The sequence below is a fragment of the Botryllus schlosseri genome, chromosome 4 (assembly GCF_051294905.1).
Source record: "Botryllus schlosseri isolate E-star chromosome 4, Bs_hap1, whole genome shotgun sequence".
Taxonomy (NCBI): domain Eukaryota; kingdom Metazoa; phylum Chordata; class Ascidiacea; order Stolidobranchia; family Styelidae; genus Botryllus; species Botryllus schlosseri.
The window spans coordinates 22,541,060-22,659,336 of NC_137239.1; the positions used below are offsets into that span (position 1 = coordinate 22,541,060).

The following is a 118,277-nucleotide window of genomic DNA, read 5'->3' on the forward strand; positions in this document are numbered from 1 at the left end:
TCATCTTACGTCAGCGAGGTAAATTGTCCTCAAAAACACTAAACAAGAATGCTCTAAAATGCTGACAAAACCATGGAATATCTAGGTACAAAGGCACCCGCCTTATTGTCGGCATGAATATGCACAGCGAACGGCACATATTTATTGACGCACTGCGATACTACACATTTACAACGCCGCAACATGCCCTACGGAAACTTTATCGCTGCTAGTGATTATTTGTCATCCTCACTAATTCTTGGTCCTAGTTCGGCCCATGTAAGCTTACACGAAATAATAGGGATTTTTCGGTCAGGCTCACTTTCAACTAGACACTTTCATCTCGCCAAATCTGTCGCAGCCAATTACTACACGCGACAGGATAGTTAGTACGACTGCCCTGGATCGCAGTTTCGTGGTGTTTTGAAATGATGAAAATATTATTAAAACTGATTGACTAAACGCGACATAACCACTCGTCATTTCCTGCTTTTATATCTCTGGACATAAGTATCTCTGGACTTTAATTCAACTATACTAACTGTCCTACTCGAATTTTCGCGTAAATGAATTACATACCTTTCGTATTGATTATTCGAGCGGGTTTCAGCAGATATGGATCAATACCGTTAAGCATGATCCGTTTTGAATACTATCGATAAAACGTATTAATATAGTGTAGCCTTCTTTGTTTCATCCATGGCGACTAGGACTATATACCGCGCATGTTTGAGAACAAACGGCAATATTCGCGAAGGATTTCATATGTCATCACCCATTCGAATTACAACAGAATATGTCTGAAAGCGAGAGGTGGTCAGTAACGAAGTACTTCTACTGTTTGGGATTACTCAAGTAGTTTTCCTCTACTTCTGGTACTTATTCAAGTAGATCTGATTTTCTCTACTTCTACGTCTACTTCGTAATATTTTGTGATCTACTTACTTACTTTTCGCTATTTTCAGTTTGTCAAGTAGAAGTAGTCTAATACCCCAATATGAACGATAACTTGAGGAATTCCGCGGCTGTTTTCATGGAGTACCAACATTTATTATTCATACAAGTCAAGTAAAGCCCAGAAATCTTATTGCGCTTCGCGCATAGTAGTGATGGAGTGACAAATATGTTTTCATGAAAGTATCAGTGAATGTAATTTAGGTACCGGATTGCTTGGTTCCTCTCACACCGCATTGTCGCCCATATCAAATATTTCATCACAGTAAATATGGCCCACCACAACATTTGAAACTACCGTTTCGCAATCTAGCAATTACCTATCATATTGTAATCTAGCAGCCCCTTACGTGTCTTGATAATCTGAAAAATCCAGCTTTTTTGAACGTTACACCTGTTTTAGCAGATGACCTTTTAAGCTTTGTGGACAAAATACAGGAAATATATTATCCGCTTTTTAGAAGTGGTATTTGTATTTCATTTTAATTGCGAGTATCATACTTTTACTTTCATAGATGTTAAAGCATAAACACATGTGTAGTAATGCCTCCATTTTCCGAAAATAAAACTAGCCTACACTAAATATAACTTTGGCGATCCACAATATTTGTTATTAACGTAAAATAATCACGCAAGGTGCTGTAACCGTATCCGATACATTTTCTACGTATTGCTCTTCGCCTAAACTTGGGGCCTTATAATATGGGGTAGGGCGCCATCCCATGATATTATCTAAAAACGGGATGCTCTAGTAAACAAAGGATAAGTATCGCATCTTCATATCAATACTATAATTTGCATCCCATGATGCGAAACAATACTTATTATGTCGAAAATTGATACCTCCTGGGATGCATCAATACGAATCAAGCTCCCTGCACGTGCCGCATAGCTCAATTCGCAGCTTTTGACAGTCCATGCGAACGAATTAAGACTGTTTTCAAAACTACTTACTTACTTGAGTAGATTTAAATTCAGTTAATTCTACTTCTACTTCAAGTAGTTTCAGGTGGCTTATTGAAGAAGTACTTCTACTTATACTTGATTAGATTTTCCGTCACTACTTCTAATTCTACTTGAGTAGCTTTCTTGACTTCTTTGACCACCTCTGCTGATATCATCCACAAGTCAGTTTTTCTTTTCTTTAGCAATTGTCATATAATTCGGACCCTCTCTGTCTTTAAGTGTTCCCTTTATTTGAATTCAAAACGACTAGCACTTTTTATACAGTTGCACTGTGTTCCAGAATAGTTATAACCATAAACTCTTGTGACCTCAGAACAGTGTGGAGATCAAACCACTACCTTCGAGTCACGAGTCACCTTGAGACATTACACATTTCGACCCGAGCCCAGCCAAGTACCGTCAAGTCACCATTCAAGCCAAATTGAATTTTTGAAGTATGCATGATGATGCAAAGTCACTACACTTTGCCAACTGAGTGTAGGACAAATTAATTGGTTCAAAAAAAATTATCATTAAAAAGACAAGCCATCATATCACGCCTCTTACATTACAAAAGTCTGAATGAAATCTTATATATAATTTACTGTCTACCAGTGCTGGGGTCAACTCATTATATTTTGGGCGTGTACCGTTGAAGAAAAGTAGTAGGCAGTCTAGGCACTGGATATCGGTTTTTCAGTTCTGTAGTAAAGCTAAATGACTACAATCACATGAGTACCACTCCCTGATGCAAGGGGAATCTTCTGAATTCAAAATCAAGTCATTGGCGCAAAACGCTGAATAGTAGTATTTTGAAAAGTAGTTTTCAGACTACATAAGGTCACTACATTCTCCCATTAGATGAAGGGTCAATTGGTCAGTTATTTCGAATCCAATAACGCATACCATATTTATCTATTAACACAGAGGGTTGCAACAAATTGATGTGGGCCCCACACTGAAGAAACAACGCCGCTTTCATTGCAAAGCACCAGTACATGGAAGTCGTAACCCAAGTCACCTCAACGATGCCCTTGGTACTAATAACTTACTGGTATTTTAACATATAATTCAACCCATATTCAAAAATAAACCCAAGTTCAGTAACTTCTCATTTTAATCGCTGCCTAGCTTTTCCCAGGAGCACGACCAAGATTTGATCAAAGAAATGGAATCACGAGGAAACCGGATGAAGGCCGAAACCGAACACTTCCAGACTATCTCTGAAGTTCCGTTTCTGAATTTATATGAAGTGCCTGTGTTCAGCGAAATGAGTAAAACTGTTGTCGCATATCGCTGGGCTCGGCTTTGCAAGGACTGGTTTATTCGGCGTCTAGACATTCTGATATCGAAAGCTTTAGTTGACATAGTCAGAACTGACAATTTAGCCATCACAATTTGTGTGTTGCGGCCGGACCAACCCAACATTTGGCTGGCCTAGCAAGTTCACATTCTGTGGGACTCGTTTTTTGACCACAATACCTAATTTAAGAAATTACGTCGCGGACCATTCAAAACCTTCCCGCGGCCACGGGTTGGCTGGCCCTGACCTAGCTCAATCAGGGGTGTGCAAATATTTTCAGGTTAGTCAATTGTGAACTAGCGGGACGAAAACTTGGCGCATATTACAGGTCGTATTATTTTTCCAAATAAAGATCCGAAATTTACAACCTCAATGCAGGCCATTGCAAGTCAACCCCTTTTTGCCTCCCCCGTCCAGCACAACTTTTAATGGGGCTCAACAACTTTTGGTCTAAAAGCGCAGAGTCGTAATGCCTCGAACCAAGTGAAATGACCCTTATAGTAGGGGTCGGCAACCTTTTGCTAGCCGCGGGCCAAATTTCAGGTGTACAACTTTTTGGCGGGCCGAAATTTTTCTTAGTACTATATTTTAAGCCTACTTCGGTATATTATCCTATATTGCTGCAATCTCAGTCATACCAATCAGAAGACTCCTGCATTTTCACTTCAACAGCACAGAATAATTGTGGCAAATGACGCAGCTTGCCTCGTGAAGGGTTTTCAACTTCTGGTAACAAGTCAGATATGTGGCGTTACATGTACCAGGAAAACAAGACGCGATACCCATTTTCGATTACTAGATTATGCGTCGGCGATATTTGTGTTTTCGAAGAAAGTTGTTATTTCATACCTCAGCTCATACACTCGTGTAGGCATAGCGTAACTGATTCAGACGATGTAGGTTACTATTATACCGTAGCAATGCCGCATTTTTTCGATAACTATTTACTATGCCGCGGGCCAGTTTGAAAGGGATGAACTATTCACACGGATTGGCCGGCACTGTGTTACTAGGTTGCTATTCCACCCTTGTGGATTTTAGGGTTCGTATCGAACTTGGGGCGTTACATTCCTTGATTTCGCCTATCTATACTATCTCCGCTCTACAAAATTTCCCCAGGCCTTAGCCTAGAACTCGCCCGGTATGTACAATGGTCCTGCGAGCGGCTATGCAATGCCAGCTCTGTGGATCCTACTGCACCTATTTGCGGTAGGCGTAAGGCTTCCCGCTACCGAGGCGAGTTACTGTTCCTGGGCCCACGGATTTCCATAAGAGCAATCGTCTAAATTGGGATTACCCCTACCTAACTTATTCGCTAACTAACTACGCTCCGGAACAAAGCCCATCTTGAACTCGAGACAATAAGGGCCCAGCCCATCGTGCCGCTCGAATTTGTCCACAAGCTCGCAATGAAGGCTCTGATCTAGGGACTAATCACCCAAGCTGGAGGCTGCCAGCATAGAAAAAAATGTGACACGAATATTTTATTCAACCTTAGCTTATTTTCCGATTTGAAGCTATACGATCTTATCGTAATTCTCACGTAGTGCGAGTTCTTTTCCACGGCCGCGTTCGTATATGCCGGATTTATCGCAACAATTCTAAGCTCGATTTCGCCGCACCTTATACCTAATACGTTTCTAGAATAGGTAATAATATTCGACGATGGACGACGCTTGTTTCAGGATACCTGTCAGAGGTAAATATTTGAAAGAGCTATTGAAAAACAACAATTAGCATGCACTTAAATCAGACACCTTCCCACACTTACGGTAGCCGTCCTGGCTCCAAGGCCTATCTTAACAAATTAATTACTTTATCTTTTCACGCCTCCCTATTTTATCCAGAGGCTCCAATTCGGACATGCTCGCGGGCCCCTCTACCAAGTCTTGGAGGTGCCGCAGCCGCGGCATTAAAAATAGGGATATTAAATATATTAATTTCAAGTAGGTCCCCTTCGACGGGTTTACATAAACGAGAATTTTACAATCTTAGAAAAAATCCAAATTACTTATGATAGTATCTTGCGTTCGATACTGAAAAAAATTCACAACTCCATACATACCAACCGGGTCGCTTTTATGCCGGCCATAATTTGTAGTTTTAAAATCTTGATATGGCGAAACCTGCCGGGATTTCTACAGCAACCTCAGAGTGAACCACGGGTAGATATGGCTCGCAAGCTGTGCCCGTAACCTCCACCATGGGCCGCTCGTATCTGCGAGCCCAGGGGCTCGAATTCAAACTGAACGGCTCATCATGATTAATAACAATAGAAATGGTACCCAAAGAAAACACAGGCCGGCTTTTTGCAATCGGGAACATATTCGGTGTACTAAATTTTCTCTTTACAGGGTGCAAGCACAAGGCGACTTGGTGCGCACTACTTCAAGCGCGTAGATAACCGAGCAAAGCCCCAACCTTTTAGGTCTGCAACTACGTTTAGCGCTGCCACATGAAATATTTACTCAACTCAGTGCTGTGATCTTTGACGTAGCCTCGGTGCAAGAATGCCCGCCTTGTTACTCGCGCAGCTGCGTTCTTCTAAGCTTCGATTCCTCCTGCTCCGTGTGCGAGTCCAGATCGGACTGAATTAGACTGTGATGCGCGGCCGATTATATGGATTTCTGATTCAAAAAATAAACTAAGACTTCCTTCACTTTATTGCTGGTAATTAATTTCGGACCTAGCTCGTGACAAGTTATTCTCTCTTTATTTTTTATGAATCACAGTTCGTGGACCAGCCGTGCCCAATCTGCCCATTAACCAATTGTTCTATTGCTCCAAAGCTATTAAGTATCCTGACTACGTGCGCGAGCTGGTCTGTTTTTGGCTTTATTAATGACTACGAGTCATGACTCGTGCGCGATTTGATGGCCCGTCAGTTTCGGCGCCCCTTTTTTTTGGATTGAAAATTCAGCCGCCATTTTGATTTTAATTGATACCTCACACGCGGCATTACGATAGTAGTATTTTTAGACGTCAGAGGCATACCCCGCACGACTTCAGCCCGGCCGACCCATAATTGGTCGAAGCGACGACTTCGAGAATCACCGATAGCCCCCCTTTTAATCAGAAGGGACGTCTATTGCTCCTATACTTACAAGAGGTTTTAGTTTATACTTTAGGCCGCCGACGGGCGCTGTTGTTTCTTTCTGCGCACACAAAGTCATTCGAGGTTTTTCTAAACTGGATTATGGTACATAAATTGACAACAAATGTCTTAACAATTGTTCTTTTTACGTTACTTTGAGGCATAACAAGTTCATGGATCCTTTATTGACAACTCGGCCTCTCCTTACGCTGTTCTCAGGGTATAATTTGGCCAGGCACTGTTCGTAAATCAGGGCCTTTTAGATTATTTGCACGTACCACTAACGGCGCACAAGATTCATGTCAGAGGCAATTTCGTAATGCTAAGATCAAACTACTTCGCATGTGGTCAAGTTTAGTGAAACACCCCTGTCCTTATGACGAAAGGTGTCGCCTATCGGTTCACATTTCTGGTTATTGGGGCAAGGGGCAATGAATTTCTTTTCGGGTTGTTCGAAAGAATAAATCAATGCAAAATAGTTCTTCATAGAATTATACCGGGCGCATGAGATACGTAGCTGGGCATATGTTCATTCTCATTTACCCTTAATCGATCGGTTTCGAGTTCCCTGGTCAGGAAGCGGTCGGTTCACGCGAGTTTCATTATACTGCCACAATATGGCAACCTCGTCATGTCATGTTGCGTTACAACCCAGCAAGCCAGTGCCGGAAAAGTCCATTCAGCAAAACTACTTGAATTCAACTACTTGAACTAATTCAGAACTCGCATGTCGATCAACTGTTACGTCACAATTGAAAATTTGTGACATCATGGTAGCACCTGGGATTCCTCGTGTACGCCTCATTTTCTCTGTAAAAATTCCTACTAATCATGCTGGTAACCGTATTCAAGCATGCGAAATTTAAGTTACGAGAACGTAGCTTCGTCGTGACGCTCCTCTTAAATGCGACAGCCCATGATCACATGCGTAAATGGAGCCAACATGATCGCTACAGCCGTATATAGCCAATACAATTGGTGTGATACATCAGTGACATGGGATCAGGGGAGGCAAGCCAGGCAGTTCGACACCTGTTGCTACGATGAGTGAACGAAAATTGCGAAAATTTCAATTACTATTGGTATTTTCTATCGATGTTAATGAATGACTGAATTTTGAACATTTTCCTATCAAAATTAGGCGACTTGCATATTTATTATTCGAAAATACAGCCCGATGCGATAGGTAAGGCACAGACGGGCCAAACTTCGGCATTGATACCGCAAGTCATCGTAAATAGCTTGGAATTTATAATAACTGATGTGAACTGAATGTAACTGTTGCACTGATTCCGAAAATCTAAATACTGTTCGACTTCTCAATTCCGACAGTATTTGGCGCGAACATATAACGCTGCGCTTCATGCCTAACCTATATTTTATCGCCGGTGTCACGAAGCGACATACCAATCAAGAACGTGGATAGCTATGGCGTTGTTTGTAATTGTGAATGTCACTTCCACGGCAGTTCATTTCGCGCAGTAGATCAGGAAAACGGTGCGCATATATATTTGATAACTACGTTGTCATTTATGGGCATCACCATGTCGCCGGCGCGACAGTGACTTCAATTTGGGGATTTTGAAAAGGGCTGTCCGAGCCCCTAACTCTGAAGACGGCATTGTCTTTACCTCTCAAAGACATGTAGGCCTATAAAAGCTCACTAAAATAATTATTGTGGTCGTGATGAAAATTTACTAACAAGTTGCTGTAAAAAAATATTTATTTGGCAAAGAGCCATATCTTATACCCAAAAGAGCCATATATGGCTCGGGAGCCATAGGTTCCCGACCGCTGATATGGAGAGTACTGCACGAACAATTTGGCGACTATTGTATCTTCCTTGTACGGGCGAAATCAGAATACATATATTCTTGCGCGTTGTGTCAAATACAAGCGACATCATATGCCAACGATTGCTAACACACGAAGTTAATCACCCGTATTTAGTGCGAGTTTAGAATCCCGGACGATTGTTGATTTTCCTAAGGTGAATTTATTGGGCTAATTTCAACAGCAATTCCAAAGGTCGTATATTTCTTGCAGCCGCAGCGCAATTCTTAGATTACGCGTAGCTCTCATATGCCGTAGCTATTTGATATACCCGTATTATAATTATCGCGTAACCAAAAGACTGGATCGTAATCGTCGTAGTGGCGAATCCTTGGCCGGCTGGGAATTCAACGTCGAGTTAACTTTATGTTTTCTTTCACCAAATAGTCACAAATTTGCGGAGTTTAAAAGGGTCAAAAAATACAACTAGCGGTCACATTACTTTGGTAAATTAAAAGTCAGCCGCACGCCGTCATATTAACTTTGCTGCAACGATAGTTCTTCGCATCTCATTTGAGTTACCATATGGCATCGATTATGAAATTTGATTCCTTAAATCTTCCTGAATTTGCATCGCACATCAAGTTTTAACGGTTATTCACTCTATCAAGCCAGATTTAAATATGTGGTTGCCGCGATTCACTGACTATACAGCCGGCGATTTCACATTTCGCCTCAATTAAAATAGCCGACAGATCATTCCTCCGATCGTTTTTGGTTGTTCCTAGTGATTATCCTCGGTACGCGAATACTACATTAATGCCTTCAAGTCCAGATTATTCCATCCTACAGTTCCACCATTTTTTTTTATGCTCACACGCAAGTTTTATTGGTGTTAAATTCACCTGTTCCATATGAGATCAAATAAACTTTAATAAAACTTATGCTTCGTCATATTACACTTCTTTTACTACCATTCTCTCGAATTTCATTCAGTGTTCCCCGTGTAGGGTAAGGTATTAACTGCACCTGAACCGAATTACTCATAACTTTATGAAAAGTTGTGTTAACCACCCAATAAAGGCCCAAGACCATCGTTTGTTACTATATTTTTTCAGATCTTTGAAAGGGGGTGTATTCTACCTCATTAAATCTGGCTACGCCCTTGATTTATCATAACCGACGGCCTTGTTCGATTTCGGTTTGTAGTTTGTAGATGGCGATTTCCACTTCGGCTTGATCGGTATGCTCGAGACTGAGATAATGATCTCACCTCCGGCCTGGCCGACGCTGGTTGCGCCATGGTAGATGCAATATTAGGACGTTACGTTACGTTACAATAATATTCATTGAAGTGATTCGCGAGGAGCGCAGGGTCTGAAAGTTTTTTCTCCAGTATTTGAATTCACAACTTGCGGAACAGACTTGTGACTGATGTCTTTACCAGATTTTGCAACTGTATTTTTTGTACCGGTTGAAAATCTCTCATTGTATTTTGCTTTTGCCTTTGAAATCAGATGCGCGATGCGATTCCTGAAGCATCGAAATCTTACTCGTTCATCTTCTGAACATTTCTTGATATCCAGTCCGTTATGCCGCCGGTTTTGTTTGCGGGTGTATTGCACCGATTTCGTAGTCGTGTACGGGTTCCGCTTCTGCTTATTTCGACTCCTCGATAGACTCTGTAAAGGTGCAACTAGATCAAGCAGCGATTTGATGGAAGACATAAACTCCCCAAATTTTCATCGAAGTTGTTTATCGAGATGGAAGGGAGGGCCGATGGTTGAAATTCATGAAACGCGGCGTTGTCGAACGCTTGGTCGTGTGTTGATCCACGTCGTCTGCTGAGGTGGTGACTTTCGGGAGGTAGCCTATCTTTTGCTTCTGTTGCGATAAGAAACCAATTCCATTTCGTGCAAGTTCGTATATAGATGATAGATCAAAGTCCTTGATTTACTAGTTATTCTATTGGGCTTAGATATCATTTGACAGGGGCCGGCTGATTTCACGGCATTGGCGTATGCGTCTCAGTTGTCTTTTAGAAGATCTATAATATAATATAGATTCTACATTAATAGTTTGCGTTTGTCCGTACCGCAGCGAAGAAAAATGAAAATACGCGGTACACTGTGGACTGTAATTGGCGTACTCATCATGGTTGCATATGGTATATGAACCTATTGGTCGATTTCTCATACATAACTTTGTTTTAGAAGATGCATTTTGTTGCAGGGAAAGATGCGGGGGCGCATGATGCAGTCGGAAATCCTGATTTAAATTCATCAAGAGGTAAGAGTCCTGTATTTGAAACAGTTTTATGTGGCTAAAGTTGCTGTGGCCCATCAGCAGACCAGCTAATACCTAATAGTATTGTTGTAGGGTTGGGCACAATGTTTCGAGTACTCGAATCTGAATCGAGTATTAATTTCAATGACTCGAGTCGAGTACTAAAAGACGATTTTTTTCGAGTACTGAAATGCTACGCTCCTCCTACTAAAAGTCAAATAATACTATCGCAACGGTTCGGAAAATAAAAATTATCGGGTCAGGACGCCAGAACCGTCCTCACACGCGCGTCCACGTCGTGCAACTACCATGTCGATATGGTCGATGTAAAAGTTCACCGCACTATCAAATATGCTAGACCACGCACACTGCAGTGTGGAACAGTATCTCGCCGGCTACCCTACAGTCAAGTCGAAATACAAACAATTTGTACTAAATCAATGCTAGTCAGCCGGAATACTTACAGTTTACAAGACCACGACCTGAAATATCGATCTCGTCTTCCAACACATGCCACCACTTTTTGTCGCCTGTCTTTTTATATTATCTTTTTCATTCAGTGTGCGGGGCTCCTTTTCACATCGCATAGGTCAGGTGGGTGTCTGATTTCGAAGACTATGGTACTCAAAGTCTTTTCGACCCCCTCGTATCTTTCATTGTATCACAGTTTTCGGGAGTATTGAAATGATGAAATTGTTAACAATTAATTGAATTGTTCAGGCTAGTTTCTATGTGTCGGAGGTTTTCTGGGCTCCTCATCGCTGATCCCGCTGTACTAACAGTGTCTTCAAAAAGCCCAGACACACAGTAAGCCATGCTGTACGAAGTCGGCACCAGAGACCCGTTTGATGGATGGATGGATGGATGTGAGAGAGTCTGTGACTGATGAATGAAAATGAAACATCGAAGCACTTGCAAGCGAATGAAGATGCGAAGATACGAAGTCATTGAAACTGAACACTTACAATATCAATGTCGGATTTGAAATTTCTATGTCCTAATCCAATCCAAATCCGAACCTTCAAATCCAAATCCAAATTCTAATCCATAACTTTTTCATATTCAAGTCCATGTCCAGTCCTAATCCGATTCCAACTGGAGATTCAGAAAAATAACTAATTTATGCAATGGAGGGATTCGAAAATTTTCTTTCACAACCAACGATTCACTTGATTCAAAAAAACTTAGTAACCATAAGTACATTAATAACTGATCTGAATAAAGTTTGTCGCCATTCGCCACACGACATTTCAATCTCCCAGAAAATAGGTAAATCCAATCCAAATCCTAATCCGTTCTGAAAAAAAATATCTAATCCAAATCCGACAAAATTTCACAAATCCTGTTTTTTCAAAACCTAATCCTAATCCATGATCATCTCTGGCGGGCGGACGTATAATAAAGCCTCTGCAGCAGTTGCTGAATCGTGTGTGATCAACTACAGACGGAGGTCTGTTACAATGGCGAGCACGATAAAAACGTTACTTCATTAATTTTGCTGCAAGTCTGAAGATTCCTGGACAGTAACGGTATGCTGAAAGTTGGCGGAAATTCGATTACGACATTGGCTATTTGAACCGATTTAAGAAGCAGTTTTGCATCGATATGAGAAGTCTGAAGACTTGACTGGTTGCTACACTTCGTAATAACTGTTTCACTGGCGGAACTGATGATGTGAGCGCGTGTAGAGGGAATGGAGCTTGTGACTCTCCTGGTCCGATGTTATGAAGAGGGGATGGAGCATGTGACTCTCCCGTTGATGTGGCGTGGCGTTGTTAGGGTTTTAGTTTAGGGAATTGTTCATTGATGTTAGTTTAGGGTTAGTGTTCTGCTAATGTGATGCGGTCATGTGGATGTTTGCGATTTTGTTGGTGATTTTGAACTTGTCGGTTTTGATGTTGCTGTTTTTTTATTGTAGTTTGTGAGAGTGCTTTTATTGGCACTTCTCAAGTTTGGTGGGGAATAGTGTGGCAGCCGTGCTCTATACTGCCCCTTACGTCTGTTGTAGTATTATCGCATCGTGATTTCACTTCCTCTTCTGCTTCTGGCCGTTTCGGCGGGCGGACGTATAATAAAGTCTCTGCAGCAGTTGTTGAATCGTGTGTGATCAACTACAGACGGGGGTCTGTTACACTTGCCCATAGCGCCCACGTTTGCTCTCAGCGCTCCCTCAAGGTCGCAAACCACTGGTCTCATAGTTTCTGAAATATTTGAAATGTTTTTTTTTTGCAGTGACAGAGGAGCTAATTTCTCTCGCTCAAAACAAAAATACTTCCCATTTCAAGGTATTTACAATTTATCTCGATTGGAAGAAAGTCATGATTCCAGTAGGCCACTGTTTGAGTCGATATTTTTAGACCTACCTAATATGTTCGTCATGTTATTTCAATTTCAATTGATTATTGAGACGTATGCTCCTGTGGATATCAAGATTCGGTGTGCATGCACAGATTGTTTTCCCAGTAAAGGCGTATGCATTGCTCGGAAATCATGCTATTCCGCTCGTCATAAGAATCCAAACATTGGTAGTTCTATTGCTTCTGAGATGATTACTTCAACGAAGTTTTCTTATTGACAGTATAACCTTGAAAAAGGGTTGTTTTGATGAAACGACAAAGGCTGCTATTATGTGCGAAATCAAATCAGACTCAATGGTAGCTATTAACTGCTGTCAAAGTGATTTGTGCAATTTGAACGTAGAACCAATGCTAAAAGGTAAGGGTATTTTGATCACGATGATGGTGATATTAGAACTTGTATAGAATATATAAAGGCTTACTATATTGTAATATGAATGTGTACAGATATGTTTGAATATATTGTCAATACTATTGCTCTAATGCTTTTGATTCTAATCCATCAGATTCTGATTATTGAGTTTCTCAATCCATGGAAAGAGCTAAAAATATATCACCAAAATTTATTATCATATTTAGTAATGTTGTGATGGTTGGACTTATGACCAATATTCCCTCTAAGCTGCGCGCGTGCGCAGCCGCGCTAAAAAAAGCCGAAGTGATGACCTTTTTCAGTCGGTGACCACTGTTGTCAAAGGGACCGCGCAGTGAGTTGGTGAGTGCGCGCAGACTCGTGAAAAATCAGAGGGAACATTACTTATGACTTGCCTTGAGTCAGACTTGAGACTTGACTTGACATTGCTTCCACAGAGAAAAAATGCGATTCGACTCGGAGCCAAATATTCAAATCAATTTCCAGCAGGTCTACACGACATATTTCACAAGCTTCACAAACCCACGTGATCAGAATTTACGTTGTTTGCTTTTCACACTGATCTGCTTTGCAATCTTGCACATCATCTGCCTAAGTACCGGCTTGGCCGATGTTATCCAATTGCTAACTCATATTAACGTTGGAGACTGAGAATTAGGGATGGTGTGAACCTCTGAAAGGTTCAGGTTCGTGTGAACGCGAACCTTTTTGAAAGGTTCTGTGTGAACACGAACGTGAACCTCATGACGTCACGTGACGTCATATTGCTAATTCCAAGCCTATCTTTCAATGAAGTGATAGCCTGTATTAATGTACACGATACCTAGTGACGACTCGGGCCACATCGAACTCCATGTTGGCGTTTTAAACATCGCTAAACGTATCAACTAGGGCAATCAAAGGATATAATACTCCTATCAAATCAATATCTTCCGTCGCTTTGCCAACAATTTCAACGAGGACTTATCAGGGAATATAGGCCAGACCGGACAATGTATTCGGCGTCTGAGTATCGCTACATTGATATTGAGCAGAGTGTAAAGCGGGTTTCTACTTTTTTTTACTTGCTACCAATATTACCCCATTTATAAGTTATGCAGCAGTAGCCACATCTCAATCGCAAGGATTTCGTTTTAATGATGCAGTAAACTGAGTAAAGATATGCAGTCAAGATTGACCCCGTACGCCAGCTAGATTTTTTTCATGAGAAAACGATATCAATCTCGTTGATTGATTGAATAAGCATCATTCGCTGGCAACGTATTTCGCTCGTGATGTTGTGTGATTGCGGGTCAAACTCATAGCAGAGAGTCACTAAATATTCACAAACAGAAAGCTGGATATTTCGAGCAAACTTTTGTAACAAAGCAAGTAAAACTTTTGAGAGGTGTCAAGGTGCATGCTCGTTTAGTGTTAATTTTTCTTACTGCCAGCGCCATGCATAGAGTGACCCGCAGTTGAAATGCAATAAATATGAACCAAAGATGTTATAATGAAGTGAAAATTGTAATATATGAAAAAGGTTCACAGTGTAGAACCTACCAAGGTTCTGTTGTGAACGCGAACCTCTAAATTTCCGAGGTTCACACACAGAACGCGAACGTGAACCTCACGTTCACACCATCCCTACTGAGAATGCTTTCATTTTACAGGCGAAGTTCAATCATCAGACAAAACAAAAGTAATTGTAGCAGGGGGTTGTAGTTTCTTGTGTGCCATGCTTATTGTATAAGTAGTGTATGGAATCTGGAAAAAGCAAAAGCGACATCGCTGACATGTAAGAGGAAATCAATTATCTTTGTATCTCAAAATAGCGAGTGTCATAATATCGATGCGTTCAAAATATTGACATTCCGGACATTCGTTGGCGCCCACTAGCGGATTTAAAATGAATGGGGTCAATATGACTTCACATTAGCAAATCTTTGCCGTATCTAATGTGCGCTCTGGTGCTTGCTAGGGTCTGCAACAGATTTCTTCGCGGGCCAGACGAAATCGTCTGGCGAGCCGCATCCGGTCATGTGTTTCACAGCCCTGTAATACTGTTAGAACGGGGTGGTTATCTGGTTGTATGTTGTAACTAGGCCCGAAAAAATATTTTTCAGCCCTCTTCCTAACCCCATAAAAACACTGAGCTTGGGCCCACCATAGAGTAATCGATGCAACAACTCCTCATTTCCAACCGACTCCATTTCCATTTGTTCGACCCAAGCTACTGATCTAACTGATTACTAGAAACATTTTTGATTTAGTCAAGTGGGAAGCAGCGTTCGGATATATTTGCATCAATTTTACAAGTTATGTTGACACTTACAAAACCAAACGATTTATTTACTTTTTCACAGTGTCTGTAAGATCCGTCCCAGCAGGGTGTCAGTAATCTTCCCACGCACCCGGCATCTAACCTCAATTCCCACGACCTTAATCTCGTATCGATAAAGTAGTCGGCGAAGCACGCGATTTGAGAGATCGCCATTGTATAGCGCTGTAGCGGGCGTGCTCGCTCTTAAGTCACAGAGTCATATACAGGCAATTAGATACATCTAACTTTGTTCTTTCTATATCCGTTATTATATTGCAGTATGATTTGAACCTGGTAAATCTACAAGTTTCTGACCACTAATTACTACTATTTGGCTGTTCTGTGCTAGTAAAGAAAGCTCCTTGGATCTGCGTGTGTGATCAGGATTGCAAGTGTACTCAGAGCGGTCATTAGTCAGTCAACTAGTGCGTACAACGGGAACTGTAAGCTGTAGCGTCGACTCCAATCATGCACTATACCAGCGTGTCTTGCAACAAGTCGTTGCAGCTACCGCTACAGTGTCATTGCATATTGCATAATTCTAAAAGCTGCACTAATTCGTTATTGCATCTTACAAGGTTCTTCCTCTATGCAACTGAATTGCAATTTGCAAATAATGTGCAATGTTATCAATATCATCTTTAATAGTAAAAGTGATTGTTGGTACATACAACTGCTATTTTATTTGTTATGAGTAATTTTAGGGGATCTTTGAAGGCAATTGCTTCCACTTTAAAAAAGTTGGAGTCGGAGTCAGGAGCATTTTCACAAAGTCTGACCGCGACTCAAGCCCGTATTTTTTCACGACTCCGACTCCAAGACGTGCTAAAGAAATTTTTACACTCCGAGTCCAATAAGGGAAAATTAGCGAAACTCCGACTCCAACTCCACAGCCCTGGTCCCATGAGTGTTTTATCTGTTAACTGGTTGCTCGAATTAATCGTGTTGGAAGTTATTTCATCAGAAATATGACCATATGTTTATTTTGAACCATACAGATGAGACAAACCTCGGATATCGATGAAGGTATGAACTATGCGAAGACTACAAGGTTGTATGTCTAAGTCTATACCTGAGAGATTCCGAAACTGGAATCTATGGACTCTAACGAGGATATGATTACGGTACTGTATGTTTCAGGAGGCGCTGTGGAGCCAACATACACCTCCAACAAATATATCAGAGTCGGGGGACACGGCGTTAGGGGTTGTGATATCGCTTCCTCTCATTTTGATGTATAAATATTACACTACATGACTTACTCCATGACGCGATCTTCTCACAACCGGTGTGGGAAAATCCGGAATTTGACACTACCTGCTAACTACACAACACCATTGATTGTGAACGCTACCATGTCATGTATGCAAGACGATAATTTGCGAATGCCAAAAATTTATCATCATTGTTACTACACTGCATTTCCTGATATGCATTTCTGTATTAAAACATCATTATAATGCATTGATATTTGTTTGATTCGATTCGATTCTGTTCTGTTCCCGAGTTATTCCGAGCCGTAATGTCCGTGAATAATTCTTTATTGGGGGTAGGCTACCTATTAGAGATTTACGGATCATGGTTCAATACATCCGAAGACTGTGATACAATGAAATGCAGGAAAGGGTCGAAAAAACTTGCAGTACCGCAGTCACTATACCCATCTACACACACGTGAGAATACAAACGCAAAAATATATATTCAGTCGATTTAAATCACACAAGAGGGTTGGCAAAGGTGAGCACTGCGCAGTGCACAATGTAAGCTCTGAGCTGAGCCGTCTAAGAAACAGTGATATACTTACTTGAGTATATTTGAAGTCAGTTGATTCTGCTTCTACTTCAAATAGTTTTAGGTTGCTTATGTAAGATGTACTTCTTATCGTACTCGAGTAGATTTTTTTCGTCACTACTTCTACTTGAGTAGCTTTTTCGACTACTTTGACCACCTCTGCTCGTGACTGGACTGGACTTGTGCAAGTGCGCACGACAGTGAGAGTGTGAATACTCAATCGGTTGCGCCACGATGGCCAATACGCTTGCGGTTTGCGCTGCTGCTCACCTGATCCCAGACGTGACAGACACGCGGCTGGACACTGTTAACCAATACCGATTCAGACTTCTAAAAATCTAAAAGGGTTACGATGTCGTACGACATACCCAACCTTTTTGTCTTCTATGGCATCAGTGACTATTACATCAACGGATCACACACACTCACTAGGTTTACATCATTTTCTACATAACGTAGATCAGACCTGTGGTCCGCGGCTCGCGGCCAATCCACGAGGAGTTCGTTACCGGTCCGCGAAAAGTTTGCATGCCTTTGAGCAGATGTCAAGACAGGGATGAATATATCCCTGGGTCAATATTACTGTTAATCAAGATAATCAATTTTTAATTTGAACAAGAAATATGCGCTACTGCCTTGGTACCATTTAGAGACCTTACTACAATGTACGAGCTGCAATCAATTTTCGATATTGTTTTTTAAAGCCCGGTCCACGAGAAGAAATTCATTTTGAAACCAGTCCGCAGAGCGAGCATGGTTGCCGAACCAGGTCATGGAGAACAAAATCTAGCTGTGTTCAAACTGTGGTCCAATAGTGTCCAAATATAATTAATTGAAAGATTTTCGTTTGAATCTTCAATCGGTCATTAGGCATTCGATTTGAAATTAATCCCGGGGTTGGGTGATCTTCTAAGTTCTGGCCGACGGGAACTTCATCATGCCCTCCATACCCATGCACAATCCATTTCTGCTGAGTCATATATTTACCGCCATTTCGTACCTAAAAGTTTCATAAGGCGGAGAATGAACGACCTTTAACATCAGACCTACACTACTGTTGCCTGTCATTGTTTATCAATTATTACACGTCGCGCACAGAGGTGTAACGGTACCAGACATCAGTATTTGAGGTGCGATGAGACTCCTCGATTCAAAGTAAATGCTTCCTCACCAACGCATACAGGGTAAAATACAACTAAGCAAGGCAGAGTATTCCCACATGCAGCGATTACAAGGCTGTGTCTCGCTGTCACGCTATGATGATCCATATATTTGTGAAAGCACTTCCTCTAAGTGACGCACAAGACATTGACTACGCCAACCCCCTGTAGTATAATCTTAACGATGACATTCGTTCAGTTTCTTATTTTATCATAAATTAGGCTTACCATATTTTGGAAATCTAAAAAGAGGACACTTTTTCAGAAATTTGCAACCTGCAAAACCGGAGTAGAATTCTCAAAAACCGGTGAATTTTTCCCACTTTGTGATCGGTTGACTAAAAAAAAAAGGTCATCTTTTCCGCTCAAAGCTCAAAATACCGTTTTTCGCTCCACATTGCCAGGTGGGTGACTAAAAAAAAAAAAAGGTCATCTTATCGCTCAGAGCTAAAATCACCCTTTTTCACTCCGAAATACCCGCCGGAGCTTCACTTCCTTGCTAATTTGCGGCATATCACTAGCAATTTGCTCTAAATCTGACCTAAAATTTCAAAAAAGAGGACAAAATCTCAAAAAAAGGACAAAAGGGCGTCCTACGAGGACACTTTCAAAAAATCAAAAAAGAGGACAAATCCTCTTAAAAGAGGACGTATGGTAAGCCTATCATAAATCGCAATGACTGGCTCGGACCACCCTGAGTTACGATCACACCAATGTCCATACAAGTGAATATTATATATTGAAACATGAGAATCTTTATAATTACACGGCATGGCAATAATGCAGCACATCGCTGGAAGAAATATCATAAATACACTGACGCAATGATTCAAGAAGCAAGAGGAATTGATTGAAGTACGCTTCGAAATCCACAATACAATTCGTTCTGAAACTGTCACGCAACGCAGTATTCAAGTTCCGTGAAGTAGTCGGACAAAGTTGGCTACTGCCATGTGTTGACAAACATCACTATTTCCCTGTATATGTATTTGGGGGTGCAGCGTAAAACTGAGGCAGTGGATTACGACCAGATAACCTTGGCACGGCGCAATAACGATGGCACGTTATACAGACATGCCAGACTGAAATTAAAATCTCGCATTCGACTCCTGATTGCCTCTGTTGGTAATATTGCATTTTTTGCTGCACACTGTTACAAGAACACCAAGAAACCAAAGCAGGCCTAAATAGAATATGCTGCTCCAGTATCGTAGCACAATATGTTCTTGAGCATATCAAGCTTTGGCATGAAAGGGGCACGACTCCAGAGGCGTCGATCAAAGTAACACACCACGAGTCAATAATATGAGTATATTCGGAAGAATGGTTGAAAATATCGTCACTGTGGAATTAAAGAAGCTTATGTCCATTTTGAGCGTTTCGAGAACATAAACTGTCTTCGTTTTCCCTAGGCCATATCTTCTTGGCTATGGGGAACTTTAAAACAATGGGTCAAGAATAAGCTCTTCAAAAACTTGATTTTCTAACAATTTGAAAAACGGTCTCGAAATTTGGAAGAATGGACATAGGCTGCTCTGATTCTACCGCTACGGTATGTAACATGGCCAGGACAAAAATTACAGTGTGGCGAATACATTACAGGACCGTGCGGGACAAAAATTTCAGGATTATGGATGAAAACATGTGTCGTGGCCAGGAAAAAAAATTTCTGTGTTCACGAATGTGAACATGCCACGGACGAATATTTTTTTTACCACATGAAGCGACGTCACAATCACAGACTCAAAAGTTTGGAGTCTCTTGTCACTGCCAGCAAAGCAGCAGTGTGCAAGGCCTGCATAACAGTTTATCTGAGTTATCGAAAGAGGTAAAGAGCCTCAGGTCAGATATGCGCCCCACAGAAACAGCTTGCCTGTGCCCTGTTCTCGAAAGAGGTACAAAGCCTCAAGGAGACGCAGCCCGACAGACACCGGTCTCTTCTACGATTCCGTACGATGAGGTAGATTTTCGTATTCAATCTCGCTTCCTCGAAATCAGTTGTACAAGTGTATCGTGCCGGTGATGGGCCTGCGGCATATCGGGCATTGCTTTCTCATGGTGCGGGCGCAGTGCTGGCAGAAACGGTGGCCGCACCGCAACGCCGTGTCGCGCTCGTTCTCCATGCAGATCACGCACTGGTTGGATTCGCGCAGCTCTCGTACCTGTCAAGGAAAATATAATAATAATTACCGGTGTTATTCAAGAAGAACCAGAATGCTGCAGATATAGATAGAAAGATAGATACAAATATAGATAGATAGATAGATAGATAGATAGATAGATAGATAGATAGATAGATAGATAGATAGATAGATAGATAGATAGATAGATAGATAGATAGATAGATAGATAGATAGATAGATAGATAGATAGATAGATAGATAGATAGATAGACAGAGGTGGTCATAGTTCATACTTGAGCAAAAGCAGAAGTAATGCCATACATTTTTACTCAATTACAGGTATGAATAGTAATTTCAAAGACAGCGGAAAAAGAAAATGATATGACAGTAGCCTACAACACAAGGGAAGTCGAGGACTTGCATACATTTTGGGGTTAAGCAGACACTTTTGAAGTTGCTAGATCCATTGTTCATGTTTAGTTGTTCACGGCTAAAACAAACGGACTAATGAGGCTGTAAATGTGAACGATATACAAAAATATATTCAATAGTCGCTGTGATGGTTCTTGCGACGTGTTCAAACGTAAATGCGATTCAAGCTTATCTCAAAACCTCATCGTGGGAATATCATCTGACCACAGCGAATGATATAATTACAGGCTTCAACTTTTCGCAGCACCAAGTTAGGCTAGTCTGCTACCTTTCCCACTTCGACGCCTACACAAAAAGCGACAAGACCATTACCTGTCTTTCCAATTCCAAGACGTGTTCCTGCTGCTCGACGCTGAGAAGGGATATGTCGTTACCGCACTCGTCCACTTTGACCACGATAGTGGCTTCGCACTGGATGCATTTTTTCATTCTCACGCAGCATTCTGAAAACAACGAAACCCACACATCAACATTTTGACATATGCTGTCGATTTCAACAATGACTCGAGTACAAGCCGAGTCAATACAAAAACGGACTCGAGCCAAGTTGAGTCACCAAAAAAAAGCGACTCGAGTCATTACAACCCCGCATCACCGTACCTGCGCATACGATCTTGTGTCCGCACGGCTTGAATTCCACAGACGCGGCCTCGTCTCCGCAAGACTTGCATTTTCTTCGTTCCTCGGCAGAGTAGCAGAAGTCTTCGGCCAGCGCCTTCACGTAGTTTTTCACGGAAGTCTGCGACGACACGGAGCGCCTCATGTGCCCGCTTCCAAGGTCAGAAAAGTCAGACGCCCTGATGGACCTGCGTATGACGGAAATTGTTGTGTTTAGAAAATATCCGAGAACCAGAATTCGTCGGTGTAGAGTTAAAAGATATGAAAACACCACCCTGTACCCTTAAAATGAATGATGCAGGCAGTCTTCGATAGAAACGCTACCACTCTTAAACTGGTAGCATATAGACATGGTTGAAATACCGTACCTCTTATAAGCTACATTTCTGGTTGATTTTTTTTTGCATATTACAAAATTCCTACACGCTACCTGTCAACATTTCGCTATCTTGGAAAAACCTGCTCTTATACAAACATGCTATATCAGAGAGATCAGGACTACGGCATCCGCTTACAAAATGTGTTATGTAAAAAGCTTCAACAGTTATAACTTACATGCTGTTGAGGCTGTGAGAACCCATCAGAACATTTCTGGTCCTTTCGTCGCGTACATTGGTCACAATGTCCCGAACGAATAGCGTGTCGTCTGGATTCTGTGTGGCGACGGCACGTAGCAAGTAACAGGCGATTCCCAAGTAAGTCACGTCGTCCATCACGTCTCCGCATTGCAGGATGGCTTGTCGAATCTAAACCAATAATAATAATAGTATTAGTGATAATGTTATGTACGACCGTTATGTTTGATACTTGTATGAGAAATATGTATACCGAGGTGGGCCAGCGTTGTAACCAAGGCACAAGTCAATCTCACTTTTATAGTTTTGACTCGGGTCCAAGTCATTATGTGTTCACTGTTCAGTTTTCAGTTCAACCCACATTTTTCAACTCTGCTCGAGCTACATAGAATGACTCGCATTCATAATATGCTAATTACTCAAGTCCCAACAGCTTCTGGCCCTATTTTCCTTTTACCAGGACTGATAGACGAAATACCAATAATGCGGTGACTTTACTATTCTCTGAAGTTACAACGAAATGTCTGCTTTGGCCGTCCTAGTCTCAAGTCATATGACTTGGTTCGATTCATGCACGATGACTAGAGCACAAGTCGAGTCAACACAAAAATTGATTGGATTTTTTAAAGTAAAGTTAACTGTGGTTTGCGGATATGTTAATATCCCTATTATGAGCGAAATTGCCAAACAACCGTGTAAAATATCACCCGTATCAAGGCAGCTGAATATCTTTTTGGATATTGTCTTTATGTTTTTTGAATGCTGCTCGCAAAATGATCGAAATAACGTTACGTCATCAACCAGAGTTAAAACGTGCATAATTTTAATATTTAGCTTTTTTTTACCCTTAAACGACTCTTTGAAGTTTTTTTTTACCCCTAAATGACTCAAAGGTGCCGCATTTGCCCTATTGTAGGAAAAAAAAACTATATTAAACCGGTAGATGAGGTAGGACCTATAAACAACAGGCACATAGCGCAAAATTTAGGCTTTTAAAACGGGGGGTTCCGACCACAATAAATATGGATATGCCTCTGACCGCACCACACAATCCCGCGGCAGTAGCAAACGCCTTACCTCGCTCCAATCAGAAGACGTAGGCAAAACGTCCAGCATGCTATCGGGCATCGAGTCATCAACTTCCGAGTCAATATCGTCACGCTTCCCGACGTGCTTGTCCAGCGCAGCATCTACACAGCACTTGCCGTCCTTGGTCCGGACGCGTGTGTCAGCCCCGGCTTGGACCAGCATTGACACGATGACAGGCAGTCCTTCGGACGCGGCGACGTAGAGGGGCGTCTGCCCGAAATTGTCCTGAAGGTCGATAAGACGCGGGCACTGGAAGCAAGAGGATAAGAAGTTGATACCAACCAGCAGGGCTGTAATGACTCGAGTCATGACTCTACTCGAGTCCGACTCGAGTCATTTCCCAAAATATGGGAGAGTTGACTCAAGACTCAAACTGTCAAGACATTTGTAACTTCTTTCATTGTAACTTCGAAGAATAGTAAAGTTATACCATTATTGGTATTTTGTCTATCATATCCATATAAAATATGCTGGGAATATTGATGTTTCTTATAGCTTACATGTGTCCGAATGCAGACTTCCTAGTTTATTTCTGGTCCAAGCACAGCAATGGCTGAAGAACTGTTCATATAAAATGCTATGAAGTTTTGGAAATGTGCCGTAATCTAAATGCTATATCTTTTGAACATCGGCTGGATATATCGGGAAGGCGATATTCATCAATTTTATTGGCACCAGAATTCAATATCGGTTAACTCTATCAATGACTCTACAGAACAGTTTTTGCTACGATATAAACGGAAAATAAATACCTTCTCAATAAGGAGCGCCGTAACGGACTCGTGCTCGTTTAAAACGCTGAGATGCAGCGGCGTGAGACCGTCCGATTTCACCTCCGACGCCATGCTCGGAAACTTCTCCAAAATAAGCTCAACCGCGCTAAAAAAAGGAGCAAAAATTGACCCCGTTACTTATATTGTAAAATTACCAAAAAATTTGTGTTTCATATAAATAAACGCTTTGCTTATCACTATTTATATCTCATTTTCAAGTCCAAAAGAGTTGGACGTTCAAAAAAAGTTGAACAGAATGAGATCCTGAAAGTAATATTCAAGTTCGGAAAAACCCAGCACCATACTGATCTGCTGTTAGGTTACAGCCAATTAATTATAATTAGATATTATATGTGCAGGTACCATACTTGAATATTATGGTACCTGCACATATAATATCTAATTATAATTAATTGGCTGTAACCTAACAGCAGATCAGTATGGTGCTGGGTTTTTCCGAATCAAAATATTTCGAATACAGTTCTTTTTATAAACACAATGCGATTTCCAGACTCCAACGCAAGTACATTTGAAAGTTCAATTTCAAAAATGGTGAAAAATGCAGCGACAACGCTGCTGTTATGGCGTCATAATTCCACAGACTTAGAATGGTGATAGCTACCTCTTAATGAGGATCACGCAGGAAAACACAAGGTGGCCGGAAATACCATTACGATATTCATGACAGAATGCAGACCAACACAAATCGTTAGGGCAAACGTACTATTTTTTGTCCTTCTGAGCCGCCGTGTGCAAAATGTTGAAACCTTTCGAGTTCTTAAGCGCAGGATCAAAGTTGGCTTGCGACAGGAGCAACCGTAACATTTCCGCCTTGCACAGGTTTATGATGCAACAATGTGTCGCAGTGTCTCCATCATAGTCCTGAAATAAAAAAGGCATTTTACGATTTACCAGACACGTTACCATCGCACTATTTAAGAGCAGTGAATCTAACTGAATCACGAGTAACTCGCAGAGTTCAAATTTTTTGCTCCTTACAGAGTCACTTTCCATTAGCAGAGATCGTGGGCTTCTTCAAATTTCAAGTCTAAAGAAGAGACCCATACATCCCGTCAGCCCTTATGCATGCAGAGGTGGTCTGAATGAAGTATATCTTGCCTAATTGCGCTATTTCTCAATTCGTTATGATTTTAGAAAGCCTGCACTTCTTCGCAGAGCACAATCGTACGAGGGAATCTCTTTCGAGAGCCGTCTGAAATAACCCGTGTATCGCAGTGAGTGAATATATTTTTGAATATTGCACCTATTTGTAGGGTCGTTTATCATCAGTCGCAAAGACGCAACCAAGTATTCCCCGCCTCCGATAAACAGCCCAAAGTATGTGGACATTTGGCCAAATCTACTTTTTGATACTAAGTAGGCCTACCCGAGTAGATTTCAGACGTTTTATTTTCTATTATGTTTTCTGCACTCGAAGTCGTTTGTACAGGTCTCGGAAAATTCTCACTTCAACTTGATATCAAGTACGGATTTACGACTTTAATTACACGCAAAAATATCTTACGCTCACCTGAACGTTAACATTGCCGCCCAGTTGCAGGATGGTCCTGGCCCAGTCGAGATTTCCCTTGATGACGGCTACGTGCAGTGGCGATTGCCGTTTCTGGTTCAACAAGTTGACGTCGCCGTTCGTTGCGCTGTCCAGAAGAAGTCGCATGCACTTGTTCCGGCTGTCGGCAGGACTCTTACTGAAAATAGATTGGTCGAGTCATGTTATAACTCAAGTCATCCCAACACTGATCGTTATCGTTTGAAAATACTGATATCTATTGGGTTCTAATAACAATCATTCCAAAAAACACATTTATTGAAGGGTATATATCAGGGGTTCCCAACCTTTTTTACACTGTGGCTCCCTCCAAGCATTCTAAAAAGTCAATAGCCCCCCTCCCCCCACCTATATACAAACGTTATTTAGAAAAATGGTTTATACAGCAACCATATAGAGTGGCATGAATACAACACAATAACAGTTAACTAGTTTACAGTATTCAGTTAATGTGATGGGTGAGATTGTTTGTGCTCTGGCAATGTCTTAATTGCTGGTTTGGTGGTGAAAAGAGTCAGCCAAGGATGTGATAAGCTGTGCTGCTTTGTCTTTAGAAGGAAACTTATATTCACAGGGGTATCTCGATGGGAAAGGCAACAATTGTGGCATCACAATTTCCCTAAGCTTACGGTACGCTTTGCTTAGTTTGAAAATAAAACAAAGGAAGTAACCTCAAGATCACGAAGTAGCTTATCGCTGTACTAGTATTTATACAATTATTATATTTATTTGGATTTGGAAATGATGAATTTTTTCATGGCCCCCTCAAAAAGGCTCATGGCGCACTAAGCCTGCAGGTCCTCAGGTTGGGAGCCCCCGATATGAATAAACCTGAATATTTTCGGCTGACACTCGTCCGGGGCAAATCCTCAGCAACTAGTACAGAATTCAACAGAACTTTATCTGTCAACAGTGGTATCACCTAATACAGTGGTTCTTAACCTTTTTTCGTCCAGCGCCCCCTTTCAAAAATTATCGTGCTCCAGCGCCCCCCTCAACTTCATATTGTAAGGAATGTAATAAAGACAATGAGTAAGAGGGAGGGCCGTAACAGCACTTCGTCAACCCCCCTAAAAACGATTGCCTTGCGCACCCATAGCGTGATAAACCGAACTTCTGAGGGCTTCGCCCCCACGAACCCCATATCGTGATTTTGATGGTCAGCAAAGTTTGTGTGGCCTGGTCGCCCTAGGTACCAAAATTTGCTATAATGCATGGTAATTACATTTATAAGTCGCTATAAACTTTTTATCCTCTCAGCCCACGTAATCAGATTTACCAGTAGCACTGAGTGAGCTGTTGTATAGGAAAATAAGGGGCACGTAATTAATAATTAAACATATTCGGGCGTTCCCGCAGGTACAATTATTCGTTACCAGGGCCGTAACAGCACTTCGTCAGCCCCCTCCCCAAACATAAAACGTTGGTCCTGGGCCCCCATCGGGTGATAAACCAAACTTCCGGGGGACTTCGCTCCCAGACCCCCATTAGACTGTCCGCTATTTGCTGATAGCCTATTAGGTATCTACATTGGGTGTACATTTACTGAGGGGGCTATTCTCGCCTAGTCGCGCGAAGTGCGAAAAATTTCACTAATTAATGATTGAATTGGTCAATATCATCGGGAATTGCATGTAAATTGAGATCAATTTTTATCCTCTCTCTGCTCACGTAAACACATTTACCGGTAGAGCTGAGTTAGGTGCAATGTTCCCTCTAAGCTGCGCACGTGCGCAGTGCTGACACGGTCTCTGCGCACAGAAAATCTACGTTGCGCACAACAAATCCGGAGTTATTACCTTTTTTTAGTCGTTACGCACTGTTGTCCAAGGGTCAGCGCAGTGAGTTGTTGAGTGTGCGCAGACTCATAAAAACTTAAAGCGAACATTGTGAGGTTTCTTGGAAACTGTAGGGCCCGTTACCAATAATTAAACATATTCGGGCAGGCGAACCCGTTGGTATGACCTCGTTGCATGATGATATTTCGTGACCCCCTGTCTGCAATATCAAAAAATATAGAATCGCTCAACGGGGATATCGCCCAACAGGAATATCTCTGTCGCCCAATCGTACTAAACTAAAAGACGCACACGATTTCAGATTGGTATTTCTTCACTGAGATATAATTTTTCCCTGCCAGATGGAATTCGTCTTCTGGGGTTCAGATTTCCAAGACAGGAACATTCGGTGTCAGTCATTTAGGCGCCCATGGACAATTAAACCTATATGTATTTTGAAGGCTATATGTAACGAAGTTTTCGGTGTTAATTTGCTCTGAATACTTATTAAGGATATGTCCTATCACCACATCATCTACTGCGAAGCCATTTTTCTCCAGCGCCCCCCATACCGCCTTTAACGCAGAGCGAATGTTTGTGGTTGTATAATTGTATATCTGACTCCAAGATGTATTATTGACTCCAAGAAGGTTGCGTTTACAATTCGCTGCGTGTTTCTTCTTTCGTTCGACGAACCGGCGTAACCGCGCCGTACGGCCTTGTTGGCTGACGTACCACGAAGCCTGTCTATTGGACACGTATTCGATGGATCACACCGACGAATATATTTTGTTTCTGTCTCCACGACTTGTAACTTTATTGAATTACGTACGACAAAGTAACGGACTTCCGGATCAGCGAAGTATCACGAATAGAATGACTGAATGAATGTCTACGTGGTATTACATGCGTATATAAATATATCATACGAGAGATTGAATGCACCAAATCTCGTACGATTTCATATTTCGTTATCTACGTTCACACGACAAAATATACGACTCACAAAGGTCTTATCAGGTTCCAGTTCAGATAATTATGTAAGGTTTACCAACTCCTTATCGAATAATATTTAAATGGCGTTATACCAATATACTCCGTTAAAAGTTCCCCCTTCCCACCAAAATAACTTGGTGTAAAAAAAAACGAGTATATTGGTCAAAATCTCAAACCTAGGGTCATACAACATATGGACTGGGGCTAATCATAGGGACTGGAGACAGGAAACGATTTTATATGCAGGGGCAAAAGTAAACTAATGAAACGAAATACCATCCAATCGTGGCATTCGGCAACCCTACTTTACATAACCATCCCGGGATGACACGAAATCACACTCATACGCCCTAGAGGCAACTGAAACGCAAATCAACCATATTCAGCGTTCAAATACAACTAAAGAAATAAAAGGCATTAACTAGCACAAAAGCGGTACCAGCGGGACAACGGTGACATTAAAGGCCACTTCGCAAGCAAAACCACAAAGTAATGCAAATGAATAATAAAGATAAACAACTAAAGTAACTACAATACAATTCATTGACAGAAAAAGTCTATGTGCACTGACGAATGCTATCACCGTGTATGCAAGGCCAACATTATAATTCATCCAGCAATCATGCCTCAAAACCCACAGAACCCGCTATTCACTGTCATTCGCTTACTTCTTCTACTTTCTCATCATTACTGTTAACCCGTCCAGCGGAAACAGCAATCATTCCTACCAAATCCGTGTTGCTCGTACGTCTACGTAACAACAGAGGGCTGATGACAATCCAACAATCATTCTACAGTGACCATTTCAAATATGACGCACTACTCCGTGAAGCATAAGCGGGCATACACGAGTCTAACATTCTGAAGTTCGCACAGATTACTACGACGCATACTTTAGCAACGAGCTTCGGTGACCCCACCTTACATTCTACGACGGGGAGTCACAACATGATGCAGCAAACCTGCATTTACATAACATATCACTTTACAAAGCGCAATTTAACCGCGCCTATCTTTACGTTACGCGATTCAACAATCGATGAAGCAGCAATCCTGCGTTTACACAACATATTAATGCACAAGGCACAATTTTCATCACGCACATATCTTTATTCTACGCGATTTAATGCAACAAGTAATCATTCAAATGTCTTGGTCTAACAATTCGTCTCCCTCTGGACGTATATCTTGGACTTGACTCGTTGAGAGTTCTGCCTTCATTACATGTTTGGGTCTTAGATATGGATTCATGCCCATTATTATCGCGATCGACATCAACAGGTAAGCATTCAGAGATACGCTCTCGGGACGCGCTACCAATACTACTCGGACAGTCGCTCTCGCTGTCGTCACTACCGGAGGAAATTACATCTGCGTTAACCGGATTAGCCGCGGAGTTTAGTACCGATTTGTCCGCATCAACGGGCGGAAATTGCTGAACAAAATCATCAAACATGTCGTTATCTACATCAAATGGCGGAAAGTAACATCAGTCTGTTAATGCAGACTACTGAAATACAAATCAACAACATTAGGCGATCAAAAAAAACACAAACATCACTTAATACCTCAAAACAACACATACACGATATTACGGCAACATTAAAGGATACATTACATTGGGCATTCAGAAAACCGATAATATCACTCGCACGCACACTAATTAGAAAGATACTGTTATAGGTATAGAAAAAAAATCGAATTTTCACCTGCAATCATTTTATTCTAAATTGACATGAAACTTCCTAATTCATATCACGTAGCATTTAACATTGGTATATACCAACAGAACGAGAGTGTGCCCTATTTATTGTATCACATGCAAAGCAATGTTTGCAAATATCATGCACTACCGCGGTGCATATTTTCTCAATGATATACTCAACATAAGGGTATCGTCGTATGGCAGAGGCCTAATATCTCTTCATAAGGCTTGCAATATATCATTATTCATCACACATACATATCAAGCTATTCAGCTATTGGATGCATCATGGCATCGAATAAATAGGGTAGCCTTCTTGCTACGGGTTTACCCGCACACATCTCTTATCAAAACATTATGCTATATAAGCACCTGCGTCCTACAGCTCTAGCAGCGGAGGATTAGACTCGCAGGAAATGCGACCCCTACCTGGGTTTAGAAACCAATGATTGCAAGTTACTTTACAAAACTATACTTTGTAAATATCCCAATAACAGTAGCCAACTAACGTCGTAGTGCAAGAGAATAAAATCGATCTACCTTACATTTTTCTAATCCGTGTGATACATGCTTGGAGCACCACTGTCCGCAAATCTGCCAAGCTTCTGCGATTTCCGAGCATTTTCTGACACTGCATACGTCTTCTTCATTGTTGTCTTTGTTACGGCGTATTGATCGTCGAAAGCACAACCCTGCTGCATTTCTTCCTGGCAATAACGTCTCTTCGTTTTCTCTGAATGGTCTTTCTCGCCGTTTTGCAAGGCGAATCTTTATATTGTCTTCGGTGGGCCGGTCGTCGTGATTAATTAAATGTCGGGGTCACCATTTAACGCAGAGCGAATGTTTGTGGTTGTATAATTGTATATCTGACTCCAAGATGTATTATTGACTCCAAGAAGGTTGCGTTTACAATTCGCTGCGTGTTTCTTCTTTCGTTCGACGAACCGGCGTAACCGCGCCGTACGGCCTTGTTGGCTGACGTACCACGAAGCCTGTCTATTGGACACGTATTCGATGGATCACACCGACGAATATATTTTGTTTCTGTCTCCACGACTTGTAACTTTATTGAATTACGTACGACAAAGTAACGGACTTCCGGATCAGCGAAGTATCACGAATAGAATGACTGAATGAATGTCTACGTGGTATTACATGCGTATATAAATATATCATACGAGAGATTGAATGCACCAAATCTCGTACGATTTCATATTTCGTTATCTACGTTCACACGACAAAATATACGACTCACAAAGGTCTTATCAGGTTCCAGTTCAGATAATTATGTAAGGTTTACCAACTCCTTATCGAATAATATTTAAATGGCGTTATACCAATATACTCCGTTAAACCGCCCCCCTGAGCCCAGCGCCCCCCATATCGCCCCCTGAGCGCTTCCGCCCCCCTTCAACATCGCCAGCGCCCCCTGGGGGGCGCTGGGGGCAAGGTTAAGAACCACTGACCTAATATGATGTCGCCAGCATAAAAATTAGAATTTTTGCTTTCGGCAAATGCCAGTGACGTCTTTTTGGCGATGTAAGCTTTTGAGAAGGCTGTTGTTGATAAAACTCTGTGCGTTTGTCTAGTCGACGTTTTAAGCCTGTGATGTCATATTTGGTGATACGACTGTTGACACTGTTTTTACACTGGCTACTTTGTCGGCTGCCATAATAATGGCATAATCAATATATCGAAGCTTAGGGAATTAAAAAGAAATGACAACGTACCTGAACATGGCATAGTGCAAAGCTCCATCGCCTTCAACATCAACAATCGACATGCTGGCTCCTTTGGACAGGAGCAAACGTACAATCTCAGCTTGTCCTCTGTACGCCGCCACCTGAAGACCAGTACGGCCGCCGATGTGTCGGTATCGAGCATTGATCTGTAATGATGTTAACTTGAAATATACCGGTTGTTGCAAGCATTAACATATTATACAGACTACGCTGTACACCAAATTACAAAGTTCACAGTCAAAAACGATACACGCGAAGTTTGGTTCAACTCCAAGATATAGTATCCCGGTAAAACCAAACTCAAATTTCGACCTATTTTTAGAATGCATAGTATTTACGGTGCCAAATTTCATCAAAGATCATGTTGAAGGCATGTCTGAATGGAAAGTGATGCATTTTTTCACGTGTATTCATGATGAGATGGCATTGTGACGCTACATTGGCGTTGCAGATTCCGAAATCGCTATCATAGGAAATCATGAAAAAATTAAAAATCCATGTGACAGTTGTGACACCGTTCCGTTGCCATTACGACATCATAGATAACATTGTAATATTTGGACAAATATAAATCATGGCTTGAAAAAGACCTTGCAGACTCAATCGTAGACACTCACCATAGACGGGTGCTCCTGTAAGATATCCTCGACACCTTGCACGTCGCCCGCCGCGATTTTTTGAGCCAATTCCACAGACAGCTTTGTTTCTGCAATATGAACAGGCGTGAAAAAAATACCGACAACGAGAACTAGAGAAAACATTAATGCAAAAAAACGATGCTAATTGAAAAACTTACGCAGAGTTGAATGCGACAAATCCATTCATAAAAACGTTGATAAATTCGAATAAACGTTGATTCCGACTTCAGTATTACAGTTTTCATATCATGTTTATGAAAGAGTTCATGTTTCTCATTGTTGTCGATAATAACAATGAACAATTAATTTCTATTTCGTAAATAAAACCTCACTTTCTCACTACCTATATTACCTTAGCAGTAAACGATTACAATTCATACTCTGCAGAAAATAGTTGGGCCTACCCCGTCACAATATTTTCTGCTTCCTATTTGGCCCGTTGGGAAAATAACTAGTTAGTGGTCATCCATAGTCCGTACAGGTCATCTGGGTGTACAGCACGGTAATCAATATTATGACATACTATCCCCACGAATTAGCCGCTGTGAATCACGGTTGTTTTGGAACACAAGATCAAGGATTCGTCCATAATTTACTGTGAAAAAATATTTTCCGATCACCGCCCTTCGAAACTTATTTTGTAACGCATGCCACCGTAGGAGTTAAAAGATGCAATAATTTCCGCGTAAGGTACGAAAAGCAGTTAATTCCGATGGAGAAACGTTACGAAACAACACGGAACCCTTGCATTATTCATGCGGGGATTAGGACAGCTAACTGGCGTCGGAATGAAACGATTAACTGCAGCTTAGCGGGCTCTAGCTGCATTTAACTTCTTGAAAGAAATAAGTGTCTTCATTTCCCAATCTCAAAATATGGTAACCCTAATCAACCATCCTTACAGCATTCCAACTTGTGACAATGCTGTGGGTTAATCACGACCTCACAGATTTGTCATTTGCTGACGTGTCTAGCTTTGCGATACAAGTTTAGGATACTGTGGTGACGCGACCAAGTGAGGTTTTAAAGCTCTCGAGTTGGGGGAAAGAGCTGCTAAACAATATTGATTATTGATATAACTCTTATTAAAAAGGAGTGCATAATTTCAGTACTCAAAAAAGTGTCTCCCACTACAGGACACACACCTCATCAATTCAAGCATACGTTTGCTACGCGACTTACCATCGACGACCAGAGGCTCGGGCGGTATGATCGGCGTTTCGCCAGTGGTGACCACGAGACAGGCCGGGTTGAAGGTCCACTGCGTCTGGCCCGGAAACTCGACTCTGACGTCACCGTCGGGGTACGTGGCGATGATGACTCCGGTTTTGCCGAGGCACTGAAATTTGACATCGCTATTCAGAACAAACGCAAATTTTGCTCAGCACACGCCTGCACAACGACGCACTTGTACAATTTACTTAGTCGATTTGAGCTCAAAAATACTTGGTACGCTATATACAAGTTAGATATTGTAAAGTACCGGTATAGTACCTTTGTAATATGCATGCAGCACTTTAATAAGTGAAATTGTAATGGTAACTTGCGGTAAAAGCCTGATTTACTTCATTGCAAGAGTCATGTTTTGATCCCTGACCCCCCTTAAAGGTTTGTGGGCGATTGCGCTTACCCCAAAATTTTAGAAGCCTGCCTCTTAAAGGTCACCAATCAAGCTGAAGTCTATTAACGCTATCCCACGATTAAAATAAGCTAACTAAAGACTAGACAATGCAGTCATGGTACCACTCACGCCGTCATTCCTAAGGTACAATCTGTGTTTGTAGTTTCTCGATGACGTATCGCGTTTTCACTTTTCACAGACACCCTAAAACCAGTTGTCAGACGTTTCGTGGACCTCAGTTTAAGAAACCCTGCTTTAGTGTCACTGGGCGTTTTGCGTTGGCCGCTAAGATACGTCTTGCAATTTCCAAAGTCCCTCACCTCCGGTTAACTCCTTAAGTATGCGACCCAGGGTTGTAACCAAGTCACAAAGCTCCGAGTCACAAGTCAATCCCACTTTTATAGTTTTGACTCGAGTCAAGTCGAGTCATTTTCAATTCACCACCGAGTCAAGTCCGAGTCCAAGTCCTCGAGCAGAGGTTCGAGTCCGAGTCATGATATTATGACTCGAGTCCGAGTTCAAGTCATTGTGTCGACTGCTCAGTTTCCACTTTTATAACTCTGTATGGTGATATCTAATGGTTCGCATTTATAATATACTAATTTTCTTCACTTTTACCAGTTTCTGGTCGCATTTTAAAGTACCAGTACCAATAGATGAAATCCCAATAGGGTGGTTACTTTGCTATTCTTGGAATTACAATGAAATCTTGGCCGTCTGAGTCTCGAGTCATATGACTTGGTTCGAGTCATGGGCAATGACTCGAGTCCAAGTCGGGTCAATACACAGATTGACCCGAGTCGAGTCATTTCCATATTTTGAGAAAATGACTCGAGTCAAGTCGAGTCATCAGAAAATCGTGACTCGAGTCTGATTCGAGTCGAGTCATGACTCGAGTCATTACAACCCTGATGCAACCCATCAAGCAAATCTACTCTTTGAAACTACTTCAGTACATTTGAAATCTTAATTTTCTAGTTTTCATGTCTCAGAAATTGTTACTTCTACTTAGAACTAAGTAGAAATTTACGTTATTTCTACTGGAGTAGCAACGCAAACCACTTTTATCCACTCTGTACCCCAGTGACAGTCACAATAAGCATCAGCACCGACAGCACGGAGACTGTGGTATGGTCTGGTCACAATCATGTCTCGATACAGACCCCCAAACACTACGGATGCCCTGAAACGTCACCCACTACCCAATCCCGTGCCCCCACTCACCTCCGTCATTTTGGCGTTCCAGCTACCGTGGTCCGTCGATTGCAGTGACCGAACCCTAGACCCGTCTTCGATAACTCGCACTCTATCGTCAACATTAAATTCGTACCCTGCGTACGGAACAACCCATCTTAATCACCTGAACAGAGCACAGACCCGCACAATACACTAACTTGTCAGTGCCGCGGCGTTAATAGTCCATCGGTTATTCTCGGACGCTGACGAAGGTCCGCTTTCGACGCTACCGCGACAGCTCGGGGTCAAAGGCGGATATTGCACCCTTACGTCTCCCTGTTGGGTGATTCGATGCACTCGTCCCACCAGACCGATAAGCTGCAAAAGGAAACCGTGCGTTGGTAGTGGGTCCAGAAATGGACATTGCATTTACAAATACAATACATTCATTTATTTCTATATCAATACAATACTGATAAATCGCTTTCATAACTTTTTGTACAGCTTCCTAAATACACACAATGGTGTTAAGCTGTTTGGAGGAATCTTACACTGCAACTTTTTGCAACTTTTCTCCGTCTTTTTCACGCAACTTTTTGGAACCCTTTCGATTTTTCATGAAACTTTTTGCAACTTTTTTCGATTTTTCATGAAACTTTTGGCAATTTTCATTAGGATTTTCAAGCAACTAACTTTTTACTTGAAATATCGGGCACTATATGTAAATAGATCGCTTGATTATTTCACTGTCATTTAAATTTGAGGTCCTTCCTGATGTGACGTGCATTCAGGCTAGACCGCCGAAAATTATATTTTCACTGGGTCTATTTTTTCAGGCTATTGATTCAGTTGGAAGTCGTCAACATTGAGTTTTGCTACGGTGCCTTGGATACGGATCGATTCGAGTATCTCCTACCCTAATAATTTCAAGGAACTTGTCCATAAATGCAACTTTTTACTGCAACTTTTGTGAAAAATAAGTGCAGCTTTCAACGGATTTGACTGCAACACAAACTTGGCCTAGTTATTACATTTCTAATGCCAAATTCATCAAGTGCCAATTTCACTGACACTCTTCGAGTCGATCGACTCTACTTGCGCTTCCGTAGAGTATTGAGCAGGGTTGTGATGACTCGAGTCATGACTCGACTCGAGTCGCGATTTTTTGGTTACTCGACTTGCCTCGAGTCAATTTGTGTATTGACACGACTTGTACTCGAGTCATTGCGCACGACTCGAAACAAGTCATATGACTCGAGACTGGGTCTACCATGACAGGCATTTCATTGTCATTTCGAAGAATAGTAAAGTTATCACACTATTATTATTTCGTCTATCAGTGCTCTGGTACTTCAAAATGCTACCAGAATCTGGTAAAAGTGAGGAAAAATTAGTATATTATGAATGCGGAGCATTCGATATCACTGAGCAGAGCTGGAAAAAATGGGTTTCACGTGACATTAACTCGGAACTGGACGATGAACACAATGACTTGGACCCGAACTCGACACTCTACTCCGTGACTTGAACTCGGACTTGATTGACTCGACTTGACTCAAGTCAAAACTATAAAATTGAAATTGACTCGTGACTCAGAAGCTTGCAGCTAGGTTACAACCCTGGTATTGAGCAGAAGAGGAAAAAGGAAGGTACTACGGCGTATGCACTACACATTGCGAGTTTCAGTGTAGTCAGCTCAAATATGAAATTAACATATACGCACTTGCGCCATTCGGGGATTCCAGCCGCCGTGGTTCTGCTGCATTTGCTTCAGGACTTCCACAGACAGACAGACGCGCACGCGGTCTCCGACAGAGAACGGACACACCGTCATACTTTCGTTACCTGCGTATGAAATGGAAATAAATAGTGCGATTATTTAGGAGAAATCTTCATTCTTAACAACGCCGTGATAGGCAAATATCTTACCGACTACAGGCAGGTGGTCTTTGTAGTAGGACGGGCCGCGTGTGGCAACGGCGTACCGCAAGTCGACTTTCCCGCGGTGCCCAACGCGGTATACATTGGTACCCGAGCCAGTCGGGAAATTCACGGACGCTACACTGCGTTCCGATTCGTCTTGCCAGCCTCTGAAGAATAATTCGAAACTTGATGTAACAAATTGGAATTCCGAAAGTTCAATTCGATAAAAATCGCGATATTTTCAGTCCATGACAATCAGATATGATCAGATATTATGATAGGCACTCGATCACCTGACCGCCGGCCAAGAGAAATAGTCCGTGTATCAGCGAATAGAACGCAGAAATTGCACCTGTTTGAGTGTCATAATTTTGTAATCTCGCAGTTTCGAACGCAGACACCCCAAATTAACGGCTAAATAAACGTCTGCGACGCCTCGACGAGATCGAGGTTACTTCTTGAAACACGGGCAACAGCGCACACGCCTGCTTAAATTGTGTGTGCCGGTATCAATTTTTAATGCTTCAAAACGCTTGAAGATAGCAGAGGAAAGGTTATTGAAACCGAGAACGCACGCCACGCGTGAACTCGTAATAAGTTCGCAGTTATTTGGTGGGTAGTTACCCGAGGCGAGCGTCGGTGTCCAAATTTACATAGTCACGTGAACAGCTTGTATTTGAAATGTTTGATAAATAATTGTAGAAACAATACAAACGCGTTTATCTACCAATCAAAACAAACATGCCATGGCAAAACGCGGAAAGGCACTTCCGACAACCAAAAAAAAAACCTTTGAAATCGGCCCGTAACCCAGTGGCTCAACTTAATATCAATGAGTCGGAGGTTAGACTTGGCAACTACATTACTGTAATTGTCTAATTTGTCCAATTACAGAGAAGTGACGGTAGTCTAATCCTAATCTAATGTGTGAAATGTTTCAGTGCGCTAATTTCAGTTCCAATCTAATTTATGGTCTTCCTGAAAATGCTACAGTATTATGTGCAGTGCAAAACGAGCAAAGCTTGGCGTACAGCCACACACGAAAGTTCAAGCTTAAAATGATAGACCAAATCAACTGAATCACCGTTAAACTCTACCCAGCAAACACGCAGTAGGACACCATCACCGAAGATCCTTATCGTAATATCGATACACCTTGAGTTAACATTTGCAAGAAGTGAAATCACAACCACAATACCGGGGACGGGTGTGTTTCACCGGTAGTACCGGAAAGAGCGTTTGCGATAAGCCTCATTGTGACGAAACAAGATTTCCTATCGGCCGGTTCAGCGTTGAGGCATATGGTTCGCGTGTAAGTACATCAGGACTATTGTGTTTAGTATTTGGTCAGCTCAAACCGTTGATCTTCGAGTGCTTACATCAACATTGCTTGATTATATTTACCAAACCCTCCGTTGCAATTAATACGTAAATCAGCTGCTTCTGATTGTTAGCCAGTACGTGTTGTTGATACGAATGTTTGCCGTACATGCTCTTGCCACGATTGATGTTTAGGCCTAGGCGGTAAGGTCAACCGGTTCGTTTTGGGGCCTATTATTATTACCTAGGCTCCTCCTCGCCACCTCATCCGCGTCAGCAGTGTCTTACAAAAAGCCTAGAGGTGGGCCGTTCTATAAGTCGGCAGTTACGGAAAATAAGAAGACTATCGGCCTGGTGTAAATGACCATAGTAGTCGACAAACACCATGAATACCCTAAAAACAAACAAACAGACTCAGACTTCGTTACTGGCCAATGGCCATCTCTAGCTCTTAGCATATGTAGTATAGGCTACGTCAATCACAGTGTTTCTAACACGGGGCGGCTGATCTCCAAGGTTGTACGGCGGAACCGTTGGGGTTGTAATAAACCGCAACTAATGTAACGGCGTAGATTCATACCCGATTAAGCGTGTAGGTTACAAACCGCCCGCTAAGATAACAATCTAACACGGGGACTTCGCGCTGTTTACAAATTCATTGGCGAATTAAATCCAGTACGAAGCGCAAAAATAACACGGCGACGGCCGTTAAACCGGCGATAACACGCTCGCGGAATCATCCCAAATCCGTCGCTAACCAAACAAGCGAATTCAAAAGGGAGGCATATTCGTGTACATCGGATGACCCTTAACCGGGTCGTATTCCAGACGCCCCATTGTTGAAATTTGACCGAGTGGGATTATGAAATGACAAGAATCGGGATTAATAGACATTGTTTTCAAGTGGAAAGCCTGGATTCTCGGAGAAATGCCTCGATGGCTCTTAAAGAATTTAAGGTTTGAGTACATGAGACCAAATCGGGTGAAATTTATACGGCTATTATTACTATGGTTTTATTATAGGGTTTATTCATTCTCCTTAAAGGGGCACTGCACTCAAAAAATGATGTGGTCTCAAATTGAAGAGCAGAACGAAAAAAAAATTTTGGCCGCAGCCGTTTTCTTCAGAACGCCACCGTAATGGAGCTGCAATTTATTGAAATTTCCAGAGTTGCAGCAGTCGCGGCTCCGGATAATCACTTAACCCGTTACATGGCACGATGACTTCATGGTCGCACTTGCTCGACGCGATTACGCAGTCACGCAGAGGACGAGCTTCAGATAGTTGTCAGCCGATGTTCTGAAGCAAATATGTCTAACAAATATCATGTGTCTGTATCTTCCGCAAGACCACTACTCCAAAGGTTGTGCACTGTGCAGTCAATAATACATCTTGAAAATGACAGCTGTATCTGCATCAACATACAACTGTAACGGCATCTCAGTATCATTCAACTGGCAAATACTATAGATTCGTGACAAGCTCCAGACACAAATCCTCCTGACCTAACACCGTACGTTGAGCGCCGCCTTGGTGTGCAAGACATGAGTCATTCATAACATCGACTGACAACTATCTAAAGTTCGTCCTCTGCGTAATCGCGTCGAGCAAGTGCGACGATGAAGTCATCGTGCCATGTAACGGGTTAAGAGATTATCCGGAGCCGCGACTGCTGCAACTCTGGAAATTTCAATAAATTGCAGCTCCATTACGGTGGCGTTCTGAAGAAAACGGCTGCGGCCAAAATTTTTTTTTCGTTCTGCTCTTCAATTTGAGACCATATCATTTTTTGAGTGCAGTGCCCCTTTAACACAATGATATATTCTGACTCTCTGTGGGGTTAAACGTTAATAAGAGACAAGATCACCCGTGTTTGAAGGCAATTTCTTCATTCGTGTCATATACAATTACTAACGCAATGCGCAATCATTTTTCGTTATCAAGCAACCTTCTACAGAGTCATCAAGGGTTATGGAATGCTACCAATGATTTTTAACCTAAGTAGCATAAGCTATGAGCCTATAAGAATGCAAGAGGAAGCCTGGGGACAGCCTGGATTAGCTCTGATTTTGGGACATAATAGAGCTAATTTAGAACAATTAGAACTCATTTTTTCCAGCTTCATTGGCAAATTAGGATCGTGTTTAGTTAATGATAAACACCTAAAAAATTGAAAAAAACTTGCAAGTCTACAAAAATGACAATGACATTTCAATTGGAACAATGACCTTTTTGCCGAAATGTTTGAAATCGCGCAATTAAGCATACCATAAATAATGAAGTGCGTCGGGCCCGGCGTAATTAACCCGGCCATTACGACCGGCTGGTGTGTATACGCGTCGAATCGATTTTCACCAGATCTATTATCCTTCTGTAGGATAAATCAAAGGCAGATGCGAGGCGCGCGTAGGTTAAACGCATTGTAAGCGATATTGGATCTACAAACGCGGTCTTGACGTTGGCTTCTTAGATTGTATAATCAATGGCATGTACGGGTTCAGTTACATGTGTAATTTGTGCTTGTTATCCATCGGTCATGTTCCCGAAAAAATATAGTGTAAGAAGAATACAGCGTCCTACATTTGCGCACCAATCCATACTATAAAATACCATTTATTCAACGTGTTATGTTAATAAGACAAATTTACTGTCTCATGGATATATCTTCACAATATTTAGTGCATTTGACAAGCTTTTCACGCGTTGGTATGGGTGGGAAAGCAAAATTTTACACCAGAAAGAGACGTTCGCCGAATTTCCACATTAAACAATGGTGGAAATCGAAAGAAATGCTCTGTCAATGACACATTTCAATTCAAATCAGGAACCACGGAATACGCTTTTGCATCATTACTGGACTTCTACACGGTCCATTTTCAATCTCCAAATCAACAGGGTAATAGGGACGGAAAATTTAATTAACTACAAACGTCAACAACGCGGCATAAGGCGAGATCGATACGGTTTCTTTGAACTGTTTGGTCGCGCGCCAGGAAGATAACCAAGGAACACGTTTTGAATTTATAAGCCCGCGCGAGACGAGGCGAATAGAACGCGATCGCGGCATACTTATTAATCCACTCACACGCCGGTAAAACCCGCTAAAAAGACAGTTACACGGGAGATAGCGCTTAGTATGCATACTTTTTTGGGATCAATGCTCTACCAGTGATCGATGCGCATTTGGCGGTAGTAATTAGTTTAAATTGGCCTCGCGCATACTTCATATCCTAAAGAAGGAATTGTTGAAGGGTGTATATTGCGGATCTTGATGTATTTGAAAACACGAAAATACAGCATTGCAGCCAAAACGCAGCAGCTTCGCACTTGTATGGTGCTTCTATTTTCAAATATCGGATTACCAAGTGACCACGTCTAATCCCCGATTACGCAAGCCCCGTGGGTATTCCCGAACGGAGCTATATCGTTGAAGGCAAAACCAATCACGGCAAGCTATCGCAACACCGTTATATATTTGCCGACGGCACGGAAGCGCTTATGTTCGAAGCGTTCGTATTTGCAATAGAAAGGCGGGAGGCGTATTCCATACTTGGACTGGGCGTGGCCATAGGTGACTACTACAAAATTTTCAGGTTTTCCGAATCAGATTAGAATTAGCATGTTGCACGAAGCTACTACTATTCATTGAACGACATTTCTGCAAAGCAATGATCGCAAAACTCTTCGAAATAGTCATAGTTCATAAATAGTCATTCAATTTGTATGACATTTGTTGTTTGTTTGTGGTATTCATAGCGTTTGTCGACTACAATGGTCATTTACATCAGGCCAATATTCCTTTTGATTCCATAGCTGCCGACTTGTAGCACGGCCCACTTCTACACTTGACGTGTCACCGGCTACATGTACATTGTGGTCGCAAAAAGATATATATTTGAACTTTCAGGGTCGATCTCACTGATTTTATGGCGTCATAATAACTCGAATACGTGACTTAGAATCGAATCACCCAGGCACTCGATATCGCCCAACCCTGTACTCAACAAGCGGCCGCAATTTCACAGTCCTCTACAGGCTTGAAATAGAAAAACGTCACACAAACGCGTGTTGACATTGTATTTCGTTCAGCCTAACCGCACCGCTTTACAAGTTCATAATTCGGACTTCAAAGAGGTTATCGCGAGTGGCAATTACACCCCGCTTTAAAAAGGGTAAGCATTTCAGGACAAGACATTCAAAGACCCGAACCCAACGGATGTCGCCTCGACCGTGTTTATCCCCGCTATTGACGTCACAGCTGTCGATTAACGCGTGTCGCGCGATACGCGCCCAGCCGGGAGACATGACAATGGTCGAAATAACCAGTTTCGCATCGCGGCATTTATTATTGATGAGCGGTTACTGACAACGGCATAACGGGTGCAACATTTTCGCGCGGGAGCATAGATACTGATACCGATTCTGCCCGTTTGGATTAAGACCGACACGTTCCGGTGGGCGGATAGAATTTATGACTTGATTTACGGGCTTTCGAGAAGACCAGATGTTTACCATTACCATGGTACGCATATTTGCTCCAATCCGTAGCGAGATTACACTGCGACCGAGACGATTAGACGCGTCATTTTCCCCTTGTTATGAAATTCGTAGCAAATTACAAATCCAAACAGCGAAACAAGTTGATATCAAGCTCAGAGCATAGAGACTATGCACCATTGCTTCTCAACTAGGGCGCCGAGTGCCGCGAAAAAATGCACACAGGACATCCAAATCGAGCAGCATTTGGGAAGCTGATGACTGAAAAATGATAATAAAAAAGGTCCTCGCTAGACACACTAAAACTTACGAATGGAAATGAGGCCGTGACGAAGGCTGAGCGTCATATGCGCGTACTTGTCTGCAACGAACTGCACCTTGCAGAGGGTGTCGCGAGGTCAAAAATTTTGAGCACCACAGGCTTACAGCAAAAAAAATCACTGAAAAAATCGCAAGACGGTAATAAAATTATTCCGAATCTTTAGCCGGATTCGCGGCAACCGGAACACACGACTCAGAATTCTGTCTGTTTTAGTGCAAATCTAAAGCCATACTACAGTATCCAACGTTTACCAGTATTACCTAAGAATTGAGAAGCATTACCGCTGGGTGGTGCACACGAAACCACCTCATACACGGCTTTGGAAGAGTTTTACCCAAATTCACCCATGTGTATATATGAATTGGGAATATTGGGTATTATTAGCAAACAAGTACTCCGCTCTTTCGATGACGTACATCCTCACTTTATTAGATCTCCGCATAAAATAGCCGAGAGCGCTGCTGTTTATACAGAAACAAAATTGATACATACACTGGCTACGCTTATTCATTATAGCGTAAGATGAGTGGTAAGTATACTAGTAGGATTTCACGGGCATCGCGCGGAACACAAACAGTCGTCACTGGCAGAGTGGAAATTCGTCGGAAAAATACCGACTCGAACCGAAATCTCAAAAAAAACAGAACGGAAACCCACACATGTATCGGCGTAATGCAATCATCACGATCAAGGTAGAACAACAGAGTAGTAAATCGCAGCGACATCACACCACCAACATATTACGCGATGGAGTGATTAACGCGAGTAATTGAATCGCAACCTATCACATACGCCGGAAACGAAATTGTCGCGGTACAAAGGAATGCGTGACGGTGTCACGCCAGAGTTGTAAACGTGCATTTCTTCCAGATTCCTATTGTGCTGTTTGTTTGATCGACTACAAAGCCGCATGTTTTGAAAATTTGAATATAAAACATAAAACATTACTCATCAAATAAGGCACTGTATTAGATACTCCGTTATCGCGTGACAACACAATGAGTTTTGAGTGACGTTCGAATAAGATCGATCTCTATGTACATTATTAAATTAAGCAAGGCATTCGGGTAACAGATCCTTAAAATTACGCGAAACAATAAATTTCATATCGTTAATTTATCCACTAAAAGCTTTTCGACCGACTCTCATCAGTAGCGTACGCCTGTAATACAGCAAAGACAAATTTGAAATGTAGGAAATATTTTTTTCTGTTCGACGTGATAATATAGAAAGTAAACAACTTGCAGACAGTTTGGTAGGGTAATAAGGGTATACACAGCAAACATTGACATATTCCGTTATAAATATAGCAAGTTCATATGTACACAGTAATCTATAGTCATCTGTTATATATGTACTTGTATGTAACGACCCATACTTTGAGAGCCCCTGGCATAGTATATCAAGCATATAAATCTTCGCGTTACAAACACCAGCACATACCTGATATCGGTGACTGTCCCTTCCCGGCCCTCGCCGCCGTCTTGATTCCCCCATATCCAATCGCAGCCTCGCACCACTTTGGCGCCAGGAAAGATACCGGAAGCGTGTTGCCGCCTGCTTTCAGCGCGGGAATTCGGAATCACCACCCTGCGTAGCAACAGTCCACGTTATCGCAATAGTACATCGAACAGCTTGCTTGAAAAATACACTGATCCGTCAGGGTCAAGCAACATAATATCGGAACTTTGACATTTCAACTTCTCTTTGGTGTGCGTTTAAAGTGTGTGTAGTGGTCAGTAACGAAGTACCCCGGCTTAGTCCGAGTACTAGAGAAGTGTTTGCTTGCTTGAATTACCTACACTCAAGTGTAGACTACTTCCATTTCTGCTTTTCAATGTTCTAGAGAAAGCTAAACTAGTTTACACACTCTGAATTTTGCGAAGAAAAAGTAGTTTTGGGACGTTTGCATCACATTTTAGGAGGCAACTTGTCATAACAGCTCGAAAAAATAGCACCTGTCTCACAGCAACTGAATAAAATTTATAGAATCGCAACTATTGGCAGTGTCATCAGACATTTTGATTCAGTCACTAAAATGCACCCAGCGATTTCGAAATAATGTGCTTCCGATCAACGGCTAAAAGCCTGTAACCCTTAGACTAAATCTACTTCTCAAAACTACTTGAATACTCTTCAGGCCGTCATTTTCTACATCCACTTGAAGCAGCTTTGGAACGGCTACTTCTACTTGCAATTATAATTTAATGCGGTACTACTACCGACTGTAGACTTTAACCCCCTCTGTTTTCGCATATGTGACTCATCCGTCGTGACGTAACGTACCACTAAATCATCAAATGCATTACCATTCAAGATGAATAATATGTGAATGTTTCGAATCATTTCAACATTCGACTAAATTGAGTTACCATCAACAACCGACAGCTTTCAGAAACATTATAAGGGCAAGGATTCGTGTTTTTAAGACCTCAGAAAGGCACGTATACAGCAACCGACAACCGTCACCGTTACCGTGATTCCGCAGCATGTAGCCAAGTGCCGTGACAAATCAGATTAAGCAAACACGAAGACCAGCATGGAACCCGGCGCGTTGCGAAGAACCGACGACAGACGCGACACAGATCATCGCGGCCACCGGCACGTAAGTGATTGAGTTTTAAAGAATCATGTCGACATGTCGATCACAACACTAGCTCTGCGTTGAGTGAAGAGGCGTAAAATCAATTTTGATGTAGCTGTCACGGTCACTGCCCTTGTCAAAACACTTGACCGCGGTAGGGTCGCTGGCGTAGCCTACGGCTCCAATGCAGGAAAACAAGTATATAACCCGGGACCGTGTTTGCACATGTAAAATTGTGCATAGATCTAATCGTGGGCCTGGTTCTAAACATCATTGTCGACGAATTTCTGTCGCCAATTCTAATAACGCTTATAGGCTCATGTGAACACATATAGAATGTCTTTGATTAGATACGAATTACCCTAATCTTACACGGTGGCACGGTACATTTCCGGCTCAGTGTGTATCTTTCTAATACAATTTAAATGTTTGCGGTGTATAAACAAACACAATTAAAAAGACGCTGCCTTTATAGCCTAATTTCCCTCATCGTAAATGGTGGCACGGCATAATCGCAACTTGCAACGTAAGGTGCAATCTCAAAACAGGTATGAGTGTCCGCAGTGTTCAACTTATAACCAACCACCGTTCTCACCCGATGGAGTTGTTATGCAGGAACCTTCGAAACTTGTGGCGCGGGTCGTGGGTTTCGTTCATGTAGCATCTGGTGCACAGGTCGTAGTCGTTGCATTCCATGCACTGCCACCTGACGCCTTTGATGCCCTTCCGCCCGCATCCGTCGCAGCGCTTGTTCGTGTGCTTCACGCCTGAGTCACAACGTGGGTATTGTTAACATCTGTTTGCTGTAGCTGATTTGTGCACGGCTTCATTATGTTCTGGGACCACGTGTGTATACTGCATATATTTATATGACCAGAAAATTGCCACGCATATAATGTGTTGGTAGTGAACCAACTCACACGAGGTAAGTCTTTAATACGAAGCATAAAACGTAAATTGCCTCGTAACCCTACTCCAGCAACGACACGGATGAAATCACATCATAGGAAACATGTCCCTGTAAAATGGATAGGTTTTAACGCGATATTCTCCGACTATAGTTGAAAACCCGCGCATACCAGAGCCTTGGTTTGCCATTAAAGGCTGGTTAACGAGCATGGATGGTCACAATAGAGTATCTAAATGTGATTCTATCGCGATGATTCGAATCGAGTCGACTATACGAGCGTACCACATTGATGACGTTTTACTGGGAATAGTGACTTGAAAGGTTAAAGTATGTGTCTTTTTTCGCGGCCACAAAGAAAACGATACGCTTTACACGTTATCCTAAATAATTTTGTGTTTCTGGACTGTGAATATTTCACAGCGCTTTGTGACCATTGTGAGGGTCGCTCACTGGCTGACAGAAATGCCAATCCATGATTATTTGTAGCCTCGCTCAACGGTAACATGTTTGTTTGTTTTGTTTAAGGTATTCGTGGTGTTTAACGGCAAATATGGCGAGGAGTCGCATGTTCTTCGATACTGAACTACAGCTAGCCGAGATTTCGAGCGTATTTGACTCGAAGTAGTTTATTTGACTTGAGAAAATCGACTGAAATTACTTGAAACTTTGAAATTGAAGTAAATTCAAAATTTTTAAGAAATTCAACAAAATTCATATCAGTTAATATCAAAATTTGGATTTGAATAAAATAGTATTCACGGTGACCAATTCTTGGTTTATTTATTATAGTTGTGCTTGTGCTCACCGTAAATACTATTTTATTCAAATCCAAATTTTTCGACGGCAATAACTCCGCTTCCACTGGTTGGAATTTAACCAAATTTGGTGAGCATCGTTTCTATAGACAGCCGAACACTTTCATGTGGTGAACAGAAAAATTTCAAATTTATGATTTATTTTTGTATAATAAATAGAAACTTACTTCTCCTGTAGCAAAGCGGTTACTGGCTGGAATTGAACCGAATTTTGTGTGTAGGCTTAAATTAGGTAACCTAACAATTTTATCAAGTAGCCAGTACGATTTGAGAAAAAAAGTCATTTTTGAAGAGCCCTACTGTACAGTGTACAGTTCCCCAATAGAATATTCAGAACATATATTAGTTTCGACTTGAAAATTCGAGCATAAACAGTTCACTTATTTGATAACCGGAATTATGTTCTGATTAGTCTAGAATTATCAATTACGCAAGTCTTCCAGAGTAGGCCCCCGACAATGTCAGCAATTCCGCGCGGTATATCACACGATATTGGTTAGACTTCGTAAATTATTATCAAGACGATATTTTGAAACCATCGCACCGGGTCACCTACGCCTGACCTAGTCACGTTTCGCGCAACGAGGCGTAACCGGATCAAAGGCCGCGCCCGCGATTTCCAGCGTTTCACCGGCACCGGGCCGCTTCAGCCACGAGTGCGATTTTCAACATCCATAACGACAACAGTACGCGTTTTCGTTTTCATGATGCACCCCGAGAATGGGGAAATAGAATCATGTTTATAATATAGAAAACGAATCGTGGGAAATGCTGAGGCGTCTAGCCAGCGCAATAGCTAGCGATATTGAATTACTGATCGCCCGGAAATCTGATTAACGGTGACGTCGCATTCTATCCACGAAAAAAAGCCCTCGTCTTCCGCCAGTGTAACCGCGTAAGTTAATAGTCAGTAACGAACTTGAGCAAACGAAGCGTAATTGCTTGTCCACAAACTTGAGTCTAATAAGCTGATAACGGTGTTACGGATGCATGTATAATGTACATTAACGATGGACGATGTCTATGAATAGGTCTGCCAATAAAAAATGAATTCAAATATCTTCTTTCTTATTCTTAGATAATGAATTCGTTTACATGTCATTTTACTGCAGCCAGGCACACGACGTATCTAAATTTAGTTCGTGAAATATTAATACAAGGTAATTTCAAGCTCGTAATTATTAAACGATTCCTACTTAAGGGGTACCATTACTGCATTGTACCAAACAAGCCTATAAATCTATTTCGGGTCGTTGCTAAAATAAGGCCACGACAGCTAACATCCATCAGACATACACAGCGTGAAAGAGTAGCTTGTTCGGAGATATATAAAATCCGACCGTAAGAACGGCGAAAACCTCTCAACGCAAATCAAATCAAATGAGGACTCTAAAATTGTGAAAACCGCGACACCAGCAAACGCCGGGTGCAGCCACGCAAACCAATATCGCAACCGTAAGGTCATAAATCATATCCTGCAACGCTCCCGTGACAAGTCCGAGATGCGGGCAAACACGGGAACGCCGCAGACATTATGCAAAGTGATAACGACTGTAAATAGGACGTATAGGTAGCAGAAATGAGCATGGATTAGGATTTGGATTTAAAGTTTCGGATTTGGATTAGGACATAGCAATTCCAAATCCGCTCATCACTGATAGGTAGATACGGAATTTTTTTAGCGGGGTGGTGTTTTAATACCAGATATGGGCGGCAACAAAGTTATCTTTCGGAGAACTCAAGTAGCTATGTGGAGAAAAGTCCTGATCTGTTGCGAAGTATACAACTTATTCGAAATTTCTTTTTCTCGATATTGCCTGAATCAGCATTGCTGAAGATAGCTCTAGCAAGCCCAGATATACAAATTCCTACCTGCCGGCGCTCCGTCCAGTAGCAGCAGGTCGTAAGATCCCTTGTACCCGACCCGATAATTGGTGCGCTTCCCGTTGTCCCACTGCACAATTACAGTGCCGTAAGGCGAACGCCGATTCCCGGCATGCCCCACTTCGACTATGGTGCCGACGTGCCCTTCGCCGCCGTCCTGAAATTTCAACGGAGTTCATTCAAACAGCAGCCTTCACACTGAGTACGGGGATGCGTGGCTTGCATGAGCCTGTCGCAAGTTAGATACATAGGGTTGCATTTAAAACAAATGGTTGTTTAAAGCACTTTGTGTAAAACATTTTTTAACCAGTGCTTTAAACAAGATCCTTTTTTTTAATTGTGTTTTTTCAAGTTATAAAATTATGCCATAATTGTGTAAATACCTCTCCACAAAGAAGTTGTATGAGCCTACGGATAATTACCACATGATATTGCCAACGTATACGATATGGGATGGTTGGAACTCTCGCAATAGTCGGTTCAACACCTACACTGCGTAGATATTTCGTCAAAGGAGCTATATTTACCCTATATTTTCAATTGTCAATATCAATCGACTATGACGTTACGATGGAATATTCATGACGTCATGATTTTACAATTATAAACATGTTTTTAAAAAATGCCTTGCTTTAAACATGTTTGTTTTAAATTGATTTTTGGTATAAATGCGACCCTACAGATATGACTTGATACTGCATTGCTTCGCTGCTGTACCGTAGGAAAGTCATATCCCGAGAGGCCAGCCCGTCTGGGAGGCGTATAGCTTTTATCGTTGAATTTTACAGAATCAATTTCCAGTCGATACCGAGCTTTGGATTCATTTTGATTTAGTCCAAACCAGTCTCAGTAGGCTGTGATTAGTATCAGGGGTATTCTTTCCGTAAATGTGCCCTGTGCATAGTGATAAATTCAATGCAGGCGTGGATGTTGGAGTCCGGCACTGTTTGAGTGTGATTCAATTTCGCCCATGCCTAGTTGCGACATCTCAAAGTTTACGAGGATGGCGTACGCGTCATTACTTCTATCAAACTTGGTGAACCAAAGAAATATGAGTTGAAAGATAATTTCCGGCTGGGCGACATTTGGGCATGCTACACAATGAAAAACGACAGTTGACACTACAGCGGTTGACTTTTATAACCCACAAACCAACCCTAATCCCGAAACTTACCCTTACTCAAACGCTAGCCTCAATCTAACCCCAAACCATGACCTTAACTTCAACCCACACGCTAAACTGCCGCATGAACAAGCGTCCCACTCCTATGCTCATATATCCACGGACCACTCAACCCACGACATCGCTACATCGCACAAGTGACCAAACACGCCGAAATGCGTAATCTAAACATCATCAAGTCAAAGTTTCACGACCTTAAATCATTCAATTGGGTTGACACGGGTTGACATAATCAACACTTTGGTATCCTGCCTTTGAAGCTGAGACAACATTAAAGACATTCCTAAGTACCGGTGTAGCACGATTACCTGTGTTGCTATGCTGCTCGTGTAGATAATACCGCAAAAATATTTGTTTCTTGATTATATCACCATTGAGGTGTTATAACTTAATATGATTCTAATTGCAATTTAGCTTTATATCATTATTCCCGCTACCAATAATAAAACCAAGCAATCATTACCTGTCGCGATTTAGCGCACGGCATACTCTGTCCCATCGCTCGTAAGTCGCCAACTATACGCAGTAAAGCCAACTAACAAAGCAGTGTCCCGACTGACTTCAAATCGACTCGCAATTTCGGCACAATTATTCAACATGCAGAAAGTTTGATAAGCGATCGATCGTGGGCGACGGTAAATATGACCGTTAATGAGACCGTTTCTCTTGGGTTTTGCCGGACGAAATTACTGCACGCGATATCCAAATCCGTGAATAATGGACGCGCGTAAAAGCTTATTTATGCGTTATGAATATTTTACGGCGTTCTGCAAAAAATCGAAGAGACTGAATCGACTGGTGTTTGCAGTCGCTTCACAATGGTATAATCTACAATTTCCCTGGTAAAAACGCCACGCCACAATCAAGCCTAGGAATACCATTACAAATCTAAATCTACAATTTCTCTGGTAAAATCGGTGTGGCGCAATCAAACCTAATAAGCGCGTTATTCTTCGAAACTGTGTATATTGAATACCTAAAACGCGATAGAGTGGAGGTAAGCGGAGAGAAACCGATACTATCGACACATACAGGCATACACACGGTAACGTTATTCGGTAATGCCCACATCGCTATTGCTGTGATCCAATTATAAACCCATAATACAAACCTTAAGTTGACAAAACGACGCACACACCAATATTGCAGAACAACGGGTCGAAAAAACCACGCAAGTTACCCTTTCCAAATATGCCCCGCTAACAAGAAGACGCCGATTAACGCAATCCTTTACTAGGAGATTTTACATCCGAAACGGCAATCCTTACCGTAATTGGGCGCTCTCAACATGCGCCAAACATTAAAATTACATCAAGAACAGAACCATGAAATTTTCAGCACGGCGATAAGCGCCAGCGTCGGGGTTTCAATGCGACCTATGGCGATCAGGGGTCATTATTTATTTAGTAGACTTTGTTGTTGGATGATGCGGAGATAACGGCCCAAAATACACACTCCCCTTCCAGACACGGAAAAGGAGATAGCCGGCCTTGTCAATATTGTCCATAAAGTGTGTTTGTGTGTATACGCAAGCCCGTTACGACACCACAGCGGAAATGTCATATAAATCATGATATGAAATTTGGAATGTTATGGCCGGACTTTTTGATTGTTAAACTTATATTGACGAAGTCGAAATTCTAATCACGGATGCAGCAGGGCCCGTATACGCATCCGTAAATACATCACTGGGTTGTAACCGGCATGTAAATTGGAGTGAAGACCCTTCAAACGAACCCGGTCAAGATATTCAGTGCAGTTTATTCAAACACAATATAAAGCACGATTTAAAATTGCTCGTTTCTGAAGTCCTGCATACTTTTCCAGAATGTTTTTGAAAAATCCGTCTATTATGTTGGGAAAATTACAGGAAAGAGACCAAGGTTATAGTGTCGAGAATCAACCGTGAGTGACCAAATAAAACAGTGATTTAGTTTTTCATTTATACCACATCGTTTCGGAGATACGCGCTATTCCCGTACGCGCGACTATATACTTATTGATATTGTCTCCAGAACAGTTTCACTCAATTCCTGAGCAAAAGCGCGAAATGTGGAGCTAATACACACAAATTCAGAGCAATTTGTTACTATACCAGATTACCAGTTATCGCAGCTAAATTCCTCATGAATAAAAAGGGTCCCAAATGTCAAACAACCGCAGTAAAGACAAGAATTTTCAAACGTACACGGCCCGTCGAGAAACCCGCCTACGGTACTGCCAAGGATAAATATGCCACAACGTCTCAATACAACACATTATATACCTCAAAGCGGCCATTCTTAAACAAAATTTGGCGGTGATAAATTATCAAGACCCTCGTGCATACGGAAATGGCGGTATTATACCGGCTGTCGTGTTGACATATATTGACTATATACAAACATAATACACGCCTCCATAATCGTGAACACACTAAGTGGGGGCGAGACGAGCAAGCCTCTGTTTTCAGAGACCATCCAAACAGGTTCTACAAATCGGATCCGGGAAAATCCGTTCATGTTTGGGCGCTAAATTGAGGGTCTCTACTCTCTAATTAAGCGGCTGATTATGCCTTGTATAAGACATTTCCATTAGCCATATAAAGTATGTTGTGAAGGTGTGAGGTGTTGAAAAACTATCCGAGGTGAAATGTATTAAAACCTTCGAAACAAACATAGCTCTCGTGAATAAGGCAAAAACAAACTCAGCGCGATTCGGTCTGTAGACGATGGCGTAGATAAGTGTATGTAAAGCTACCAGTACATTAATATCGCATCCTCACATTATAGCAACTAACATAGCAACATTGCTTGGTGGACAACATCCCAGCGTAAATTAGACACTCCACTTTACTTGAGACTTGGAAATCACATAACTGGCCGTAACTTTACTCCGACTGTCGCGGTACATAACGTCAAATTTTCCGTTCCGTCTATCCGCTTAAATTCACGCGACATCCCTGCTAAAACATTCTTATAGCTACGAGCATTTACGCGCGAGGTGACACACAGCGATAAACCCTTACATAACCTTACACAGTAGAAAGTGTGTAGTGCTTACACTGTCCGAGCAAGCACAATGACGCGAACAACACAAGTTCATTTATGCATGACTCCCGACACACGGCCTCTCATACAGTCGATCACATATAACGTTGACCAGGCGCGAGTGACCTTTTTTTTCGAAAAATTACATCAGTCCGTGCGATACCGCTATATCGAATCGTTCATTTTGCGCGTAATGTGGTATTATTTCGTGCGCAGGGTGCACAACACATTTGCGAGTAGATTGTGGGAGTAATAGGGTGTGGCTGTTTTGAATTCCAACTGGAGTCACAACGAATCGCAACGAGCTTGAACTCGAAATGTTCAGTCTCATTTTTAGACTGGCGTTCCAATTCTTGAGCATAAAATAGTATTATTTTATGGCCAAAGTACACAACACCCGGCGGGTAGATCGCTGGACTAACAACGACTGTCTGATTGGAATTCCGCCAGGAATCACGACAAAAATTGGCGAGGGTGGACTTGAAATCCACACCCTCATTTTAAGATGTTGGTCGATCTTGAGCATAATATAGAATTTCTTCAAGGCCACACACGTACACAGAACATGGCAGGAAGCCCGTTGAAGTATACCGTTCATCTGCTTCAGATTTCGCCAGTAAAAGCGAGAAATCGGCGGTATGGTGGATTTGAAATATGCACGCTCATTTTCAAGAAATGTTATCGGAACGCTATGTGAGTTGAGCGCAATATCGACGATGCACTCGTGTAGATCAAAATCAATATAATGTGAAGTGAGAGTGACAAAATAATAGATTCACGATGCACGAACGTATTCGTCAAGAGTATGAGCACGCATAATTGGATACCGCGTGTCCCCGCAAGTCCCGTATTCACGGGTTGGCAACAAAATACTTGATACAACGGTCAGGGTGATTAAAACATTTATTAGTAAAGATCTTCAGCGAGAGCCCGCCCGTGTAATATTCACAAGCAATTTGGAGTTGATTAGCAAATTTGAGGTCCTCGGGGAAAGATTCGTTCGTAACCTCGTTAAAATCGTTTCATTCCGCACGACACTCCACGATTTCTATGTGAGGTCGCTATCTCGCAAACTTCTCAACAATCATAATCCGAGGTTTCCTCGCTGGTTAAGCTTACAAGTGTGAACATTGTAACAATTGCGCACGCAACTATTGAATGATTGGTCAATGCTTTTGTCCGGTGCAAAACGTTGGCTAATACGAACGAGGCAGGTTACCGCATAAAATCAATTTGAGCCAGATGCGGCCTTAAATCTGGAAGGCGCATCACTGGTACAAGGACAGAACGCACACCACGCGGGAGTAAGCAAGCGACCCAGAGAGCATCCTACCTAGCATTAGAGACAATACACTTTCACTGTATAGTTGACTATACGCCAGGCTAAATCCCAGATATGTTTATTTCGCGATATCACAATAGCATAGCATATACGGATCTGGCGCGAATTCAAGTTGCTTGTAAGATCCAGGCATATCACCTCAGAAGGGCAGCTTGGTCTATCATTGAGACCCGCGCCAGCAGCGCATCACTGCAACACTGGACCGATACCCGAAATGCCACCGAATATGTGTGAAATCAAATGGCAGTGCAAACACGGCGTCACGCGCGGGAAAACAGAACACAACGTCACGCGGCCGTGTGTTTTCTGTTTGTGAGGTTGGCAAACAGGCATTTGCATAACGCAACAAACAAGCTGCGAGTGTTCAAGATATTGTATTAGTGGGGGCGAGATCAAGGCTGGCTTGCAGATGTCGCGGTAGGCTTAGCGCTTAGTTAACACGATACTTGTGCAACACACCAGAGTCCGGTAATATGATCTCCAGCAGGATACACCATCATTTCCATACTGTGTTTAAAAACGGAGGTTTTAAGCTACTTCCCAATTGAAAATGGAAATGAGGTCACAATTCCAATGAAAAACAAGTCCGAAATTAAAAATCCGAGAATTAGAACTGGAGCACAGAAACATATCTCAAATTAGATTAACGGCGTTTCGCTTCAATTAGTCTAATTTGCCAAATAAAATTATCTGGTTGTCCGAGTCTCCATACTGCCTCTAAGACCCGGATCAGTGACGATTGGGATAAAGTGGACTCGTAAAACCTACTACCATTGTTCCTTTGCACTGCGATTAGGGTATTGGTCACTTGCGCTCTCTGTCCGCTACATATTCCTGGCACCATGCTTACCATACCACCTCAAAATACACGACTCCTACATTTCTACCAATCGCACCGGACCTGACAAGGCGAAAGGTGTTCAAAATCATCGCAGTGCAACAGAAATAGCACTGATAATTTCACGCTAGGAATACATGCCGTGGGAAACAGTATAGCTAGTAGCAGCTGTTAGGCGCACACTCAAACACCTATATGTTGCTCACTCCCAAATGATGAACCAACACCAACGTCAACTACTAAATTAATAATTACTACGAAAAGGCCGATACCGTTATATATAAAAAGCGAGCGATTCCAGACAACAGAATCCCACAGGGATGGAGCTTGAAATTTAATGTTATACTGACACCAAGTGGTGACTACAACATCGCGTAACTAACTAAGGCCTGCGTAAATGTCAAAACGTATCGCTGTCCTTTGCGTGACTACACCGGCTATCTCCACGATACTCACATTGATAAGTTAATTTCAGATTGCGAATTATAGCCAGGCGCCTAGAAACAACACGGTCAAGCGTCGCGAGGCCTGCAAAACCCCATTAGTCACTACCGGCTTATCACGGCGCGCGACAGAAACCAGCTGTTATTAAAAAGGCGGGCACTACGAAAAGTCAAGGGTCGACACAATGACCGATAAGGTGCAGTCCACTAGTCGCGAAACTGCGAGATTACTCACTCACAGCCCTACAAAGGCCGCGGATCGGGCGACGGAAAACAACCGGACAATCAGCTCGTTAAACGTCAATGTGACGTAATAAAGATCACGCCGTGATTGGTAGAGCGATGAATCCTGATGATAACAACTAGAAATGTTATTCGATTTGCCAGACTCGAGTCGAGATATTAAAATGTTATCACGAAAAGCGTAAAATATACGGAAAAGTTCGTTTTCGGGTACAGGCGACGTCCGTACCCATAGTTATCACGAAATCCGACCAGGATACTGGCGGGTGCAATCGTCGAATAAACGCATGATACTGTTCCAATCTGGTTTAAATGTGAAATTGGTAATGCCACCGGGACAAAACGCTCCACACATGTCACAGCCACATTCATATCTGGAACTCAGGAGTCCGGACTAAATAAAATCTGTATTAATGCGTGGACATATAAATATTTTGCAGTCCCGACAAATCGAAGAAAACTTGTATGCTACGGACGTATCGCATCAACACAACAGGCGTGTGTTAGTCACGGTTTCGTATTTAATGAACAAGAGAGCGTCGCAAAAGATGCGCATAACGAATCCTTTGTGACAATCATAGCGTTACTAATGCTAAAATGTGGTCAAACTTGCCGTCGTTGATTCTTGCCACTCATGTAACAGAGGTAAGGTCGAAACTTTCTACTCTCGTACAAGTAGAAATAGCGGTTCCCGATGAAGTAAAAAAGTAAGCGCTTTAAGCCTAGTTTTGACCAGCTGCAAAAACATTACGATTGTTTGCCAAGGCACAATATCAACCGTTTGATTCACAAACAATCGATATCCGCCTCATTCAAATAAATTCAAAATCAATTTCGCAATACGCGTAAATACCCCGACCTTTAGACCTCGTAAACACAGACACACATTCATCACTGGTCCGGGCCGCTACACCGCCCACAAGCGAGCCAATAGCAGCGCGTCTTTGGAGTAGCGGGTGGAAGGCCGTACGAGGTCGTAGGCAAAGGGGGTCAACGGGTTCGAAAGGCTGTTTGCGAACAACGATGTTCGGGATTTTTCCTATGATGGAATTTGCGTAATGCATTTTGATTGTTGATTGCGTTTTACTGCATTGCACACTTCCTACGCTACTTAATGACGAGGTTATGTTTTATATCACTTCCACTTCTACTTGACATTTTCAAGGCAAACTGTTTCTTATACTTTCAATTTTATGGGATAAAATTGTAGTAACAACTGGTCGAAGTATCGCATGTATCACGATAACCGAATAAACCTTGGAAAAGTACACTCATTTGTCGTGTCGTTATTCATTTTGCCTTAATCGCGAAGATGCAGTCTGTTCTGGTTTAAGCTTTTATTGATATTCTAGGTCGAGGTGGATTTGTTGGCAGACTTCACATAACACAGGGCTCGCGAGCCATATATGGCTCTTTGAAAAAATTTTAATTTTGGACTTAATGCGCGTCTAATTCATAGATTTTACTGCAACCTTTTTGTAAATTGTCATAACGGCCGAGTCATTATACACATGATTGCAGCGTCAAGTCAAGTATATGTGAGGTGAAGACAGTAGCGTATCCATGGCGGTTTCAGGGGTCGGAACCACCCCTTTTCAAATTCCAAAACTCTTCGTCGAATATTGCCCATTAAATTGCGCATTTATCAGTCCAATATGATTGTTGTTTTTTAAAATAGGGAAATACGGTACCTTCAAGTTATTTAGGGGTTTACATCGGACAAAACTAATCCGTAGAGTTCGATACGAAAATTGTATATTAGCAAAACGAAGTTGCTGTCACGGCGGTAAGTCACACGCGAATTCGCCGAACCCATTGTCGCACGCTTTAAAATCTTGGGTCGCGCGTGTTCCAGGGAGAGACAATACAGTTTTGAAAGCTACATTGTCTTCTTGATCATCGGCGAGAAAATTAACTTCTTTGGAAGTGACATTCCATTCCCAATCACAAATTCAAATTAGTTTCGAAGAATATCGTATAGCTCTCACGGAAATGCAAAACAATATGTAGCTTGCTAAGGAGGGGTTCTGGAACCCTCTATGACTGAACTAAATTATTGCATTCTAAAATGTCTGCCAACCGGCTTGACTAGTGAGTGTGCGGGTGCAATAACATCAAATAACGAATCCTATATGTAGTGAACTTTGATATCGTGCTCGCGATGTCACAAATATTCAATTGTGACGTCACCGTTGGCTGACATTGTCGTTTGGTTCTTTGAGAATTACAATTGGAAATATTGGACCAACATGGCTCTTTTGACGAAAAAGGTTAACGACTCATGTATACCCGCTTCTCGTCCTCGTGTCAGACCGCCAGTTCAATCTTGTGTGTAATAGTGAGGAAAATAGAATGATCGGACTGACCGCCACGTTGAATATCTAATTCACAAAAGCTCACCAGCGCCACCGTCAGACTATAATATCATTCTACAAATACACGGTCAACCTTTTGCGTGACTTACGTCGCTTCATATTTACGCTTTACGCATATATACGTGACCTCCGAAAATAGTCACGAAAACGTCAAAGAGCGAGAGAGACCTCGACCGCAATTCCACAGCACGAACGCTTCACAGTACTAGGAGATTTCATTCGCGAAATGGCGTATACCGGTGATAGGGCGAGCGGATGATACATCGGCCGAAAGCACCGAAACCGCGGTATCTCATACAGATATTTTATGCGTAATGTCCGCATAAAAATTACGCGGCGGACTTTCTGGTATCTGAATTCCTATCGAATGAGATGTTAATGATCACCGAATTCAATCGAAATAAAGCTAAACGTGAGAGGCTTTGAACTTACACGCCCAATGTTTAACATAACGTTTACACGCCCAATGCAATATAACGCGTCCTGTAAATAAGCGGCGGTCATCGTCGATACACAAGTAGAAGAAGTAACGTCGTAAATTTCTACTCCGAGTACAATTAGAAGTAGCGATTTCTAAGTAAGTAAAAAAGTGAGCGCTGCTGGCCCAGTTTTGCCTGAAATGTATAAAAACTGTCAAGTAAAAGTGGAAACTTTGAAATCAGAGTCAGAGGTGGCCACTGGTCAAGTAGACACCTATGGCAGCGGTTCTCAACCAACGGTCCGTGTCAAGTTCACTGCCGGTCCGCCAGATATATTAGAATTTTATATCTCAATTCCAAAATGCAAGACGTTGAGTGCGTGACCATTGATTAGAGAAATCAACATCAAATTTCGAATTTATTTAAAGGTGTGAAACGTATTTGTTGCATGGCGCCGCAATAGAGAGTTCATGGTTTACTTTAGGTCAGTGTTTCCCGAACTCTTTTTGAGCAACCGCCCCCTTCGACAACGAAGAAAGAGCAATAGCTTCCGCTCGCTCGCGAGCGCCCCCAGGCGAACGCCCCCGCTTTAGGCGTTCGTCACACTGGTTCACGTGTTATAAGAAACTGTCAAGAAGTAGCCTGCAACTCATTTCGGACAAGTTGTGTGTGAAATTCCCGGAGTATTTTAAACTAACTTCAATTAAGCAACTGCTGACAGTGCGACAGGGCCTATTCTAGTAAATAGCAAATTCATATTTCTTTCCAAGGACAGTCACAATCAAGGTAGTACTCTTTACGGAACTTTGACTTTGCAGGAAATTCAATAAAACCACGTATGTATATCTGTATAGTATCAATATGGCAATAGTTTGAAATATTGCATACAAATGGTCGTAATTAAATGTAGGGTTTATGAAAGCCGCCCGTCAGCAAGATCTCTTTTGTAGTTTTACCGGTCCGCGAGGTGAAAAAGGTTGAGAACCACTGATTTATTGGATTCAAGTCGATGTAGAAATGGCGTCGTAAGTCGTAAATTATCACTCAGGGACAACCAGATGTATATATGTCCATGTTAAGTATTCTCGGTCTATTTTGCCTTAGAATTGAAACTGTGCACAAGTGGAAGTAGCATATATACATAAGGTTACCACTCGGGCAAGTTCTCCAGTTAGGTAAAACCTAGTTGAGTACTACGAAAAACTTCAAGTTCGTCGTTACTGACTCTGGGTTTAATGCTGGGACTTGAGTGTTTCGGGATGACTGATTTGCATGTCTAATTTCTCGAGTGTATACATATAGCTAGAAATGGTCAGAAATTCGAGAATACGGAAACGGCAAAAACTCTCACCGCGGGAAGTTGCAATGTTTATATTAACGCGTGTATCGCGGAGTTGACGTTAGCTAGCTTCACTGTCGTCGGCTAGAATCTCATAGCGAGTAAAAGCAACAAACTCTTGGAAACCCTGATATAAATCATCGCATTCTTTGCTGTATACTGTACACTGCACAATGTGCACATCTGCACTGTACAGAGCGTGGCATTGCAACATTATCTGGAGGGCCGGTGAGCTTTAAATTCTGCTGCAGAGGTCCGTGGCTAAAAAAAGGTTGGGAACCGCTCGCCTGAAGAGAAATTGAGTCACGTGCTCTAAGCCGGTAGATGCATTCAGCACGGGCCTGGCGTAAATGACCTTGAAATTTAATTAAAACAGCTATAACTTCCGTTGGTCCGTTGTATCTTAGAGTCTACTGAGCTTGACTTTACATGCTATGTTGCAGTTACGTAATAAGTAGGGCTGGGCACAACGATTCGAGTACTCGAATCTGAATCGAGTAATCATTTTAATGATTCGAGTCGAGTAGAAAAACACGACGTTTTCGAGTACAGAATTATACGCTTCTCAACACTGAAAGTAAATATGTCAATGAAAATTATAGTTATATAGTCATTTTCACTGTTGAAGCCTCGAAACTTTGATTGGTCGTATCGTAGCATTCGTAACATATAGTACAAAGCTAAGAACGTTGTGGGAAATAGCTCATTTCCGACGTCATGATCATCCCACAACATTTTCACCAAGTGAAATGAAATAGGTATGGCCGAAAAAACACCAAAGCATTTCTAATGTGTTGTATAACAGGCATATATTTTTGTGGTGGTATAAAAGGTACATATTTGAACTTTGACATATCACATTGTGATATGACGTCATAATAAGTGATACTCGATTACTCGACTCGACTCGAAGCATAATACGTGATTCAGAATCGAATCACTCAGGTACTCGATTTTGCCCAGCCCTAGTAATGAGTGTGTTGTGTATCTTTGGCGAGTATGGCGTATTCCGAAAACTTGTTATTCTTTCACGTCACCAAACCGATAATATGGTAAAATATCATTCGGCGGATGAGTCTGTGTAATGTCAGAGTACGCTAATACGCAACCGTAACGTTTTGAGCAAATCAGAAATAAACTAGTGTTACAAATTATACCAATCGTTAGCCGGCAAGATGAAAGAAGGAATTGGAATATTGTAACTTCAACTCGGTGTGCTATCGATAGCGAACTACCAAAGGGAATATCCACGCGACAGACGCGTGGATCAAGTAGTAATCCGTCGCGATAATCTTGTAAGACAGAGCGTCGATACTAAATTGGTTGCTGACAGCGACTTCAAAGTCAGATTGGGTTTAGTGAAATCGGGACACGACATCGGTTCGTAACATGCAAAGACGAATTTAATTAAAAATTTCAAACCGTGCCAATTCCACTTGCTAAATCACGTATACATTGCAGTATTCTCATTGATACCACTGCCCACGAAGAATATGTCTAGATTGTCTACCAAACCACGTTCAAATCCGGACTCGTGTATAAAATCATGAACGTTTGGGACTTTAGGAGTCAAGGCGCTATATCGATGGTTTCGACAACGCCTTTAACGCAACCATAGGAGGAAGGAAAGTGCCTCTTAGCTATGTTTACCATATTATGAGTAGGATTCGTTAATGCGGAAACATTTGGAAATTTTACTGCTAATATTGATGGGTTGACTGAAAAAATATCATTTTTTCCGAATCGACTCCCGACAGACCCAGATCAACCTTGCTGTCGAAATACAGATTTTGCGTCTATGATGACACTTTAGTTGTCTCCGTACGATCGGTCTCAGAGCTCTAAATGAGGAAGAATCGCGTAAAAGGAGAATATTCGGGCGTTCTTGGAAGACATTTTATATTTCTTGAATAAGATGGACATATGGTAACCCTATCTTATCCCTCTCTCACGCTGCGCCACTGGATCTTCGCATAGATTTTCGGAGTTCTGGAGTGTCAGAAAGCCCTGGTAACTTCACGCTGGCTAACGAATCGCATAATCTACCTGCCGGGGGGCATCATCTCCACCAATGACCGGTAAAATCGAATCACGGCCCATTCGAACTGCGCTGTGAATCGGCTTCCTAATTTTGTGAAACATAAACTGAAATAAAACACCACTACGGTCTTCAAAATGTTGGCGTCTCGACTAAGTCGCATACATTTATTGTTTATGATTGTATCTTGCCTCTCGGGGATCTTTGAGAGCTCGAATTTATTACAATCGTTATTTGAAGGTGACAATCAAAACGGCATCGCCAGTTCAGAGGTGGTACGCACGCTCAGAACCCGCGTAAACCCACTAACCCAGGCGCCATATTATGCGTGCGTTTGGCTCACTTGCATCAACTTGTACGGACGGGAGAAGTGAAACAAGACTGCTTAACTCGGAGACAGGGTCGCAACTCCTATCGTTATGTCATCAAGATGAGTCATTCTTGTGAAACAAAGATGTCCCATGCGGTAACTATCGACAATTAACTCATATACAAGACCGTGTCAGCTTCATAGCCCCTTTTAATTGACTACAATTGCGTGCAACCTTACAATGCAACTAACCAGAAGGTATAACTACTGCGCGTTTTATGAGATCTGTGCCTGTTACAACAGTAAATGACAGCTGCAATTAATGTATTATGCAACAATACCGTATTTTGAAAGCGTTGGGTACCTTTACGCACGACCCCGAAGCGAAGCGAACAAATGATGTTCCGTTCAACTGGGACAACGCCGTTTCTCCGCTTAATTCGGGCGAAATTGTGTGGAGCCAAGCTGTCCGAATTGAGCAGAGTCGACTGTTTTTTTTATATATTTTTCGACCTATTCCTCAGCAAAGGCTATTGATTCGAGTATTTTTCCCCGTAGCGCGACACACCAGAAACACCGGTATCGGAACGCCCACCGCACGCCCGTTGCATCACCGATATTTCGAAAGGCTACGGACTCATTCCGACACCCAATAACAAAGCGCAGTCTCGGACACGACGGATGCGAAACACAAGTCCGGTTAATAATTAACCGACTAGTGCTGACGCTCGCAATTTTGCATACACAGACTCCACGGTATCACTAAACCACATTCCACAACACGGGAGTAACGAATCTGCCGTAAACGACAATCGTTTATTTCGCGGATTTCCACCATACCGCAGTGTGGAGATGAAGTTAAATGCACTTTCTGCTAATTAATCTTGCTTTCACGTCCGTTTCAACACCAAAAGTAACTGAGCACTACCGATACTACATTTTCACAGTTCTTGAGTAGGATTTGCTTGCTTGTACTATTTCCTCAAGTGCAGACTTCGATAACTAGATAATTTGAATTATCTAAGAGCGAAATTCCGCAATGCGCAACTAATTCTAATATAATTCGTGAAATTTCTATCATTTTATTTCATTCTAATCCAAGTTCTGGTTTTGCTGAAAATGTTACAGAAAAACCGCATAGTGCCAACCAAGCCTGGTGTGCAGACGTTTGCCATTGTCATGCGCGAGAGAATGAACTCTATTGAACTTGATTTTTTTTAAATTTCTTTTGCGAAGTCATAAATTCTAATTCCGATATAATTTGGCAAATACTGTGTAGCTACAATTCTAATTTTAAGCTAATTTGGAAAAGCTTAAAATTTTCTAGTAATCCAGCCATGCTCAAGTAGATATAATTTTCGACATTTGCATTTCAGTTTTCAGATTTTTAGGCAAAACTAAGTCTGTGATACTGACTTTTCTACTGATTTTAAAATCGATTCTTATTCTCAGTAGAAATTCTAATTCTACTGGAGTACGTATGATAACTACTTCAAATGACCCCCTCTGAATACGAGTCAAATACGGCGCAGACGCAAAAAGGTTCCACGCGTCAAGAGAAACCCGTTACAAACCTGGGATATATTTACATATAGATAGCTGTATTCGACTCGTTTCCAGTCATTGGGATTGGTGTCGAAGCAACATTTAGTCCCATAAGGTGCCGCTGAACTGACTTGCACCCTACGTTATGGCGGGAATATAGTAAATACGCCTGTTTCCAGATGGTGTATTTACTGTGTGGCTATCGACAGGGCAGCATTGTCCTGCCTCCTGCGTATGAATGGACCAATGTTTTGACGGGCAATACTTGGCTACTACAATAGAGCGCGAACTTTCGTTTGTGCTTCGAGTTTGGCCAAACCCAAAAAGCACTGACCCCCCGAGAACAGTTTACCACGGTCACTAAAATATTGCGACACAGCGAACCGAAACCTCTTTTTCGAGGCTGCATTACATTACATATATACATTACCAGCTATCGTATTCCAGTAGGAAATGAATTGGAACGCGCTTCTATATATACAGGAATACGGGAATAGCAACGATATCGCCTACAATTAAACTCGGCGGGTTACACCCTCAAATTACTGATTCACAGCACATACATGGGACCTTATCAGGGTCAGCGCACCATGTCAAACCAAGAAGATGAGTGAAATCGAGGTTGGCAAATACCAAAAATTATTGCACCATGAATATCCCGAGCCAGAGGTATTCAGCTATTGACTCACAACGAATGAAGCTATACTTGAGCAATGGGTAATGGAGCATTGCCGCGAACCGCGGTAGTTGGCGGAATTTATTTGCACAACCCGGGGCCTCCTCGCCATCTCATCCGTGTAAGGGATGTCTCATAAAAGCCGAGAAGTGGGCCGTGCCACAAGTCGGCAGCTACGGAATAAGAATGATTAAAATTGGCCTGGTGTAAATGACCCCGGTGTAAATGACCATGACCATAGTAGTCGACAAACACCACAAACAACGACAACAACAACGCACAGACGCGGCGTGTCAGACCCGCGCAGGCTTGGGAAAACTATTTTTCATGATTCCGAATACAGCCCGGGGAATTTCCTGCAATCAGTGATTCTCAAACACTGGTCCGTCTCAAGCCTCTTACCGGTCCGACAAACATCACAACTAGGCGTCATTTGGCGGTATAATACAAGCTAGTGATCAGGAAAGTCTCATTTCCTTCAAAGAAACCAAACAATCTAAACTAGGTTTGTGTTTTTACCTGGACCTCGCTTCGCAGAAGCTTCACTAGAACCGCGTATAACACGTCTAATATCTAGGGCTGGGCACAATGATTCGAGTACTTGAATCTGAATCGAGTATTGATTTTAATGATTCGAGTCGAGCTGTGAAAGACAATTTTTGCGAGTACTGAAATTTACGCTCCTCGCAACTGAAAGTTAATTGACTACCGAGAATTATAGTTTTCATACTATTTTCCACTAAGGAAGCCTTGAAGCCTTGATTGGCCGTGTCGCAGCATACGAGACATAGTACAAAGCTACGAACGTTACTGGAAATAACACATTTTCGAAGTCATGATCATCTCACAACATCGTCAAGAAGTGCAATAAAACTCGGTATGATCGAAAAAAGACCAAAGTATCTTTAATATGACGGATAACAGGCATTATGTTCTTTGTCGTGGCATAAGAGGTACATAGTTGAACTTGGACATTGTACATTCTGTTGTGATGTCATAATGAGTGATACTCTAATACTCGACTCGACTCGACTCGAAGCGTAATACGTGATTCAGAATCGAGTCACTCGGGTACTTGATTTTGCCCAGCCCTACTAATATCAAATCACCATCGTTTAATGCAGTTTTCACTATTAGCTTTTTTGAGTTGCGGAAGTTAGTGGTAATTACATTTCGATTTAATTTCAATTTCAGGGGTCGTAGCTCCGCCAAATTTGCTTTGAAATTTCACCGGCAGCCAAATTTCAAAAAGGTTGAGAACCACCGGTCTCAATAACGTTTTCGGTTGAGACAACCCTCTCTTATGCGATAACTTCAAATTATACTATAAACATCCACGGCCACGTCCGGTAAATACCTTTGAAGCGTTGAATAAGCACGCTACTATCTTCCCATACGAAACCGCGGTATCGTTGGCGCTGTTTGCGCAACGCGTGTCAGACCGTAAGTCACACTATCATCCTACGTTCACGCCAGTCCCGTATTCAATAGCAGTGATCGCTCCATAAAATAACCGCAATTTTTTGACAATGATTAGTTGATCGTCATGTAGCATTGCTACGGTATCAAGTCTCTTTTAGACACCAATCCGACGCTGAAGGAGTCTACAATAGATACTAATCACAATTCTTCGTTATATGGCCACATTGTCCAGATTTGTACAAACTACCAGTGTTATTACTTGATAGGTTTTTGAGTAGTTCTAGTTCTAGTTGTATATTCAAAAATAGTTGACTAGAAAACACGTGCCATCGTTAAGCTCGGAGTCGGAAAGCTCTAAATATCGGTGTCCGGTCAATACCGAGAAAACCATTCCCGAGAATGCCATTACCGAGAATGGACACCACAGAGAATGGACATTACCGAGAATGGACACCACCGAGAATGGACATTACCGAGAATGGACACCACCGAGAATGGACATTACCGAGAATGGACACCACCGAGAATGGACATTACCGAGAATGCAATATATGCAACGCAGGCATGTTATGCATATGCACAGGTCGTGTGAGTGCATCACGGCGTTGCCACATTCGGTATCGATGCTCAGGTATAAATTTCTCGACAACGTCAGTCCCAGTAAGCTATATTCCTTGACATTGGCCATTCTCGGTAATGTCCATTCTCGGTGGTGTCTGTTCTCGGTAATGACCATTCTCGGTAATGTACATTCTCGGTAATGTACATTCTCGGTAATGGCATTCTCGGCAGTGTCCATTCTCGGTAATGCTTTTCTCGGTATTGGTATAGAACCCTAAATATCGGCCTCGATAATCGGTCGACCTTTAAAACGGACAGCACATATCCGGAGTTACCGCGTCTTGAATACGGATGTACAGCAAGTGAAACCAACCAGTTCTGCCTGAGATCAGCGATGATACCTTTGAAATCCTGGACTCACAAGCGATCTTATCGTGCAGTAACTGAAATTCGTTCCCAAGGGACGTGGGTATTTGAGATCATTAGCAATTTCACGGCCTATTCTGGTGGTATGGGTATCGCAAATTCTAACTGGGCCGAAAAACTTAACGGACGATGTATTTCCATAGCGTCACCGTTTCAACAAAAACTCTCCCGAAATATAATAATTTGTCCGTTATCAAATCAAATCAAATTACGAGCACCGTTTGATATACCGTACTGTAATTCGATATTCGAATCCGTGCGCTTTTGGTTGTGACATCTGATCTTCACCCACGAGTAGGGTTAAGTAAGTGTACAGCCCGAAGTAAATGACATGCTCCATACAATTGGGAACGCTACGCTCCAATAAGCATAAATGCGTCCTTGTATTTTGTTAGCCAACAAACGGCACTAACGGCAGACATTACTCCACGTTTGTAGTTGTAATATTCAACTGAATAATACAGTCATACTGAAATAAATCCAAGAGAAATTTCGGTTGACACTCGTCTGGAGTAATCGTCAGCAACTAGTGGAGGTTTCAAAATAACTTTGTATATCATCATTTCTATATATACATTATACATATTGAAATAAGCCCGAATATTTTCGGTTAAGCTCGTAAGGGGTAATTGTCACCAATTTCGAAGGAAATCTGTATAGTATATCAACAGCCCTGTATAGTATACCAAGTTCCTTTGAAATCTCTACCATATTAGCTGACGATTACGCATGAGTAATAGCCGAAAATATTCGGGTTTTATTTCAATATGAATATATTATTACTGAATTGTATATTGAAGTTATGCAGTCTATTCAGTTGTAATTTGACATGATGATGATCTGGCCACTCGATGAAAAATGTCATGACCTTTTACGCAACCACAGTACGGGCGAGTGTAATAAACAAAATAGCATTGAAACTAATTCAATTTAACCGGCATTCAGAACCGTTTCACCAATGAGTCTCATTCGCCGTAAAACCCGAATTTCGACATCTCAGCGACGCGACATTCGACTCCAACTATTGATATGCAAATTTACTTCGACAATCTTTCAAAATTGAAACGCGTAGAGTCATTTGGATGCAAATCTGGCTTTATCTGAAGGGCGGGCGATTCCCACAAGGAGGGCGTACGACAAACTCCTTTATTTTGCCTGACGCGGGAGAAGTATTGTTGGAGTTTACCAGATTCACAATAATGATGATAACAAAAATGAAAATCGGCGGCGCTTCGCGTGCGCGTTTTAATTCGTAAGCAAAATAATGTCGTGCTTTATCGTTAATGTTCCGATACATACTGTGCGTAAGCAAGAGTGCCTAAAATCGGAATCGTGGAAACGAAAAATCGGGTATCATACGAATGCGACACGGTGCGGAACGGACAGCCAAATCGCGATGATGCATTCCACTTCCGGCCCAAAACACTTGATTTTGCCTCTGAGAGTGTATTTATAGTTTACAAAAAGTGGCGGTCTTGGGATATCGCTAATACAGCAGACGGCTCTGTGTTTTAGCTGGAGGCAGATTATAATACAGCGCACGTCGCCCACATCGTGTTTCGCATGGTAGACCTTGACATTTAAGCGTTGTAGCTTCATCGCTGCGCTATAAAACTTCACAATATCACACAATTTGGCGTACTCTTCATCGCAAGACACATTCTAACGGGAATATGCAAATTAACATGGCCAGAGGCAATGAAATGATTTAAAAAGGCTCATATTACAAATGTCATCATCACACCAGACAGGCGCAAAAGTCGAATTTACCTCAACTGAAATTCTAAGTAGGTTGTACTTGCATTAATGGTTAACCGTGGTGCTCGTTACCAACCGCAGATGTGGTTGCTCAATCATTTGTATTCAAATTCGCACATCATGATCAGATTTATATTCAAATTCACATAAGATCTCGATAAGATATTATACAAGAAATCTGATGATAGCAATCCAGTAACTTCAAGAACTGGGTATTAGATATGAGTAGTATGCTGTACACTTGCCCTGCTGTAGGCACTGCACTTTTGAGCAGAAAATAACTCAAAAGACTCAAACACTATAATCGCCCCATTATAAATATGAATTTATAGCAATTTCGATTCAAAAATTTCTCCAATTCAACTTATATACATCAAAATCTGGGTTGAGTCACCGCAGAAACAAGTGAAAATGGGGCAAAATAGGAATTTGGGATTGTTATATCTATATCATAGCCTAGTCTACCTCTAGACTACAGACAACAGGAATGCAGAAGTATTCTCTTAAGACAATTCCACTAATTTATAAAATGTCAAATCACATACCTGATCACCCCACATCCAATCTGGGCCACGGATGACACGAAATCCAACTTTGATCTCATCTGATGTTGATTCCGAGTTATTTTTCGGTGTCATTTCGTTCGCTTGAACTGGGTTGGTTTCGTTTTTGGCCGTGCATTTATTTTTGGGAGCTTCCATTTTAATGCAGTCACTGTAAACACCTCCCATAGCATGGAAAGACGAAAGTTTGACTGAAATAAAATTGATGACCTGGAATGAATATGCAGCATATTAGGGGAATTCTTGATTTGTCTGGTATACATGATTATGTGTCCATATAAAAATGACACTAAATAACATAATTTAGTTGGTTAGAGAAATATGTTGCTTCAGAATGCCTTCTAGAAATAAAAGCTCTTCTTTCTAATCCTATCCAAAGCTGGAGTAAATCCTAACCTTAACAATTTGCCAGCAAAATATGTGGGCGGTCAACCAAGGAAGCACCAAAATGTGTGGGTAGGAACTAGGTAAAATATGCTTAAAGTTAAGCTACAAAACAAATTTCTTGCCTACCCTATTTAATATCAATCCAATCAAACTATATAACATATCAAATTATGTAAAATGCAAAGTAAAATCGGATAATAGAAAGTAGGTCGGCAAATACAGCTAAGTTACCGAGTTCAAGAACAAATTGATACAGATCTGACGGAATTATTACCATGTATAAAGTACCTGGACATCAATACAATAAATATATAGTGGAAATCACACTGAAATATCAATATTGAGACATATTAGTCTACAAATTAGCTTTCTCATCAGTTTCAACTCTTGTAATGGTGACTTAATTATAATCCTATTGGTTGCAACTTAGACATTTTGTTGGATATTCAGGAACAAATCTAGGAACCATGTGTATGGAGGAAGCCACCCAAATCTTTTGTTTATATGCTAATATATTAACATACATCTTGCAAAACTTTTTAATACAATAGTAATAAAAGTTCTGCATATCGTAGACATAGCTTGTCATTTGCTAATAACACTGTATCTTTCACTTTGTGACTTTTTAGCTGAAACATCTCATATTTTAAGTGTGGAAACATCACATTTATCTTTTACTGATCGATGCTAGTTGCAAAATAAACATCTAACAACTACTGTGGTAACGTCATACATTCAATGTCTCCATACACAGCTTACAACACAAAAATTATACTAATTTCTGTCTGATTATTATTTATATTTCGAAAGTTACTGAACAACAAGCCAGACTTCAATGCCCAAGTACCTCAAATAAGAATGTAAATTTGCTCTAAGTGCATGAAACCATTTTGATTTCCAATAATCAGTGAAACGACTCACACAACAACTAGCTAGCAGCCCGCTACGTTGCTCGGGAGGCAGTCAGCTGCGATAAATAAATCCAGCAGATAACGAGAGTTGGTCAATATATCAACAGAAAAAATGAAACAAAACGATACGCAAGAATGCGCTATCGTGAAAGGGGAGTCCCCGCTCTAGTGACACTGCGTGCTGGGGAGAGAATTTATTCATTGACAATCGACTTCCTACCGGAAACTGAACTAACTAACTGAACTAACAAGATTGATATGCTCAAAAATTGCTTGGATAACCGTTAATCATTGCGACAAGATAGCGTAATGGTTAAGCGTCCCGCTTCTTGATCGGTAGGTCGTGGGTTCGATTCCCGGCCGGGTCAGACCAAAGACCCGATTAGTAACACTGGTATCCATGGCTTCCCTGCTTGGCGCTCATGCATTACTGGGATAGCAAGAAGGGGTGGTGCATGACTTAGAAAGCCGTAAAGGCTATATCTGCACTTCCTTGTCCGGCGGCATATGCACATCATGCACTCATGGTATGCATATGCTCAGATCGTGTGTGTGTGTGTGTGTGTGTGTATCATGAGTCGGTGTATACGCCGCAAAAAAACATCAAGGACAAAAATAAACTACGTCCTTTCCTTTTCCTTTCCTTTCCTTCATCACGCAAGGATCGCGCTCCTTGAGTATCGCGGAACTTTTCTTGGGTTCTGGAACGCCAGAGAAATTTTATCACCAGATGGCACGAGAGATGGTCGCAGTGAAGGTGAACGAAAAACGTACTGTAGTAGTTGGCTGTTGGAGTAAAATGAGGCCAGTGTTGGCTCATCGGGAAAGAAATTGCATGCAAGACGCGGCTATCTGTAAATGGGTATTTGTATTTGACGTAGAAAACAGAGAAAGGGAAGAATTCGTCAACAGAATGAAAAGAAACAGGTCATACACGTCAAAATGTGGGATTGCAATGCTACTAGGCTGCATCAATATATATGTCCGATTTATGATTACTAATAATATGATGTAGCATTGTCTATAGCCCGTCACTTAAGGCTTTACAAACTCCCTATGTGTCGTCATAATATCGAACTTGATCGCCAACTTGGAATCCAAGCTAATAGTAGCTGTTCTGCTTTTGCAGCTGAATTTCTCTGTATTTTCAGAGTACAAGCTAGGAAAGTTTACCAAGTGCCAAGTGGAACACCATACATTTTCATGTTCACGGGCAACACTAAGTTGTATACTTTTACCATACGTCCTGTCCTCCTTTTTCAAGAAATCGAAAATCTCCACCGAACACGCCCAAATGTCCTCCTTTTTGGCCCCTGTGGAATCTCAGTTCATTTTTTGAAATAAATCCTGCGTTATGAGAGCTTTTCTGCATAGAATAATTGAGCAATTAAACAGAAAGTTCTGCGTGACGTTGCCACCATTTCCACTGTGGCTTTTTGGCACTTCTTTCACCTTTATCGCTTTGACAGCCATGCGATTGCAAGGGCCAAGGGGCAGGCACAACTAAAAAAAAACGCCATAAATGACACGAAATCTGGATTTCGACGGCAAGGATGTCGAGTTGGAAAAATAACCTCTTTTTTAGTCGACATAATTGCATTTCCTGTAGAAAAAATTTCATATTACCTGATCTCTCGTCTGATATTATAGGTTTTGTGATTTGTAAAATGGGTCCTATCTTCCGGATCTCAAAATATGGTAACCCTCAATCTGTAGTCGTTGTAGGGAACACTGGTTTGATCAGGGGTTATATAGGGTTCTAAACTTGGGGCATGAATGCTAATTTACTGAAGGGGGCAATCTCGAGCATGCTCTACCACAGATATTGGATTCTAACTCTGCAATGTGCAGAATATATCCATTCATGCTTTGGTTCAGCTTACACATATTGTAATAATGTGGTATTCTTACAATTTAGCCACTGCATGCTTATTGCTTATGGCTGTTTTAGACGGGATATACAGTTGATTATGGAAAACTGGTACACGACATGACAACAGCAATGTTTCCAGCTGGCTATATTTGTATTTCTGCAATATTGATTCAAAAACTTCTTCATTGCTCTTCTTGCCTGCTCTGCATTGACCGTCCAGTATATTTCACAGCTAAACATTACAATCCATCATGCCTGTCGGTAACTATGGTGCGGCGACTCAATCGGGACAGAAGCCCAGCTGTTGGGGAACTATAAAGATGGGTTTTGGAATGGGCTTCTTCGTTGGCATGTCTGCCGGGGTTATTTTTGGAACGTATGGCGGCCTAAGGATGGGACTAAGAGGCAAAGAATTGTTAGGCGCAATGGGAAAGACAATGGTACAAAGTGGTGGAACGTTTGGAACCTTCATGGCTATTGGAATGGGCTTGCGTGGATGCTTATGACATGCATATGTGTGACCTCACGAGGTACGGGTCAACGAAATGAGCCACAAATCCAGCAGAGCAGTATTTGAATTCAACAATTCTGGACACTTTGTACTAGGAAATTGCTGTGATCATTTTGAATGCATTGCTGTGAGAAGCTATCGATATTTGTAATTGAATGCTCAGGCGTTGGTGGATTATTATTATTTGAAGTATTTTTTCATAGCCTCGTCTCCATGCCATTTGTTTACATTGAGAAGTTCAGTGACATCTCACTGCATGCAAAATATATTGAAAGTACGTGAATGGTACTGATTCAGGATGTTTTCTGTTGAAAGGTCTGGTGGTGTTATTTTTTATCACTTGTTGTTCATGAGACTGAAATGTGTGTTTGACAACTTTATAGGGGACGCTGCGATATAATTATGATGTGGTCTCAAATTAAAGTTGATAAATTTTGGCTGTAGTCGTCTATTCCAGTAGGTTGACGTATCGAATTGCGGTTGAAGATTCATGCGACTAGTACCATTCCACTTTATCTCTGTGGTATTAAGTTCACTCCTGCGTCATCGCTTCTTGACCCTTTGCGAAATTTCTAGCACGCGCTTGCTCGACTCGACGCTATCAAGCAGTCAGACGGAAGGGATTTTTGATCGTTGTCAGACTTTGCTACGAAGGAGCCATTCCGTATGTACCATAGTTAGACACAAACCTGGGTCACAACGTTTTCTCCATTTGACTGAAGTCTGCTAAGGGCAGTATTCGAGCTAACTTCCCGTGAAATTTTGGTAAAACTTGTATCAATCATAAGCTACTGCGGAATGAATTACGAGTATTAATTTTATTCCGCTTAGGGCCTGGGAACCACCCAAAAACTGCTTCGCGTTGTGACGAAATGACATTGAGGAGAAACGATGCCCCAGCTCAGAATCAGCGGTGGCGCCATCCAAGCAGGCGGCGGAGGTTATTCTGGGCTCTTCATCCCCCGTGACGTTGTTCTTACGACGACAAAAAGACCCGATAAAAGAAAGAAATGGCTTCTAAATAGGGACCGACGAAGAAAGAATAACATCGAAGAAGACTGGGTCGAGGTAGATGCCGGTTCAAGAGATCCCGGCTAGTTGGTCGTTTGGCGTCCCCCTATCTGTTTATTACATCGCATTGAACATTGTGTAGTGCAGAGGTCTCAAACACGCGGGCCGCATGCGGCCCGCGACGGCATTTTGGAATTTCAAGTATTCAACAATACATTCAAGTGCCATATATCTTTTTTAGATACAAGATCGTAAAGCTCACCCTAAAACTACTATAAAGATCACTAAAATCTCGAAAAATTTCAATATCACATCTGGCTTACCATACGTCCTCTTTTAAGAGGATTTGTCCTCTTTTTTGAAAGTGTCCTCGGAGGACGCTCTTTTGTCCTCTTTTTTGAGATTTTGTCCTCTTTTTTGAAAATTTAGGTCAGATTTAGAGGAAATTGCGAGTGATATGCCGCAAATTAGCCCAGAAGTGAAGCTCCAGCGGGTATTTCGGAGTGAAAAACGGTGCTTTTAGGTCTGAGCGAAAAGATTACCTTTTTTTAGTCATCCACCTGACAAAGTGGAGAGAAAAACGGTATTTGGAGCTTTGAGCGGAAAAGATGACCTTTTTTTTTAGTCAAGCGAGCACAAAGTGGGAAAAATTTACCGGTTTTTGAGAATTCTTCTCCGGTTTTGCATGTCTGAAATTTCTGAAAAGTGTCCTCTTTTTACATTTCCAAAATATGGTAAGCCTAATCACATCACTTTTAAAAGCTGCAATGCAGTAGAACAGGGGCGGGCAACTTCTCCAGTCGGCGGGCCGGATATAGGAAAATGAAGTACTTGGCGGGCCGGATTGCTGAATCGATATATTATTCGCCCATATATCCACATATACAAGGAATACATCGTATTTAATGAATGTATTTTAACGACAACAATGTCACTGCACAGTAGGGTCACCATACGTACTCCTTTAGGAGGATTTGTTCTCCTTTTTCGGGTGTTTGAAAATGACCTCCTTTTTAAGGTTTTGTCCTCTTTTTTCTAGAATTTTGGATTAAACACAGGGCAAAATTCGACCTAGACACCATAAAATAGCACTGAACTGACGCTCAGGCGGGACTGGCGGGTATTTCGGGAGTTGAGCGAAATTTGACCTTTATTTTACTCAACCGACTGCGAAGTAAGAAAAAGTGACCAATTTTTAAGGATTTTCCACCGGTATTCTAAGTTTGAAAATTTTGGCAAAGTGTCCTCCTCCTTTCCCGATTCCAAAATATGGTAACCCTACTTCACAGCCATTTCTCGCCGTTAATGACGAAGACAATGTGGATTTGAGAATAGCATTGTCATACAGGCGCCACCATGTCTGGTTCTCTCCGATCAATCAACACACGGCGCAATCCTTAATTAAGATTTCAAGGCGTTCGATAAGTCCAGTACTCCAAATTTACAAAGATATCAATTCATTAGGGTTGAGTAAGGCGTCTTCTAGCGATAGCCCGCGTTGTCGAAATTTGAATAGTGGCCCGCGACCCGTTTTGAGGTGGCAACCACTGGCATAAGCGGTGTCTTACAAAAGCCTAGAAGTGCTCCGTGCTACATGTCGGCAATTACGGAATCAAAAATAGGAAATATCAGCCTGGTGTAAATGACCTTTGTAGTCGACAAACACCATGATAACCACAAATGACATTGGGATTGAGTACATCGTAAATGCCGATAATCAGGCCTGTTTATTTTTGGATATTGGGTTTTATTTTTGGAGATTCTCCAAAAATAAGATTTGAAAACATCCAAAAGTAAGATTTTTTTGGATGATGTTTTTCAGTGAAATATACAAGTCAGAGCGATGTAAACGACCAGAAAACTCATAAACCACACAAAACAGCACCTATGTGAGGGAAGAGGTCACCGAAACGCTAAAACTACTTCCACTCAATCCACTTCACGTTTCTGCTGACCTTGCCTGCCTGCCTGCCCGCCCCTCCGCCTTTGTACTCCTATAAGTTTCACAGTGCGACACGTAGAGAATACGGGAAGGCAGCTTGAGTGAGGCAAAGGGAACGGCGAAATCATATACAGCCACCTCTGTCACAATCACTTCGTCCACGCGATGACGGGACTCATCTGCTGATGCTTCAGACGGCAACACAACTTGATCCAGAGTAGATGGAAAGCGTGCGACCCAAGTTTGTTGACGCTCGTTTATTGTCAATGAAGAGGGTGGCCTCTTGGTTGACTGGAAACCGTACCAAACTCCTTGATGTTATGGACGAAAACAGTCCGACGTGTGCAACTTCGCTGCTGTGGTGGATCCATCTGATCGTTCTCGATCGCATGGTCATGCTCGCACATAGCTGAGCACCACCGTCACGAAGCTTCATGGTCTTGATGTTCTGATCATGGAGCAGCAGGAGCTCATGCGCCTGGTCGAACGCCTGTGTCCAGGTGAGGACTGGGACGAGGACCCCCACAAGGAAGGTTTTCTGGTCAGAGGGTGTTGGTCTGTCAAGTTCAATAAGGCACGCAACTTCGTGAAGGATCAGAGGTTTCAAGCGCATTACTGACGAGCGCTTTTCAGGAGCAAAGGCTTGGAAGATTGGAAAGTTTAAAGAGTTGGACATTCCTCCATTTTTGGACCCCTAACCTCGATGTTTCCCACAATACGACGTTCGAGGCCGATATCTCGAAAATCAAGGGGGGGGGCGTCTCGCAGTGATTAATATTCTCTAGAAGGCATCCTCCAGGCCAAAGACAAAATTTGTGAAGAATGTATTGGAAAGTTAGATCAAGATCACTGACGATATCTATGTGTTGGAGAGTAGTAAGGGAAAGCAATTTTGTTGCAGGCCAATCAGAGAGCGCCACGTCATCCTAATTGCCACGCCCATTTTCATCCCATAAGGGAACATTCATCTGCTACGTCATCTGTGCCACATCATCAAGCGTCACGCCTATAGTGCCACATCATCCAGTGGCGGCTCGTCCTATAGGGCAACTGGGGCATTGCCCCACCTAAAATTCTGTTCAATAACAATTCTTTACCATTTATAGACGCACAACAATCTATATATACCGAAATCACAGCGAAAATCGTATTCTTCTTGTCCTTTCGCTTGTAAATGCCCATATATAGCGAAGTCTCTGCGAAAATCGAATCCTCTTCTGTGTTTTCGCTTTGCGAATGCCTAGCCGGGGCTTGCCCCGGTTGCGCTCATAACAAGCTTTGACTGTCTATTCTCTCAAAGCCGCGCACAATAAAGAGACGGTGATTTACTCTCTCCTATTCATAAAATTACCGAGCAACCGGGGCTCAATAGGTCTGTGCCCCTAAGGTGTGATGTAACAATCGTATCTATATCTGAACTCGGTTACCATCATATGCGTTTAGTCGACCTTTGCTCGTATAGGTCGATTTTGATGGTGTTTCACACCATGAAAACTCTTGAAACTTGGTATGTCATGTCGTGATGGGAGTATTTACCATTGGTCCAAGTTTCAGGGTTTCTACTTAAAGTTTAGGGTAGTAAATCCGTTTCCGAAGTTGAGTGTGTGCTGATCCGTCATGTATCGCTAACAGATTTTACTCGAAAGCCGGTATTGGTATCCATTGATTTTGACGATGTTCAATACTGAGATCGGTTATGACATTTGGCACGGTAAGTCTTAATGTTTGTATCGAACGCTGTACCAAGTTTTAAGTTTGTCACTGAACTATGTTAGTGGTAATTTCGTTTCCTAAGTCGAGTGAGAGCTGACTCGTCATTTATCGCTAACAGATTTTACGCAAAGCCGGTATTGGTCTCTATTGATTTTAACGATGCTCCTTACCTAGATCTGTCATGAGATTTTGCACGGTGTGTTTTGATTTTAGTATCGAACGCTGTGCCAAGTCTCAAGGTTGACACTCAATGATTAGGGCAGTAATTTCGTTATCGAGGTCGAATATGGTAGAGATGTGCTCAGATCTGACACTTCAGCCTACAACGCATTGCGGATTTCACGCAAAAGCCAGTGTATCTGTGGTAACGTTAACTGTGTTCCATACTGAGATAGGTGACGAGATGATGATATCATTCTCATTTGCATTCAAATATTTACTTTGATATTATATTCTCCAATGTCAATTTCACCGTGAAATTGTGGCCTTCAAGCCATTTGCTTACAACCCCCTGTCAAGCGCGATAGCTATTTCGTTTTCGATGTCGGCTAACAGCTGATCACTTGATCAGCCTATTCCTCAGTAAATTTTACGCATTATTTTGACAGTGTACCATACCTAAAAGGGCCATGAGGCTACTTCTCGATGATGTCATGTAACAGTGTACGGCTTTCACCCACGTATATATTCGGTAATATATTTTCCAAAGACGATTTCGCAGCAGACCTATAGACAGTAATAAAACCATATGTGTCGTGTTACAGTCTCCAGTTTCAAGGCCAAAATCTCCTATGCTGTACCGAGACCGAGTTTCCGAGACTGCTATTCTTGGTTCTTCAGAATGATGTTTTGGATTCAATATGACAGGCCCAATGTATCAGATAACAATTGGGTATGTGTGTATTATGTGTATTTAGGACTAATATCATCCGTCCATATTTTTTAAACTTGATTTTATGTGTACAAGTTACGGTTTCTGCAGTTTCCACATTTTACGACTTATGTTTGCTGCGTCAAAACTTACCTTGGCTAGAATCGACAGATTTTCTATTATGTGTATTTAGGACTATGTATTTAAATTCCTATTCAGATTATACATAAATGCGAAAACTATGATGTCTATGTAAGGTTATATTCTCCGGATAATATTATTAATATCAAAATTCTACACATCATCACTAATTACTTAATATAAAATGCGATTTTGAGCGCTGCGACTTGATAATATGAACCCCTACGCTTCTGATGCATGATTTTTTGTGATAAGGACCTAGGTAACATTCAGAGTCTGCAACGATTGTTTGGATATACATTATAGCAATACCCACTAAACTATAGGCGGTTATATTACTCTATTGGTCAGAGATAACTCATCCGTCCATATTTTTAAACTTGATTTTATGTATACAAGTTACTGTCTCTGCAGCCTCCACATTTTACGACTTATTTTCATTAGACGCAGGCAAGCGCTTCTCCAGTTCGGAGCTACGGAAACAAATCACTCGCATGTGCGCGTTCCGAATAGTCTTGTAGAATTTTCTAAAGTCGTAACAGCTTAGTAGCATATACGCAAATCCCAAGGTGAAAATAATCGAACGAACTATAGCCGTAGGCGTGCGATTCGCAGGGCTTTATTTATACAAACTCTATATCGATGCCTGTACGCGAACCCCAGCGTTAAAACGATTAGGTCTAATTAACACGTTCTGAAGCCGAAAATTTAGTCAACATCATTGAGATAGCCATGATTTGAAGATGGTGATCGAGTGTGACAATAGCACTCGCCAAGGTTAGACAAACATAACCTTAAACTACTCTCTACTTCACAAAATATAAAGTTATAAAAGTAAGCAGATTTCTATGAAAACCCGTGAAATAGAAGTAAAAGTAGCCTAGAAACATAACTACTTAATGAAAAATCGTGATTCTTGAAGTGACCACATTTCATACGATTCAGTCCTTTTCATGTCACTAGAATAAGGTGATTAAACTGACAGTGAAACGCCGCTGGCGTCTTATAACGTAATAATGTAAGCTGCGTCGGGTGCTGCTATAATGTTAGGAGCGAATATAGTAGAAAGTTCACGTCTGGACACCTGTAAGCAGCTGCGCATACTACCGTAGTAAAACGCATAACGGAATTCACGCAAAAGTCGATATTGCTTTGTGATGCTTTTGATGTTGTTCCATACCGATTGGGAAGATAGGACTCCTAATTTCCTAACTAACTACATAATCCCTAGTAACGTAGTCAGACGCATAACGGAATTTACACAAAATCGGTATTGCTCTGCGATAATTTTGACCACTATGTTTTGATAATAACTTGCTTCCGAGAAATAAATAACATTCATTATACGTTAGATGATACTTTTCCTTGATATTCTATTATGTGTATTTAGGGCTAATGCGACATCACTATATTGGCGACAGGCCTGATTTGAACACACTAATTTTGCGAATTAAACTTATCGCCCAACACGGACACTCAATGACGAGCACCCCGGAGACCCGCATAAATGCTCCACAATTCTCGACATATAATATACTGAGCATATAATAAGCTAACAAAACCTATACTTGAGTACTCCGAAATGTACAAGTACTTTAACTTTACACGACGTTTTTGTAAAATGAATACTAATTTTAATGGAAAATAAAAATTATGTACTCAAGTAGGTTTTTGTCTACACGCACCAACTACTCAAGTGTTTATGACACAGGAATGATTCATTAAGTATACCGCAAGCAGGCCAAACCTATACTTGAGTACTCCAAAATGTACAAGTACTTCGCTATGTACTCCCTCCACGTAAAAAGTATCTAGGTTTTAGACTACTTTATCGATTTTCGATGTTGCGCAAATACCACAAACTTTGCTTTCTTTCAGAGCTGGCAACTAAATGCAAGACAGACTTTACGCAAAAGTCTCTATTCTGAAAATTTTATCAAGTTAATACATTAAAAACTTATACTTGAGCACTACGAAATGTACAAGTACTTTATCTTTACACGACGTTTTTTGTAAAATGAATACTAATTTTATTGAAAAAATAAAAAATAAAAAAGAGAGAAAAATTACATTTTATCCCGGAACGCAAAAAGAAAAATCGTATGAATTTGTAAACTACTTATTCATGACATAGTAATAATTCTACTTGTACACTTTTTCACATTTTATAACACTTTAAGTAGTACTTAACAGTTTCAGTTTTAAATAAAATACGGAATATAAACTAATCGAAAAATTCGGTAACCAATTGCGCGTAGGCTATGCATACAAATGAGGAAAGTTACATCAACGCGCGTTAACTAGTTGTATCGAGTTATCGAATGATTTTTTCCTTACATCAAAACAACTAGAACGTGAAACTACATTAAAAACGTATCTAAATGAGCTCCAGGGCATTGTGATTATGCAGCATACCAAATTTCATCAACCATTTCATGATGGAACAACTTTAAAACTAACGCAGTTCTATAGCAACTTTTGCCTAAATCTGTTTTCGGTAGCGTATACATATACATAGTCAGCTTTAATAACAGAATTACCAAGCTAATATGTGACTCCTCACCTTGCAACTTGGTACGTAGTTGTAGGACATTGTGATTATGTAGCATACCAAATTTCCTCACGCATTTCATAATGGAACAACTTTAAAACTAACGCGGCTCTACATCGACTTTTTGCGTACATCTGTTTTGCGGGAGCGTATAGAACGTACCTATACATAGTCAACTTTAATAACGGAATTACCATGCTTAACATTGAATCCCAACTCTAAACTTGATACGTAGTTGTAGGACATTATGGCAATGCACCATGCTAAATTTCATCACACATCTAATGATGGAACACCTTTGAAACTATCGCAGTCGAATATCGACTTTTACGCATATCTGTTTTTCGTGAACATAGCATATACCGATACATAGTCAATTTTAGTAACAGAATTAGCATGTTAAACATTAAATTCTCACCTTGAACGTTGGTACGCAGTTGTAGGACATAATAACAATGCACCATACCAAATTTCGTCAGGCATTCCATGATGTAACACCTTTAAAACCAACGCAGTTCTATACAGACTTTTGGCTAAATCTGTTTTTCCGTAGCGTAGCACGTACCTATACATAGTCAACTTTAATAACGGAATTACCATATTAATAATCGACTCCCCACCTTGAAACTCGGTACGCAGTTGTAAGACATTATGACAATGCACCATGTCTAATTTTGTTACGCATTTCATGATTGAACAACTTTTAAACTAACGCAGTTCCATACCGACCTTTGCGGGAGCGTAGCACGTACCTATGCATACTCAACTTTAATAACGGAATTACCGAGCTAAACATTGAATGCGCAACTTGAAGATTGGTTCACAGGTGTAGGACATTATGACAATGGAACATATCAAATACCGTGTTTCCATGAAAATAACAAGACATTACACATCCAGTATACTTCCAATCGACATCGCGCTGGTTGATGCGGCGCTGTGCACCATATAGATGCGGCAATCAATGCGGTGATGATGTGGCAATGGATGATGTGGCACTATAGGCGTGGCACTTGATGATGTGGCGCAGATGATGTGGCAATGGGTGTGCTATAGGTGCGGCAATGGGTGGATGATGTGGCAAGGGGGCGTCCTATAGGTGCGACAGAAAAACACACATATTTGACCGTAACATGGTCTTAGTATGAACCGACATGCATTCGACTTGTGGAAAAATGTGTCGCACACTATTTCACCGAGATTACAACCCTTTCACGGATATTCGTTGGTGCTATCGATACGGTGAACAGCACGTTATGTATAGCGATATCTCCACAGTCAAATACGCGAACCATGCACAACCATATACCCCGACTTTCGTTGAATATTCACGACACCAGCAAATCTGTACATCTCCTTTCCCTCGACATGAATGATAGAATCCTCATCCCAATGCGCAGTACGAATGGTGGGTTCATCGGGTGTAAAATCCAAATCAAATGACACCAAGGTCTGCTTTCTCATTTTCAATATTTCCACCACCGCATCTTGTCTGTGTCTTAGCACTACCGTGTGAGGATGGCGAAATCTGTGGGTGGTAACACGGATGGACATGATATTCTTCGATATGATCAACTGAAACCACGGATGTGGTGGGTTAGAGTCTTGTCGTGATGGTCCGTTTCGAAATGCAAGCGGATGAACTAGACCAAAAGTTTCGAAGATGCGTTTTATAATTGCTGTAGGTGTGAAATAGACATCGCACTCTTGCGGGGAAACAACACGAATTCAGTCTTCACACCGCAGAAACACAGCCGCTTGGTTAACATCACAAAACCGCAATTGAACTCAAGATTGCCATACACGGAATCGCTGTTAACGATGTCTGACTGCGGCGTTTCGACGAGTAACGAATTCTCGTATTTAGTATTGATTGTGACACATAGTCAAAACAGCGACAGTTTTCACAACCCGGTACATACATTGAACCAACTGATGTAAGGTGAAACACTACGTTCACACCAAAAAAAGTTTGCAGGTATGACCACCACCAACATATAGAGTAGTAAGTGAGTAATTAAACTACATACCCCGATTTTACTATATTCCGAGATCCGGATCACGATTCAAGTCTACCTGAGAATCCGAACTACCCTGTGAAGTTGATATATCAAGTTGTGAACCGTGAAAGGGTTGTAATCTCGGTGAAATAGTGTGCGACACATTTTCCACAAGTCGAATGCATGTCGGTTCATACTAAGACCATGTTACGGTCAAATATGTGTGTTTTTCTGTCTCCAAGTCAGCTACCCCCACATTGAATGTACAGAGTCGGTGCATGTATGAGACTTCAGAACATGAATTTGTAATCCATGATGCTTGTAGTGCCGGCCATGATGTTATCCATGATGTATGTAATGCCACACACCTCCTTTACGCGAATACTTGGTATCTATGAACAATCGTGAAGTATACTGGATGTGTAATGTCTTGTTATTTTCATGGAAACACGGGGGTGTAACATGTTTGAATATTGTTCATTGGTTTGTCGATTCAGAGTTGATATCCGGATCCGGTTAATACTTTCTCGGGTTTCCGATTTCAAACTGAACGGTGGGATATGTATTGACCAATAAAGAGTGACACAATATAGTAAACATGTGTGAGAAAACTCACAAGTAGCCCGGATCTGTTAGCGCGACGGGGACATAAATTCAACCATTATCCGTGTACCAAGCAGTTACCAAAGTCATGGAGGTTGCTAATTTCAACATATTGACTCTGTGGGAGGCTAAAGCACGAACCGGGACACACACAGACACACACACCAGGACACACAATATCCGTCGATTTCCAAAGCATACATTTCGATATACAGGAGCATATTGTTATTTCATGTGGTTAACCGTTGATATAGATGCGATGCGATCGACGCGGGTATACTCTGAAACCGGTTGTCCGTTTATATGAGAAAAGATGCTGTGAAGGACTTTAAAAAGCGGCAGTTGAGCAAGACGTAGTTTGCTTACTGCAGTAATTCATTTCACTTGCAGAACTTCTATGGCCAAGCTCCACGTGTGTGTTTCAGAGTAGTTCCAAATGAATGAATTTCATTTTCACGTGCTTGGATTCGTTTTACCATGCTGTAAAATACTGTTACATGCCCAAGTTGGGGATTCTCGTTACATTGTCTTCTTGTGTGTTGGTGATTAAATACATTGCGACGCTGTCACTTGGCTCTTAATTGGGTTGCTTCATCTGAAAGAACTAATTTTGTCTGTTATAATACTTTATTTGACTTGTATGGCGAGGCGTCTGGTATCGAGAAGTGAGATCGCAAGCAATCATTGAGTCAGTCGTGATGTCTGATTGGGTGTGTCGGCCTCTTATATCCAGCAAGTGTAATGTGCCATATTAGGCCATAAGTATCGTAGGCCCCGCGTGAAGTGTACAAATTTCGATGTTGCGCAAATACCACAAACTTTGCTTGCTTTCAGAGCCGGCAACTAAATGCAAGACAGACTTTACGCAAAAGTTGCTATTCTGAAAATTTTGTCAAGGTAATGGTTTGAAAACTTATACTTGAGCACTCGTACTTCTTGAGAATACCCAAGTAGGTTTTTTGCCTAGATGCACCACATAGTCTCAAGTCCTTATGATATTGGAGTACATCAACTTCATGATAGCTAGAGTATTAAACAGTAATATACCTAGACTACTAACGTTTTACTTACTCGGAAATGACTACTTCTACCTTATTTTAAAGGATACCTCGTTCGAAGCGAAATTGTATGTGGTTTTGGATAACATCCAAGATGTAGGCTCACTTTGAAGGTTACTTCGTAAAACTCAAATATTGCGCAGTGAGAGTTCGCAAATTCTCGAAGTATTTTTGTTATTTTTATTGCGATAAGTCATTCTGCAGCGCGAAAATGCGTCGTAGGATATAGATGAAACTAGCACCACTCATCAAGACCGCTGAAAACAGTACGTTTCAACATTTAGTAGCAGTAAATTTCTAGTAAAGTACAAGACGTGATGATTTCCGAGTGAGTTAAAAAGTATTGCAGGTATAGTTTACCTGAAAACCGAATACTCTGAAATAGAAGTAGATGCAGTGTAAATAGTTAATCACTTGATTAAGTTTAGCGCAAGCAGATAAAACCTATACTTGAGTAGTACAAAATGCACGAGTACTTCGCTATCGCCTCCCTGCACGTAATAAGTGCTTTTACCGATACTCGTCGGTTTCAGTTTTAGATAGAATTCAGAAACCAAATAATTTCATAAACATAAGCTAATTTAATGAATTTACTCGAATGTACTATGCCGCGCTGATAAGATTAATTATAATATACTTATCATGTTACAGCGATTTTTCTAGCGTAGAAAATCTTTAAAATGTAGTAAGCAGGCCAAATGAAGATATTCGTTGAGTTGAATAAACATAAAAAATACTCTAGACCACTTTATCGGTACTTTACAGTTTCAGTTTTAGATAAAATTTGTCCCTTTCACCTATAATTACAACTCCTCGCTATCTAAACATGTTTAGAATACATTATTTGCGATGATACGAACCCGTGAAGTGCTCAAGTAGCTTTTCGTAGGATATAGATGAAACTGACAACACTCACCAAGACCGCTGGTCCACTGAAAAAAGTACATTGTAGCAGTAAAGTCCTACTAAAGTACAAGAAGTAATGATTTCCCAGTTAGTTGAAAAGTAAGTATTGAAGGTATAGTTTGCTGGAAAAAGCGAAAAACTCTGAAATCGAAGTAGATGCAGTGTAAATAGGTAATCACTTCATTAAGTATAGCGCAAGCTGGCCAAACCTATACTTGAGTACTGCAAAATGTACAAGTACTTCGCTATGTTCTCCCTCCACGTAAAAAGTGACTAGGTTTTAGACTACTTTATCGGTACTCGACAGTTTCAGTTTTAGATAAAATTTGGTAAGACTTTAAATTTTAAAGTAGTTTGAGCTTACGTTTGTATCACCTTGACAAGTAACATTATCAGACATGAAAATGATACTATCACCTAATATAGAAGTTAACACGCGTCAATGTGCTTCGGAATTCACGAGAAATTGCTTACTAAGAGAAGTATATTCTTGTATACATAATAGTGGAGAGAATCTTTAAAATGTAGTAAGCAGGCCGATGGGTATTCGTTTAGCTGTGTAGGCATAAAAAACATTCCCGCGCGCCTTAGTATTAGGGGGTAGGGTTAGGAAGTGTTTTGTTTAAGAGCGCGCGGGAATGTTTTTTATGCCTATACAACTAAACGAATACCCATCGGCCTGCTTACTACATTTTAAAGATTCTCTCCACTATTATGTATACAAGAATATACTTCTCTTAGTAAGCAATTTCTCGTGAATTCCGAAGCACATTGACGCGTGTTAACTTCTATATTAGGTGATAGTATCATTTTCATGTCTGATAATGTTACTTGTCAAGGTGATACAAACGTAAGCTCAAACTACTTTAAAATTTAAAGTCTTACCAAATTTTATCTAAAACTGAAACTGTCGAGTACCGATAAAGTAGTCTAAAACCTAGTCACTTTTTACGTGGAGGGAGAACATAGCGAAGTACTTGTACATTTTGCAGTACTCAAGTATAGGTTTGGCCAGCTTGCGCTATACTTAATGAAGTGATTACCTATTTACACTGCATCTACTTCGATTTCAGAGTTTTTCGCTTTTTCCAGCAAACTATACCTTCAATACTTACTTTTCAACTAACTGGGAAATCATTACTTCTTGTACTTTAGTAGGACTTTACTGCTACAATGTACTTTTTTCAGTGGACCAGCGGTCTTGGTGAGTGTTGTCAGTTTCATCTATATCCTACGAAAAGCTACTTGAGCACTTCACGGGTTCGTATCATCGCAAATAATATATTCTAAACATGTTTAGATAGCGAGGAGTTGTAATTATAGGTGAAAGGGACAAATTTTATCTAAAACTGAAACTGTAAAGTACCGATAAAGTGATCTAGAGTATTTTTTATGTTTATTCAACTCAACGAATATCTTCATTTGGCCTGCTTACTACATTTTAAAGATTTTCTACGCTAGAAAAATCGCTGTAACATGATAAGTATATTATAATTAATCTTATCAGCGCGGCATAGTACATTCGAGTAAATTCATTAAATTAGCTTATGTTTATGAAATTATTTGGTTTCTGAATTCTATCTAAAACTGAAACCGACGAGTATCGGTAAAAGCACTTATTACGTGCAGGGAGGCGATAGCGAAGTACTCGTGCATTTTGTACTACTCAAGTATAGGTTTTATCTGCTTGCGCTAAACTTAATCAAGTGATTAACTATTTACACTGCATCTACTTCTATTTCAGAGTATTCGGTTTTCAGGTAAACTATACCTGCAATACTTTTTAACTCACTCGGAAATCATCACGTCTTGTACTTTACTAGAAATTTACTGCTACTAATGTTGAAACGTACTGTTTTCAGCGGTCTTGATGAGTGGTGCTAGTTTCATCTATATCCTACGACGCATTTTCGCGCTGCAGAATGACTTATCGCAATAAAAATAACAAAAATACTTCGAGAATTTGCGAACTCTCACTGCGCAATATTTGAGTTTTACGAAGTAACCTTCAAAGTGAGCCTACATCTTGGATGTTATCCAAAACCACATACAATTTCGCTTCGAACGAGGTATCCTTTAAAATAAGGTAGAAGTAGTCATTTCCGAGTAAGTAAAACGTTAGTAGTCTAGGTATATTACTGTTTAATACTCTAGCTATCATGAAGTTGATGTACTCCAATATCATAAGGACTTGAGACTATGTGGTGCATCTAGGCAAAAAACCTACTTGGGTATTCTCAAGAAGTACGAGTGCTCAAGTATAAGTTTTCAAACCATTACCTTGACAAAATTTTCAGAATAGCAACTTTTGCGTAAAGTCTGTCTTGCATTTAGTTGCCGGCTCTGAAAGCAAGCAAAGTTTGTGGTATTTGCGCAACATCGAAATTTGTACACTTCACGCGGGGCCTACGATACTTATGGCCTAATATGGCACATTACACTTGCTGGATATAAGAGGCCGACACACCCAATCAGACATCACGACTGACTCAATGATTGCTTGCGATCTCACTTCTCGATACCAGACGCCTCGCCATACAAGTCAAATAAAGTATTATAACAGACAAAATTAGTTCTTTCAGATGAAGCAACCCAATTAAGAGCCAAGTGACAGCGTCGCAATGTATTTAATCACCAACACACAAGAAGACAATGTAACGAGAATCCCCAACTTGGGCATGTAACAGTATTTTACAGTATGGTAAAACGAATCCAAGCACGTGAAAATGAAATTCATTCATTTGGAACTACTCTGAAACACACACGTGGAGCTTGGCCATAGAAGTTCTGCAAGTGAAATGAATTACTGCAGTAAGCAAACTACGTCTTGCTCAACTGCCGCTTTTTAAAGTCCTTCACAGCATCTTTTCTCATATAAACGGACAACCGGTTTCAGAGTATACCCGCGTCGATCGCATCGCATCTATATCAACGGTTAACCACATGAAATAACAATATGCTCCTGTATATCGAAATGTATGCTTTGGAAATCGACGGATATTGTGTGTCCTGGTGTGTGTGTCTGTGTGTGTCCCGGTTCGTGCTTTAGCCTCCCACAGAGTCAATATGTTGAAATTAGCAACCTCCATGACTTTGGTAACTGCTTGGTACACGGATAATGGTTGAATTTATGTCCCCGTCGCGCTAACAGATCCGGGCTACTTGTGAGTTTTCTCACACATGTTTACTATATTGTGTCACTCTTTATTGGTCAATACATATCCCACCGTTCAGTTTGAAATCGGAAACCCGAGAAAGTATTAACCGGATCCGGATATCAACTCTGAATCGACAAACCAATGAACAATATTCAAACATGTTACACCCCCGTGTTTCCATGAAAATAACAAGACATTACACATCCAGTATACTTCACGATTGTTCATAGATACCAAGTATTCGCGTAAAGGAGGTGTGTGGCATTACATACATCATGGATAACATCATGGCCGGCACTACAAGCATCATGGATTACAAATTCATGTTCTGAAGTCTCATACATGCACCGACTCTGTACATTCAATGTGGGGGTAGCTGACTTGGAGACAGAAAAACACACATATTTGACCGTAACATGGTCTTAGTATGAACCGACATGCATTCGACTTGTGGAAAATGTGTCGCACACTATTTCACCGAGATTACAACCCTTTCACGGTTCACAACTTGATATATCAACTTCACAGGGTAGTTCGGATTCTCAGGTAGACTTGAATCGTGATCCGGATCTCGGAATATAGTAAAATCGGGGTATGTAGTTTAATTACTCACTTACTACTCTATATGTTGGTGGTGGTCATACCTGCAAACTTTTTTTGGTGTGAACGTAGTGTTTCACCTTACATCAGTTGGTTCAATGTATGTACCGGGTTGTGAAAACTGTCGCTGTTTTGACTATGTGTCACAATCAATACTAAATACGAGAATTCGTTACTCGTCGAAACGCCGCAGTCAGACATCGTTAACAGCGATTCCGTGTATGGCAATCTTGAGTTCAATTGCGGTTTTGTGATGTTAACCAAGCGGCTGTGTTTCTGCGGTGTGAAGACTGAATTCGTGTTGTTTCCCCGCAAGAGTGCGATGTCTATTTCACACCTACAGCAATTATAAAACGCATCTTCGAAACTTTTGGTCTAGTTCATCCGCTTGCATTTCGAAACGGACCATCACGACAAGACTCTAACCCACCACATCCGTGGTTTCAGTTGATCATATCGAAGAATATCATGTCCATCCGTGTTACCACCCACAGATTTCGCCATCCTCACACGGTAGTGCTAAGACACAGACAAGATGCGGTGGTGGAAATATTGAAAATGAGAAAGCAGACCTTGGTGTCATTTGATTTGGATTTTACACCCGATGAACCCACCATTCGTACTGCGCATTGGGATGAGGATTCTATCATTCATGTCGAGGGAAAGGAGATGTACAGATTTGCTGGTGTCGTGAATATTCAACGAAAGTCGGGGTATATGGTTGTGCATGGTTCGCGTATTTGACTGTGGAGATATCGCTATACATAACGTGCTGTTCACCGTATCGATAGCACCAACGAATATCCGTGAAAGGGTTGTAATCTCGGTGAAATAGTGTGCGACACATTTTTCCACAAGTCGAATGCATGTCGGTTCATACTAAGACCATGTTACGGTCAAATATGTGTGTTTTTCTGTCGCACCTATAGGACGCCCCCTTGCCACATCATCCACCCATTGCCGCACCTATAGCACACCCATTGCCACATCATCTGCGCCACATCATCAAGTGCCACGCCTATAGTGCCACATCATCCATTGCCACATCATCACCGCATTGATTGCCGCATCTATATGGTGCACAGCGCCGCATCAACCAGCGCGATGTCGATTGGAAGTATACTGGATGTGTAATGTCTTGTTATTTTCATGGAAACACGGTATTTGATATGTTCCATTGTCATAATGTCCTACACCTGTGAACCAATCTTCAAGTTGCGCATTCAATGTTTAGCTCGGTAATTCCGTTATTAAAGTTGAGTATGCATAGGTACGTGCTACGCTCCCGCAAAGGTCGGTATGGAACTGCGTTAGTTTAAAAGTTGTTCAATCATGAAATGCGTAACAAAATTAGACATGGTGCATTGTCATAATGTCTTACAACTGCGTACCGAGTTTCAAGGTGGGGAGTCGATTATTAATATGGTAATTCCGTTATTAAAGTTGACTATGTATAGGTACGTGCTACGCTACGGAAAAACAGATTTAGCCAAAAGTCTGTATAGAACTGCGTTGGTTTTAAAGGTGTTACATCATGGAATGCCTGACGAAATTTGGTATGGTGCATTGTTATTATGTCCTACAACTGCGTACCAACGTTCAAGGTGAGAATTTAATGTTTAACATGCTAATTCTGTTACTAAAATTGACTATGTATCGGTATATGCTATGTTCACGAAAAACAGATATGCGTAAAAGTCGATATTCGACTGCGATAGTTTCAAAGGTGTTCCATCATTAGATGTGTGATGAAATTTAGCATGGTGCATTGCCATAATGTCCTACAACTACGTATCAAGTTTAGAGTTGGGATTCAATGTTAAGCATGGTAATTCCGTTATTAAAGTTGACTATGTATAGGTACGTTCTATACGCTCCCGCAAAACAGATGTACGCAAAAAGTCGATGTAGAGCCGCGTTAGTTTTAAAGTTGTTCCATTATGAAATGCGTGAGGAAATTTGGTATGCTACATAATCACAATGTCCTACAACTACGTACCAAGTTGCAAGGTGAGGAGTCACATATTAGCTTGGTAATTCTGTTATTAAAGCTGACTATGTATATGTATACGCTACCGAAAACAGATTTAGGCAAAAGTTGCTATAGAACTGCGTTAGTTTTAAAGTTGTTCCATCATGAAATGGTTGATGAAATTTGGTATGCTGCATAATCACAATGCCCTGGAGCTCATTTAGATACGTTTTTAATGTAGTTTCACGTTCTAGTTGTTTTGATGTAAGGAAAAAATCATTCGATAACTCGATACAACTAGTTAACGCGCGTTGATGTAACTTTCCTCATTTGTATGCATAGCCTACGCGCAATTGGTTACCGAATTTTTCGATTAGTTTATATTCCGTATTTTATTTAAAACTGAAACTGTTAAGTACTACTTAAAGTGTTATAAAATGTGAAAAAGTGTACAAGTAGAATTATTACTATGTCATGAATAAGTAGTTTACAAATTCATACGATTTTTCTTTTTGCGTTCCGGGATAAAATGTAATTTTTCTCTCTTTTTTATTTTTTATTTTTTCAATAAAATTAGTATTCATTTTACAAAAAACGTCGTGTAAAGATAAAGTACTTGTACATTTCGTAGTGCTCAAGTATAAGTTTTTAATGTATTAACTTGATAAAATTTTCAGAATAGAGACTTTTGCGTAAAGTCTGTCTTGCATTTAGTTGCCAGCTCTGAAAGAAAGCAAAGTTTGTGGTATTTGCGCAACATCGAAAATCGATAAAGTAGTCTAAAACCTAGATACTTTTTACGTGGAGGGAGTACATAGCGAAGTACTTGTACATTTTGGAGTACTCAAGTATAGGTTTGGCCTGCTTGCGGTATACTTAATGAATCATTCCTGTGTCATAAACACTTGAGTAGTTGGTGCGTGTAGACAAAAACTTACTTGAGTACATAATTTTTATTTTCCATTAAAATTAGTATTCATTTTACAAAAACGTCGTGTAAAGTTAAAGTACTTGTACATTTCGGAGTACTCAAGTATAGGTTTTGTTAGCTTATTATATGCTCAGTATATTATATGTCGAGAATTGTGGAGCATTTATGCGGGTCTCCGGGGTGCTCGTCATTGAGTGTCCGTGTTGGGCGATAAGTTTAATTCGCAAAATTAGTGTGTTCAAATCAGGCCTGTCGCCAATATAGTGATGTCGCATTAGCCCTAAATACACATAATAGAATATCAAGGAAAAGTATCATCTAACGTATAATGAATGTTATTTATTTCTCGGAAGCAAGTTATTATCAAAACATAGTGGTCAAAATTATCGCAGAGCAATACCGATTTTGCGTAAATTCCGTTATGCGTCTGACTACGTTACTAGGGATTATGTAGTTAGTTAGGAAATTAGGAGTCCTATCTTCCCAATCGGTATGGAACAACATCAAAAGCATCACAAAGCAATATCGACTTTTGCGTGAATTCCGTTATGCGTTTTACTACGGTAGTATGCGCAGCTGCTTACAGGTGTCCAGACGTGAACTTTCTACTATATTCGCTCCTAACATTATAGCAGCACCCGACGCAGCTTACATTATTACGTTATAAGACGCCAGCGGCGTTTCACTGTCAGTTTAATCACCTTATTCTAGTGACATGAAAAGGACTGAATCGTATGAAATGTGGTCACTTCAAGAATCACGATTTTTCATTAAGTAGTTATGTTTCTAGGCTACTTTTACTTCTATTTCACGGGTTTTCATAGAAATCTGCTTACTTTTATAACTTTATATTTTGTGAAGTAGAGAGTAGTTTAAGGTTATGTTTGTCTAACCTTGGCGAGTGCTATTGTCACACTCGATCACCATCTTCAAATCATGGCTATCTCAATGATGTTGACTAAATTTTCGGCTTCAGAACGTGTTAATTAGACCTAATCGTTTTAACGCTGGGGTTCGCGTACAGGCATCGATATAGAGTTTGTATAAATAAAGCCCTGCGAATCGCACGCCTACGGCTATAGTTCGTTCGATTATTTTCACCTTGGGATTTGCGTATATGCTACTAAGCTGTTACGACTTTAGAAAATTCTACAAGACTATTCGGAACGCGCACATGCGAGTGATTTGTTTCCGTAGCTCCGAACTGGAGAAGCGCTTGCCTGCGTCTAATGAAAATAAGTCGTAAAATGTGGAGGCTGCAGAGACAGTAACTTGTATACATAAAATCAAGTTTAAAAATATGGACGGATGAGTTATCTCTGACCAATAGAGTAATATAACCGCCTATAGTTTAGTGGGTATTGCTATAATGTATATCCAAACAATCGTTGCAGACTCTGAATGTTACCTAGGTCCTTATCACAAAAAATCATGCATCAGAAGCGTAGGGGTTCATATTATCAAGTCGCAGCGCTCAAAATCGCATTTTATATTAAGTAATTAGTGATTATGTGTAGAATTTTGATATTAATAATATTATCCGGAGAATATAACCTTACATAGACATCATAGTTTTCGCATTTATGTATAATCTGAATAGGAATTTAAATACATAGTCCTAAATACACATAATAGAAAATCTGTCGATTCTAGCCAAGGTAAGTTTTGACGCAGCAAACATAAGTCGTAAAATGTGGAAACTGCAGAAACCGTAACTTGTACACATAAAATCAAGTTTAAAAAATATGGACGGATGATATTAGTCCTAAATACACATAATACAATATCTGAGAAAAGTATCAAGATGCGGCAATCAATGCAGCGATGATATAGCAATGGATGGATGATGTGGCACTATAGGCGTGACGCTTGATGATGTGGCACAGATGACGTAGCAGATGAATGTTCCCTTGTGGGATGAAAATGGGCGTGGCAATTAGGATGACGTGGCGCTCTCTGATTGGCCTGCAACAAAATTGCTTTACCTTACTACTTTGGAGGACTTGAATACATGATAATAACATACTTTTGGTGGATTTTTTCAGTAGTAATAGAGGGCTCAAAACACCTTCAATTCTTATTTTTGGAGATCCTCCAAAAATAAAATTTCAAAACATCCAAAAATAAGCTATTTTTGTTATTTTTGGAGAAATCCAAAAATAAACAGGCCTGCCGATAATGCAAGTCTTTCTTGCTTCGACGAACTTACGCGTAAGCTCACTCTGGCATATTATAATAACATACAGTCACCAAAATTGGACCTAGGAAGCAAGTAGTGTGGAATTTCAGCAGACTGCGGCCGAGGGCCACATTATCATGTAAGACGGAAAACAGTCCGCGGGCCGGACAAAATCCCTCCGCGGGCCGTATGTTGCCCGCCCCTGCAGTAGAAGATCTGCTAACGTCACATTTCTAATTCGTGATGATAAAAACATGACCCTTGATGATTCGTGACTGAAAATTGTGATTTGGTTTGGTGCGACCTTCTCGTAAAATTACTCGATTCGGGATTGTCGACTGAGTGACTGAGCTCGGTATCCGCAGCTATCCTGCTAGGCGCTCAGCAATCACGGATAGTATGGAGGAGAAAAAACGGGGGCGCAGACTAGATGACCTCACGGCCGTATCGGAACTCCGTCGTCAAAGCATCACGATGGTGCAGGCGAAAAAAGAATATCATATCTCTGGTATTACTACGGACGAAACAATATATGAAACTGTCACGGGGAATAGTATTATATCAAAACATCGTTGCTTGCGTTGCGTAGGATATGTAGCTATAAAATCAGGTCTGTATGGCAACCATTGTCATTCTGTGACCCCGTGACGTATAGTTAGCTACATTTTGGGTGTTGTTTGTTCTATTTATCCATTTTATTATCGGTGTCGAGGAAGGTATTAGTACGCTCTACAGCTGTTACACCAATGAACTCTTTGCCGATTGGACATTTCTATTCCAGGGGGTTCTTAACCAGGTAACCCATCGGGGTACGAAGCACCTCACCACGGTGCACGAGATGCATTGTAGAATTGGTCTATATGCTGTGGAATATTTTATTGGCCAATTTATTCAACTGGAAAATAGTACTGGCGCTATGCGCGATTCTATGAATGGGCTTCCTGATTTTCATGTACCATCAGAAATTGTGTTGAAAATGGTCAGGGGCAACGAGAAATATCATTGGAATCATAGAGGGTGCCTGATGCATCATCTTCTATATGATGTCTATAACTCATTAATTAAAGGAAAATTGTGCCCCCACAAAAACAATTTTATTCAAATATTTGATAATATGAATTTTTTCCGTGTCAAGCGGGAATACTACAAGAGTAAATTATATATCTAAGATGATTGTGGAATGCCTGTCTATAAGGTCCCGTCAAAAAAGGCCTACTTGGAAATAATACAGTGGATATCCTCATTATTGATGCTGCGGCCCGCGGCGTCATCAAAACTAGGAAATTGGCCCGCGAACTCATTTGAGTTTGAGACCTCTGGTGTAGTGTGTGTCTTGGGCAGATGAATTGATCAACGGGAGCGGCGTATCCTGAATGCAACATAGCGGCGTGGTAAAGCGCTATGCTTGCGGTATCTGACGTCGTGCATGGAAAGTCCTAAGAGTTTTGGGGGTTCGGGCTCGATATTGAACTCTACTCCTCGGCTGGTAGATATCGATGAAAGTTGGTAGGAATGGAGTTCTAGGACTTGACTTGGTGGTAACCGACAGGCAGATTATTTATTTGGTACAATGCGAGTTGGCACAAATATTCCAAACTTGACAATTACAGCGATACGACCACCAGTCAGCTGTATAATCATTAATCATGGCTAAATGATGTTCCATCGATAATATCATATCACTGTCGGGCGGTAACACAAAACAGCCTAAATAAAACGCAACCACCGTACGGTGAAAGTGAATTGAAAATGACTCGACTTGACTCAAGTCAAAACTATAATTTAGGTGAGTTTGACTTGTGACTGAGTTACACAACCCTGCCACCAGCGCTTTGGAACATATTCTGCGTATAGTAACGAACTGGGTAACTAAACCGTCGATGACGGGGTGCATTACCAATACGCCAACTCCCTGATTTAGACCCTATTCGCCGGATGATCTTGATATAATTTCGTATGAATAAAAGTTCGAGTGTTTGGTACATCTTGTGTGTGGGTCAAAAGTTGAGTACAGAACCGATTTCTCAGTCATCTGACGTGAATTATATGCATCATAATTCGAAAGTCTTTATCATAGTTTTGGGGAGTAGGGGCGATTTTATTCTTTTATCCCTGTCGGATCACGATGAAGTTTTGTGGGATTATATTTCCCAGATATGATATAGAATAGGGATTCTGTTTTGTCAGTTTATATAACTAGGGTTATCATATGTCCTCCTTTTGCAGGAAATCGGAAATATTCTCCGAGGACGCCTAAATATCTACCTTTTTGGAAATCCGTTCTTCTTTATAGCTTCGACAGCTAGAAAACGCCATAAATGACGCGAGTGAAAAATACAATCTGACGATTATTGATTATTACTGAGTGGTCTTGTCCATGAACTCACTTTTGTGATTCATCCGTTACATGCGTATCACAAGATCAAGCGCTTTAGTCAATAAATTTCGATGGCTGAAAAATTTTACGGTCATTAGCGAAACAACACAACTTTGCGGTTGCCGCCGAAGGTATGTCCTATCCGCTATCCATCTGTTCTCTATATCTGATATATGTTGTAGCCTATGTGAGAGGTGTATGGGCTACTTGGGTCACTTACGCCATGTTGATCGAGAGTGTTTACTCCCTATAATGATGCAGACATAGAGGAAGAAATATTCTGGAAGATATGAGAATGAGCTACTCCGCTATAAAGTATACCGGCGGACGGAGGTGCGGTTATGGTGTGGTGTGGTATTCAAGCGCGACGGATACCGGATTTTAGACGCGATACCAATAACCGCGATATATTCAGACAATATTAAAAAGATATGGCAATCAAGCTTGAGGCGCATTTAGAAAAGAGAGATATTTGAGAGCATTTACCGATTTATTGGAACAGCTTCACAGTCATATAGTCATTATGGTATCAATCATCAATGCATGCATGGACAAGAACATGAAATAAACTATTAAGGCTGCATCTGGTGGGCATTTGTTAGCTATAACAAATATATCAGTATTCCTATAGTCTCACTACAAAAAAAATTAGACAAATTTCGTCTCAAATGTAAGACATGAGGATGATTTGGTCTCATTTTCAGCAATTTCAGTCTTGCTGATGAAGTGAGGTCTTGAAATTGAGACTGATTCAGCTTTTTAAAGACCATATAAAATTGTCACAATCATTCGGTCTTAAAAATCAGACCAATCAAGCGCAGCTTATGAGACATATTGTGCTTGATGAGACATTTTTTGCTGTGTCAGTTTTTTTTGTCTCGTTTTGAGACAAATTTTGCAGTTTTTTTAGTCTCATTTTACCCACTCACCACAAATGCTAGTTTTGACTTAGACAACCGTATATATATTATTATAAATATTACATGTGAGTAGTAAGTGGCATGTACCTTGATAACGTCAGGTAGTGAATATCTTGTAAACTCCTTAGTACAGTATTATCCCAACACTGCAACTACAGGTCTCTCTCGTGCTTCCCCTTCGCTCGGACCCCAACATTGAAAAGGAGATTTTCGATCAATTTGTGTCTTACTTTTGAGACAGAAAGTACTTGGTAAGACCAATCGGTCTTTAAGACTTTTTTTTCTAAAAATCAATTTGAGACATCAAGACAAAATTTGTCCAATTTTTTTTTGTAGTGAGCAGTATAGCTGATTATAATACAGATCTGTGACTGGTCTATTATCATGTTCTAAGACTTACATCATCGTCATCATGAAATTTGACAATATTTGTTGCCTCTAATGGATGATACCTATCTGTCTTGAAGTGTAATATCGATAGCGATAATCGGTTGGGCTATGATATAGATACCACCGTCTCGTCGATATGGCAATATAGGGATATTAAGCAACTCGATTTAATGTTGTGTCAGTGTTTCTAAATATAAATAATATAACAAAATAGATATTTAGGGCCAGCTTGTCATGAGGTTGAGTTGCGGTTGGCATTGCCATTTTCTTATTTTTTATAGTACGACTCTCTGAATCCAGGTGATAAATCACAATATTTATATTATTAACTGGAATAAAGACATATCCGATCGAGATGATTAATACATGCGGATCATTGCGATTGCTGAGAAAAGCATGGAGCAGGTGTTCGTCAACCGTTTCTCAATCGTACAATTTACCTCTGAATTTCGTCAACGGCGTACGGACGGACCCAACCGATCCAACTTCAGAAATAATGAATGTGGAGGAACCAGCCACTGGGCGATTATTAAAGTCCGTCCCAGGAAGTGGCCAGGGCGATGTCAACGCCGCTGTCGAAAACGCAAAAAATGCGCAGGAAGAATGGGGGCAAATGTCCGGCACGGAAAGAGCCAAGTTTTTGTTTAACGCTGCTAGAATTCTCGAAGCCCGGCAGGAAGAAGTGGCGCATTTGGAAGTCACAGATACTGGTAAACCGATATGGGAGGCTAGATTTGACGTTCAAACTGCCATCGATTCGTTGACTTATTATGCGGGGCTAGCCCCTACTATATGCGGACAGCATTTTAATTTACCAAACGGATCATTCGGTTACTCGCGACGCGAACCTCTCGGAGTAGTAGTTGGAATTGGCGCTTGGAATTATCCAATACAAATGGCAGGTTGGAAGTCGGCGCCCGCTTTAGCCTGCGGTAATTCGGTGATATACAAACCATCGCAGTTTACACCGTTAACGGCTGTTGTACTCGGTGAAGTATTTGCGGAAGCAGGTCTACCCGATGGATTATATAACGTGATTCAAGGTGGTGTGAAAACCGGCGAATATTTAACGAATCACAACGACGTCGCGAAAGTCACTTTCACAGGCAGTGTCGAAACCGGCACAAAAATCATGACCGCGTGCGCGAACGGAATTAAACACGTCACGTTAGAATTAGGCGGTAAATCGCCGCTTATCATATTCGAAGATGCAGACGTAGACAACGCAGTCAACGGTGCGTTAATGGCAAACTTCTTAACGCAAGGACAAGTCTGTTCAAACGGCACTCGCGTGTTTATACATTCTTCCATTTTTGAAAAAGTAGTATCGAAACTTGTCGCACGTGTAAAAGCAATCAAACACAGTGATCCTCACTTGGATGATTGTAAAATGGGTGCGATGATCAATGCCGAGCAAGCTGATAAAGTTTTGGGGTATATAAACCGTGCCAGAAATGAAGGTGCTGAAATCTTAGCCGGTGGTGAGCTAGTTCAAATGGAAGATGCAAAATTGCGAGGTGGTAAATATATCTCACCGTGTATCTTAAAAACCACTGACGACGCCGAGATATCTCGCGAGGAAGTTTTTGGACCTGTCATGAACGTGTATTCTTTTGACTCAGAAGACGAAGTGCTGATAAGAGCGAATGACACTAAATTTGGTCTTGCGGCTGGAGTTTTCACGAAAGATCTGGCAAGGGCGCATAGATGTGTGGCTAACATCAAAGCTGGAAGTTGTTACATTAATAATTACAATATATATCCGACAGAATTACCATTTGGTGGATATAAAATGTCAGGCCTGGGCCGTGAAAATGGTACAGTCACCTTGGAATATTTCACTCAACTGAAATCTGTTTATGTGGAAAGTGGAGATGTTTATTGCCCGCTGTAGGATGTTAACTAGATCTATTTTCGTTGATGCAGTTTATTACGTTTGCGTGGCTCTAATTGGGACAAAAAAATCTCCAACTAAGACCAAGAAGTCGGGTGCAATATCTACTCGATGTTATCAATGTTTTGCCAGCTACATCCAGGTCAGGACTAAATTATACACTTGGAAGTATCGATCATGACGTGTTTCATGAAGTTTTGTATCAATTCTACATCGTGACGCATCTCTTGAGTGCGTAATGCGCGAGGTGCTGCATGACTTACGAGTAGGTGGCTGGCATTAGTTCTTGACAGGATTACGATTATGATTAAATTATGAAATTAATATATTTATTATGACTCCTGATTTTGTCTGTTTTTACATGATTGAAGCTTGTTGATGTATTTGTGTGGCAAGGATTTTATTTCACTCACTGTGTATGCTATGGAAGGGTGCTCTCAGATATTTCACCATGTTCTCAAATGAATGTGTTTGAGTTGACATCATAGTCACATGAGTCTTCTGTATGGTATTCTGTTACAATAATAATAATCATTCATTGCATACACGCGGCAGTGAGTGAGTGGGATACATTGTGGTTATTTATTGACGCTTATGAACCATCAATAGGCAAAAAATTTCAGACAGCCTAATGATATCGCCGTTTATTCCGAATTTTCCTTTGCTGAAAATAAAATTGTGATCTCACTGGTTGAAGTGTTGCCCGGATTATGATTTGCTTTGTTTACATGAACAATCAATAATGTGAGCTTATGTCCCATGAAATGCCATATCGCCGTACTAGTCAATTGTAGTGCTATTGTTTCATTGAAGCTGAAGCATCACGTGATCTGTTCAACCGAGATTTTGGCAAGATAGCCTATAAATAGCAATTTTTCGCTGCCAGCAATCATTCTAATTCAACCGAAACTCGTTTCTCAGCTTAAATTATTTATTCCCGACTAGGGTCGACACTGGTATTTCTCAAATTGTCAGATTAGTGGAGCCGTGTTATCTGAGAATGTCATGGAATTGTACCTTGTTCGAGGGTGATGAGCAAAAATGTGTAAGTAGCATCATTTCTGTTACCGGTACTTGTATGTGGTCATCTGAACTTTGTTCAGGGATGTTATGTTTTTAGGATGTCATCGTTGGACTGAAAAGGGGGTTTGGCTCTTTATCACTGATTGGTTGGTAAGTCTATTGCATCTTAAATTCTTGGAATAGTAGGCATAAACTACTCATATGTTTTAGTGACTTCAACTGCAGAATAATGAATTTATGATGCCGCTTTTAATCTACTCTGAGAGAACAACCATGCTTCCCTTCATCAAACTCAAATAATACTTATTTGCTGAACCTTGGTATAACTGCGGTCTGCAGGTTTGGTGTAAAATTATCTCTATTGCAGTTGTAGTATTTTCTTAAGGTAATTGAATAACAGGAGGCAAAATATTGGAAATCCATTTCTTATTGGTCATTGATTTCATAGCTCTCCGTAGTACTGGGGTAGTCATAACAAAGTGCGGTATAATTACTTGTTCGGAGTTTTGCCTGCTACTACCTAAAGTGGTTGGGTGTTAGCTACATCTACAATCTACATCAGTGGTTTTTAACCTTGCCTCCAGCGCCCCCCAAGGGGCGCTGGCGATTTTGAAGGGGGCGAAAACGCTCAGGGGTGATATGAGGGGCGCTGGGCTCAGAGGGGCGGTATGGGGGGCGCTGGAGAAAAATGGCTTTGCAGTATAGATGATGTGGTGGTAGGACATATCCCTAATGAGCATAGGCGCTGAACTCAGGTATGCTAGGTATGCCGCGCATACCCAGGAATTTTTTTGGGTATGCCGCATACCCAGAATTCGGTTTGGTCTGTTACTGACTGGCTGGTGAATTGATCGATTTAGAAATAAGCGTTTCGTAGTGCTGCTGAACACGTAAGTAAACCGGCAGCAATACGTTCAGGCGCTTAACAATACTCCGTCCTTCAGTTACAATTCAGTTGTCCGTATTTTATCAGTGTTGCGCGCGGCCTCGGCCAATTAGCCGGAAGCGCGTTTCCAATTTGCGAGAATCGTTTGTGCACAATGTAACGCAGAGGTCTCAAACTCAAATGTGCTCGCGGGCCAATTTCCTAATTTGTGATGACCCGCGGGCCGCAGCATCAATAAATAGGGGTATTCAATGTATAATATCCAACTAGGCCTTATTTAACGGCACCTTGCAGACAGGCATTCCACAACCATCGAGAAAATGCAATTTACTATTAAAATAGTTTTTGTGCCGGGCATAATTTGTTAGAAATAATGAGTTTAGACATCATGCGAGAGGACGCATGATGATATCGTAAAAGCTGTCGAGTTGTAATATTGCAGCTATTGCACCTTTGAAATGCCACAATTTTATGTAGAATATTTTAGAATTCACTAAAGATTGATCTGATATCAGAGCATGTGAGTGGTGTAGCTTAATCGGGGTTTCTGATATACTCGTGATAAGTATAGGCCATTGTTACTGTTATTGCCAAAGTCAAATTAAATCAGCGTTAAGTTTTCTTCGATTAATATTGGAACAGATCAATTACAACTTAAATATAATCATCATTCATTGATCCATAGTAATAGCATTGTTTTTTACCGTTTTAGCGATCGTACCCCTTGTACTTTCACTTAGATTTCCAGTGCCCCCTGTCGATTTTCAACACAATTTCTGATGGGACCTATAACAATCAGAAAGCCCATTCACATAAAACTGCGCGTAGCGCGAAGAATATTTTCCAGTTGAATAAATTAGCCCAGAAAATATTCCAAGGCTTGTGGCCAATTTCCACAATGCATCTGGTACCCCCTACGGTTCTTTGTACCGCCAAGGGGATACGGACCCCTGGTTAGGAACCCCTGGAATACAAGTGACTGATCGCGGAAGAATCCATTGGTGTTGCAGCTGTGGAGCGTACCACTACCTTACTCGCCACCGATAATAACATGGACAGAGAGCACAAACAACATCCAGGATGTAAATATACGTCACGGGGGCCACAGAATTCCAATGGTTTCCATACAGACCTGATTAGATTTCTATATTCTATATACCCTACGCAACGCAAGCTAGGGGGTTTTGATATATTACTATTCCCCACGACAGCTTCCTAGATTTTTGCGTCCGTAGGATTGCCATGTCACTATTCCGAGAGTCAAGTCCTTTTCTGATTTTAACGTTCGACCCTACTCAACTCGAGTCATTTTTAGTTTATCACTCAGTCAATCCAAAATCGAGTAATTTGACGAATTGTCGCACCAAACAAAATCACACTTTTCAGTCACGAATCATCAACGGTTCATGTTTTGTCATCATGAACCTGAAATGTGACGTAATAGCGCACTGCATGGTAGATTTCAGGAAGCGATGTGATAGTGAAGTTTGTTTCGATTTCAGGTTTTTGTAGTAGTTTTAGGGTGAACTTTAAGTTCCTAAATCTAAAAAAAGATATATGACACTAGAATGTATTGTCGAATACTTGAAATTGGAAAATGCCTTCGCGGGCCGCACAAAATGTTCTCGAGGGCCGCATGCGGCCCGCGGGCCGCGTGTTTGAGACCTCTGATGTAACGCAACGCGATCTCAACGCTGAGATGATTGCGAAATTAGGTCATCGTAGCAGGCCTGATTGATCGCGTCTCCGTCAGGTCTGGTTCCGCTGGCTTGATGAATCGCATCTGCAATAGGCCCGGTGCGCACTATACCATCACTGGCCTGCGCACGATAACATCGTTGGCCTACACAATTGCGTCTGCGTGGTTCGAAGTATATCATTGCCGGCCTAACTATCGCGTCTCCGGCCTAGCATGCTTTGGCTCCTATCTATCGGTTGTGATTAAAGATTGATATCACGAAACTTACTGACATCGAATGTCCGCAAAAATGTGTGACTTGTGCGTACATGCGTACCTGATTTCCGCTAATACTTGAACATAACCAATAACCATCAGAAGATGCGAGTCAAGGCTTGAGTTTTGAGAAAGGTTTGAACCACCTGAAATCGATGCGGATTCCATTATAGAACACACTCCATAACAACTCGGCTATGCGCCTGAATATTTGATCAAACGCGAGTGGTCAGAAGACGCAACGCGAGGCAACAAGACCGAGAACTCGATACTAAAGATGTAAATTTCTATAAATGCGCGAAATGTTGCGATTGTCATCTCCTGCTGTGATGGAACATGATATCTTATGCGCCGGCCGGAACTATCGCTTCTTTTGTGATTGTGATGTCAGACTGGCTCAGACATTGAACAATGAACATGGACGGAATTGATTGAAATACATACTGACCGTGAACAGACAGCGGCGTAATTGATTTTGACTAACGCTAATACTAAAACAGAACGATCAGAAAATGTCTTGCAGGCTCTTTGATATTGAAACTTCTAACTCCTATGAAATCAAAGTCACTAATGAATAGAGTCCAAAACAGACTTTCTATTTGGGAAAATAATTCCTGCAACCTTATTAGCCGTCGCCGAAGATGCGTATTCGTTTGTTCTCGAGGCGGAGTGATTGAAATCACCCGATTGTCGGCGCGTGTGTTGGCGAATATGTTGCGGAGATTGCGAGCTCGCTAATTGACTACACAGTCGCACGCGTTGGTAATCTTATGGTAGCGTAATGTGTCGAGTATATTACACAAGGATGCTGATCCGATCGATGTATTATCGGCATTGGTGCATGTACTTGACCATAATAAACTGATGCTACCTTGGTAAATTTGAATTGGATTCAATCAATTCAGCAAGCAGCCGGCTGGCTACGCGGCCTGCTTAATCATATCGTAATTTTGTCACCATATACAAGTGCCCTGGTGATATTGAACGCTTGCGAGTCGGCTAATTTGCCAATTCTGGCGCACTATGACGTCATCCCTTTGTGACGTCATCGATTTCGCATACCTAGGGAAAATTAGAGTTCAGCGCCTATGCTAATGAGTATTCAGAGTAAATTAACACCGAAAACTTCGTTATATATAGCCTACAAAAGACATATAGGTTTAATTGTCCATGGGCGCCTAAATGACTGGCACCGAATGTTCCTGTCTTGGCAATCTGAACCCCAGAAGACGAATTCCATCTGGCAGGGAAAAATTATATGCAAGTGAAGAAATACCACTCTGAAATCGTGTGCGTCTTTTAGTTAAGTACGATTGGGCGACAGGGATATCTAAAACTAGATATTCCTGTTGGGCGATTCTATATTTTTTGATATAGCAGACAGGAGGTTACGAAAAAACATCATGCAACGAAGTCATACCAACGGGCTTGCCCGCCCGATTATGTTTAATTATCAGTTACGGGCCCTACAGTTTCCAAGACACCTCACAATGTTCGCTCTAAGTTTTGATGAGTCTGCGTACAGTCTGCGTTGACCCTTGGACAACAGTGCGTAACGACTAAAAAAAGGTCATAACTTCGGATTTGTTGTGCGCAACGTAGATTTACTGTGCGCAGAGACCGCGCACTGCGCACGTGCGCAGCTTAGAGGGAACATTGCACCTCACTCAGCTCTACCGGTAAATCTGGTAACGTGAGCATAGAGGACAAGAAATTGATAGCAATATATATGCAATTCCCGATCTTACTGACCGATTTAATTATGAATTATCGAAAGTTTTCGCGCTTAGCACTGGCTCGCTAAACAGTACAGCTGATTCCTGGCAAAAGCGAACGACGTGATGGGGGGCCCTATGGGATCCCAAGACCCAAGTCTTTTCGAGGGCCTGACGAAGTGCTGTTTCGTTCCTGCCAACGGGTATACGCCCGAAGATGTATAATTATTATTGAGGGGTCCTACCTTTTCAATCACACATCACTCAGCTTTATCGGTAAATCTGTTTACGCGAGCAGAGAGAGGATAAAAATGATCTCAATATACATGCAATTCCCGATCATATTGACCAATTCAATCATTAATTAGTGAAATTTTTCGCGCGTCTGGGCGAGAATAGCTGCCTCCTAGTGTCAGCAAATAGCGGATAGCCGAAGGGGGGTCTGGGGGCAAAGCCCCCCGGAAGTTTGGTTTATCACCCGATGGGGGGCCCAAGACCAACGGTTTTTTTGGGGGGGCTGACGAAGTGCTGTTACGGCCCTGGTAACGAATTAATTGTACCCAAGGGCACGCCCAAGTATGTTTAATTATTAATTACGTGCCCTTTATTTTCCCATACAACAGCTCACTCAGCGCTACTGGTAAATCTGATTACGTGGGCTGAGAGGATAAAAAGTTTATAGCGACTTATAATATATGTAATTACCACCTATTCATTCATGCATTAGAGAAAACTTTGGTACCTAGGGCGACCAGGCCACACAAACTTTGCTGACCATCGAAATCACGCTACGGGGTTCTTGGGGGCAAAGCCTTCAGAAGTTTGGTTTATCACGGTATGGGTGCGCAAGGCAATCGTTTTTTGGGGGTTGACGAAGTGCTGTTACGGACCTCCATCTTACTCATTGTCTTCATTACATTCCTTACAATATGAGTGTGGGGGCGCTGGAGCACGATAATTTTTGAAAGGGGGCGCTGGAGGAAAAAAGGTTAAGAACAACTGATCTACATAGACACAACAACACTGGCTGCTTAGACCACCTATATGCTATAGAGATAAAGGACCAAAATATAAACACACGTAAAATCATAAATCTCTAGGTCTCTAACTTCCTTTCCAAATCAAGCAATTGTTGCGTCATAGACATGCTCCCGTTTATTTATGTTTGGGTTCTCATGCCATCGCATTTGTCTTGTAGAATTTTCTGTTACGGTTTGTCGTTATAATCCTTAGGCTATCCTAGATTTAATTCCTCTGCGGTTAAGCTTTTGAGGAATTATTGGTTTGTGCTGTTTAGCCGGAAGTGACTTTTGAAGCACAACAGTAGGCTATATAGTGTCCATTTGATGGCTTCATGCTTCAACGTAACTCAACTTGAAGTTTTGTAAAGGCACAGTAATTTATACTTTGTGCATTTTTTCGCAGCGCTTTTATGATTGTAACGATATGGCTCTTTGGCAAGTACCAAGTCAGATCGCAGCGGCTGATCTTGTACCTAACGATAGCTGCGTTTTTCGACACGATCGGTTACATGATGGGCAAACTCACAGTGGACGGGCCGCAGTGTGACTTTGAAGCGTGGTGGATGACATACTTTGGTAAGAACCGATTTCGGATATTCGTGGTGTTTTAACTTCATGGTGTGTCGCGAGGTGGTGTTGCCGTGTGATAAAAATGATTGTGGCGCGGGGATTGAAGATTGCAAATCAAAAGTGCTGTATCGTAAGCAATCAGGGTCGCTACTCAAGTAGAAGTAAACGTAACACCGTAAATTAATAGGGTAGTTCAAAGGTACCTTTTTTTTCAGACTTTTGCGCCTATCAGCTAAAATTGTTAGGTTGGCTAAAAAAACGTGGAGCACCAAATTTGGATCAATTCCTACGAGTAGAAGCGAAGCTATTAGTTTCTAAATTTTGAATTTATTATCAAATAATTGAAAAACTGTCTATTTTACGGGCTAACCCATGAAATTGTTGAGTTGTCTTCAAAAATTATGCAAAATAAATTTAACTCAATTCCAGCTCGTAGTTATTCGAGTTTTTGATTCGTAATTCTTGGACTACCCACAGCAATTACTATTTTTTTCCAAATCCAAGATTTTCTACTCGGCCAACTGGAGAATTTTAGCTAATGGCCTCCAAAATCTGACAAAAAGTTACTTTCAAACAACCCTATTGAAGACGTTACTTCTACTTAAAATTTCTGTTCATCTTTGCTCTTTTACTTTGATTTGTTCAAGATATTGGAATTGCTCATGCCGAGAGAAAGCACATAGCTTTCTTCAGATACCTAGCAACTCTGTTTTAGCAACTTGTTAAGGTTGAATGACGACTGAAATTTCAGTGCCGTGGTGTACGAAATTCATCATCAATGACCAAATTCGGTAAATTCGGCAAATTGTCACTATAATTCATCTAGATTGACTTTTTGCATTTTTGTCTGCAATTATAACAGGCGAAAATGATGTTTTCTTGCCTCTAGATTGGACTGTGCTGGCCTGGACTAGCTGCATTACGTTCGACTTGTACATGTTGCTAACACGCAGACAACTTACCTCTCATTGGAAATACCATGTCATCTGTTGGGTGGTGCCGCTCGTTATAAGCTTCTTGCCCTTTATCGGCGACAACTACGGCCCGGCGGGAGCTTGGTGGTGAGTTTTTGTGCTGACTTTATATAAAAAGCCTAGAAATTCGATTCGACAGATATTTTTCATGGAACATTACTGAAGTGATCATAATGTAAGATGTGATTGAAAAATGTTTCAAAAATTTTTGACCAGGTATTTCCGTGGCCGGATCAATCATAGTATTCAGATTTTTGTCGTGTGATGAAAGTTTTTTTACTTTAATTCAGAATATTCAGTAGCAAAGTTGCCTACTTCCAGTCCTGCAGACTACCCAAGTTCGTTTTTGGTACTTCCACCTTTACTTCAGAAGTTTTTTGGAACAACTACATTTTTTCAAATACGTAAAATGACTCGAGTCGAGTCAATAGTATACTCGAGTCATGCACAATGAGACCAAGACGGCCAGGACCGACATATCATTGTAACTTGAAAAAATATTTATATTACCATATTATTGGTATCTTGTCTGTCAGTCCTGATATATGGAAAATAGGGCCAGAAACTGTTAAAACTGAGGAAAATACGTTATTTTGAATGCGAGCCATTCTGTATCACTCGAGCAGAGTTGCAAAAGTGGGTTGATCCGAATTGAACTGAAAACTGAATAGTGAACATAATGTCTATGACTCTGACTGGACCCTCTGCTCACTGACTTGGACTCGTACTTGACTCGGTGCTGAATTGAAAATGACTTGAGTCAAAACTATAAAAGTAAGATTGAATTACGACTCGGAACCCAGTGACTTATATACAACCCTGTAGTGCACCAAGCTTCAAATAGTTTTAATTCTGGAATTGTAATCATTTCAGCGTTGTCACTGCAATGTTATCAACCCAATATTCTTACTCTTAACGCTCAGCTTATAGCCTAGACCCAATATGTTCTCCCATCGTTTTCCTTGTTGTGACAAACGCTGACTTTTCAGCTGGATAAAGCATGATTCACCGATATGGAGATTTTGCATGTAAGTTCTTTTCAAAATTTATTTTCGCGATCGGAGTTTCACGTTCAATCGCGGTGTCGCAGATGGTATATTCCGCTTTTCGTGACGCTGATCGGCATGCTGATCCTGTGGTCGCGAACCATTTACCTACACAAGCGCCGGGCCACTCTGCCCGGCGGTCAAGACATAAATTCTGAGAGGATGAGGACGCTGATTGAGGAAGACATGAAGACGCTTCGATGGTACCCGCTGGTGTACCTTTTGTTATCTTTTTTCCCGTTAGTGTTAAGGTGAGTGTTTTGTTCTACTTGCTGTTTTTATTTGTCAATTTTTCACTTCCTAATGGCTGAAGTTACGGACGACACAAACTTGGGGGGTGCGGACTTGAAAATCCATGTAGGATTCCGTTCATACAAAATAAATTATTGCAAAATGTACTTTGAAGCAGTATGATTGATAAAAAATTGGATTTTCAAATTAATCTCTATTCCACAGGGAAATCACAAAAAAAATTGTTTTTGCATTGCATAATTGGTTATAATAGTAGTTACAGTGAGCAGCATTGCACTGCACAGTATAATAATTGCACTGCTGCCCACCACAACTACTATTATTACCAATTACGCAATCCAAAGACAAATTTTTTTGTGATTTCCTTGTGGAATAGAGATTAATTTGAAAATCCAATTTTTTATTAATCATACTGCTTCAAGGTACATTTTGCAATATTTGTTGTGTGTGTGAACGGAATCCTACATGATTTTCTAGTCAGCACCCCCCCAATTTTGTTTCGTCCTCAACTTTCTTGACCCCAGAACTGTATAATTATACATTTTAAGTGATCCTCCACCATCATCAAAGCAAAAAAATACGGAATTTAAAGATTTTTGCATGCAGCGCCACCTAGTGACAAGAGAATTTTGAATCGCAATATCCTTTGAACCGCTGGAGATTTTTCAACTCATTTTTTTTAATGTACCCAGAATTCAAAACAGAACAGCATTTGTAAATACTGTACAATTCTGAGGGTATGCATTACAAATGTCGGAAAATTCGCTAAATTATAATGGAATGAGTCTAAAGAGTTTTGTCATAGTCTGCTGTGTACATCTCGATAACCAACAATCGCAGTTACTTCATCAAGGTCGCGTAGAATTTATTTGATTTCAGAAGGGTCTAAATCAGTCCCAGGCTGTTACACAACCCCCTGGACTGTGAATCATGTACTCAACGCCCCCTAGACCCCTAACCCCAACACAAAGTTGTTATGTTTATCGCACACATCAACTACATTAACGCTTATTGATATCTTATGTTGTTCATTTTCTCTGACCGTTCGGAAAAATTCACATTTTACATACCGTCTTATTGGACATTTCGATTTTTCATGTTCTGAATTCTCTTGGAGAATATACAAACTGCCAATCTGGATACCAGATTGATAAAAGCAGACGCAATATTCCCTCGCACTGAATACCTGAATCCAGAGTCCTTGAAAATTGTAATGTGTATTGTATTAGCGTGAAAATAGTTAATTTTCAATCCAATTTCTGTGAAAATCCTGCTCCAAAGCCCCAAGGGCAATATTTCCTCACTGGTGTAGACATTCACTGATATTGTTGTATTATGTCGTTTATTAGATGTTCTATTTCAGAATCCACAACGCCTTCACCGATCAAGGGCAAGATGTTTACTTCTTGTGGATAATGACGTCGATAACGGCGCCGCTGCAAGGTGCTTGTAACGCGGTCGTGTTTGGTCTTGACCCTGACACGCGGTCGAAATTAACGTGGCTTCAATACAGGGTAAGATCAGTAAATTGTGATATTACCTTGCTGCAAGTAAGACTGTTTCAGTTAGGGGTCATATTTTTCTGAAGTTGACCCGGAATGATTTACGGCACCGAGTTAGGCCAGTCATCGACACTAAAAAGTTGAATTTAAGGACAAGTTCCTTGAAATTATTAGGATTTGAGATACTCGAATCAATCCGTATTCAAGGAACTGTAGCATAACTCAGTGTTGTATACTTCAACAAAATCAATAGCGTGAAAATAGTTGACCCAGTGAAAATACAATTTTCGGCGGTCTAGCCTGAACGTTCGTCAAATCAGAAAGTACCTCAAATTTAAACGACAGTGAAACAATCAAGCTATCAATTTACATGTGGTGCCAAATGTTTCCAGTAAAAAGTTAGTGGCATGAAAAATCATGAAAACTTGAAAAAAATTGAATGAAAAATCGAAAAAGTTGCAAAAAGTTGCATGAAAAAATGGAGAGAAGTTGCAAAAAGTCGCAATATAAGATTCCTCCAAACAGCTTAAAACACCATACTACATAACTTCCGAGTATTTTGGAAGCTGTAAAAAAGTTTCAAAAACTTGCCCTACTCATTACAAGTAAAATTTGCGATTTCAAAAGGTATGTCAAACCTACTTCAAGTAGAAATAGAAAATGAAAGGTCCTAGAAGTAGGCCTACTCGCATGAATAGTTTCAAACAGTAGATTGTGCCGACAGAAAGAAATTAAGTTTCATTTTCAGTAACATTTTAGAGCATTTGGTCGGATTTTAAAGTAGTCGGAGGGAGCATTTTAACAAACTCCAACACTCCGAAAATTATACGTTCATTCCATTTTCAGTTTTCATTATTGTCAGGTGAATCGGCCTGTTCTTTTAATTTGAAATAATCGAGTTTTGACGGTCCGCCGATGTGGGAAACTTGATAACAGGCGATCTCTTTGCCCCATTTATTCGAGATTTCATGCCGGCGATGTCATATATGTTGATACAATTGTTGATATACTATATTCTTTCCAATTCTCTACTAGTTACAGCCGATATTATTCGGGTTCATTTCAATATGAATATCATATTCAATTAATAAGAACTGTAATGGCCCTTGTCACTAACATTTGAGACCATCTGGTTCGACTTTAAGGTAGTAGCATTTTAACAAACTCAGACTCTACAGCCCTAGTTTTATCGACGTCGCATTTTCCAGATGGCTTTCACCAGTCGGTTTTCCACGAAACAAATCATCCAAGAGTACCCGGTCAACGAGGGCGGTAATATTGACGGGGGTGAGCACACTCGAACGTCCTCGGCGGGCAGCGACACTGTTCCATACGGAGCTTTTGATATTCCGACGAAAACACAGTAGTATTGTCAGTGCTGGGTGTCTCGCTCAGGAGGTGATATATGCGCCTTGGGTAGTGTTTGCAACGCAGCTTTACATACCTCATATGATTTTTTCTTATTCCTATCTCGTTGGTTTTCTCGATTACCATTACTATTTACGATCACCACAATCGACCCATTTCGCGGACCTTAATGGGATATTTGTTAGCATTGTTTTCTGTTCGTTTTAATGTGGCGCGAGTGAGATAAGTATACAGAACACACAGCTGTGTGTCAACCAGACATGACGCAATTACAGTATCAATGATTATGATTACTTGGGAAACACGCGATTACGATTCCAGCCAAATCTCTCAGTATTTGATTGTGACTACATTGAAAAAGTGATCGCGTATATCGACGATTATGTGTCATATTTTGCTTCCTTGAAATTAGGCCGAACACATATTCGTTCCGAGGCAATGTAATTATTATAACGATTGCTACGGGGCTGCGTCATATGAGAACAATTTTTGGAAAATTTTGACACCGTTTGCCTATTACGTCACAATATACTCAATCCGATATTATCCGTAGCACAACTTTATCAACGAGCATTTGTCAATTTCAGTTCTAGATGGCCGAGTTACATTTTACAGCTGTAATCAATTATGATTACTTGAAAATACTGTAACTGTCGAAATTAGTTAAGAATATATCACGAATACCCCACGTGACAACTCATGTGATTGACAGAATAAAATCTGTTTTGAGCTGCACATTAACAAGTTATTTTTATATCAGTGCCACCCCTAATCTAATTCAAGCACTACTCATCATTGGCCTGTCACGCTACTGAACTGCAAATTGATTGTCACGCAAATGACCATCATCGGCAGTCAAATGTACGCCGTTTTGATTCCTGATTCAAATCAGATGCCACTCCGCGGGCTATCATTCCGTTAAGCCTTTGCCATTCACGCTAAATTCACGGCAAGTAAAGAATGGTTATGGAGATATCGGCATCGTTTTCACACGCGGTAAAAATCGTGATTTACCATTTTGCACTAATTCATAATAGGTAGGGTAACCGAGTACTTTGAGGCACTGATGTAGATTTAGCCTGCTTGCTCAACTGATGTTGGTTTTGCTGACAGCACTTATTCACGTATGCGAGATGTCAGGTGATGGTGGAAGTGGTATATCAATTGCACTGCTTATAGTTTTTGCGCAATCTATTCTGGTTCGTGGCCCCGGCTTCGTATGGTCTACCTGTTTTTGAAACTTTCGAGAATATATTTTCAATAATTCAGTATATATTGCTGTATACGGTTTAAAACCGTTTTGACATTTCCATCCGTTTATTATTCTAACGTCGTTTTTGAAATCGGGCGTCCCGATATTTTTTGTTCAATTATATTCTTGGTAATTTTTGGTAGTGATACAATTTGTGAGATTGCACTCTATTTGACGTGATTCAAGTGTTTCGTGTTTAGCGCGAAGGTTCTTGCGGAGGTCTAATATATATATAATGTGTTCAGTAATATATTCATCGCTCAAAACTGGTCGAGTTGTCGTGCGTGCATTCCATGCGATGGTCGTGACTAGGGGTGGGCGAAATCGAGTACCTGAGTGATTCGATTCTGAATCACGTATTATGCTTCGAGTCGAGTAATCGAGTATCACTCATTATGACATCACAACAGAATATAATATGTCAAAGTTCAAATATGTACCCTTTATGCCACCACAAAGAACATAATGCCTTTTATCCGTTACCTTAGAGATACTTTGGTATTTTTTCGACCATACTGATTTCATTGCACTTCTTGACAATGCTGTGGGATGATCATGACTTCGGAAATGTGTTATTTCCAGTAAAGTTCGCAGCTTTAAACTATGTCTCGGATGCCGCGACACGACCAATCGAGGTTTCAAGGATCCCTCACTGGAAAATAGTATCAAAACTATAATTCTCGTTAGTAAATTACCATTCAGTTGCGAGGAGAGTATAATTTCAGTACTCGAAAAAATCGTCTTTTACTACTCGACTCGAATCATTAAAATTAATACTCGATTCAGATTCGAGTACTCGAACCATTGTGCCCAGCCCTAGTCGTGACACGTGGTAATAGGTCTGTTAAGTAGGTCAAGTGGGGCGCTGTCCGAGGTGGTAGCAAAATCGGGCTAGAACAATCGTTCTCAACCGCCAGTTCGTCAAATATATTCCAATTCTATTCTCAGATGCAAAATATAAGAGGTCTGATACTTGTACATTAATTATGAGCTAAAGCACAAAAGTTGAAAGTGATTTAGAACGTAGTTTGGACGCCACCTTTCGAGATATTGATTTCATTGACTACTTTTGGATCGTCATGTGTCACTATGTTGCAAATGCTGTACCTATACCTATATATAGCACTCGTTTAAGACTAGTAAGATGTTAAAGCTAGGACGTCTATATAAAACAAAATTCGACGATATTCGACAGTACAATTCGGCGACAATTGATGGTAGGCTATTATAGAATCAAGCAAACAGAGGAACGCATTTATTTATTTTAAAAGAAACTCAACACTCATCAGTCAAAATCGATTTGGTTGTTTTAATAGGGTTACCATATTTTCGTATCAGGAAATAAGGAGAACACTTTTGTCGTAGGGTTACCATATTTTGGAAATCTGAAAAGAAGACACTTTTTTAAACTTTTCAGACTTGCAAAACTGGTGGAAAATCCTGAAAAATGGTAAATTTTTCCCACTTCGTGGTCGGTTGACTAAAAAAAGAAAGGTCAACTTTCTCGCTCAGCGCCCAAAATACAGTTTTTCCTTTCACAATATCAGATGGTTGACTAAAAAAAGGTCAACTTTCCGGCTCATCTCCCGAAATAGCCGCTGGAGCGTTACTTCAGTGCTAGTTTTACTGTATCTCAGTCGATTTTGCCATATATTTAACCAAAATTTCTCAAAAAAGAGGACAAAATCTCAAAAAAGAGGACATTTGGGCGTCCACCGAGGACACTTTCAAAAAAGAGGACAAATCCTCTTAAAAGAGGACGTATGGTAACCCTATTTTATCGAATCATGAACGCAGATCTAGCTGATTTTGAAATGGTTACTGAAAATCTTGCTGCGTTGACTGAAAAAGGATCATTGAATCCGATTCGACTGAATGACCGTCTCGATTAGCTTAGCTGTCATGGATGTAGAGGAGGACGAAAGTACATTCCGTTGTCCTCGGAGGACATTTTCGATTTCCTGAAAAGGAGGACAAATCCCCCTCCTAAATGAGAACATATGGTAACACTGTAGGTACTTTATTCGCTTACCCATTTTAAGTTATCTTGGGTTAATTTTAATTCAGTACGCTTGTCTCTTCGGTCAAGGTTTGGTTTTATTGGACTACGCACTACATGAGTACCAACGCTGACTTTTACGACCCAAGGCTATGGATCAGTGATGGCTCTACGATTGGGGGCCCTGGTAGAGACTTCCCGAGGGCCCTATACGTATGTAATTGAAACTTCTGGGGGATACCGACCCCCATACATTCCTTCCGCATCTGTTATTACCAAATTCTTGTTAATGCGCCATATGGAATTGCTCTAGCTCCAGAACCTTCTTTTAGTAAACATTGTCAAATTATATAAGCGACCCAGCAGTTAACTATCGCTCATGTCGTCATGTTGAAGATGTATGGCATGTAGCGTGAAATAATAGAAGACCGATACAACAGCTGCAGGATAAATATGCCACACTAATCTGGAAAGCTATCGAATGACATTAGTAATAAGCCAGAACACCATGCCATGGTTTAAGCCAGGGGTCGCCAACTCAAAATGGGTCGCGGGCCACTTTTCAAAATTCCCAGGGGCCGCGGGCCGCATGACTTCAATATCGCAGCTTATGAATCACGTGGGATAACTCTACGTAAGTACAATGCTGTGCTCTCTTACATGGGAGATGGGCATAGTCGCCACTAAATGAATAATATTTGATTGAACAAACACAAATACAAAAAAATCAGGCTCATCAATTTCATTATATTTTGAACGATGAGCTGCGCACGATACCTGACAACACTCTGTAGCAACCAAAACAGGGGTGGCCAACCTTTTGGCTGTTCACGGCCGCATTTCGATTACTCATGTAGCCCGCGGCCGCATTCCGGTGCATGGTGGTAATAAACAAGCTGGGCCAAATATCTACGTTGAACTTACCATGTCCATTGCTGGTACACTCCGGACAAATCTATTTACTCATATCGGCTTACTATGGGCACCGAGATCGTGAGTATAGTCATGTTGTAAGGATGGGCAACAGGGAGCCGTATACTGTAGGGAGCGCCCCGTACTCCGGGGCAATTGTACCACTCAGACGGGGCAATAAAAACAAACGAAAAGAACAACAAAAACGGGAGCTCGAATTGTATTATTGCATTAAACTAAATAAAGAGAAGTTTGAATGCTTACAGGCTACGCACCATCGCATTTTTGGCATCTAAATACAGTATCACCCTTCGTGCTTTCTTCCCGAGCGTAAAGTGTACAAGAAACACATTCATTCCATCACCTCCATACTCAAATTCGGACTCTTCTACCAAGGTTCTGTTGATCAGCATGGATAATGAGTTGATCATTCGGTCACCTGCGAAGGTGCGAAACCGATATGGCTAACATATCTTGGTTGAATGGGCCGATAATAGTGTAGCAAAACGACGACACAACATTGTGTGACGTCAAAGCTACAACATCATCCTTCTGTTCTGTACAAAATTACAATAAATTGTTCACACCAATTGACAAAATATAAGTCGGCCATGATCAAAGTCAGGGGATGAGGGTTTATAGTCATGAACAAGTTCAAGTGACCATTTTCCGGGGTTTCGCGTCGTAGCTCAACGTAACTTCCGGTATGTTAAAAGAGATAACTACCTCCTGAGCACTGAAAATATCAAAACGATTTCTCCACCCTACTGGCGGTGAGGTCGATTGTTACATTCGCCCCTAGTTTAGGGTTACCATATTTTTGAAACTCAAATTCCGGACGCTGTTAAGCGCCCACTAGCGGATTTCAAAATGAGTTATGAGCACATTGTCGATCAATGTGACGTCACACCAGCAAAGCTTTGTCTATCGATTAGAGGCAGTCACGACCGGGTTCAGAAGTATGTCAATGTGTTTTGTAAGTT

At 41.2% G+C, this 118,277-nt stretch overlaps 3 protein-coding genes and 2 long non-coding RNA genes across 7 annotated transcripts; 4 read left to right on the forward strand and 1 right to left on the reverse strand.

The window, feature by feature from the left end:
- The first annotated feature begins 10,033 nt into the window (after positions 1-10,033).
- On the forward strand, positions 10,034-12,802 carry LOC145436861 (uncharacterized). The gene is made up of 3 exons (XR_013914449.1): positions 10,034-10,215; positions 10,281-10,337; positions 12,567-12,802. It is a non-coding gene; the product is annotated as an uncharacterized LOC145436861 (long non-coding RNA).
- A 1,589-nt stretch (positions 12,803-14,391) lies between these two features.
- Positions 14,392-17,148, forward strand: LOC145436796 (uncharacterized). The gene is made up of 3 exons (XR_013914409.1): positions 14,392-14,841; positions 16,365-16,392; positions 16,507-17,148. It is a non-coding gene; the product is annotated as an uncharacterized LOC145436796 (long non-coding RNA).
- A 2,414-nt stretch (positions 17,149-19,562) lies between these two features.
- Positions 19,563-83,151, reverse strand: LOC145438265 (E3 ubiquitin-protein ligase MIB2-like). Of its 3 annotated transcripts, XM_080315650.1 has the most exons (21): positions 82,452-83,151; positions 82,250-82,396; positions 69,903-70,130; positions 49,399-49,567; positions 46,397-46,568; positions 44,661-44,807; positions 37,084-37,244; positions 36,878-36,999; positions 35,373-35,532; positions 35,203-35,309; positions 33,540-33,696; positions 32,337-32,425; positions 31,708-31,865; positions 25,460-25,637; positions 24,653-24,810; positions 23,908-24,034; positions 23,144-23,404; positions 22,047-22,237; positions 21,474-21,679; positions 21,186-21,316; positions 19,563-20,480 (listed from the first exon to the last, which is right to left on the reverse strand). In XM_080315650.1, exons 2-21 carry the CDS (start codon positions 82,277-82,279, stop codon positions 20,313-20,315), a joined length of 3,120 nt encoding a protein of 1,039 aa, XP_080171776.1. In that variant the 5' UTR covers positions 82,280-82,396; positions 82,452-83,151; the 3' UTR covers positions 19,563-20,312. The 3 variants fall into 3 exon arrangements, with proteins under 3 accessions (XP_080171776.1, XP_080171777.1, XP_080171778.1); XM_080315651.1 differs by having other exon boundaries at positions 82,250-83,151; XM_080315652.1 differs by lacking the exons at positions 69,903-70,130; positions 82,250-82,396; positions 82,452-83,151 and adding an exon at positions 51,057-69,879.
- A 14,263-nt stretch (positions 83,152-97,414) lies between these two features.
- LOC145438267 (4-trimethylaminobutyraldehyde dehydrogenase-like) lies at positions 97,415-101,740 on the forward strand. Its single transcript, XM_080315654.1, has one exon. It carries the CDS (start codon positions 99,281-99,283, stop codon positions 100,817-100,819), a length of 1,539 nt encoding a protein of 512 aa, XP_080171780.1. The 5' UTR covers positions 97,415-99,280; the 3' UTR covers positions 100,820-101,740.
- On the forward strand, positions 101,735-114,652 carry LOC145438275 (cyclic AMP receptor-like protein A). Its single transcript, XM_080315665.1, has 8 exons — positions 101,735-101,864; positions 101,940-101,992; positions 107,823-107,995; positions 108,879-109,050; positions 109,953-109,991; positions 110,054-110,260; positions 111,625-111,775; positions 112,972-114,652. Exons 1-8 carry the CDS (start codon positions 101,820-101,822, stop codon positions 113,128-113,130), a joined length of 999 nt encoding a protein of 332 aa, XP_080171791.1. The 5' UTR covers positions 101,735-101,819; the 3' UTR covers positions 113,131-114,652.
- Positions 114,653-118,277: the final 3,625 nt, after the last annotated feature.

Excerpts from the sequence above, each read along its gene's own strand:
- LOC145438265 (XM_080315650.1), bottom strand. The coding sequence starts at position 82,279 with ATGTCCTACAACTGCGTACCAACGTTCAAG. Across the intron at positions 32,426-33,539 it reads CGAGCCTCTGGTCGTCGATG|AAACAAAGCTGTCTGTGGAA; the intron begins GTAAGTCGCGTA and ends TTCATATTGCAG. Across the intron at positions 31,866-32,336 it reads TACAGGAGCACCCGTCTATG|ATCAATGCTCGATACCGACA; the intron begins GTGAGTGTCTAC and ends ACATCATTACAG.
- LOC145438275 (XM_080315665.1), top strand. The coding sequence starts at position 101,820 with ATGTCATGGAATTGTACCTTGTTCGAGGGTGATGAGCAAAAATGT. Across the intron at positions 109,992-110,053 it reads CCGATATGGAGATTTTGCAT|ATGGTATATTCCGCTTTTCG; the intron begins GTAAGTTCTTTT and ends GCGGTGTCGCAG. Across the intron at positions 110,261-111,624 it reads TTTTTCCCGTTAGTGTTAAG|AATCCACAACGCCTTCACCG; the intron begins GTGAGTGTTTTG and ends GTTCTATTTCAG.
- LOC145438267 (XM_080315654.1), top strand. The coding sequence starts at position 99,281 with ATGATTAATACATGCGGATCATTGCGATTGCTGAGAAAAGCATGGAGC.